Source organism: Centroberyx affinis, unplaced genomic scaffold (genome assembly GCF_046629955.1).
Source record: "Centroberyx affinis isolate AG114_WGS23_722 - 3 ecotype Tasmania unplaced genomic scaffold, CSIRO-AGI_Caff_v1 ptg000962l_1, whole genome shotgun sequence".
NCBI lineage: Eukaryota > Metazoa > Chordata > Actinopteri > Beryciformes > Berycidae > Centroberyx > Centroberyx affinis.
In genome coordinates this window covers 419-144,597 of record NW_027279534.1, presented here as the reverse complement: position 1 = coordinate 144,597, position 144,179 = coordinate 419, and the positions used below count along the sequence as shown (strand labels likewise).

Below are 144,179 nucleotides of genomic sequence, written 5' to 3'. Positions count from 1 at the left end.
TCTTTGTCACATCTTAATGGAACACGTTCATATGGATGACAGCCCGCGCTTTGAAGTCGATGCTTTTTCATGATGTGTCACATGGCGCCCGGACGCCCGGACCGGACCGCTCAGAGCGCTGTGGGGAAATCCTGTTGGTGAAATCCAGAACGTCACGCTCCGGCCAGCGAGGAGGCGCGGCACGGCTTTCAAATATCAACAGTGAAAGCAAAATCACTCTTCCTTGAACCAACAATCTGCCGCAACCTTTTCATTTACAAGCTAGCTAGAAGGTTTACTTACTTAAAATTGTATCTGGCAAAAGTTTGACACCTTTTTTTCATTTTCCGTCCATCATACCTGTGATCCGAACCGCATTCCAAATGGAATCAGAGTGTTTTCTCTTTTTAGCGTCAAGCTGGATTTACAAACAAGTGTTTGCACTGTGGGATGGACTAAATTATATTAAATTATGTAAAATGCCAAACACAAAGGAAACCCTTACTAAAAAGTAGTAAACTTGGAGTGTATTCTTTAAAGTATACTTAAGTATAAGAAGTGTACTAACTTTGATAAACTCTTAGTTTACTTGTATGTGTACTTGTACTATTCTGTTACTAAATTGGCCCACTTTTCAGTATAGAAGTATACTTGCAGGTATACTTTAATTAACTTAAATGTACACTACTATTAAAGTACTAATTTTGTACTGGATGGGACCAAAATAGTCTATTTAAGTGTATATCTGTATAGTATACTTGGTTGAATCACACAAATACTAAAAGTGTACTATTTCTAGGTAAACTGCAAGTACACGTGTATATTCCTCTTATACTCATTGATTTTTTTTTCTTCATTCACTTATTGCTATTCAGGGTCACTGGAGGATCCCAGCCCATCCCAGCATTGGGCAGAAGGAGGGAAAACAGGCAGGAAGTGGGAGAATATGCAAACTCCACATACAAACTAAAATAAGCCGCATAGTGAAAGTACTAAAATAAACGTATTCCTTTATAAGGGAAAAGTATTGATTGAGTATCTCATGTTGTTGGAGCTCAGTTTTCCCACACTAAACCGAAGCTATAGTGGCAGGCTTATACCAGCACCAGATGAATTGATTCCTATAGAGGGCTTTCGGGTGATGTAACGCACACTCCTGGCAACCATATTGGACATCCTCACTCTTGGGCAACAGTGGCTGTAAACAACTGATTGTGTTTCTAAAGTTACAACTAATTCCTGTGCTGTTTTTGACTGAGAACTGATCATTTCATTACTGACATCTGAGTGATTTGTGCTTAGTGTGTTAGCTAGGTAGCTATCATCAGCTAACCATCATAGTTTAGTTTAGTTTAGTTTAGTTTAGTTTAGTGAGTTTATTTATATCAGGGACCATGTACAAAATACATTAATCTCAAACAAAGAGAGAAGATGCTTTGTACCAGATTTAGCTGCTAGCTAATTTCCATCTGTAGTCCCTGGGCAGGTGAACAGAAACAATAAAAACCTATCATCTCCACTACAAATGGACCAACAAGCTATTGACATCCACACACACACACACACACACAATAGCACATTTCATAGGAAAAAATACAAAGCAAAATACAAATATCAAAGTATTACATGCATATATCCAAATATATAAAAACAGGTTATCAAAATGTCAAATTAATGCTGACAAGACTGGTTACTTAAAATCCATTTTTTAACTTCACGGGAGAAAATATGGAAATCTGTGTAGGTTTTCAGACTGACAGGGAGCTTATTCCATTCTCTAATGGCTTTAAAAGAAAAAGCAGCTTGTGCAAAGGCAGAGGCTCGTTTAGGGACTGCAGTCTCCCCTGGAAACAGACCTGGAAGCTCTGCTCATTTGCTCAGAGCGGAGCTGAACAAAGTTCTTCAACGGTGGAGGAGCAGCATTATGGATTATCTTATGCACTGAACGGACATCTGAATACAAAATTGAGTTGTCAAAGCTTAACATTTTATATTTAACAAGTATATCACAATGATGATACTATCGTGATTTCCTGTCCAGGACTTTCAGGGCTTGTTTATGAAGTGACCTAATTGGTTTTAAGACAGTCTTGTTTGCCTGAGACCAACATGATATGCAGTAATGAAAATAAGAAAAAATCTTTGCATTCAAATATGTCTTAGAGGCTTCAACTGTTAACGAATTCCTAATATGTCTAAAGTTAGCTATGTTATATTTCAATACATGGCACATCTTTTTTAATATGCCTTTTGAATGTAAGAGTGGAATCTAGAGTAACACCTAGGTATTTAAACTCATCAACATTTTTTATCTTTTGTCCATCTATATAAATATTTGTATTTATTTGTTTTTGTTTATTCAAAAAAATACATGGTCACTGTTTTCTCAATATTCAGAGTGAGACATGAGTAACTGAGCCACTTTGCAACTTTTTCCATTGTTAATGACAGTTTGGCAGCAACTTGTTCAATGGTCTTGTTGTCTGATCTGACTTGTACACTAGTTAACATATCTAGTAGAAGCTAGCGTTAGCAGTGGCTAGTAGTGGCATTTAACATCAGATGTTTACTAAATTAGCCTGCTGGTTAGTTAGCTAGCTAACAGTTTTTTTGCTTAAACTTTAGCTGAAAATGCTGTGTCTAATTCATGCTGTTGCCAATTTGTGTTAAGTTATTTATTTAGTTATTTACATTTTTTATTTAGTTATTTGTGTCACGTTCCTCCACTATGAATTGTATTCTGTGACAATATATTGTCACAGAATACAATTCATAGCGGTGGAACGTAATTTTCAAACAATTTGTGTCTACAGCGCATAAAATCTGTGTTTCAGAGTTTGTGATCATTTCACAACTTTTATGACATCACATTGGTTTGTTCAACTGTGCTGACTCTTCTCAAGCTATACTGAACAAAAATATAAATGCAACACTTTGTTTTTGCTCCCATTTTTCATGAGTTGAAATAAAAGATCTAAGACTTTTTCTAGGCACACAAAAGGCTTATTTCTCTCAAATTTTGTTCACAAATTTGTTTAAATCCGTGTTAGTGAGCACTTCTCCTTTGCCAAGATAATCCATCCACCTGACAGGTGTGGCATATCAAGATGCTGATTAAACAGCATGATTATTGCACAGGTGTGCCTTGGGCTGGTCACAATAAAAGGCCACTCTAAAATGTGCAGTTTTATCTTGAAAAGTGTTTTTAGTGTACAACTCTAGGGCTAGAGAGGTAGCGACTAGGGCTAAAGACAAGACAGGTTAATGTCACAGTAACCTACATTTGGAAACAAATCCACCATATCACACTATTCACTTTTACTGAGAACATTACTGAATGGATCTACAGCCACACCACAACAAGCTTTTTCAGACATCTCAATTTCTAACCTTGTTATATATTTATTCATACATTATTTGCGTGCCGCCAATTTTCCATGGAGCTCCATGATGGCGCCAGCCGTGGTTGATAGGAAATTTATAACAGAACCGCAAAGCCTCTACAGCACTGATGTAAGTGGGCACGCCATAGCTGGGTAGGGGACCATTACAATGTGCAATATCAGTGGGCCTGAGTCGCTGGAGATCTCAGCTTGATAGTAAACATCATTAACCTGTGAGCTTTCATAGATCCATCTCTGCCAGGCCTCAGTGTTAATGGCTAGTCAGCGAGCCTTTTTGTTAGCATAAGCCCAGGCAATTAGTCACATCCTCCCACCCAACTCCATTTTCATCACCAAAGTCATCTGCCATGGATGGAAGGAAGAATGGGGAAACCTCTAAAAGGTCTTTAATATTGATATATCGGGTGATAGATTGTGGCGGCTGTGGCATTCGAAGAGGGATGTTTCAGATTCAGTAATGCAGGGATGAAGCAGCAGAGGCAGGTCGTTTAGAACCTCAGAGGTGGAAAATGGAAAATCACTTGTGGAAATGTGTCTTCAAAAACAATGCATTTTTACATATGAATAGTATTTCCATGAAAGGGATGAGTGGAAAGGAGACATTGATGCTCTTTCTGAAACAGATCAGAGCTAAAATGTAGTTGTTTTTGGCCTAACACTGTACTTAATTATCTATAAGTGATTATAATAATTCGGCTTCTATTACTTAAAAGCAGATGAAAGTGACAAGTGGCTTCTGAGGATCAGAAAATAGTGACGTGATTCAAAACTGTTTGGTCAAGCTCACAAACTATGGATTCATCCCTCCAAAATCTATACTTGAAAATGGTTTAGTTTCTGTTATTGGTGGTGACAGTGCTCATGGATGCATTCATTGTCTATGTAAAAAGTGAAATTCAATTCAAATCTGAAATGCTTAAACAAAGGTTAAACTAAACTGGAAATCTCTGCCTCCTGAAATATAAATGAATACTATCCGCTAATACTTTCCGCTATTTCAAGCCAGTATGAGTGGAAAATGGAAATTCATAAGAACAATATTTACAAGAAATGAAACCCATGACAAAATCTATTTGTTGGATGATTTACAATACAATACAACTTTATTGTCTGGCCATGGCTAGAAAATTGTCTTTGGTCTTCTCTCAAGTACAATAAATCACATATAATATCACATTCATACAATTACAGAAAACAATCGCATAGCCAAAAAGGCATAAAGGAGTTTTTCATTTGGCTATTGGCGTTTTCAAGCGACAGCCAGAAGGGAGAGGCTCAAACTCAGGATGGAGGGGGGCGGTTGGGATGGTTCACTATAGCCTGAGCCTTCCTGTGCACAGCTGAATCATACAGGACACCTAGCTGTTACACTCCGCTGCCTGCCTGTAACCTCGCTAGGCATATTGACAATTCTGCCAAATCTGTTTCTGCACTTCCTGCCAAGGCTTCAGGACCATATACAGTGATATTAAAAAACGAGAATGCTTTCAAGCAGGCTGCTGTAAAACACTGTCCAGAACATGTTGACTGACTCCAAAACTTAGTGGTGGTGAAAAGAGTGAAAGATCCGTTCTTTAATTTTAATCAAACAGCTGGACGTACGTCATTCCTGAAGCCTGGAGACCCGTTCAAAGTATTGGTGTTCATTAAAATCTCTGTGTTTGTGACACGCTTTTTAAGTCTGTAACTACATGTAGTCTTGAGTAGGACTCAGCCACCAAAACCCCAAGGAGAGGTGTGATAGACCTCTACATACAGTATACATTTCATATACATACAGTATATATACACTACCAGTCAAAAGTTTGGACCCACCTGATTGAATGTACTATGTTTTTCATTTTCTTAAAGCCATTTTATCTAAAGGCGTATGCTTAAATGCTTGAAATGTGTTTCTTAGACAAATATAAATAGTGAAGTTGATCCTATGTATGAATTTCTTTCCAAAGCCTTTGCCTTTCCATCAAGGCAAAGGGCGGCTACTTTAAAGAATCTAAAATATAAGCTAGTTTTGATTTGTTTAACACTTTTTTGGTCACTGCATAATTCCATTTGTGTTATTTCATAGTTCTGACGTCTTTACTATTATTCTAAAATGTGGGAAATAGTAAAAATAAAGAAAACTGTGTGTCTCCAGACTTTTGACTGGTAGTGTATATATACACAGTATATACATACATACAGTATACATACATATATACAGTATATATGTTACCTTACTATGTGTTTTGACTAACATAGGTGGTATGCACAGGCTGATTCCCTGAAGAGGAGCTGCCATCCTGCCAGAAAGTTTCTTGGTTTTAGAGTGAAATGCTATTTCAGAGGCCTCGCCATCCTGCCAAGAAAAACATTCTGGGGAACAGGAGAGTGGATCAGAGTGACAGCACACTTGACTCTCCAGATAACAGTAGATGGGTAGAGGAACGAGCGGATCGATCCATCGATCGGTTCATTCTGATGGGTAGGTTTGGCACCGGATAACACTAATGGTATGTTACACCGAGGACCTCTGCGGACCGTATATGCACAGGGAGGCCGGAGCTTTATTTCATCCTCATCCCTTTCCTGTTCCAAAGCCTGTATAGGGAGAGGCCATTAGCAGATGGAGCGGCCGTCCCGCCACTGCTGTTTACTCTATTCCACTGCCTGACGCTTTGAAACAAAGGCTCTACCGGGCCCCTAAACGAGGGTGAAAACATGCTAATGCTTACTGTGGCTGGTCGCGCGGGCCTTTTTGTGGCAGCCCTTTGAGACGATTCAAGCCGGCGCTGAGGTCGCAGCTTTGTTCGGCTCTGGGGCCTTTTGCTCCTGGATGATGAAAAGGGTTCCCAGGGATAAGGCACAAAGCAACCTGTCTATCAGATGAGCCCGCCGCTGCCGCCTCAAAGCACCATGGCAGCTGTCGTCATGGCGCCTCTCCATTTTGAAACATCAACAGAAGATACTGAACTTGGGGTATCTTGGCTCATTTGAATAATTTTGAAAATTTGAATGGGAGGATATTCAAATACATTAAGAAGGCTATTCATGTAGATTAGGCGGGCCACGGCGGGGATAAGAGTATTGAATTGGGAGGTGGGCTGAAAAGGAATGATGCAAACTGTTAACAGTGTTGGGGAAATACTTCCTATTTTTAAAAAATACAGAGGAAAAGGGGCTTGAGAGCCTTTCCTCTGCAGCAGCAGTAGCTGCTCAATAAATGGCCGGCACTATAGCCCAATTTTAGTCCAGTCACACTCAAAAGGTGTGAAATTAATGTAATGGATAGACAATACCAAGGAGGAATAAAAAGATCTTTTTGAATTGTCTCCACTAAAATGGCAATGCCTTATTTCTTTCTAAACTAGTGGGCCATCTATTCTTGAAATGACTGCAGTAATAGTAGGTTCGGGTCTCATTGTTTCTTCTAAATCTCTCTCCCTACATCTTCAGAGGTGCAGGGCGCCTCAAATTGCTTCGCCCCCCTGTGGTGATAGGCTCTTTGCCCCCGGGCGTCATATCCCATTTGCATTTCTTATCATGATGTAACCATGCAGCTATGTTTCAGGCGCCATCACCCTCAAAACAGGCCCGTCCAATCCCGGCTAACACTGAGAATGTGTCATCGGCTCTTGTAAAACGAGCCGGACGGGAGCGCTTCACCTGGGACACGAAAAGCGCCGTCACCGCTCGGCCTGCACTGTCATTTCGCCGATACGCGAGGGGGCGAGGGCTTGAGCACTTTATTTCATGCTGACAGATGCAATTACAGCAGAGCCGCTCTGAGAAGCGGGCCGATGGGGGCACAGTGAGAGGGGTTAATGACGGGAGAGGCTGTAAAGTACTGTAGTGTGTCTCCTGGCTGGCCATCGGCCCGGTTTTCGCGGCGTTCGAGCTTCATTTTAGCCCGTCGTGCTCGTTGCCGAATCTATTTCTAGCGCCCGTTCTCGAAGTAAACAATGACCTTTCACTCGCCGTGTTTGCAGTTCAGGTGTTCTCCCGGCGTGCAGCACAAAGACTCTGATAAGCAGTCGAACAGAATAAAAACTGTGCCAGCGGCCGGCAGCGTTGTGTACTCTGCCGTTCTTGTCCCGTTATCAACCTCCAACAAACGTTCAAACCTCCGCACTGTATAAACTGAGCCGTGTTCAATGAGCTGTCGCTGCCATTAGGGCTCCAGACTGAACGCTTTGCAAAGCGGTGCATCATCTGCATCGCGGTGGGGCCGCAGTCTTTACTGACAAGACAGATGTTAAAAGGCGTAGACTCGGAGCTCGCCGGGCCTCGGATTGAGCGGGGGTTTGAAAAATGACTTTTATCAGCACTAAAGTGGCTAATGATCGATGGGGTGAGATTAAAAAGGCGCCGATGCTGGCTATGCTTGAGAGAGACGTGGAGGGGCTTGCCAGCACGGCTTCAGTGTGCGGACTGCTCCCACAAGGCAGATCTAGTGTCTGGGTTCACATCAGGACATGGGATATGAGTTAGCACTGCAGCAGCAGCACCGACTCCCTCATCACAGCTGCACAGAGAGCGAGCTCGCCATCTCCCTGTGCATTCATCCGACTGCGGTATGTGTGTGTGTATAAATCTCTGTACGCGTCTTTGTGTGCTTAGGTACATGCCGGTCTGTGTGCACACCTACACAAGAGTGCGCGTGTGTGTGTGTGTGTGTGTGTGTGTGTGTGTGTGTGTGTGTGTGTGTGTCGCTGGCACATTGCCAGATCAGTTTAAAGGAGGGAAGCTATCCCACTGGTTTTATTGAGAACCTTTCCCCTGCCAAAGCTCAGTGTAAATCTGAATTAATCTGCTGTTTGCCCAGGAGTGCTTCCAAACAGGCGCCAGGAGGGGCCATATTAGCCTGCACTATGTGATGCTCCCTGAGAAGTTGTCCAAATTCCACCCCTAATAATAGACTTGGGCCTAAAACAAGCTCATCTCATCAGCAGCGCTCACTGCTGCATGGATGGAGTTGTCTCTGATGGTTTGTTGGGGTGGACTGCTGCACAAACCACTGTATCCAGTATGTGTTAGGGTTAGGGGCAATAGATCCCACTATAAAAGGCCTAATCAAACATGTAAACATGGCATCCCTCATGTATGATGCAGACACCCCTTGGGCCAATCAGTAACAAGATGCAACATCCCTCCAAGTTTCAGCAAAATCGGAGCGGTTGTATAGCAGCTATGGCATTGCAAAGTTTGAAATTTTGACCTTTGACCCCTTGCATCCTGAGTTTCCCCTTAAATTCCATCTTCAAGCAATATTCCACTTAGTTTTAACATGGGGGTTATTTGGCTCTTGACCACCATGAAAACCAGAATATAAACAAATCACCAAGATCGGGCTTGTAGCGTTCGGATTTTTACTTCCCATTAATTTGAATGACACCACGAAAATAGACTGAAAACTGAGATTTAACACGTTGGTGTAGAAGTGGTTCATTACAGCATCCCCATCATGCCGGTGTAATTTTTTAAACACTGGATCACAGTGTGAAGATGCATCATCCCTCCAAGTTTCGGCTAAACGAAACTAGTGGTGATGGCAGATCAAGAGCTGAGAAACTCTATAAAGCATAACTCAACTCTTTCTTCTGTCATACCGATCGCTTTTGTCCGTCCAAAGAGAGACCGAAGTGTGTGTGTGCCGCTGTGTAAAATAATGCAGTACAAATAGTGAAAGTTGTCAGGTCATGGCTAAACTGAAAATTGAATGTACACGTCTCATTGTAGAGTGAGGTAAAGGCCAAGCTGCCTTCAATTTACCATTTAGAATTTTATCCTTGATAAATCTTTCAAAGTGTCTTTTCAAAGACCTACTTTCTGTACAAACCAGTGTTGCTACATTTTTCAGAATCGCACAAGCAAATAATGATTATAATAAAATGTACCCCTTTCACTTGTTGACCTTCTGTTAGACCTTCAAAATCCATTGGTTTTTCTAATGCAAATATTGTAAGCCATTGCATTGTCAGATTCTGAGATTTCTTTCTATGAAACAGTTTGCAGGCCTGCTGAGGTGTTTCCATGGGTGTTTAGATGCACACAGTTAGGAAATCACCTCCCCACTTAATCATAATTTGCTGAAGCAGTCTGACTACATGACTATAAATGGAAACTGTCTCCTCGCTATGAGCAATCAAAAGCACACAGATGTGACCAGCTGCATTTTAATGGAGATTCTGCGAGGTTACAGACTGGGGGACCGAGGCCAAATCTCAAGATACTGAACCTTCAGCCTGTTAGCAATTACAGACCGCAGTGGCATTCACTGGGTAGATCTCCAGCCACTTAAGAGGCTAATGAGATTTGGGGGAGGGAGAAGCTGTAATATTATTGGTCTTACTTGCTGTTTCCTTCCCTATGTTTACATATCTCCAACCAATCAAATCATCTGAAGGACATGGTTTCCTCTTTAATCTCATGCATATACTTTTAGGCTTATAGCAGTGACTAGTGATGGGTTAGGGTTATTGGAATTCATATGGAGAACATGTTGAGATTAAACAAACTGAGTCCAATTATAGAATATACAGTATTTATTTGTGTGTGTGTGTGTGTATTAATGTATGTATGAATGCAGGGGTTGAAATTTTAGGGCTATATGGCTGCCATTTTGACACCATCTTCATAGCCATCATTTAAATTCTCACTATTGAGAGTAGTTTAGGCACTAGCCTGGTCTACGGCAACAGTCTCGTAAATTTTCGTGACATTAACATGAACTGTGAAACACAAATTATGTGTTGTGGACACAAATTATGTGAAGACAACGCTCCTTCACCACAAATTGGATTATGTTGCAATAACACAAATTCGATACGCCATTTTCACCTGTCCGTCATGTGAAAAGGTTAGCTAATGGTTAGGTTTAGACAAGAACACTTTGTATTAAAGTTAGACAGCTGGTTAAGGTTAGGGGAAAGTTTCGGTCATGGTTAAATAGGAAACACTAAAACTTAAAACTTCACTCCCAGTAGAAAACTTCAACTCGGAGTTGAAGGTAAATTTGTCTATTTTAACCTATTTGCATTTTAAGACATCATGCTAATTTCACAAAATTTCGGTAGACCTTGCTCTTTGAGAAGTCCTTTACATTTGTGTGTATATGAGTCATACAGTATGCATTTGTGATGTACGCCTACCTTTAGGCCATGGAAGGCAACTGCCTTGGGCTATAGTGGGCAATACAACTTCTTTTTCTGCTTAAAGCTCATCTTCCTTGCCACTGCATCAGTAGCTGAAGGAGAAGGTAAAAAAATAAAATAAGCAAAGCTACCTAACTTTATATATAGAAAGGATTAAAAAAGCGAGAGAGTTGGGATTCAGGGGGGCCCATGCTTGAGCCCCCAAATCACTATGTCCACCCCTGGATGAATGCATGATTATGTCTGTATCTGAGGTGAATATTGCCTATTGCTTATTGAGGCACACTGTTGTCACAATGCAGCACGAAGACCCAAAACTGAACAAGAACTCCTAACGTACGATAGTAAAAACAGATGCTAGATCGACTCAAGCTAATTCACATTCCTCACGAATCCCAAAGTCACCTTAAGCTCAATAAAGGAGGGAGGCTTTTTACTTTATAGCATGCATGTCCCCCCCCCCCCCCGCTGAGTTCCCCATGTACCCTGCACACAGAGGTACACATCAGAGAGTTATCAAGCAGGAGAGTTACAATGAAGTGTTCAGTGAAATAAAGTGGCTTTTTAATTACTGGAGAGAGGCCATTAGCAGCACACCCACTCACTGGGCTGTGTTTGGCACTGCTGCGGCATCTCGCTGGAAAGAAACAGCAGCAGGGAGCCCATCAAGCCGCGAGTAGCAGAGGAAATTCAATTAACAAAAATGGCAAGCTAGAGAGATTGTGGGTGAAAAGAAAGAGAGACCGAGAGAGAGCGACGGGGAGAGAGAGAGAGAGAGAGAGAGAGAGGAGTGACATTTGAACGGCTTAAAATATGAATCAGTATCACACGATGTGATTTACTGTTTTAACTTTGCGAGCAGATATGACTTTGCGCACTCCATTTTCATTTTCGTGTTCCGTCTTGACAGCTGATGTTTTCCGAATCGGATCGGATCGTGCTGAGGTGGCGCGAATTTGGGAGCGAGAGGAAAAACAAGGAAAGCAATTTATTTCAGCTACGTTGCATTATGCTCGAACGGCCATTTGTTTTTTTTATTAGGAGTTGGAGATGATTCCCTTTCGAAATCCAAAGAAAGCCTTTCGTGTCACCTCGATTTCACCCTTCCCCTTTATTTCTCGTAAATGTTTGGCAAATTATCTTATATTGACTGACTATTTCTTTCATGAGCCCAACAGGATATTGCTCTCTGTGCCTTAGGTGCCTTACCTCCTCACATTACATCCAAAGGAAGATTCCTTCGCGGAGCACGTCTCGACTTGAGGAGCTGATATGAAGCCGCTCTTTGTCGACTCGCAGTAAAGTGCAAACACACACACGTCTGGTAAATAAGACGTCCTTATGAGAGGCCAGAATGGAGCACCGAGGTAAACTCTGGAAAAGGACAAGGGGCCAGTGATGGATGGGTTCACGGGGCGACGGTATGTGGGAGACTTTGGCTGCATCACAAGGGTTCAGCGGTGCCGGGTCTAGAAAGTGTCTCTCTCACCCGCCGCGGGCAGCCGACCCCCGTCAGCCGGGTTTTGTCGACCGACGGCAAAGATAAACACACAAATGGCCAGAAGGGCGGACAGCCTGGCCTAGGTGTGGGACGACAACACCGCAGGGGGGGATCGAATGACCTTAGATAACACACGTACACTGTAAAAACTCACAGTGCAATCAACTCATCTTTATCCATTAACACAATGTATATAGATGTGTTTGTCAATTTCAACTTAGAAGTGCTAGTTATGAGCTTCATGACTTGAAATCATGAGTTCGCATCTTGTGACTTAAAATTGTGAGTTAAAGCATTCACTAAACTCAACACTGTTAGTTTATTAGCAGGCTTCCCAGTATGCATTGCATTCGGTTTAACTCTCCGGAAACTCTTCCTTCTTCTGGTTTGAGTGAAGTTACAGGATAGAGACTTGTTATGTATGTATGTTTGGTGAATCATAGGTCAATTTCTGATTTAAAAAAAATAAAAAATAAAAAACCATGATAAAATCTACTATCTATCTTATCTATGTATCTGGGAATTCACGATGAAGTAAGTTTCTCTGTGATGCACATGGCAAGTACAATCCACTACAAGTTAAGTGTATTGTAGCTGCAGACTATATGCTGAGCTGTGTATTAATCATGTGATACAAGAGGAACTTAAACCTAGCAAACATTGTGAAAAAATAAATAACACTAGATTTCAGTTCATCAGTTATTGCATTCAACTTGGAAACACGAATCAGCATGACTAGACATTTGTTGATTGAACTTATTGTCTTAAATTCACTCAGTTAGCTTTTCTACATTAGAAGAACTAACTAATGATCTTTGACCGAACTATTCAGTACTACTTCAGTCAACTCACAATTTTAAGGCAGCACGGACACTAACTTTTTGAAGTTGAAACAATAAGTTTTCTTTTACAGTGTACGGCATGTCTTTACCCATGCCGGCCGTCATAACCGCTCCTGCCTAATCCTGCGCTGCTCTTTGTGTTCCTTGGCACCTGTAAACATGGTGGGTGTTTTTGTTGGAAGGTAAAAGGCTAAGCCAGAGGTGGCAGAAGTACACAAATCCCTTACTCCAGTACAAGTGCAAATACTCATCTAAGTACTGTTTCGAAGCCTTTTACGCAAGTCAAAGTATAAAAGTACATGGTCTTAAATTAAAGTATAAAAGGAGTCGTCTAAAAAAAGGTATTTATAATTCTCTGTTGAGCGTTCCTCTGAATCCCAGATGAGAAACAGTCTACACCTCAAATCACTACCGTTAATTCTAGCACAGCTGAAGTCACTAACATTAATTCTCTACTCTCTTGTTGCTTCTCTCTTCTTCGTGTTGCTTCTCTCTCTCTCTGTCCCTTTCCCTCCTTTTTGGTGGTGTCGCTTTGGTGTACAAGCAGCCAATCACATTTCGCTCTTGATCAGCTGCTTCCGGAATGGAAGCTGTCTGATGCAGAAAATTATAAAAAAAAAAAAAAAAAGAATAAAATTGATGATTAATTGATGAAATTGCTGATAATTTCTTGAGAGTAACAAGTCTGTTGTTGAAAAGTAGTTAGTAGAAAGTATAGATTTTTCTTTTGAAATGTAGTGAGTAAAAGTGAAATGTCTTAAGTGAAAGAACTTGAGTAAAATACAGATACTTGAAAATCTTACTTAAGTACAGCAACAACGTATTTTTACTTTGTTACTTCCCACCTCTGGGCTAAGCTCACCAGAAATTTTAAAAGCGTTCATTTCAAACTCAGTGACCTGAAGAGGAAAGGCCTACGTACAGAGGTTACCAACATGCCCATGATTACCTTGGGGATTATGAGGCTTTTGAAACACAGATCATAACTCTTTCATGTGAGCGCTTTCAAAATCAATCTCGAAACTCAACAAAGGCTCTATTGCATATTTCATTAGGGCGACAAGGGATAACACCTCCAAGCTGAACAACTGCACATGAGAATGTTTTGCTCTTCATAATGTGAACTCTATTGGTCAGATGAGGTGGTTACCATGACCTTCAGTGAACAACAGAGTAGTTCACCACGTTGTTTTATGAAATATCATTCAATATAACGGCAATGTATGGAATAGGTTGACTGGGTTGAATAGGTTGAAGCTGACATAAATCTTCATAGAATATAATGACGCTTTCTGATTGCTGACTGGTGGCCATGGTTTATCCTCACTGCTATGTTTCCAACAGAACAAAGTTAGTGCTTTCAATATGTAAAATGAAAATAAAATATTGAATACTGCCACTCTGTTCTGGGTTCACCTGGCACTGAACTTGCCGCACAACAAATCAGGGCCTATCAATTTAGGTACAACCAATCACACTACACTCTCTTAACAACTTTTAGTGCACAGCAACAGTCTAACATTAGATAATGTAATGTCATAATGTCATAGTCCAAAACACACAACCCAAAACAGATCCCAGAGCAACTTCCTGGTTGCTCTTTACAGCCAGCATCTGGCTTAACACTGACCATGTATGTGACCGGACCCAAAATGACGTTGTTGGCCTACAGAGAAGGTTCTAACCTCAGAACATGAATGGACACAACGGTCCTTTACAAAAAAAAGAGTGACATAGAAGATAAACAAGATAGACATAATGGACAGACATACAGACAATAACATAAAGCAGTTACGATGATGTATGTGATGATATGATAAGAGTCCGGGAGCAGAGATTACAGGTTGGCGCGTGAAGCAGGGAGTGTGGTATGTGTGGCGGAGAGAAAGAAACAGACAGTGTTAATGTTGTAGTGATAATAAATATATGATGTAACAGCAATATCATTATAATAACAATAATAAAATAATATGATAATAATACTAACTAATCACTATCATCATTATATATAATATAATATAATATAATATAATACAATACAATATAATATAATAATGACCATTATAATAATTCACATTCCAACTATGGAATTTTAAGGGTTAGTTGCTATGGTGACAACACAGGTCCGGGCATTAAGGCTGTGAAATGTGGCATAGTTGTTTGAGAACTGTGCAGATGTGTCTGTTGCCCAAGTGCTTAGCAACAGCAACTGAAAGCTTGGCGTTAAGGTTAAGGACGTTGGCGATAAGGTTAACGTAGCATTAGCATTATTATATTATGTGCTTCTCTTGCTAGCTCCAGTCAACATGTGCATATAGCAAACCTAGCTGGTAGGCATCATCAAACAGGTACCTTGAACAAAATATAGCCCCTTAAATGCTATAAACTCATAGCTTAGTCTACTTTTAGTGGAGACGAACAGTTACCGTTCGCTAACTTTAAACAGCTAACAGACATCAGCTGAAACTGAGATTAACCCAGCTATAACCACTCAACTGTGCACAGATGTCAAAACATTTTTAACTTAGAAAGACAGCATCAACTTGTAAAAGAGCACCACCTAATGGTGACATGGGTGACAACTTATTTCAGCTGTAAGTAGTCCTCACCAGTTTTCCACTGCTTTGGTCCTTGCTGCAAAACCTAGCTAGCCCAACGGTACACATAAAAATGGCTGCCACTTCGACCATCTAGGAACGTTGACCTGAATGGGAATGACCGTCCTATCCATTCAAGTTCTGTGGTTCTAACCTTCTTGAACTAGAGACCTCTTAAGATTCTGGACTAACCTTTCAGCTAACCCATGCTATGCTGGGTCATATAGGAGACACCATTCAGTTTAAGGAACCTCTCCAATTCAACTGAAGTGAATTGGGGGATCTGTTATGACCTCTTTAGGCAGACCATAAGATGCAAACAAGCTCCTTATGACCTCAGTTGTTTTGCTAGCTGTTGTACTCTGCATATGAATGATTTCTGGTCATATGCGTCCATAACCACCAAAACATTTCTCATGGTCTTTTGCAAACAGATGTCAAATTACTCATCTTGACAATGACCCAGTGGCTGCCATGTAGTTCGGACAGTAATCTAAAATGTAGTTTTTCAGGAATGACAACTCGGTCTTCCCATAGGATACAATATTTTTCCATAAGGTTATATGGTTATAACCTTATGCTTATCTAGGCAACCTTGTCAGTAACTAGCTTCCTCAAATGACATGACTCTGACCATTCCCACCTAGTGTCTTTGTACAGTAGAGCTATCATTGGGGCCACTAGGGTAGAAATGTCGCTCAGTGACACCACAACTACGTCACCACTAGCACCATTTTTGTTTTGTACCGCTGTATTAAACTTCCCGGCGGGTGAGAAGAAAATTCCAGTTGAGTTTAAAATGGAGATGTCAGTTTAAGACTCTGTCATGCCTCAGGTTTGTGCTAACATCATATTACAGAGATGAAGCCTTTGCAGAAGCTGTTCACAGGAGTTAGTTCAAGGGAGAGGTGTGTTAGCATGTCTGCCAAGAGGCTACGGGAAAAGCTTCTTTGCTCTACTCTGATTGGTCACCAGTTTCCTTCGCTTCCTCCGCCCCTCTTGTGTGAAATAGGTAGTTATATTTAACAGGGTTTCTGGTAGAGGTTGGGCACAAGCAGGACTGCCAGTTTAAAAAAAAAAATAGGAGCGTGACTTGGATACCACACTCTTGCACTCGCCTTGCCTTCTCATGTATCGAATGAACCGGTTGTGAATTGATTCACTACCGTCTGACAAGCTGGCGCACAACTTTCAGTGCACAACAAGAGTCTAACATTGGTTTTCTTTCATATACTACAATAACCTAAAGACACATTCATATAGGTGTGATGGTATTTCCAGTATCGGTACAGCCAGTGATGAAGCCAAAAAGATAAATATGTCCAACAGCAGTTGAATGCCTGGTGTGAGGAATTTATGCTGGTGGAACTGCGTGGTCTGCTCTCAGCCAGGCTGCCGGTCCTTGGCTACTGCCCCACTTGGCATCAGCCTCCAGCTTTTTTATTGGAGCCACAGACGAGTAGCTAAGTTAACACAGCCTGATGAGAGCCGCCGCCAGCATCCCACTTTCATCTTCAAACATTTCACATATAGCGCATTGTTAGTATGTTTCAAGATATGTTTCGAAATATAGACATAATAAGCCACAAAATGTATTTCAACAGGCAGATGACATTCATTCAAAATATATTTTGGATATACTGTACTTGCAGATAAATGTTGTCAATAGCACAGAGGAAGAAAATGCATTTCCACTTTCCAAAAAAAAAAAACATGAATGTCATCTAAATGTGCAAATACATTTTTTGGCCAATTGCTTTTTTTTTCTGTGTTTTCAACAGCAGAGAGGAAGAAAATGCATTTCCACTTTCCCAAAAAATAAATAAAAATGAATGTCATCTAAATGTGCAAATACATTTTTTGGCCAATTGCTTTTTTTTCTGTGTTTTCAACAGCAGAGAGGTAGAAAATGCATTTCCACTTTGCAAAAAAAGAAAAAAGAATGTCATCTAAATGTGCTAATACATTTTTTGGCCAATTTTCATAGCCTATATTTTACTCTGACCGCATTTTGAAGTACTATACCGTATATGTCAAAGGTATTTTTTTTGCATTAAGCCTATGGGACAGTCTGATTGTCATTGTTTTCTGTAGCTTGTTTCTTTGTGACATTTTATACACCTGTACAATGCAGATGACTAATGCAGATGATTGATTCATTGATGCTGATCACCTGGAGAAATAAACTGTGCCTTTCAGAAAGATAATGATACTATCAAATACAACTTCATGGTAAGAAACACAATGACGTGTGTTTTGTGGGTGGCAAATCCCTCCCAGAGACACACTCTGACCCTGTCTCTCTCTTTCTTCCTCAAGAAGAACTTATCCAGTGAGAAGCAAAGGCTATAGTACAGCATGGAAGTAGTTATGTAAAGGGTGCATTTTGAGCAACAGAGTACATTGTGTACTCGGAGCCTTCATTTTAAATGCTATTCGTGTAATAACCCCTCAAGCAGTGCCTGCCTCGAGAAGAAGTCTCCTGGGTCCCTCTGGCAAACAAAATCACTCACCACAGGCTGTATGTCTTTGGCTGATATGTATCTCTGTAGGAGCCGCGCTTACTGAAGGTTGCGTAACATATCAAATATCACAGAGACGAGGCCGATCACAGAATGAAACACCGCTCCTGAAATGTCTCTTTTTAGATGTGTTCATAATACTGCGGGAGAGGATCCTGATGTATGGACTTATGTCACGAATTACAGCTCCGGCTTGTTTTTTCCTCTGCGAACAGATCTCAAAGAACCTGTGGAGGAATTGCAAACAAATGTCAAAGCAGTGTGTCAAAGCTTTAAATGAAACTCAAACCAATTCACCAATTCGGATGGTTTTGCTTAATAGCTCACCGATGCATTGCTACTGAGATCACAATTTTTGTTGTGAAGATCAGAGAATGAATGATCACTCATCCAAAATGGCCTTGAGGTGGCCATTTTAAATCACTGAATATCTTTACTGTTGACTATGCTTGCAAACCTGTAACCCTGAAGGAAGGCTATTGCATTGCCAGTTTTTAATGGCATTTTAATTATAAAGCTTTGTCTATTGTTCTTCAAGAGTAGCTGAATTTTTTTGATTCAAGCACTTCAGAGAACATGCAGCAGATTTTTTTGCCCACAAATAAAGGACAGCGCTGTGTATATTACCATATCATGACAATGACATACAAATGACTGCTTATCACACTGCTATGCTGGATAAATATGCTGTCAGTGTAAAGAGCTGCTTTATATTGCATGACACAATATAAATCACAGTACAAGTTTGAAAGTACATTGGAGGACCGTGCAGTGTAGTTTGAGTGAAGTCTGAGTATCATACAGAAACATAAGGCTTCCTGCAAGGTTAGGCTGTTTCCCTCTGTAATATTACAATAATATTGCATTTCTATTGATGATGACGTGACTACAACATCAGGGAACAAAGCAGAGCGGTAGACGCCTCACACACAGACACAGACAGTAACAAAATGTAAAACATGGTAAGTTATGAGTTAATAATAATATTATGAATAATATTGCAATAATTTCATATTTCCCAACGTGTAGCAACAATGTGACCCGTGCATATTCAGTGAAGGTAAGGTGAATGAATCCAAAATATAACACCCAGTGGTCATAGATTGCTAATCTCCACTGCATTTTTTTAAACATAGCTGGTATGCAGAAACGTGCTTCCAGGACAGAGGTTTCCTATACAACTTCAGACTTATGTTGTATAATTCGAAAAATTCTGATACTGTCACTATCAACTTTCTGAAACAGAATATAGAGGCCATAAGTGGAAGTCGTCATTTTGTATGCCATAGATCTCCTCCTCCATATATATTTAGCTTATCGCGACAAACCGCCAGATAGCTGCGGCTGACATAAAAAACACTTAGGTAGACCTCTTTCCAAACAATTAGCGAATGTTTATGTTAATTAGTGAATGTTTAGATCACCATTCAAAATTATTCTATCATATCTGGTGATCATAAGTGATACCAATTCAGAGAATTCTGAGAGAAAAAATGGTAGTTGCCTAGGTGGCCGATTAAAATAAGTACTGGAGCTTCAGCCTTGAGGACAAAGGCCAGATATTTAAAAGACAAAAACTCTCCTAGGTCAACCTTTGTACAGTTAAACTGATCTGAGTAGATTGCAGCTATTCCACCCCCTCGTCTGCCCTGTCTGACTGACTGATAGAAGTTGTAATTTGGAGGACATGCTTCAATAAGTGTAGCATTGCTATTTTCCTCTAACCAAGTTTCCGTTAAAAAGATTAAATCAAGTTTAAAATTAACAATAAGATCATTAATTAAAAATGATTTGTTTGTTAGTGACCTAACATTTAGTAAAGCTAATTTTGAAGTTTTGACAGGGCCTGAACCCGATTTCGAGTGATGAGGGACGCATATCAAATTGTCAAGTTGTTTCACACTTATCAGATTTGATAGGTTTGCAGCATGGAGAGGCTACGTCTTGCTTTTTCTACTGCTAGTCAAAACAGGAATGGGGAAAGTTACAGGCACCGACGTAAAAACTCTTGGTGATGGTTGTGATCCAGCAATACGTGTACTGGGCCCCAGCTTGATATGGGAAATTTCATGAGTACCAGCTACACTGTAGCAGGGACCCAAAGGCCATCAGTTGTTAGCTTCTCCGAGATTGTCCGTTAGTAGTTTCACTCCGGACCCGTTTAGATGGCGGCCATCTCCTCTGAAAAGGTCTCTACGCCCCCAGAAGAGGTTAAAGTTAGCAATGAAGTTCAGTCCTTTTAAATTGCAGGTTTTGGACAGCCATGTATTCAATCCAAGTAGCCTGCTAAACTTTTTGATTCCTCTGTCAGCTGTTGGTAATGGCCCACTAATAAAGGATTGAATCTCTAGTTTGCCACGTCTGTTAAAAAGTTCAATGAAATCCAGCTTCAGCAGTTCCGACTGCTCTCTGTGAATATCATTTGTCCCCACATGTACAATGATTTGATTCATTTCTGGGTGGTCAGACAGTACTTGGGGGATTTTTTCACTGATGTCACAGATCATTGCACTTGGAAAACAACATGTTTTGATCATCTTACCGATTATGTTTCTGATAGCGGCGTCTCCAACAATGAGAATGACCGTCCAAGCCTTTGACTTTAACCCTTTATCTGGGCGCACCTTAGTGCGACGCCATTCTTCCTTGTGCAAATGATCAATAGTGGTCGGCATTTCTGATTCACACAGATTCAGTCGGGGGATGACTGCAGTCTCTTATTTGCATTAGTCTGCTGTCTATTTGTGTGTTTATTTTTGGGCTTTGCGCCCAGCGTATACCAGTGGGTAGTAGACTCAGTCAGTTAATGGAATTATTTGTCGCCTATAGTAGCCTACACCATGAAGGAAACATACAGTGTTTTCCAGGAAGAAAAAATAATGGGATTCTGACATGAAAATACAAGAAAATGTATTAAAAAAAATCACTTTTTGGCATTTATTGTTAGATAGGTCTATATTTTGATATGGAAAATCAGCTAACACTGTGAAAAAGTGACTTTTTCATATCATTGTTACACGTTAGACTGAAGCCCAGTGAAAAAGGCAAATGGTGAGAGAGGAGGTAGCTAATATTATGAAGCCTAGCGCAACTGTTAGTAACTGAAAAATTGGAGATCGAGACATACTAAGTCATCTAGGTCAGTGGTTCTCAACGTGGGGTCCGGGGACCACCAGGGGTCCTTGAGGGCATTCCAGGGGGTCCCCAGCAAATTGATGAATTGTTAAACTTCATTATTTTGTCATTTTAGAATGACTATTTTGATCATAGTTTCTCTGTTATCTCTCTACCTACAGTACAGATAGTCATGGGATCCTGAACAAAATCATACCTGACAATAAAAATATTCTCAGATTTGGGTCCGAGAGACAAAATGTCATCAAATGGGGGTCCATGGCCCTAATGTGGACTGAATTAGGGGTCCTTGATATGAAAAAGGTTGAGAACTACTGATCTAGGTTAGGTAGTTAGCCTAGCTGACTTTCCAACTTCAAACTAGCCATACATTCATAGCCAATAGCTATCTAGCTAAGCCAATTAGTTAGACTGAATGTCATGGTCTTGAATGAATTAAAAAAAAGTCTTTGCTATTTATTTTTTTATTTATATTTTGAGGTAAGTTCCTTCCTTACCTTTCAAGTTTGCCAGTTAGCTAACTTGCACTCCGAAAAACTGTGGTTCTTTACGGGTTTTTTAAGGTTTAACTCAACCAATGAGATTATTTCTTCCTCCAGAGACGAGAAATGTTTGTAAAACTAAAGCTTCTATCTGCTTAATTCATGGAGATCGTCACAGTACCACTGAAATTACTGTTGTCTCCCTCACAGGCTCAGGCTAACTCAAGCAATATAGCTGGCACCCTACAGCACTGGTGAAAAATGCAATGGACTGTGTTTTGAATCTAAATGTTTTCCTAGAGATGGGTTTTAATGACTGTAATGCAATATTTTTCAACTCTGTGCCACATTATTGCATTATAAGCTAAGTTAAGGCTAGCTGGAAGGACCCAACAATAAAACTGTGGTCATAACTACAGTAGATTAATGCAGTTTTGTGTAATAAAATAAGTTTCTTGGCATACTCAGATCAATCACAGTCTGACAAAAATACAGAATCTGCACTGTCAGCTTGTCTGTAGCTGACATGCGCGTAAGGGGGAAAGGGAAAAGAGCATTTCCCTACAGAGAAAACAATAAAGTATCACCTTCACATTAATTTAATGTCAACTTACATGAAAATGTATTTGAATATGGGACTTCCTGGTGTAGCAGAGTTAATGAGGATGTGCTATGGCATCTGGTTTAACTGCGTTTCATGTTTCATACTTAGATGAGGTGTGTGTGTGTGTGTGGGTGGGGAGGGCCGCCAGAGAGATGCCAGATAATTCAGTTTTCTTGAATGTAGGGAGATTCACTGATAGACAGGTTAGTACAATAGAGCACTGGTATGTCCCAGTCATGTGCAGCAGGTGATACACTTAGTAATGACACACACACATTCTTTTATGTACATATGCACATGTAAAAACACACATATTAGGGTTAAACCAACTTATATAGGTTTGCTCTGCCTTAAAGAGAAGCAAACCTTAAAAGAATATCATTAGTCTGGGTTTCAATAGAGAGTTTTAGTGTCCTATGATGGTCTAAATGCTGTTTCAGAGGCACGAAGAATGAAAATCTGGGAGAAACAATGATTACTTGTCATGTTTTGAGCATAAAAATGTACAAATTTAAGCTATTGAATATCCCCAATACAAAAACATTGGTGTCTACCTTCAAAAACCCATATTGACCAAGCCCTAACACACATACACACACACACACACTGAAAATCAAAGAACCACTAAGACGCATGCATACACGCATGCGCACACACGCTCCTCCTAGCCAGCGTCAGGGAGGATGTACTGTACTCACGGTTAAGATTAGCGGAGCAGGAGTGTCATTGCTGCCCAGGTCACACCAATAATCTTCTGTCACCTCTACTCCCTGCTGCTCTCTCTGGCACCGCACCACTCCGCCTCTCTCAGCTCTAATTACTAGTGCGCCACTGTGACAAGGAGCTCTTATTTTGCCAACCCCACTTTGTGCCCAATAGTGAGCGATATGCAATTATTTTGGAAACAAAAAAACAAAAAACCAGCTATCATAATACCATTTTCCTTCATGAGTATGATCAAAATGTTCTTTTATAGTGAAGCGTTGAATCTTGCTTCAACTATGTAAGAAAGTGTGCACAGATTGATCATTCTGTACATACACATAACAGTATGGCATAGTGTCAAATGTATTCAGTAGCAGTAGCATTGTCAAAAAGAATTATATCTAGAGGACCACAATAGAAATAAGCCCTCGGGCTTTTTTGTGTATTTTAATCCTCTACAATTTTAAAAAATCGTATATGGGGACTGTTATCATGATTAGTCTATCATGTATGTTTTTCAATTTTTGTCAAATAAATCTATCTATCTATCTATCTATCTATCTATCTATCTATCTATCTATCTATCTATCTATCTATCTGTCTGTCTGTCAGACCTTGGGATGTGTGATCAGTCACTTGCTGGACAGGTGCCAACCAACCACAGCGACCATGACTACATCGGACTACATTAACTCTCCCGGAATGATGAAGGAAGAATGCGCTCAGACAATGCTGCGCTTGTCCTGCTGTGAATGAGAAGGATGGGTTTGCCCTGCGCCAAGGTTCAACATTGATTTAAGAGGACAGGATGTAATGTGATTTACTAGTACTTAAGCCAAGTGATTAGCTACCTATGCACATGAAGAATTGCTCGGGGCAGGTATGCAGCCTAACAGTAACTACAACATCGGGAAGAAGCTGCATTTATCTCGACATTACTGAGAAACACAATTCTATAGAAGTTGCGTGGCATGAGTGACGTCGCATAGATTTGCCAAAGTTTGGGAACCTGAATTAAATTAATGTGTACTGGGTGCCTTTTTCTTTGCGTGACCGTGTCTGTGTGTGTGTGTGTATGGGAGAGGGGGGGCGGCGGGGGGGGTGGGGGTCTTGTGAAACGCCGCTTATCCTCTGAGACAAGGTACATGTGCGTCCGCTCAAGGGCGCGGGCCTGACAGGGATGACACGCTCCGACAGATGCATCGCCGGCCCTCCTGACATCTGCCCGACGACTCGCACCAAACTCTTTGAAAGCCATCGGGATAATCTCTCTCACTTTTAGAACTTTGATTAAAAGTTAATGAGCTCACCGGGAGAGGAATGCTAAGCAGCCCTGGTATTCCTACCCCCGTGGACCACCCCCCCCCCCCCCCGCAAAAAAAAATGGTTGACATGTTTCGGTAGAGCGGCGGACGGGGGTGCTTAGTACGCTGACTAATGAGTGTATAGGGGGTTGGCGGACATTAAGTTCGGTCAGTAGTTCCGGTGCGAGATAAGTGTCGGCTTATGCCTCCATTAGTGAATGCCCGCCCGCTATTTTGCCGCTCCCGAAGACGAACATAGGAAACGGAGAACTTTTGCCCCCCTGCGTGTCAATGAGCTGAAATTCCAACGTTTCAGTCCCCTTCAGTGACACTGGTGTTTTCAGTGTGATTGGCTTTAGGTGACGAGCGGCAGGGTTTTTCCGCTGTCACCGAGGCTCACGCCCAGCTACCATGGTGGCAAGCATGCGGCAGTGAGGTCGAGTGTCAGTGCTGCTGAAAGTATGGTATGACATGATGAGCCACATATTGGGACTAGTGGATTGGTTTGCAGATCAAGTTCTAAGCTCATGTGCTCATATGAGGCGGGATGTTTTGTTTGTTTGTTTGTTTTTTTTGGGGGGGGGGCATTTTTGTTACATAGGAAAGATCAGTGGTGGAAGAAGTACTGAGATCTTTTACTTCAGTAAAAGTAGCAATACAACAATGTAAAGATACTCCATTACAAGTAAAAGTCCTGCATTCAAAATCTTACTTAAGTAAAAGTACATAAGTATTGGCAGCAAAATATACTTAGAGTATCAAAGTAAACATACTCATTATGCAAACTGTCCCCATTTAGAGAGTTATATTTTTCATAAATTATTGGAATATTAATACTGATTTATTGACATACATGTACATGTAAGCAGCATTTTAAAGTTGTCAACATGAAGCTAATCTTAACAATTTAGCTATACTTTTGGGTAGTCTAATCTATAACAATGCTATTTTATAGTTATTTTATAAAGATAAAGATCAAATGTTTTAAATATAAAATATTGATCTGAAAAGTAACTAGTAACTATAGCTGTGAAATAAATGTAATGGAGTAAAAAGTACAATATTTCCCTCTAAAATGTAGTGGAGTATAAGTAGAAAGTAGCATAAAATGGAAATACTCAAGTAAAGTACAAGTACCTCAAAATTTAAGTACAGTACTTGAGTAAATGTACTTAGTTACTTTCCACCACTGGGAAAGATTGGATAGAGAAGGGACGACATGTGACAAAGGTAATATTGTCAGTTGGAAAATAGCTGAATTCCAAAGCAGTTAAACTACAATCTCAAAGTACATGCAGACGACATAAAATGCAAATAAATGTCACTAGACTCATTTTAATTTGCTGCTGGACTGCTGGAAACTGGCATTAAAGTTATGCATACCTTACCAAGCAAATCAGGTACACAACAATGCATGGAAAATTACTACAGATTAGTCATAGTGGTGCCGAGGGTTATAGGAGAAGGGATTATATATGATGGATCAGAATAGATCTGCAATTGATTTGATTGAATTTTGATCAATCTCATGTCATGTAAGCAATAACTAATCTGGGTTTCCATTCTATTGGCCTGCTAACATATGGGGTGGATGGGAAGAGTTTAAGCCTATATGAGCGTTACAAGTTGTAATGGATGAATATGAGTCTTGGAGGGGACGGGTGTAGTAGTACTTCATATTAGCCCATTATGGGCTAATATGCAATGAATGAACGATGATTGTAATCAGCATCAGGGAACTTACTGTTAAAACGTTATGTATAATCCATTGGTTGATTTAATTTAAATAAAGGTGTTTTGTTTCTAAAAATTTCCCTATCTCTGTTCATCCCTCCTCAGTTACAGACTATGAACTTCCAATCTAAGTTCCAAAATAGATTTCAGTATATTACAACATTACTCTGACTGGAGCCTAATAACTACTATATAAATGCAGTCCATTTAATAAATAAGCTACTGTATATATTTAGTGTTCAGCCTAATAAATACTATATAAATGCAGTCCATTTAATAAATTAGCTACTGTATATATTTAGTGTTCATTACTTTTCATATTTTAATGAACACATTTGTTTTTGTCTCTCAGGCAAAATAGCTCAACTCATTTACTGTGTTAAAGATAAACTGCACGGCTTTTATCTCTTTAACAATAACCTTATAAAGGGAACGCATGATCATAGGCTATCTGTATCAATATCAACCATAATCTACATACTTTGACAGTGGGCGTTCCTTCGCCTGTCATTCCAAACGTCATGTGTCGTAAGGCAGGACGACACCTCACATGATTGGCGGAGACGCACGGGCCGAGCTCCTCCGACGCACCCCATTGGCCACTGTTTGCGTCACTCACTTTTTTTTTCGCAACGTAGTGACAGACGAGTGTGGAAAAAACAAAAACAATCCCATTGTGCAAGCAGCCATCTTGCGCCCACTCACACAAGGAGAGCAGGGAATGTGAATACCGAACGGAATCGCAGTAGAAAACCACAGACGTTTATCGAGGATACACGACGAATCCACACCCCCCCGTGTTGAGGACTCGCTTCTGAAACTTTACACTGTCGTGGACGCGCCGTTGTGGGCTGGAACCATTTCGCTTGTTAGGTCAAGTTAGGAAATCCGCTCCAAATCAAACCAGTCGGACCGCTAGCGTTAGAGCTAACGTTAGCAGGGCTAGCCGAGGTCGCCGAGCCGTGGTTGCCGTCCGTCAGAGGATTCAGCGGTGCAGCTTGACAACATTTCACTCGGGGACGACGACTGTTTTCGACTCGGCATGAGGCGTGGACTCTGAACTCTTGTGTCACACCAGAAAATGGCTTTTTGGGCCAGCATGAGCGAGGCGTAACGTATTTTTTTTTTTGCATGATTCTGGGCAGACAAAATGTTATGAACACAGCAGCCCTCTGTGGAAGGGGCCTAACGTAGCTAGTTGAAAGCTCAGCTGGTCGGCTTCGGTGTCAACTTTCCTTCGGGTTTGACCGTGAGTGACTGGGAGGAAAAGCGGAAGAATTTTCTAAATGGGAAGGGGGTATCTGGAGCAACTGCCGACGTCTGTTTTTACTACCAGAAACTGTGGTTTTAAACGTTCGGCCCGACTTATTACACACTTCTTTCATGTTTTGAAAATACTGTAATCTATGCAAATTGATAAAAAAATGACATCGGGGATGCTGTCGACGTCCTTTCGGACAAGGCTGTTTTGAAATGGGCTGCCCTCTGCACTTTTTCACTCACCGACATTGTCAAATAACGTTACATGCAATTGCATAACGGCCAATGGCATTGCCTACTTTATTGATGGCCGGCCTATTCTGTTCTCTTTGATGTTGAAACTCCAATGCACATACTGTTAGATTATTGTGCGTCAGTCTGACCTCTTTGCAAGTTCACGTAGCTGGCCAGGCCCGTTGCTCCTGAATTGTGTCCTGGGGTCTTTTTTTCCCGATAAGAATTTCCTTTATTTTGTGACACGCATGTATTTTATTTTTTTTTATTTTTCTGACTGAACTGTGGTTAAGTTAGTCATTTTTTCTGACACGCAAACTGTTGATGCCAAGGACTCTGAAGTGGATGTTTTCACTGAGGCAGGTATCACTCATCTGATCCACTCCCTTCTATAAAACAAAAGACGCTTTGATAGGTTGAAGACGCTAATCCTTTGGATTCGTCACTTCGGGATTTAACCGAAATAAAGGATTTTGCCATTTGATCGAAAATGGGATCAGCGACCAAACTGGCATTCAGCGTTTTCCTCATCTCCTGTTCCTCAGGTGGGTGTTGTGATTTGAAAAAATCGGTTTATACTTGGTTTCTGCAGGGTATCGCATATCTGGGGTGGGAGGGTCATGCATCTGACACAGATATAAATACAAGTTTACTGAAACAAATTCATGAATGTGAGAAGGACATGGTATCCTTGTGTTGCCTCGGGTTCTTTGTCACTGCTACGCTGGGGAGCGATCCAGTGCAGTGTTGTTGAAAATGAAGCGGCTCTTTCCCTCTCAGCCTTGGGCAACCTCGACCATTAGGCCCACCTTTGAGAAAAGCCAAGCATGCTCACTGTATCATTGGTATTGTACAGCAGCTGAGCCTGTCCAACCAACCCAGCCAGGGCCCCGCTTATCCTGTGAATTGTGGGCCTCTATGCAGAAAACGGCCAGTGTGTGCGTGTGGTGGAGAGCAGGCAGTTGTATAATGCAAAGGGTCCAATGATTAATGCATTGTGTGCTTTGCATGCAATGTCAGAACTCCTGCATATTTAATCAAACGGGTTCCACACTCAAATTCTTTAGATTATGCCCTGATGTAAGAATATAAATCAAGGCTGAAGCAAGTCCATGGTGTAAAGGGGTCAAAGAGCAAACAAGCGGCGCAACAGAAATTCAAAGACAACACATCAGCTTCACCTGTCAGAAATGCTAAGACTAATATGGAGGCCTACTTTCCAAAATAATAGGACTTGTCTTTTTAAGACTCAAAGCCCCATTTACTTATAATTAGTCAAAGTGGATAGTGAACAGTCCACAGATGGGATCGAAGCAATCTGCTGTGCTCTATCTGGCATGGACTTTGACCTGAATAGAGGTTGTCACATTCCTCAAGCCAGTGCGGCTTGAACCCTAACCCTCGTGATACACAGGCGGCTCTTGGAGGCAGTGTCGACAGGCAAATTTGGCACAAGTGATCCCCTCTGTGGTGTTTGTTACAGTGGACTCTGGTCGCCACATGGATTTTTGACCCTGTGGCAAATCCACACCCCTGCCTCAGGCAATGTTGCTCATCTGCACTGCCTCAAGATTTACTGCATGCCAGTGTGGTATGTAGAGCCACCACTGTGTCAGAAACATGGTACTAAGTGGCAGTTGTAGCATGAAAGTTAGAAGGTGTTTGATAAGCCTGTCCTCTGCAAAGGTTGTGGTGTGGACATATGCCATGCATGCCATTCTGCCTGGAAGTTAATAAGGCTCCATCTCTTCAATGTTATTGTCTGTGGATTGACAGCTGGTTGTGTTCCTGGCAGTCACATTGTGACATTTGAAGTGTGTGTGTGTGTGTGTGTTACTGGATCACATTGGCACAGGCTTTCTTACCTAATGGCTGGCTGAATAATAGGAAATCTAGCCAATGCCTCCTCCCTTCATTTCTTCATTGTTCTAAACATAGATAAGGAAGCACAGAAGCTTATATAAAACCATTCAGGCCTATCATTTTTGTTCATTTGATTCAGGGTGCCTTGTGGCACTTGTTCAATCAACAACAACAATCACCGTAGTATTATTTAAATGGATGACATTAGAGCTGCAACGATTAATCGATTAGTTGTCAACTATTAAATTAATCGCCAACTATTTTGATAATCGATTAATCGGTTTCAGTAATTTATAAAGAAAAATAAGTCAAAATTCTCTGATTCCAGCTTCTTAAATGTGAATATTTTCTGGTTTCTTTCCTCCTCTATGACAGTAAACTGAATATCTTTGGGTTGTGGACAAAACAAGACATTTGAGGACGTCATCTTGGGCTTTGGGAAACACTGATCCACATTTTTCACCATTTTCTGACATTTTATAGACAACTAATCGATTAATCGAGAAAATAATCGACAGATTAATCCTCAATGAAAATAATCGTTAGTTGCAGCCCTAGATGACATCCCTCATAACCCCTCTCGTCGTTTTTACAATGGGAATCCAGCTTATGTACACACAGAACAGAGGTTGCACACAAGCTCAGTTTTCAGCACACACAGTGTTGTGATCTGTGTTAAAATGATTGCACTGGGGCTGGAAAGCACTATGGGTTTCTAGTAGATTTCTTCACCTAATGAAGTGGAAAGGTTGGAGACCCCGCCAACATTTCAACATCGCTGTGTCCTGAGAACAGTGTGGGAACAATTATGACATGGCTTTTTCACCTGCTTCAACCGTCTCCAATTTGAAGTCTGTTTAGGGCATAACATGCATGTTATCTAGGGCAGCGGCTCCCAAACTGGGGTCTGTGGACCTCCAGTGGTCCTTCAGGGGTTTCCAGAGGGTCCCCAGCAAAATGGAGAACAGTTTGATTTCACACTAGAAATAAGCACAATGAGAAAATTGATAAAGATGCTTATTTTGTTCATAGGTTTTACTGTATCTACTGTTGCTCCTCACCTACACTAGAGACAATACTGTAGCCTAATTCTGTATTAAGTCATATCTAACAGCAAAAATGCTCTCAGATGTGGTCCATTTGGATATAGTCTGATCAAATATGGGTCCATGGTCTGATGCATATCTTTTTAGGGGTCCTTGACATAAAAGAGTTTAGGAAACACTAACCTAGGGGAGTTTTATGAAATGTCAAATTCCAGTTAGGCCTACACTGTGTAAACTGGTGCAAATGTATGTTGTTCAAAACCCTTAATGATTAGCCTACACTAGGCAAAGAGCTGAAAAAAGCCCTTACAGTGTTTGTCCATGCTTCAAGCCCATGTCCATGATCTGTTGTGCTAGGACAGGCTCTGTCAGGCTCGAGCTGGTCCTGGATCAGTCCCAGCTGGACAAGCTAGATCCAGTGGCTACCAGTGGCTACCATCGACCCCAGCGGTGCTCACCCAGACGGCCCAGCAGGAGACCATTAGTGAACGACACCACTTCTGTCACAAATCCCTTAAAACAAAGATTTATCTTTTTCTGATGTGGTGGAGGGGAGGATAATGCACACTTAAGGCACAAAATCTCCCTTTGTGGAATCGCACACCGTCCGTGCCGAAAGCTGTTCGGAAAAAGCCCGATGATGTATTTTGTTGAACCGCTCTGTTATGAGGGATTAATGGTGAACGATGCATTCTATATGATATGTTGTCTCCCCAGTAGAAAAGCATATGCTCTTATATTTACGTTTGGCAGCTAAAGGGGTTTCTGTTAAACCCTAGGACACACTGCAAGACCGTTCGAGTCTTTCCCTGCTAGGGCAGTTCAGACTAAACGCTTGCCATCTGGTCGAGAGGCTGTTCACACAGGCGAGGGGACAAAGATGGGCGTCACACATGAAGATGAGGGATCACACAGTGCCCGATTCTGTCGTTTAAAAATGTTTACCTATTCATCCAGAACAATTCACTGTAAATAGAATTACAAAGTAGGTGTTTCTTGCACCATGAAGCTATAGTTTACATTTACATTACAAATGTATTTTTATGTGGCACCATTGCAAGAATAACTATGTATGAGACTTCTTTCACTTAATTTGTAATTGCATACTTATGTGGACTGATCCAGGCATGATGCCATTTTATACTATTTTATGACATTTAGTTAGGAATCTTGCTGATGTAAACTATCTGTGTGAGCGGGAGGTGTTAAATGTGACTTCTCTTCCGGTTCATTATCTTTTTCTTCCCCCTGTATCTGAACTCGCTTCACACGACAGGAGCCCGACCAGACTTGCCTGACAAAATCAAACATGTTAGAAAAAATTGTGTCGGGCCAAACGACCAGAGTCAGCAGTATTTGGCTGCCCCCCCGGCCCCCCCAAAAAAACCCTGACTTGCCCAGATTCTAATCAGGCTTTGAATTGCCATTAAAAAAATCACCTAGGCTGACTTTAGCTTAATCTTTAGTGGAGAAACAATCAGTATTTTTGGAATTACTTGAGCTGTATTGTTCTTGTGTTTTTGCTATGTTTGTAACTTTTAAGTGAAGCACTATGCAAATATTGTCAGTAGCCTATGTCCTTAACATTGATTGTTTTCTTCATATTATCAGTAAGGTATACAGGATCTAGTGTTAACCATATTTTTTTAGCAGTGGTGGTTGGAGGTTATATCTGTCCCAGTAATGGTTGTAGTTTTGATTTGAGCGCAGCTTATAGCACTAAAAGTGTAGTTCTTTGGGTAGTTAATCATGATAGTGCAAATTGTAAGCATTGGGGCTGTATGTGTTTTGTTTTGGCTAAATTATAATGTTCAGTGTTAATTTCTCAACCAATGGTGGCCATTTCCTTGCTGCGGAGGCCTACCACTGCTGAATTCATACAGAGGCAACACTGGGAGCCAGACCCCGTCAACCAAGAAATGAGCCAAACCAGCTACAACCAGGCATGGAAATGGAACTGGTTGTTATATTCTGAAGGGCCATGACCAGCTGGTTTTCCTCCATACAAAATCCAATTTCACTCGTTGGGCCCCCTTGCTGCTTCTCATGTTAATTTTCCTCCCAAATTCTATAACAAAAGACCACAATCCCGCCTCCGCTTCTACCCTCTGAATTTTAAGCAGTCTCTCTCCGACTACAATTATCACATTACCTGTAATGGCTCCTGCAAGAGGCACCCTCAGAAGAGCACAATTACAATGTGTATTGCTCATTACTGAGTGTTCTTTTGGCAATCAAATCAAATAAAGCAATCAATGGCGTCCTTCATGAGGATGGCCCTGGCCTAGTATCCTGAACGCAGAAGTTGCCTAATATGAAAAGATCAAAGGGCAAGTCACCCCAGAGACATGATAGCCTTAGAAACATGGCTTTTGAGCTATATTAAGCCAGATCTCTCTCTCCCATCCATCTTTTCCCACCCACCCACCCTTGCCAGGTGTAAGTGGATGCGCATCATGTCATTTACAGAAAGATCCTTCCACTCCACCACGCAGCCAAATATAATCCTACCTGCCTCCACATGATTCATTAATGGCCCTGTGATGGACCGTTTGACTGCCTCTTGGTATCACATACCAGCGCACCGCCCTCATGTTGTGGCCAGAGCGTTTCCTGAGAGTTGTTTTTGCCCGCACTCTCTCCCATGTGTAGAGGTGGTCCCGCTACCCTCATCTGTCACGTAATGGGTTGTGCAAAAGTGCCGCTTGACCGCCAGTAGACCTTACCGTCCTGTCAACAGAACCGCCGTCCCTGCTTCTAGCACGCTAAAGAGTTGCCATAACAAATAGCCCGGGCCTCGCAGCACTTCTTATTGGGCTGTTTGTTGTTTTCTTTGATCATAATCAGGCTTGTGGAGAATGTGCTCTGAACAACACTCGCTCAATATTATCAGCTCTTGGAGTTCAGCAAATTAAGAGACATTCAGTTTCCCACAACGTATTATTTACAAGACATTTTAATCCCCAGAATACCTTTCGTAATCCTATGAATGCATTGCCCTTAAGTTGGAGCATTGGTTGCTCCCAGTCTGGGCGTTTTTGTCTTCTGTTTTGCAGCGCAGAGGTGGATTTCAACAACCAAGATAGTGTTGCAGGTCTTAGCACCATGATTGCGTAAATTATTTATGGCAAGCGGTCGGAGCTGACATTGCTCACTGTTAAAGGCAGCGTATTCGAAAATCACATGCATGCCTTGTTTGTTTCCATCTGGTTTCCTGCATGCTGTCCTTGTTCCCTATGTCTGGGAACACTGTTCATCTGTATTTTGCGCAGAGCTTAGGCCTGATGGTAGTATGGAATTTTAAACAGCGACACAGTTTGCAACCCTCTCCTCCCATCGTTCTTGGCTGGGACCGAACGTGCCACAACAGTTGAACGCACATGGAATCACTCTTTGGATTGGGTTTCCGAGTGCAAATCACAAGAGAGGGTTTGATTGGAGATTTTGCTCCAATCGAAAAAGTGAAGCTTTTTAGGGGAGGAGAGCATTTAACTAACCACCCTAATGGGCTGCCAGCTATTTGCAGACATGGAGTTCTGAATGCTTGTAATTGGAGCAGAAACTTCATCCAGGTAGTATTTGTATAGGCTAGTTATTATATTTAGAATCAGTAGTCTTCAACGAAGCGAAGCCATGAAGACAACACAATTTAATGTGAGGGAAATTCAGTCATATAATGTAATCTAATCAGTCTCAGGGACTTTGAATCACACACACACACACACACACACACATACTACATCCTCTTGACAGGCGGAATCCATCCACAATCCATCATCTCAGAAGTGGATGCAGTGACACACTTGTTGGACCCAAACTGTCGCTCTTTAACGAACAACAGGCCCATTCTTGACCTTGTGCGCTAATGTCCCTTGTCAGACAAAAACTGCAAGCCTATTCATTCTGTAAAACGGCTAAACGTAGAGATGAAGTCAGAGCTCCTAATCCTGGCTGGAATGTCCAGCAGCCTCTTGGTCTCTGCTCCAGTTATGCTGCTTTATCACGCCAGCCTCCCCTCCCCCAACAATGATCTTGAAGAATAGAGCCAAGTTTTACCCAGAAAGAGCTTTTTTTTCCCCAGTGGCATTTTAAGCCTAGGCCAGTCTACAGGCTTGGCGAGTCTTGGACCGCTTCACACTACAGGAGCCGGACCAGACGACGAGCGATGACCTACCAAAGTACTCCTTTTACATGCGTGATAACATTACAACCTTACAATAGTCAACAGCGTTGTATTTGGCCTAGGCCTATTATTGAACAGGCCATGCCCTGATTGCTTGGTCCCCAAAGCAAAACTGACATTTAATTTGTTCTCATGTTGCTTTGGCTGGTTTGTTCTGTTTGTTCTTAGTCAGCTTTGGCTCGTTAGGCGAACAACAAAAAGGAGGTTCATGGCCCTCACCCTCCATTTCTCTTGTATGTCTGTATAGATTTGCATCGGCTTGCAACTCTTGCACGATTGGCCCCGGTCCTGTGTGGGTTTTCATTGTTACTGTACCAAAACCACCTGCACAGGGTATTAAGAGGTCACTTGATGTTGCCAAAGGATAGATGCTTCACATGCAGGAATTTGATATGGGTTGAAGTTATAGGCTAGGCTGTCTGTAAACAAATGTGGGATATATTTAAGTGTTGTGTCCTCATGTCCTTTGGGGAGTGACCATTCCACCCTGTGGGGTGGTGCACAGGAGAAAGTGTCATGCTCTCCTTTTGGCATTTTTACAAAGCACCCCACCCACTCGCACTTAATCCCTCCCTGTACTAGACCGCACAAGATAATCGGAGGAGTCTGCAACAGGCTTGATGAGCTGGTAATGTGGGGGTTTAGACCTAAGCTTTCTTAACTGTGCCACAAGAAAAACTCCACCACATTGACTTCTGCCTAATCTTACAATATCCCTAGCTGTGTATTTTAATGATGATGCCTGCTCTTTATTCTAAACTTTTCCTTAATGCCTGGTGTGGTAACTGTGACCGCAAGTAAAATCTGAAATTACCAGGGTTTTTCCTTCATAGAGAAATTATTGGCGTAAACCTTGATTTAAGACCATTTTTAGTGAGATTTACCCGTTTTATTTTTGATTGCTATATGGTACTCGGACCAGCTGGGCGGCAGTCATGAGCGCTGTTGTACCCACTCGCACTATGCAAGATTCAAGATTCAATACTTTATTGCCATATCAACAGAGTTGATTGGAATTTGTCTTAGTGAGCTCACTTAAACACAAACACATAGAACCACTCACTTAAAAAACACATAATACATTAAAAAAAGAAAGTATAAAACAGATAGATAACATCCAAGCCATAAAATAATCATAAAAGCATAAAACAAATGGGTAGAATAAAATAAACTCCAACACATAAGAACACCATGGGTAAAACACTAGCACCTGTACGGGAATTAGCAACAACATTAAATGACCCACTAGATAAAGTGCTTCAAGTGTGTAAGTAAGTGCATAATAAAAAAAAAAAAACAACAACACATCTGTCTTATTGCACAGTTGTTTAAACCAGTGATTGTCAACCTTTTTCATGTCAAGGACCCCTAATTTAGTCCACATTAGGGCCACGGACCCCCATTTGATGAGATTTTGTGTCTCCGACCCAAATCTGAGAATTTGTCCAGAATTCCATGACTATCTGTATTTTAGGTAGAGAGATTAGAGTGATACTCTGACAAAAATAGTCATTCTTCTACTTTCCCTAATTGTGTTGACTTCTTGTAAATTAAACAACGCTCAAGTTTAACAATTCATCAATTTGCTGGGGACCGCTTGGAACCCTCTCAAGGACCCCTAGTGGTCCCCGGACCCCACGTTGAGAACCACTGATTAAAACCTACCGAGCGACCTGCGCTGCTAAGTTTAGAGTGTTAAGGAGGCGGACAGCTTCTGGATGTGCAGATGATGCAGATGAAGTCAAGTGAAAACAACAAGCGATGTTCAGCAGGATGGACAAAACTACTGATTCACTATGAGATGTGAGCAAGACAAAAATGTTAGTCAACTTCGGGCCAAAGGTAAATAGCAGACTCATCTGCCAAATAATGTTCTTGCTCCAAGGGGAAACCATAGTTATCAGATAACTGATAGGCAAGTCAGGTGTGTTTGCTGAACACCTGCACAGAGCGACCGTGTGTGTGTGTGTGTGTGTGTGTGTGTGTGTGTGTGTGTGTGAGTGCCAACAGCCTCTAACGGTGGACAGGCTCAGGTCTGAATTATTAGCCTGTAATTAGTATGTAGTGTTCAAAATTAAATGTGAACAACCACATAATTATCCAAACTTGGTATTTTTCATATTCTTAATTTGGTGAAATGCTTAAGGATATGCAGACCTATGCTGCCTAGTGATGGAAAGTAGAATGATTATTTATTTTGTTAGTATGTTTTGGATCCTGCCTGGTTCAGTTCTGCTTCACTGTCAAGTTTCATAATTATTATAAAATGATGAAAACAGAGGAAAAGCCCATTAAACCATATAAAATTCACTTGCTTGCATAATCATAGTTTAACTGTCGAATCAATAGCATACAGTCAACATTAAGATTTTATTTTATGTATTAAATTGAATGTTTTATTTTTTGTATATTTTCTCAACCACCTGTTAACTATTTTGCTGTAGTAGGCTAAATATGATCTAGCCAGTTCAGCATTGAAAGTTATTTGGGGCCATATCGGTGGCCCCGTATGCGTTCATGGTATAAAAGGTTGATTGATTGCGTTTGCTGGCCTGCACACGTGCCACCAAAACCCTTTTCTGGGTCAGGAAAAGCCCTGATTACTGTGTTTCAAACAATTTATCTTGCGGGTAGTGGCTTGTTGTCTTGCTTTGGTGTACTCAACTGCTAAATGAATACATCGGGAAACACTGCCTCAGCACTCTCGTTTGGGTCCCGGACAATCCAGCTCACCCCAGCAGTCAATAATCAACAGTGACTTTTGAACCGGGGGCCCCTTTGTGATCTGTGTTAAGCGTCTGGGTCAATTTGTCTGATTCAATTTGCTGGCCCAGATCTGTAATCATGGCATGGAGACCTCAGCCGCTGATGTGCATCTTTCCCGGCGTCTTCCTCCCATCTCCTAGGCGTGGATGTGACAGTAATTCCGGCAGATTCCGTGTAATCCTGATAATGGCGACTTGTGTTTCCGGAACTAATCCCCCAGATTTATCCCCACCAAGGGGCAATTAGCAAATGAATTCCTCCCCAAAAGAATTTTCTTCATCCAGTGCCGCAGCAGACTCCAGCGCTACATTTGTGTTTGTTTTTTTAACAAGACATGTTTTTTATTGTTGGCGGCTTGTGTTTACATACTGCTTAAATTGAATGAGGGTATTGGGGCCATTTTGGATTGGGTCCACAAGTGATGGATGATGGATTCTATGCGTAGAGTCCATGCTCTATGCCACACAAGGGATATTTCAGTGTACATTAGACACTACTTCCTCACCATTGTTCTGACGTCACTAGAAAGTGTCTTTTTATGTTTGGGAGACTTACTAGGCCTCTGATTTAAAGTGTTTGCAAGTGTCTGTTGAGTAAACTTCAAATAAGCAGTTAAGACCCATAAGCACATATTATATATAGACGCTTTACTAGTGCTGATATAATAATGCTATACCATACTATACTACTATACTACATAACTACTGTATTGCTACAGTCAGGTTCATTAGCTGCCTTTCAGTATCATAGTGATATAATAATAATAAACTTTATTTCTATAAAGTTTATTATTATAAAGTAAAGACAGTTCTGTGTCATTAGCTTTTGGAAAACTTGATAAATTCCAAACCTGACATGCAAAAAACTGCTTTGCTAGCGCAATCTACTTACTAAAATATTCACCGGCAAAAAATATTTTTTAGCCACCCCAGTTGCAAAGCTTTACTTAACACCGGGCAAGCGAGCATCACTCGACTGACTGACCTGAATTTGGCTCCTGATGAGCAGGCCTTGGGAAAAATAACTCTCCTCCTTACACAAGTTTATTCCAGTTCCATTATTCAGTTTACATTATGACAGTTTCATATCACCTCTTCTGTATTCTGTCTACATATTTGACTTCTGTCTGCAGTCGGGGGGGGGGGGGGTGGCGGGCGGCGGGCGTTTCTGGCTAGCTTTGTTTGGCCCTGTAGGGCGAACTATTGCATTCTCAGTCAAAATGTGACACTATCAAAATACCTAGGAGGGCTGGCATGTATTCCAGTCCTGTTTATGTGGCATATGGCATATGCACAGGTATTGTTCGTTGGAGATAACTCACCACTATCACACAACCCCCCCTTCCCTCCCTCCCTCCCTCCCTCCCTCCCCTTTCTTGGCGCCAATGGTCTCCTCACTCAACCGGCGCAACCAGTTTCCAGATCTCTGGCCTGAGGCTCTCATCGTTCCATGTTAACCTGCCACTTTGTGTCATTTATAATTGATTGTCAGCACAAAAGTCAATTTACGCCCCTGCTCCTTGCCCCTTGTTAGACATGAGAGGTATGAAGAATGGCCTTTTGCTATTTAGCTGCCTGCCGGTTGCCGACTAACCTCAGGTAGGTGTTTTGAATGCTCTCTCACTCTCGCTCGCTCTCTCTCTTGCTCTCACAAGCAGAATGCTTCCTCTGCCTGTCCTCAAAGACAAAAAAAAGTACCTAGAATAGACTTAGAATAGATATTAGACATAACAAAGTATGACATTCGTCAAGATCTACAAAGCGGCAAACCAAAATAGTTTTATTGTGACTTGGTCTGAATAGTTTATTGCCATTCAATTTCATCTAAGACCAGGAGAGCCGGGCCTGGAGACGTGCTCTGTAGCCTCCACATCCACAGTGAAGCCCAGTCGACACATGGGCGGGTGGGTCATGGCTCCTTTTCTTTGGCACATCACTCTCTTTGCAGGCAGAAGTGTTGCTGCTATTGTCAAACCGCACCCGCCACATCCTTTGACTGAATGAGCCTGTTTTTGTCGGTCAGAGGAACCACTTGAGGTTTTGTCAGGGTTAACCACAAAACCAGCTCGTATTGTTGTTTCTTCCAACCATATGGTGCCTGCAGGCGAGGTTTTGTACTTTGTATTCAAAATCCTCTCCCTGTGTTTAGATAAGATTAAATCCTAAGGATTAGCCTATGTTTAAAAGAGAAATTATTTTGTTTGCTCTTTTTGGTGTTTGAGATGATTCTGCTCATAGGCTATATGTAGTTTCATAACTAGTTGTGTGCCTTGTGGCTTAGATAACTGAAGTCAATGATGAGACAGTAATGTTTGGGTCTGTAAAACGAGCTCATTGATCCTCCCTAGCTTTAGATTAAGATGGACTGTAGCTATGCCTGGTGAATCTGGAGCTATTTGGTTTGGCTGCCATTACTTGCAGAACATGCAGGCTGCCTGTGTAGTGGAAAAAGTCACACGCAGATTGTTATCGTACTGCTACTTGGAGTTTCATGATAACAGAAATGTTGGTAATAAGTTTGATACCATACCAATAATGAGCACCAATAATATGAGTAATATGAGTACCAATAATCCAGCACAGAAATGAGGCTGCATGCCGTCATTATATTGAGATCTCATCCATTTGAAGACTAAATTGGACCAAACCAGCTGTGTTGCAGTAGAAGACAGCACAGTAAATGACCCTCCGTCCATTCCCCCCTCGCAGTGATTGTGCAGAATACGATATTCAGCTATCTGAATGGGAATGCTATCCCATTACCATCTCATCTGACCCCATCTGATCCAAGAGCAAGTAAATCACAGCACCAGCAGTCTAGGTTTCTATCTCCAGGGTTCTTATGCAAGCCTGGAAAGTAGGGGTGTAACGGTACACTCGGCTCACGGTTCGGCACGATACACAGTTAACAGGGTTAACTTGACAAGTTTAAATGGAAACAAATTCTGAATGTAGAACACTCCTTTAGTGCTTTCGCATAAAACGTGCAAAAACAATATTTTAAATTAAAATTTTAACCATATCTTGTGTATTCTTCAGTGCGAAAAGCAAATAATAGAATCTCTTGAAATAAATCAGCTTTTAAAAACAGATGCTTGACATTCTTTATTTTGTAAAAATAAAAGAATGTCCTCTTTACAGTAAAGTGCAAATATCTGAATATGGTTGAACTAACATTCTCCAAAAACCTTAGTTGGCCAGGCAGGCCACAAAGCTCAGTTTTTTTTGTTGTTGTTTTTTAGAAAATTAGCATGTCAACATTTTCAGGCAGCAGCTGACACCTTTGACAGTTCACAATGTCTCCTGCTGTTGAAAAAAAAAAAAAAAAAGCTCACTTGGGACTGAGGTAGCTGGAACTGTTAGGTAAGCTTTCGCCACAGGGGCAAGCGTTGGATAAATGCTCGCATTTTCTTTCCACCACTTCAGTGGACAGTTGGTGAGTGGGAGAGAACGTCTCTTTTCTGTACATGTCCATCTCTCGCTCTATCCCTTTGTTTGACTGTGCCGGCTCCACGGCGGGGAAAGAGTCCCCCGAGGAGATCCTCTAATGCCGTCCTCTTTGAAGGAGGTCGGTCCTGCTCGGCTCCCTCTGAGGCAGCCGGGTCAGGCTCTCCTGCTTTATGGGCACCTACTCGGTTCTCTCTGCTGCCTTCACAGTGACACGGCTCTACAAAGAGGAGAGGCAGCATAACACTTCTGAAAATCACTTGTTTTTTTTTGCTAATCGTGCAATTACACATAAATGTAGTTATTTAAACTCATCCTCCTTCTGTTACTCACACACACACACACAGGTCTATTGTTTTATTATCTGTTATTATTAGAGACACTGCGGGGGTCTTTTCATCGCACAGGACGTTTGGTGGCTGTCTTCAGAAGATTGTGCAATTTCACTATGTGATCCGCATCAGTGATGTCATTGTCATCCAGAGTATTAATGTCCCGTGCATTCCGCCGCAGTTCTGGGCTGACGAGAGCTGCTGTTACAGCTGCTTGCTGTTCAAGATAGCGATGTAGCATATACAGCGTGCTGTTCCACCGGGTGGTGATGTCAGTTATCAGTTAGCACGGTGGCAGTGCTACCTACTGCTGTGGAAGAAGGATGCAACCCTTCTCACGCACCCAAGCAAATGACTAATGCGGGGAACCCCCAGCCCACTTGGGTAGCCAGATTTAACGTGTGTAAACACCTGATGTATGGTCCCAGCCCGGCCTCTCCATATTCCTATGGCTGTCTGTCACAACGGTGATGGTCTGGTTAACTCTTCCAAGCTCCGAGTCCATAACGGGCAATTTCAGCACTTCTATATCTTCGCCACTGTGCGATTCAAACAGTGTTTGGAGCATAAAAACAGTAGCTGTGTAAATAATGTCTAAATCAGTAACAACCAGGGTAGGAAAAGAGAGCTAGCTGAAAAAGATTGTTGTGGTGTGGCTGTAGATCCATTCAGTAACATTCAAGTAAAAGTGAGTAAATGGGATCTGATAGGGCAGTGATTCTCAACCTTTTTCATATCATGGACCCCTACTTTAGTCCACATTAGGGCCACGGACCCCCATTTGATGAGATTTTGTCTCTTGAACCCAAATCTGAGAATATTTTTATTGTCAAATATGATTTTGTCCATAATTCTGTGACTAGGCTATCTGTATTGTAGGTAGAGAGATAACAGTGAAACTATGATCAGAACAGTCATTCTTCTACATTCTCTAATTGTGTTAACTTCATGTAAATTAAATAATGGTGAAGTTTAACAATCAGTTTGCTGGGGACCCCCTGGAACCCCCTCAAGGACCCCTGGTGGTCCCCGGACCCCAAGTTGAGAACCACTGTGATAGGGTAGATCTGTTTCCAAATGTTGGTTATTGTGACACAGTAAACTGTCTTATCTTTAGCCCTAGTCTCCTAGTCTCTAGCCATAGTCTCTACTCCAAAACACTCTGAGTCAGGTCAGTTAACCTGAACTAAATGTTAGCCAGCTAGCTAACTAGCCAGAAGGCTAATTTAGCAAAGCAACCAATGTTAATCTTTACGTGCAGCTACTAGCCACTGCTAACACTAGCTTGTAACTACATATGTTAGCCAGTGTGCTAATCAGATGTGTTAATAAGACAGTGGTGGGTAGCTTAGTTCCCAGTCAAAAATAGCACAAAAATGAACTATGTCTATTCTGATTCATTGAGACGGACAAGTAGTAACTTTATATATGGAATCAGCTGTTCACAACCGCTGCTGCTCAAGAGCAAGATGGTTGCTCTTGGGTGTGTTACATCACCTGAAATCCCTGTATATAAATAAGTGTGCTGGAACCGTGTGTTTCCCCCACAGTAGTAGGCTCTGCTTGTCTAGGTGAAGCAATGTGAAGTGACTTTTCTCTCAGGAGGCACTCATTAGCAGTGGTTAATTACAGGGCCACAGTCGGGGCCCTCCACTGGCGTCTGATGACAGACGTCTCTGGTAGTGATCAGTATATGCACCCTGCAGCACCACAGATATTGTATACTCCTGGCTCCACACTGGCAACAGAAGCAAGACTTGAGCAAAGTGTTGGTGTGTGTGTGTGTGTGTATGGGAGGCTGTGTGTTAGTGTGGCATTTATTATGGTGGGCCACAGATACAGATTTTTTAGGACCAATACTGATATTTTAGGGAACAGTGAGGTCGATACTGGCCAATACCCCCAACCCCTTGCCAAAAATAAAAATCCTAATTAGACAAAAAATCGGTACTGAACTACTAGGCAGGTCTGTTTACTCTTGGCAGTGATATTATATTGCATTAAAAACAATGTATGGTATACAGTCATATACAAATATAGCCGCAGCCAAGCATATATAGCCAAGCCACCATGAAGTGGTTCAAGCCTTTATTGACAGGTAATGAAAGATTTGTTAGTGGCTCTGAGGCAAATTTGTAGCACGAAGATAGCTGGATATCTGTGTGTTGCAAGTTTTGTGTAAATTGGTCTTACAATGTAGGAGTCATAGGCTTTAAAACTTGGAAAATTTGGCCATTAATTATAGTGGCCCCATCAGGCCAATTGTAGTAATATTTGTTGTGCAGCATTTGCACACAACTTTATATAACTGGGAAATGTAATGTCTGTATCACTTACCTCACACTTATCTCACAGGAATTTGTGAAACAACAACAATAGGGTTTCAGCCCTATTGGCTTGAACCCCTAATTAATGATATTATAATGCATTAAAAGGATTCAAATAAATCCATTAATGTAACTGAATGGATAGGGAGGTAGGCAGAGGGCTACAATATTGTTAATGAAACATTATTCATTTTATGTTTGCCATTATTGATGAAAGAAACGTTAACAACCAATGCTCTCCAAAAAGCTCACTGAAGATGTGCGTCATTCTATACATTATTGTTTGTCTGAATACTGTGCTATAGATATAGAAACAATCAGCATAGACTGATCATCAAAGAGATGAGAATTCCCATGTTATTCTTTTTTAGGCATTTTCATGCTTTATTTGACAGAGTTAGTGAGAGAGAGACAGGAAGGCATGGGGGGCGCCCCTTCCCATGTTATTCTGCTGTGGGTGATGACTGTGCACAACTTCCCCACTGAATAACCCTGGACTACAGACTCGACTAAAGCCTCCTCTGAAAGCTAGATGTCTTCTTGTAAACAAAAGTTACAGCAACTTTCTACACCTAGTGGGGGACAAACTCTCATACAAAACGTCAGCAAACGATTTTAGTAAGTGTCCAAAAAGACATGTCAGTTTACCATTCAACTACGAAGCCCCTGAGTGGAATAGAATAACAGCTTCCACACCAAAGTCAGTGTTTCCCCTGTATTCATTTAGCAGCGGTGAGCCACCACAGCACGGTAACCTACCACAACTGTTAGAGAAATTGTGAAATAAAATAAATCCATCATATTTTAGCCTAGTTTCCCTAAAACTCAACATGACTCCAATGTTTAGAACGAGAGCTTTTGTCATAATAAAGTCCCCAAATAAGAACTAAACCAAGACCAAAATAAGGAAAGATGTGGGACCAAAACCAGAATGATTCCCAACCACCACTGCTACAAAAAAAAATCTAGGGGAAACACTTAAAGTATGGCCTGATTATTGAATGGAGTGTCGACATAGCAGACATTAAAGTTTAATTGGTGGAAAAACTTAGATGGATGGCTTGTTAACAGCAGCACCATAGGAATAGAAAAGATAGGCATATACACACAAGCAGATGAGGAAAAAAGCAACAGCTGAGTTAGCACTAGGGTTGGGAACCCTTGGAAAAAAAATTGCAAGTTTCCCTTATCGATTCCCATTAACGATTCTTCCAGTATTTGAACCTCGCTCGGCCGTTTGTAGCAATGTGTGTTTTTAACCACAACGGCTAATCTATGCTGACAAATAATATGTTTGCTGGCAAATGTTTTAGTGACCGCTAGACTGAGCTAGCAGAGATGTGTTTTTGTGTAAAAGGTGTGGAAGTTATCCAGTTTGGCTGATGAGCCTGTGCATGGGAAACACAGCAATACCAATATACATTTATTTTACCTAATTCAAAATCAAATCTCCAAATCCAGTCATTGACACTTGTAGTCCACGTTACTTTTACAGCAATAAAACTAGGGCAGATGTCACTCCCTTTAAGGACTCCCAATGCAAAACAAATTGCTTTGTAATGTCATGTGAAGTGGGTAACCATGGGCATTTCTAAAGCCTTAATAAAACACTTATAATAATAAAAAAAAGTGCTTTCAAGCTACCTTACAAGACACCACATATCTTATGATATTCAAGTCTTAACAAAAGTCTGTTGCTAAACCTGAGGTGCATTCAGCAAGGCATTTGTTAGCCAGTGCAAGACTACAAACACATTTTGTATTTGAATTTCTTTTAGCATTAGCAAACAGCCTGGGGATATAGTATGACACTTTGGCTAAGTATGTGAGATATGTTTCATATGTATGTATGTGATATGTTTTACATTATGTTGCAAATGTCTCAAGATTTAGGAAAATACACTTTTATTGAACATAATAAAAGTATAATCTTTAAAACAATTATTGACATTTATTGTCAATTGTTAATTCTTTCTTCTCTTGATCAGTCAGTCTTTTAAACTCATCAGAAAAACGTGATCTGACAAACAAGTTATTAGTTTATGAAAAAAATGTCTCATGTAACCGCAGCTAAATTGACATCTACCCGGTGCTTGTTGTCATAATCGTTGTGCTGACATTATCAGGTAAGCACAAAGTTTCTTGTTGATATGCTTTACTCACAGCTGTGTGACTTGATCTGGATATGAAGCGTCCGTAGCACAAAATAATATAACGTTAGTTTCTAAAGAGATAAGACGGAGCCCTTTCCTCTCCTCTCCTCTCCGTTTATATGCTTTACTCACAGGTGTGTGAATTGACCTGGATATGAAGCGTCCGTAGCTCAAAATAATATGACAAAGAGATAAGACAGAGCCCTCTCCTTCTCTCCTCTCCTCTCCTCTCCTCTCTTCTCCTCCTCTCCTCTCCTCTCCTCCTCTCCTCTCCTCTCTAATTCAGCGGTGGCGGTCATATTTCAGGTGCATATAGGGGAAACACTGCGGTAGGTTTTGGGATCACAGCACCTCCCAGCCAGGCTTGATTGAGGCTTGTTTGTTGAGTCGAGCTCTAGCCTGTGTTTGTATGGGAGTGAGAGTTGACAGGAGGTCACATCAAAACATTGTCAGATTTAAGGCTGTTGCTATGACAACAGCTAATGGGGATTCTTTTTTGTAGTAAACTATAAAGCCACCGTATGAGGCTTCTCTTCTCATGGTTACTGGCCCACTGAACTTGCCATGCGTGAGAATCACATTTGTTAGGCTTGATCTTTGGATGATGCATGGTATCAAAGAAGACTGAGTACTCTTCTCTCTGAAGTAAATTACTTTAATGCCACAGAGCAAATGACAGCATTCTACTTGTAGAGTTATCTGGAAATCTGGTTTCTGATGCTCTGTGTCCAGACCCGAAATGGGTCTCGGGCGTAGCTCTGGTGGGTCCTCACAAGGTAGCGATTTTCATTAACCTGTGTTCCAAAGTGAGAAGCTACATTTCTGGATTAGTCTGAGCAGCCGATATCATTCAACCTTCCTTGCTAACTACCCCCTCCTTTGCTCACTGTGCTCCTCAGGCGCTATCTTGGGACGTTCGGAGACACAAGAGTGCGTCCACTACAACTACAACCCCACGGCGGCAGAGAGCCGGGGGAACCACAGCGGCATTGTGACCTGTTCAGGGGAGAAGGACAAGAGGCTCCACTGCTTCGCCACCTGGAGGAATGTGTCGGGCACGGTGGAGGTGGTCAAGCAAGGCTGCTGGTTGGATGACGTCAACTGTTATGACAGGTATCCTCTAGTGTTTGCTCTGTGTCTGTTACCGTGAATTCACTCTGCAAGCAACTTGGTTGATGGGTCGCTCTGTTTGGACCGGTTGTGGGTGGAACCAGAAGCTCCGATTGCATCTATGTAGAGCTGAGAGAAAGACGTTTGATTACTGACTGAAATTGAAGCATATCATAATATTTCAACAGTAAGTTGGTGAAAGCCTTGATCATTTGCACAGTTCCCATACCAAGTATTTGACAGTTCACCAACATATGGAAAATGTGCAGATGGTATTTTGACCCCGTTTTGTGATATAAGCAGCCTGAATATCAGGCCTCGATTTCTCTTTGAAAATACTACACAAAATAAGGAAATAGCCAGTGGCAACAGAAACAGAGAGGGCTCATTGTAGCAAAAAGGCTTCAGACTTCAGCTGAACAGGTTTGTGAAGAATCACATTTCTGTGACAGATCACTGTGATTAGCTTTTAAGTGTTAGTAGCACATAGGCTTACAGTATAAAGTGAAATACTTAAGTGCTTATTTGGCGGCTTAATGTTGCTGCTTTGTGTTGCCGTGTCTTCTGTATGAATACAGCCCATCGTTATGTTACACGTTCCGTACATGTGTCACTTCTCCAGGCTACATGGATTGCATTTGTTGATTGAACAAGGTGAGAATAAAGCGGAAAGTGTAAAAGCACATTCCATGCTATTTGTGACGTGGGCTGAGTTGACCATAGTCAAATGACCCTTGTTTTCATTGTAGGCAGAGTTCAAGTAATTAATTTATGCAACTGTCATTGCCTTTTTGTTTCATGCCCCGAGCAGTGGGTCTTGCCTGTTGGTGCGGGCTATTACAATTTTAAGAAGAATGAAATGCGCAACACATTCCAAAAATGTTGACCAGTAAACAGTTTGTACATGCACAGGTTGAGGTCTGCCTGGATGTCAGCAAAGACATTCAGAAATATGTTGATAACATTTGAGTAAATTTCCACCAGCACCATCTTCAACAAAACTAAATCAATCACACATGTTGCTGTACAAAATTGGCCTGTACAGAGCAACAAATTATGGGTCCATTCCTCTCAGTATTTATAAGTGTGCCTCTTACTGGAAAGGCAAAGTGTGCCATGTCCAGATCACACAGATGCGGGAAGGAGGCTAGATTGCTCATAATTACAGTAAAACAGAGCTCCTTCAATAGGATGGCAACGTGTATTTACTTAGAACCATATTCATTTTTTATAGAAGCAAAGCACGCATTGGTAAAAATGATGACCATGAAAAAACCACATGCACACAGGTGCACCTCAGCAGAATTGGGCTCCTGGCCAGTTGGCAATGCCAAAACGGGTAATGTCCGGTTGCAATAACAAGAAGGACATTGGTCAGTTTGCACAATAAGTCATTCAAATTAAGTAATACTTTAGCATGCTAAGCAATATCCGTGGCCATGTCGTACCACACGTACCACAGTGCTGAGTTTGGAGAGAAAATAGGCATGCGGAGACCTGTTTCCAGCCACAGTTAGATCCTAAACACAAGACATTCTGGATGTTCTGTATGTGGAGAACCTTCCATGACAATGACAATTATTTTGCAAAACCAATGAATTTTGTGATCTCTAAACAACAGACAAATCTGTATCTATTGTCATGAATGTAGCATGATACAGTACTTGCTATCCTAACAGTGTCATCGTGTGTGTAAAACGAGCAATGAAAAGTTGGCTACTATATCAAGTCAGCATTGTTCATATGTTCCAAATTATAATTTTTTTAAATCTCAGTTGTCGTAATTTAATTTCACAATAAGCATTTTGTTTGTATCACCAAATTCGATAGAATGATATTTTAGCACATCATTAAATGATATGCAAGCTAGCCTACATCTTTCATAGGGTCTGACCATAGACTGTAAAAAAAGGTGGACGTAGTGAGTGTGACATCACCCATAGGTTTCTGATGGGCCGTTTTGAAGCCTGGAGATTGTGTTTACGGTCGCTGCCATGTTGACATTTTTTGGAGCCAGAGCCAGAGCCAGAGCCACAGGTGACCTGTCAATCTCTAGGAAAACAGCCCCGTTTTATCCATTTTATCCTGTTAATGACACAATTATTTTGAAAATCATCATAAGAAGACAAGAAGTGAAATTAGCTACTACCTATTAGCATAACATCTTGTGGAAAAGATTTGTTAAGTTGGGTTGTGGTCCCATTGACTTGCATGGAGTTGGGCAGGGTTTGGAGTCTTTTTGGAGCCGGCAGGTAGTGGACATTGGAGGAATTGTCGATGCTGCCACTTCTGCATTGGCTTCAAAATTCACACAGTACTGAAAAAACAGTTCTGACTGAAGCCTGTGCACCAGGACAGGGGGCAAATTTTTCTGTCCACAAGCCACAGTGGCTGTAAAATTTGCCAGCTGCTTAAACTATTTTACCAACCAACTAGGTTTGTACAACAGAATAAGACCTCCAAATGACTAGTCTAGTCTAGTCTACCAGCCAGTGCCAAAATTTCCCAGCAGTTGGCTGGTGTTAATTTGCCACCCTGATGAGCACTGTTTACATCCTGTATACCAGAGCCTGCTACACTGTATTGCTTATAGGAGCACAACTGCCATTTGCACAGTTACCCGATATTAAAAGTAAATTTGTCAACTGATTTTAGGCTTTTATGTAATCCAACATAAGAACGAACATGATAAAAGCTACACAATATACAAGAGGTGCCACACAACAATTAAGTCATTTTGGAAATACTATGAATGTGAGTAACATGGATCACACTGCACAGGTTGTTTAGAGACAGGAAAACTAAAAAGCGTGTTATTGAGAGCAACCAAAGCACACTTGAACAAATTACAAAACTTCCACCTACAGGTCTGAAGTAGATAACACAATGGCTCGGTTAAACACTCAAGATTTTGACCCCAGCCACTTAGTGAGCTGGGGCTTCATAAGAGTTTTTTATGCTAAGGCATTACATGATTGACAAGCACACATTTGCCTGGTATTGCATAACATGCTTTTTTCAAGGGAAATTAGCCAAATTGCACAATTCTCCACACTGCTACTAGTAAACTCAGCATAGCTGTATAGCTTAACAATCTGAGGTTGTATGGTAATTACATTGTAGTGTTATTATAGAAATACTTTTTTCCATTTTTTTACTTTTTCCACTCTACTTAATAAGCCTACTAAGCCTTCCTGGTGGCTCACTTGTTCAGCATGTGTGCTCTACTGTAATGCGCCGGCCTGGTCAGTGTTGTTCACTTGTGCTGGGATCTTTATTTCTTGCTTACAAGTCTGTAAGCAGGATCCAGTTGACTCTGGTTTTAACAAAGGGGGTGACACTTTTGTTCTTAAAAGTGCTATGCCATCAAGGGGTGAACCTATTGAATAGAAACTGTGATGCATTAAGAATTGTTTTATAAATGAATCAAAGCCCTGTGAACCAACATCAAATCATGATTTCCACCTCTAGTAGCCCAGTCAGTGTAGTGTGAAATCAGTTTATGGTTCGTACACTTGTAGATAGCATAACCATACATAGCCTATAGCTTTTACTGGAAATATTTTCTGCAGTTGAATCACTAGAACAATACACATTTAAAACACCACTTGATTTTCAGTGAATGTTTTCGGCATTACCATGAGGCTGAACCAGCTTATGTTCAGGAGAGGCAACCCCTCCCTCTTAATAGTCCCCCATCCTACCTCCCATAGTTCAACTGCTGTATCCAAGTGAATTTTGAATCACAACCGATACCGGCAGTAGACCAAATCCTGCTATCAGTACTGACACTGGACTGATATCTTTATTAGAAACGGATGTGATTCGGGTGCCCAAAAAAAGTCATGAATAATTACATTCCTCATCAGAAGGCAGTCGTTTCTATCCTGTGTCTAGTGGAGTATCTTATTTCAGGTAATTGCACACATAAAAAGACTGCGGGGAGAATGGATATTTTTCCGCTGGTGGGACAGTTTGGATTGATATAGGCTTTTCAAGTCATGTAAAAGGTGTTGAGTGCACAGGAGCGCCGTGGACCGATGCCAACAGCTCGACACGGAGGAACAGTGGCCTCAACTTGTTCAAACACCCCAGTCACACTTAGTCTCAAGTGATGTTAACACTGGAGATGGATTCAAACAAGCTTTGCATATTCTAAAACGTCCCTCAAGTCAGGATAGAAGGTCTCAAGAAATGGCTTTGTATGGAATGATTGAATTTATTGAAGTTGAAACTGCTTATAGAAATCAGACTCATGATGTTCTTACCAAGTTTTTATCCTGTTAAAACCATATTGCATTGAAAAGTCCTAGATATTTAGTTTTCTTTAAGATATTAAATTGATACTGGACTCTTGATTTGTTCTGACTTGACTTGCTGTTACATTACATTTAGACTTGAGACTTGTGCCTCAAGACTCAAGACTCACTTGGGACTTGAGCAAAGTTGACTCGGCCACACCTCTGCTATACACACAGCCTATACATCAGCTGACTTAAGTGTTGCACTTGAGGCCTCCTCTGTTGTGTAAACATGTTTTGCCTGAGTTCCCCCCCCCTCTCCCTCCCATTCTCCCAAATCAGATGGTATCTGCTCAGCTCTCCATCCAACATGCCTGCCAGAAAACATTTCACTCTTCTTTCTAGCGTGACAGGGGGAGAGAGAGAGAGGGCCTGAAAAGGCTTGGGTTTCTTGGCGGCTCTTGTCTTAGCATGCCGCTGAACCCATTTACCTCCCACCTGCAGTAACTGGATCGATCTGTTTTTTGAAGTGTGGCGTGCTGCCACGTTATTATTCAACGCGAGTCAGCAGGTAGCCCAGGAGCTTCCTGATGCGTGCCTGCCCAACATGTAAACAACTACCAAAATAAAAAAAAGGAATAATAATTTAGCAGTGAAACATGGCTCTTTTTGCTCTGGCAAATCTAATGAGCTTGTTTATCTCATGTTTGTTCAGAGCGTAGCTTTTATGTACATTAACCCTCCTGGAACCTAACATTGTTAATGAACTACAGAACTCCAGTCTCCCTATATTCCTTTTCACTTTTTTTCCCTTGCCACCAAACGTAGATTTTTAAAAAAAAAAGTACAAACACTCCAATAAATGACTGTCTGGAGCCCTGTTTGCACGGGACTAATGTTACCTGGGGACGTCCGGTGGTTTGTAGTAATTGCAGAGATCATCAGTGATTTGAGTCCTATGCAAATCTGCCATGTCTGTAATTTGTACAGTAATAATTCCTGTGCAAATGACCTACTGTACTGTCCCCGGGTGACACTAATCCCATGCGATAAAATAGGTTTGAATTTAAAAATTTGAATTAACATTTGAATATTGTTAACCATAAAGCGGGGCACGTCTTTGAAAATGAAATGTCAAATGACTTTTTCATGAACACCGTCATATTGTCAGCAAATGTGCATCATAATACATGAAAACTCAAGAACAAATTGGATTATTGCATTTAAATAATGCATCCACAAGTGGAAAATGAAAATGCTACTGTGGGATGGCATTATAATTTTCCAATTTGCATTAACATTTGAATATAGTTAACTGCATGCTTCCGTACTTGAGAGGCCTAATCCGTCATTTCAAAGAAGCGAAGGCTAAGTGCATCAAGCTCTTCTTGCCCTGAGTTCAGCTTTGCCTGACAGCAGCGGTCGTAGAAAATGGTGCACTGACAAAAGTGGTCCCCATAGGATATTCTTATATTACAGTCATAAAGCAATGTTTGATACATTATTCTCTGATTTTTTTATTTTTTATTTTTGCAATGATGTGTTACGCCTTTGGTGTTCAGTGTGTCCCTGCAATGGAATAAGAGAGGCCGGTGTCAAAAGAGATGCAGACACAGGACTTTAGTGCTTTGTGTGTGTGAGAGAGAGAGAGAGAGAGAGAGAGAGAGAGAGTTTTATGCTTTAATGGTGGTAGGTAAATGGTAAAAGGCTTCACCATAACAGAGATGTCCAGAACACTGCTGTCAGTATAAGCTATTTTAGTCCATATTGATAGACGGCTTGTATCAGGCAACATTGCGGTGACACGCCCCTTTTCTCCCCTCACAGGAACGAATGTGTGGAGAAGAAAGACGCGCCGGAAGTCTTTTTCTGCTGCTGCGAAGGCAGCATGTGCAACGAGAAGTTCTTCTACAACCCGGACACGCAAGCACAAATCCCAAGTGAGTCGAGTGTGTCTGTATGTGTGCACTTCTGCCTGTTGTGTGGAAACATGTCTCATGCCTGACCCAGAACAGAAGCTGCCAGTGTCTTCAGCATGCCTAGCTGTTATCTACCTTTTAGGAAGAAGACTGCGTTACTCATCGTGTCTTCGGTTTCCGCTAAGCCGTGACACTTGCTTTCACCTTCATTGTTGCATGTAAACACAGCACAAAGCCATCCTTGCCCAAAAAGATCTGCCATGCGACCGAACAAAAGAAAGTATCCTAACTGAACCCCGCGTCTCTCGGCGGCGGCGGCGGCGGCTCTTATACAATCGTGACTCACAGCAGATCCATGGTAACCAAATTATCATGTGCGTACTCCGTAACAAGTCTAGTCACAAGCGCTCGGGAGTCCAAAGCGCCGGTGGCTGACCTGCGAATGAAGCGGCACATAACCGCAGCTGCTGGAGAGCCATGTGCCACGGTGCGTCCCGTCTCATCCCCGAGGGATTGCTGTGTCTTTCAGATTACAGGAACTGATCTGTCCTCCTTATCCCCGTGGCGCTAACGGGCCTCCCGCCTCAACAGCCTCTTAACACGCATGAAGAACGCTCTGTAGGCTTGGGTGATCGGCGAAATTGAATATCGCGATAACTGTCCCGCCAACATATCGCGATATACGGTATCATCGCGTATCGGTATTATTATTAACACCCTAGTAATTTGATCTAGTCATTTTTAAAACATTCTCTGATATTCTTAATATCCACATTGAACCGGATCCTGTCTTAATTGTACTGGGAACCTCAGACTCCCCATCACAACTGTCCATTATTACTTTTCACCTTTTGTTTTCTATTATTTTCCATTGCAACCTTTATTGTCATATACTATGTATTGAGCAGAAAGGGAGGGAGGGAGGGAGGGTGGGAGTGTTAAGAGTTTTTTTGTTTTTTTTTCTTTTTTTGTGTTTGTTTATTTATGTTGGATATTATCTGTTGTGTTCTTTTGCTTTGTTTTTCTCAAATGAAAATGTAGACTGCGTCCTCATGTCCTACATCTTGAAATCCTTCTTTAATGAAACATACTTGACGAAAAAAAAAAAAAAAAAAAATTTTGATCTAGTCAAACATTGGAGGTGCTCATTCCTGCAATTTCCAGAAAAACGGGCTGTTTGTGGAAAAGGGAACCTACTTGAATTAAAAAGACAAATTTTTCACTTAAAGTACATATTCGATATCACTGGAAATATCGCGATATTCACGATAATATTGAATATCGGCCCAAGCCTAATGGCCTGCCTCACTGGAGCCCCGTGACTTCGCTCCCACTTTCTGCAGTCCAAACACAACGCTCCTCATCTCATTCATTCAAGAACTCTATCAAGCCTTTCTCCCCCTTTTAGTTTAAAGTGGTTGATGTTGGGGATGAAGTTAGGGCTGCAACTAACGATTATTTTCATTGTCGATTAATCTGTCGATTATTTTCTCGATTAATCGATTAGTTGTTTGATCTATAAAATGTCAGAAAATGGTGGAAAATGTGGATCAGTGTTTCCCGAAGCCCAAGATGACGTCCTCAAATGTCTTGTTTTGTCCACAACCCAAAGATATTCAGTTTACTGTCATAGAGGAGGAAAGAAACCAGAAAATATTCACATTTAAGAAGCTGGAATCAGAGAATTTTGACTTATTTTTCGTTATAAATTACTCAAACCGATTAATCGATTATCAAAATAGTTGGCGATTAATTTAATAGTTGACAACTAATCGATTAATCGTTGCAGCTCTAGGATGAAGCATCACCTTTCCTCAGATTCTAGATATTTTTTTTTTTTTTTTTTTTTTTGACCGAGGGAAGGGTAAGCTTGTCGCAGTGTGGCTGTCGGTGCCTACATCTGTTATGTGTTCTTTCCTGAAAGCCTGGAAGAGCTTACACAATAGGGTGTAATAAAGCTCTCGCTGGAGGAGGGGGAGCTTTGTTAGCAAGCTTCTATCTTACTATCTCTCTCCCGGCACTTATGCAGCCAAACATGTATTTTTGGCAGCGACTAACTCGATGTGGAATGCCCTGGATATTTGGAATGAAAAAAAAAAAAAAAAAAAAAAAAAGGAAGCCTCATTGCCCCCTCTGATTATCGAGCGAGCCGAGGCAACATCGCGCGCATGTACAGCTGCTTCTTTTTTTAACCCAGCAACAGGGCCTATCTGGGGAGCAGGAGAAGAGAGCCTGGAGGAGAGGGGGTTAGAGAGAGAGAGAGAGAGAGAGAGAGAGAGAGAGAGAGGTTTAGAGGATAGGAAAGAGAGCGAGAGCGACCCGCTGACCGGGGAATCGGCCGAGCGCTGTGTGCCGTGCGGTGATCCTAATGCCCCCGCGGTCAAGGGGGGAGGGGGCCCAGGGGGGTGAGCTAGCATGCAGCACGCAAAGGGGGGGGAAAGGGGGATGGTGGTGGTGGGGGGGGTGGGGGCGGGGGGGGGGGTTGAGCTAAGGCTGCTGCTGCTGCTGCTGCTGCTGTGTTTTTCAGCTCAAAGAGGCTAATCCGGGCTCTTATCCCACTCGCAGCTAAAATCGAGCGCTGGGCCGGCGAGCTGGAAAGAGGGGAGGGTTTTTTTTTTTTTTTTTTTTTTTACAGGGGCGGGTGAGGGGGGGGGGAGGGGCGCAGGCAGCATCATGAAGCCGATGCCCCCACTGTACCGCCAGTGCAGCTCAGGTCGTCCCGAACGCTCTCGCTCTTTCAAAACGTACACGCACAAGTCTGAGAGGCGTTCGCACTCTTCGTGCCCTCGTTGCAACATTCCCCTCCTCCTTTCCCTCTCACTGTGTATTTATAAATGAATGCGTTTTGAAGCCGCGAGTACCTTGTTCACAGCGGTTTCTACCAAAAAAATTGGCCCCGTAGTTCGACTCACGAGAGATTATTTTTGATTAGCAGGCTCTCCCCTTAAAGAATTGATATACTCAAAATGGATTGGGGCTTAAAAAGCGAGTTTCAGAATAATGACTCATGTGTCTGTTCGTTTAAGCATTCTGGCCCCGTAAAGCTACTATTCTCTGTGTGTGTGTGTGTGAGAGAGAGAGAGAGAGAGAGAGAAAGTAGAGTGGGCGAGCGTGAGATCCTCTTGATTTAACCATCATACTCAGTAGCACTAAGCCCGGATGGATGTGGCAGAATCCGAGCCAGGGCTGGTGAGGCATTTAGCAAAACCGATATTCCAGCCTGACTTGTCCCGCTTTGGCCCGTACCGCCCCCCCCCCCCCACCCCCCACCCCACCCCCCGCGGTAAACGCTGACAGGCAAAATGGAGCGTCCACATTCTTGGCAGAGCTGCTCGGTGACGTCATGTAAAAACCCCGCTCTCTACACTGTGTGATTTTGAAATGCTACAGCAGTCTTTTGTGTTGTTGTAACTGTGTAGAACAGGGTGTCCGCGGGGTCTTAAAAAGTATTAAAAGGTAATGAATCAATTTAGCGAAAATTAAGGCCCGTAAAAAGTATTAAAAAGTCTTAATCGCCATTTTATGAGGTATAAAATTTTGTAGCTATTTTTTCAATGTGAATAGCCTCTTTGTCCAAAAAGTTTGTGTGCTGAAAGTTTGCATGAATTTATTTATTTTGCTCCTCACAACAAACTACAACAAACAGTATTGCATACCCCGGAAGTTAAGAGACGCTCTCTTGTGCACCGGGCCAATTTGGGATTCTTCTGTGTAGGCTGTCACTAAGTGGAAAGTACTATGGAAAGTGAATGGGAAAGAGAGCAAAGCATGCAAAGACCACAGAGATTTTTGTTAATGACAGTGTTGTGTGTGTGTGTGTGTGTGTGTGTGTGTGAGCGTGTTACTGTTATTACTTTTAATAAACCTAGCCTTTGGGTTAGTCACTCAATTTATTCTCTTGAGCTTTGTTCCCTCCCGGCCCATCTGAATTCCCGTTGTATTGATACAGTGATCCATAGAAGTTATCGCAAACTAAGACTGTTTAGTTTTGCAATCTCAAAATCAATGTATAGTAAATGTAAGTTAAAGGTGTCGCTGATGTAACCGGTTACAGCTCGAAGTGGCGTTGAGGTCTTAAAATATATTGAAAAGGTCTTAAAAAAGGTCTTAAAAGGTATTGAATTTAACTTCAGGATTCCTGCATATACCCTGAATGACCTCCTCTCTCTCTCTCTCTCTTTTCCTCTCTCTCTCTCCCTTCTCTCTTTTCCCTCCCTAGCTACTTCCAACCCGGTGCCCCAGAAGCCCCCGGTGTTGACCACGCTGATGTACTCATTGGTGCCCATCATGGGCATCACTGCCATCATCCTCTTTTCCTTCTGGATGTACCGTCACCACAAGCTGGCCTACCCGCCCGTCCTGGTGCCCACCCAGGTGAGAACGACAGGACAAGACACACACACACACACACACACACACACACACACCCTCCCGAGATCGCGCCGCAATTGCTTTGTTTTTTCTCCTTTTCTCTTCTCATATAGCCTAACAGCTTGGCGTTGCTGCTGTAAAAACATAAAAGCCGCCTTTGCACTGACACGGTGGGATTATAGCAGGTGAATTATTTCAGATTGTGTGTAATGTGGCGTTTATTCTGGGCCGCCGCTGACGGGTTGCAGGCAGAGAGACGCAGCAGTCAAAAAAAAAAAATCCCACTCTCCTCCGTTTTAAGACCGCCTTTCCCATTTTTAGAAAACCCCCACGAAATGCACGGTGCCCTCGTCTCCTGAAGTCCCTCGGCTTGACGTGACGTGACAGTGTCTTTACTGAGCCAATGTGACAGTGTGACACAGTCCTAACACACACACCCCCCACCCCCCAACACACACACACACACACACACACGCAGCCCTGCATTGAATGACAGATGAATACTCACCAAAGCAACACACCGAATCTCCATGAAAGCCTGCGCCAGGGCTAAAGTTAGGCCCCCGCACACTTGGGCTGCAGGTCGGCGGTGACTGACAGTCAGAACGAGTGAGTGTCGGAGGAGCGTTCGCAGGCTTCGGTTTGTCACCCGAGCCTCGACCGCGAGGCGTCGCCATGAGGGGGGGGTGGATTTGGAAAAGGCCGAGGGACAATAAAAACATGGCTGTGAGGTGTGGGGAAGGTGGCTGTTGACGGTGTCAGGTCGCCGCGCCTCATTTACCTCAAGAGAGAAAAGACGGGCCAGCAGCAGTAAGGTGTGTTGTTTTCGGACTTTGGTGTCCATGCGATATCCTCGGCTATACTGATCTGGTTTTGATTTTGGTTTTGAGTAAGCGGCATGCTCCGCAGACTGACTAGGATGCCCCTAAACATCCTCTGTTTCCCGGTGTCACGGGTCGGTTTGACCTCCTCGTCCCCCTTTTGACGCTTTTGAAGCGAGCGGGACACTTGACCTCCAACTCACAACGAAGCTCACTTCCCTCACACAGGCTCTTCTGGGCTCTCGTAATACAACCTAACCTATTGCATTAGGTGGGCGTTCAATCAATGTAGCTCACAATAAGAGACGGAAGTCAGGGCAACCCACAGGGCGGTTAGACCTGGGATGTACAGGACCCTCTCTGTATAGGCGACCCATCGGCTTCCTGGTAATTATGAGAGGCTGATTGCTTGAGGGTGGGTGGGTGGGGGGGTGGGGGGGGTTTCAAGTGGGACTGGCTGTATGTGTGGTTGTTTGCGAGTGTGCGTGTGTGTGGTCCTCGCCCACTCATCGCCCACACCACAGCACAGAACATCGAGCTCAGGAAAAAAGCTCTCCGAGTGGGGGAGGGGGTGGATTAATAATGCATGCTCCCTCCCTCTCTTTTTGCTCTCTCTCCCACTCTATTTTGTTTCCCTCGCTCTTAGCGAGCTCTTCGGATCCCCCCCCCCTCCCCCAGCCTGGTAGTTATAAAAAGGCAGGCTTGCACGTAGGTCAGTGAGATACGCCGGGGTATGATCAATAACGAACCGTGTTTTTTTTTTTTTTTTGTTTTTTTTTGCCCGCCTCCCTGCTGCAGCTTTTCTCCTCGCAAAGGCGGCATCGAGTGCACCGTGATTTACACAGAGGCACTGCAGGAGTCATGCTACATATACTGCATATGAAGTGCCTCCCTTTCTCTTCCTTCTAAACAAGTTGAGATGGCATGTGCGCTACACAGATTGCATTACCGTTTGCATTAGCATAGATATTGCTCACTCTCTGTAGCGGGCTAACTAGCACAGCGACATCTGATCGAAACGGAGCAAAACCAAAATCTCCTCGTTCTTTGACAGCGAGGCCCGACCGGTCGGTGTCGGTGTCAGGCCGCCGTTTGGCCGGGGGGCCTCACCCAGCCCCAACCTCTTCTCCCAGAGTGCAATGTGATCAGAGAGGGAGGGCAGAGCTTGTTCATTATTCATCAGCCCTCCTACAGGCTCCCTCTGAGTAAGCATGGCCTTCGGCACACGGGCAGAGAGAGGAACGGGAGGAAAAAGGAAAGGGTGTGTGTGTGAATAGGGGCAGCGGTCCTTTAACCTTCCTTAATGCCCCTTCTTTTCGCCCTGTCGTTACCGTGCCTGTCCAAGGTGACAGACGTATGAGGGGGGGGGGGGTAGTGGACCGTACCTGTCGGGTCCTTGGCCTGCCCTACCCTGCCTCAATTTCAGCTCCGGCGCTCTCTCACGCTCCGACTCTCTCTCTCTCTCTCTCTCTCTTTTCTCCTACATGCTTCGCCGTGTGCAAAATGCAAACGCACCGCCGTTCATTTACGTGTGAAGCGGCAGCGGCCCCGCCATCATTGTCTGCGTGCGTGCGTGCACGTGTAGGTGTGAGAGCGCACGTGCGCAGATTACAGAACGGCGTGTACTGAAACGCGGCGCGTCAGGGGAGGGATGGGACAGAAGCATAATCACACTCTTAACAGCCATTGCGAAATGCTGGGGGAAGCTGTTGGCAGCTGCTGAAATGCTTACCGTCAGCTTGTCATTGTTATAGCATCCCTGGGCTGAACACACTTGTAATACACAATACAGAAGAGGTGTGTGTTGTGGCTGGATAACCTCTGCCAGCCTTAGCAGCCTCCTCGCACTGTGTGTGTGTGTGTGCGTGAGAGTGAGAGTGAGAGTGAGTGAGAATGACACACTCCATTACTATGTATGATTTACCCCCAGAGTATCATTACTCACTCATATTGGCTACTCCCCCCCCCACCCACCACCCCCGTTTTTGCCCGGCCCATGCATGGAATTGCACAGAAATGAATTGGCTCGAGCTTCGGTGCAATTGTTTTGCAACGGGAGAGGGTGTGTGTGTGTGTGTGTGTGTGTTGGGGGGGTGGGGGGGCGGGGGGCGGGGGAGTGTTAGCTCTTACCGTTAGAGCGATTGCCTCTCAGCTTTTCTCATCCAGGCTAATGGACTTTGGGAGGGCTGTCGTGACTTGAAAACTTGGCCCCAGGTGAGTGGAACTCACTGGTTGAATGCTCGCTAGTTTCCAGATGTTCCTCTGTAACAAACCGCCAAACCGCCAAACCGCCCCACCCCCCTACCCCCCCTCGCTCCACCGCGAGCCGGCCCCAGCGAAGGCCGGAGTCCTTGACCTTGTAACAGCCCAGTTAATTAGCAGGGGGGTGGGGGGGGAAATAGCAGAATAAGACCTCGCTGGTTCTAGGTCCTCACCACTTTGTCATTTTGTTGCCACTCTATTTCTGCCTTCCTTCCATGTCTCTCATGCTGGAAACTGTTTCTTTTATGCCTTCTTTTCCTCGACTAGCACGCCTTTCATATTATGGTAGAGGTAAGACAAGTCTGATGTCTAGCTGTTGGTTCAAGTTCACCGGATAATTTTTCGCTTTGTTTTTTTGTTTGTTTTGTTTGTCCCCCCCCCCCCCCCCCCCCCCCCTTTTGGGCTTGATTTTTGCATCTTTCATGTTGGTTCCCATTATCCCCAAGCTTGAGCCTGCCACCGTTTTTTTTCAAATGCACAGTTCTTTACTCTTTGCATCGTATCTGTACTTTAATTTTGTGATGCCCCTGAGATGGTTTTTGTTGTGCACGGATGGCCTCTATATGTGAATCCACTGTCCTGATCGGGGAATCTGCAGATGCCCCAGAATCACGGACTGATGTGCATGGACCAATACAAATCTGGATGACTCACTGATCAGAATGCCAGATTGAGCATGTGGTGAATGACTGATATTCTGTCAGTTTTGAGGCGGGAAATGGTCCACACACACACACACACACACACACACACACACACACACACCTGCTCTCTCTGTCTCTGTCTCTTTCTCTTTCCAAGACTTTCAATACCAATTCAGACCAACCGGACATTTCCCATCTAAAAGTCAAGGTCAGCTGGTTCATTATGTTCTGCAGTCACTGGGAGGATAAACCGCTCTCAGTTGCCTGTAAACAAGAGTATCGATTTTTCGTCTTTTGAGGACAAAGAACGGCTCATAAATTTGATAAATGCTCGGGTCGCTCCGTCCTGTCCTAGCCCACAAGGACAACTGTATCATAAAATGCCACTGTTTTCATTATTTTTCTATTCATTTATTTATATATTTCTTTTTTACAACTGACTCCTCACTGATTGACGCCGGGGGGGGGAATGGAAATGCAAACATGACCTTGAACACGAGGCTGTTATGAATAGCAGGCCATTGGGGCCTGGGGCCCGCCTGCATGTGTCTTTAGCCCAAGATATCGGCCCCAGCTTCCAGCCTACGTAACCCATATATGTCACACACACACACACACACACACACACACACACCCCCGATCTGCTCTCCTCGTCATGTGAACACCTACTTCTGCTCTCTCTTCCCTGTTCGGCTTGTTATTCGGTGACTCAACTCCCCGCAGCAGTGGCTGTACAAATATTTCCATGCACATGTGGGCCTTGGGGCCATGTGTCCAGCCCATATGGGAAAGACAAACAAACACCTTATACGTTGCACAGAGCCTGGTGTCCTAGTTTTTTTTTTTTTTATCGCAGCCGCTGAAGGCTCAATAACAAGCCTCCCCCGATTTTAAAAGAAGAAAAGTTGAAGGCTCTTGAAATTCGACCCTTAACCTGAATCATTGCGGTCTCCCTGCTATGTAGCAGACGGGGCCCAATCTATTAGACTGACTAGAGATCCCTTCCCTACCGCAGGCACAGAGTTTACAGAGGAAGTTGCCCATTTATTTTGCTGACAGAGACCTATCTGACGCAGGAGGTCATCATAGTCACATACACAGAAGCCCGTATGACCCGGTGCGGCTTTCGGTCAGCGCCGGGACAATAAGCTAGCTGGCCCGGCACACAATGGAGCCCTCTCTCAAGCCATAAAAGAGCAGAAAGGTCAGCTCTTAGTACGGCTAGCGGGCCATCGCCAGCACTATCATCCTGCCTTTGTAGTCCTCTTCCTTGATTGAATCAAGGCAAAGGTCTACCTTTCGTACCCCGGCTATTAGTGACATTTACAAAGTGGCGCGGGGTTGTAGTCTACGCAGAGTTGACTAGCTGAAGGCCCATTTGAAGAGAAGCGAGTAGGAGGGATAGTGGTCCTTTGCCTCTAATGGACACACACACACACATACATACATACACACCAACCAATCAGTCCACCAGTACTCTTTAAGGCTTTCAAAGCAAGCTTTCAAAAGCACCTGGACTGAATGTTCACTAAAGACCGGAGTGGGTTTGAGCGTGGCAGATGTATAATTACTGCCTGCCATAGTCCCCTGCCTGCTGAAAACTAGGTCACCCAGGCCTCATCCATGTATCCGTCCATCCCTCCATCCCACTATCCCTCCATCCACTCAGCAGTGCAGAGACAGAGGTTGGTGATTAAGTTTAACAAGCTCAGGACTTCCCTCGCCCCCATAAGCCCCTTCTGTCAAAGCCTCATAGCGGCCAGCGGCAGCTGCTCGCAAGTTTCCCTTTACCCCACTTTAGGGCACCACGGCAGCCATTTTGAATATATGTACACACACACACACACACACACACACACACACACACACACTGTCAGCTCAAGGTATGGTTTGGGAAACAGGTCACTAAACTGGTGCTGTGTGTTTACATGGTTCAACAGGACCCGGGCCCCATACCTCCCTCTCCCATCCTGGGCCAAAAGCCGCTGCAGTTGCTGGAGATCAAGGCCAGGGGGCGCTTCGGCTGCGTGTGGAAGGCTCAGCTGCTCAACGATTACGTGGCCGTCAAAATCTTCCCCATTCAGGTAGGGGTGTGTGTATATATTTGTGTGTGTGTGTGTGTTTTCTCCCTGTTGTGTCTTTTTTTTTTATCTTTTTTTGCAGGGGGGAGGAGATGGTGGTGGTGGTTGTGTGGGTGGTCGTGGTCGTGGTGGTGGTGGTGGTGGTGGTGGAGGGGGGGGGTCAGCCTTAAAGCTCCAAGCCTTAATCCCCTGAGGCTGACCAGGCCCTTAGCTTAGGCCAATCACTATCCACTAAGCCCCTCGTGGCCTCGATTAACCACCGAGCGCACGCTGACATGCACTGCACCCCCGCTCCACCAATGGGAGCAGACGAGGTTGTGTTTTATTAGCCCCACCCCCTTTTTACTTACTTAACTTATTTATATATTATTTATTTTAGCCCTCATCTACTTTACATAAATTAGGTCATGTAAGGTCTGGTCACAGAAGTCTCTATCTGTGGCCAGATATATTGTAAGGACATTAAGATCCTGACCTTTGACCTCCATACTAGCAGTTGCTTGTAACTTTGGTGATGTAAGATTTTAAGCTTATTTTACTGTTGCACTCACAAATTGCTCTGGATAAGAGCGTCAGCTGAATGCCTAAAATGTGAGGCAAGTTATGTCTTTTTTTTTTGGTCTGTTTGGACCTTCAGGACAAGCAGTCGTGGCAGAACGAGTATGAGATCTACAACCTGAGCGGCATGAGACACGAGAACCTGCTCCACTTCATCGGCGCCGAGAAGAGAGGCACCAACATGGACATCGAACTGTGGCTCATCACCGCCTACCACGAGAAGGTAAACGCTCCCCCTGCTGGCCGCACCGAAGCTCTACAATCACAGTCTACAGACGAATGCTGACACATGCTCAGGGGATGCCGATACACTTTTTTTTGTAATCATCCCACTGCACCGGACAGGCTTAACTGGCAGGTCTGGAAACTCCAGAGTCGGATTTTACTCGCGTTGTAATTCGATGAGCCAGAACATATCATAAGTGGTCAGGCTCACGTTGTGATAGGAATACTGGCCTGGATGCAGTCCAGTCACAATATGATCAATGTAAGAGGAAGAGCGGGAAATGGTAGATGGAGAGGGAGAGCAGGAAAACACAATGCAGGCATATATTTAAATAAGTTCACCCACAGGTAGATTGAAAGTGTCATAACTGATTTCACATAACATCAGATATTCATTATCAGAACAAATAGAAAGACATCTTTTCAGCATGGAGAGTGGAGCCATAGATTTGCTTTTCTATATTCATGTGTATCTGGTTGTTGGAGTGCACTTGGTAGTGCCAATAGTCTGAAAATTAAGAAAAAATATATGAAAATATGCTGGTTCAACCTGCCCCCTAGTGGTTAGATGTTGCCAGTTGGAAAAAAAATTAAAACACTGGCAGATGGCTCTGATTATTTTTATTTTATTTTTTTCTTGTATCACAAGCCATTGTAATTGGCACACAACAACGACAAGAAACGCACCCGCTTCCAGTCAGTGAAACAAGGGCTGCACATACAGTAACAGCAGGCTGTGCCAGGGTTTCCACTGCCTTTAAGAGCAGCTTAGGTGCTCATTTTGTGAGAGTGATCGCGGGAAAGGGGATTGAAGAATCTCTCAGAGCACACGCAATCTTCGGGAACAAACATTAAGCTACTAAAGCCCTTTGAGAAGCCCGGAGCAAGGTGGTATTATTAGAACTCATTTCTCATGCTAGGAAAAGATACGGTGTCTTATGCAAAGGGAAAGATGCAAAACATAAAAGACACTTTCCATTTTCATTTATGTGTGAAAGGAAAACCACTTAGAGAGTAATGCGTGCTGAAAAACCCCTGTGTCTGTAGCGTAATGACTTTGAGTTGAGGCTCCCAACCATTCACCTGAGTGGAAGAGACCCTGTGCAGGTCTGGAAAGTCTTGAAAATGAATTGCACAAAATCTGTAAAGTCAAAGTCTGTCAAAAAAATAAATAACTTTTGCATTTTTGACATGCAGCACTGAGAAAGGTGTTTGTGTGTGTGTGTAAATACTAACCAGTGTCCCGGCTGCTTTCTTCAGGGGTCTCTGACAGACTACCTGAAGGCCAACGTGGTGTCCTGGAACGAGCTGTGTCACATAGCCCAGACCATGGCCCGGGGCCTGGCCTACCTGCACGAGGACATCCCCGGCCTCAAGGACGGACACAAGCCCGCCATCGCCCACAGGTGCGCACCTCCCACCGGCGGCACGGCAAACAGATCTCTAGGGCTGTCCCGAGTACCATTTTTTGGGCTTCGGAGCTTCGGTGGTAATCAACAGCGAATATTCGAAGCTTCGGCCACAGTGGGGGGTGGGGGGGGGGGGCAATTAATAGCCTGAGAGAGAGGGAGAGAGGGAGAGAGAGAGAGAGGGAGAGGGAGAGAGAGAGAGAGAGAGAGAGAGAGACAGAGAGAGAGCCCCATATCAAAATACCGGTAGCCTACCTTAGAAAAAAGATTTAAAAAAAAAAAAAGATCAACAGAGAAATGTCTTGCTGCTGCTTCTCCTGGGTTTTGTTCAGCAAATTTGAAACTGACAGCTTGAATTTCAGGTCGTACTTTTTTCTTTGTGCCACCATGGCGATCAGCAAATGTGACTGACATTTGAATGCAAGTAAAAAAAAAAAAAGAAATTGCTTCGCAGCGTCAATGGCAACCGGCTTACGGATTACATATAAAATTACATTTAAAAAAACTTTAACAAAATTGAAAACCGAATACCTACCCAACGAACGAATATCCGAATAGTCGAATATTCGGGTCCAGCCCCTACAGATCTCCAACGTTCTTTTCCTTCGGATGTACGAATCGGTCCCAACGCGTCTGTTCGTCTCTTCCCACAGGGACATCAAGAGTAAGAACATCCTGCTGAAGTCCAACCTAACCGCCTGCATCGCCGACTTTGGCCTGGCCCTGAGGTTCGAGGCGGGTAAATCTGCCGGAGACACGCACGGACAGGTGAGCCGGCCCGGTGGCTTCTGCTTGTAAACTGGACATATTCAGTTATAGGCTTGTTTTCCTTCACCGTGCGCTTGTGACAGTTTGGGTTTCTGTATTGCTGCTTCAGTTACCACCTCCGAAAATTGGCATGTTAGTGTTGTGCGTGCGGCATTCAAACCAAATGAGCCACTGGTCATAAGCAAACTTGTTAGCTTGCGGTTAGCGCTACGCATTGGTTTCAATGACGAATGCTAACAACGCTAAAGAGGCGCTTTTAGGGTAAGTGAAGCACAAATGTAAAAACTGGGTAACACTTTAGATTAGGGAACACATATTAACTATTAACAAGTTGCTTATTAACATGCATATTATTAGTGTATTGGTTTATTATTAGTCATTACAAACCACTTATTAGCACCTTATTCTGTACTGTTGTATTCTACAAGTATAGCCCATAAACTATGAGTTTTCCCTCAACAGCCTCCTAATTAGTGCTTGTAGCAGTCAGTAAGGAAGCTGTTGCACATGAATTGGGCTTTTAGTATTCTATGCTCACGGGGCTTATAAGGTGCTAATATCACATATTATTGAGGGAAATTATTAAACTATTGAGGGAAAAGCCATAGTTAATAGTTAATATGTGTTCCCTAATCTGAAGTGTTACCAAAAACTGTTTTCCCATGATGTGACAAAAAAAAATATACTTCCAAATGTCAAAATATCCCTTTAGCTTCACAAAGCTCTAATCTCACACAGACAAATAGTAACAAACAAACATTGTAAAACGTGCTTATCAAAACCTCACACACAAAGTCTTGTGTATGTGAAGCCATGTGGACTTTGTGTCTCACGATATGTTATCACAAAAAAGGCACTGATAACGCATATTGGTCAATGAGGGCTTTTATCTTAGGTCGCCTATAGCGCAGATTATATATGGAAGAATTTGATCACATGATCCTTATGAAGGTCAGACCTCGAGTCTCACTGCTTCTGGAGCCATGTTTATCAGCCATGGTGGGTTTGTATGCGTGTTGCAAATGCTTCTAAGAGATAGATGGAGCCTCTTCCATGTTTCACAGCATCTTACTATAGCTTGTTCCTGCCACATTGGTTGCATTTTGGGTATACAAGTCAAGAGCCTGTAGTCAGCTCTGCCAATCAGAAATACAATATTATTCTATCTATTTTCAACTCAATCATTTGTATCGGTGAGCTTTTTGCATCTTTCATAACCCATCCGCTGTGCTGCAGTTGGGGCTTTTACCATATGTGCAAATGTGTTTCTCCTCGCATTCCAGGTGGGCACCAGGAGGTACATGGCCCCCGAGGTCCTGGAAGGGGCCATCAATTTCCAGCGCGATGCCTTCCTCAGGATAGACATGTACGCCCTGGGCCTGGTGCTGTGGGAGCTGGCCGCGCGCTGCAAGGCTGCCGATGGTGAGAACACTTGGGAGAGGGTAGAAAACTCCACGTGCGCTCAGAAAGGAATGACAAAAAATAAACCTGTGTTTCATCTGCAGTAGCCTTCGTTAGGGTTCGTAGTGTGTGCTAATATAACGTTAAAGGAAAAATCCACCATCAGTTTGTGCTGTCAATTGCTTTACAGGTGGTTAGAGATTTCCTACATTTCCCAGAATGCCTTTCATCAACCCCCAGAGCTTGCTATACTCTAGCTGGGATTCTCCCATGCATTGACTTAGACCACCAAAACATCACACACGTCTTGGACTTTGTAACTGTGTGAAATATTCTGTTGCAATTCTTATAGATTTATTGGTACCTTTATTGATTTATTGCTGTGGACCAATACTGACTTTGCAGAACAAGGGAGTGTGTGTTTTCATTATCGAATAATGAACAGGCCAATGAGGAGTTTGTCTTCAAGTGTCTCCTTTGGAGCCTCTCCGTTGAAATGAATCAATATAATTCCAAACCCATTTCCAAAAAGTGCTATTTGGTGAGCGTCCATCTACTTCAGGTAGGGCTGGGCGATATGGACCAAAAATCATATCTCGGTATTTTTAGGCTGAATGGCGATACACGATATATATCTCGGTATTTTCTACAAAGTGGGCTAAATGTTCAGTTGTAATTAGGACTGGGCGATATGGACAAAATCAAATATCACGATATTTTTGACCAAATACCTCAATATCGATATTGCGACAATATCGTAGGGATGACTATTGGTGCTTTCACAAAATATTTACACAATGAGATTTTTGATAAATAATCATCAGTAATGTGGATATAATGACTAAGTGGGTAAAGGCAAATAATAGAACAGCTAGAACAGTCTGGTAAGTTCAGAAAAGGACATCACTTTACTGTAATGCAGCCTTTAAAACTAACTTAAGGTGTTTGATGGTTCCTCCTCCATCTGATCCAGGTCCAGTTGACGAGTACATGCTGCCATTCGAGGAGGAAGTGGGCCAACATCCCTCCCTCGAAGACATGCAGGAGGTGGTGGTCCACAAGAAGCTACGGCCCACACTCAGGGAGTGCTGGCAGAAGCATGCGGTGAGTAGGGGACCGCGTTACCCAGCATGCCTCGCTCTGCACTCTTGACAAGTCCTACCTGCATGGCTGGAGTACTGCTGCACTAAGCAAGATTTGAATGCAAAAATCCACCCGGGGCTTCAACAGAGAAGAGCGTCCCATCCCCACTAAACTGAGATGCCGCAGATTCACCCTGTTTGCCCAAATTAAATGATGGTGTCTGGTACGGACACTGGTGGGAAATCTTCTCCACACTGGAAAATCCAAGTGTCTCCTATAAACAGCAGTGAGCGAGAGAACACTGGATTCACAAATGTCAGATCTTTTGCCTATCCTTTGGTGTAAAGCATCACAGACTCGCCAGATTTGCAAACATGAGTGTGCAGTTTATTGATGTCGGGTTATTGAGGTTCAAATTTTTCAAGTGTTTACCTCTCACTGCCGTTTGGTGCCGCAAACCTGTGAAATTGCCAAGTGGAGCTTAAAATTTCCAAATTTAGATGCTTTTGTTTCAGACTTTCAGACGTGTTTTTTGTTTTGTTTTATTTATTTTTTTAATAGAAAGTGCAGCTTCGGTAAATAGCACTTCACCACTATCACACTGTAAGACATGTGATTGGTTGAAAAGTTTTGAGTTGTGCAGCGCAAGAAAGTGATAGAAAGCCAAAGACATTGATATAGATTATTTTTAATATGGATTCAGTTTCAAATAATCATTTCTAGAGCTGTGATATTGTTGGTAAACAAGGTTATGTGGCTTAGCACATGAGAGCAATATTTATGTGACGTGAACTTCATCCACAGCAATCTCAAACAGATTTTCTTGATAACGAGGTAGAAGACCAAATGTTCCGCCATTTATCATTCAGCAACCAAGATTACAGGCTACGGAAAAAAAAAATTGCCTGGATGATATCGGAGTCCTTATTAACATCAAGATGCGTGGCAGTGATACCCAGTTTTACACATTTATACATCTGGGCTCTCCCTCTGTGCCTTTTCTTCTCCACCGATAAAAAGGTAAACGCATGTACGCCCTCCAATTCTGAAATAACAGGAAATATGGCTTTATCGACACAGTCAACACTGCCATACTCCATCACTGCCATCCACGATTGGACCATCCACTTTGTGGACGGACCCGCCTTACTCCTAGCCTCTTATCGGGGAGGGAGGCCAATTTCGCAGTGTGATCAACTCCCAAGACTCATCTAGCTTGTAAGGGAGATGAGGAGCCCATTCTGACACGGAGGATGTAGCCAAAGTTCGTTACTCACCAGGAAACTGTAAGAGGCTTCATCCTTCCCTTCAGGCACTGCTAATTTTTTCTGTCTGCTATTGACGTAATGCAAAAAGGCGCATAGTTCACGAGTCTCGTCTGTTGAAGGAGACACACCTGCTGTGACCAAACCATCGAAAATAACTGGGAGAAAAAAAAAGATGCAGTGGCGTTCAAAATCATCCTACGCGATTACGACCTTACTTTCCGTTGTCTGAATCTCTTGTTTAGAGAGCATACTAACAGTAGCCCAAAGCAGACTGCTATTGATTGGAGAGTGATATCTTCTCTGTGGCCAGATCCCCCCCACCCCAGTCTACTAGATAGTGTCCATTTCTGTCTGAAATTGGTGCTGAGTAGTTCTTTTCTCACTGCTTCTACACTATCAGTGTCTTCCATCGTACCTGTTTTCAGACTGATTTGCGCTGCTTCCTTCCCTCGCTGTCTGTAACTGTAGATTAATGTAGCTAATTGTGTCTGGCCTCTCGCTCTCTCCGGCCACTACAAGCCCTGTGGGCTGTCTGTCCTTGTGATATAGAAGGTGGGTGTGTTTGTGTGTCAAGATGGTCGGACTGAGTAATGCTGGAAATGTTTGGACACTGGTGCTGGTTCCGATTTCACTTTTAAAACAGTACTTTTAACAATACTTAAAGAGTAACTAAACCAGGTGATGTCACCACCCGTTGTCACCTTCTATAGTGTACAACATGTGATGTCACCACCTGTTGTACACTATAGAAGGTGACATCACCTGGCACCAAAGATCAGCCAATAGCAGATGGCCAGTTCAGTACCCTTGTTTTCACCATTAGATGTCAGGCTTCACCACATTTCTGGGTTTGGGGCTTAGTTACTCTTTAATATTGAAAAGTTCTTCTTTTCATTCTTTGCTGAATGAAAACAGGAATCATGGGTAATAACGGGTATCGTCTGTTTGATGTCTGACCCCAGGGCCTGGCCATGCTGTGCGAGACCATCGAGGAATGCTGGGACCACGAGGCGGAGGCTCGGCTGTCGGCGGGCTGCGTGGAGGAGCGCGTGGTGCAGATGCAGCGGCAAACCAACATCACGGCGCCCGAGGAGATCGTCACAGTGGTCACCATGGTCACCAACGTGGACTACCCGCCTAAAGAGTCCAGCCTATGACTAGGCTGAGAACCGATCGGGACCGCTGAACAGGCAGACGCGAAACCTAGAGACTCACTCCCTGAGCGAAAAAAAGAGCTGTGACTCGTTTTTGTTTTACTGCGTCCGTCGCCGATTGTAGACGTGGTGTTGTGGTGAATCAAGTGAGGGCCTGCGTGGCCCAAAGCTCCTGTTCTTAACTGGTTCCTGTAGCATTTGGCTACATGTGTGCCTACAGACTAACAGCTGGCTCCTTGGTAAACACAAGGACAGGACGGAGGAGAAACTCAATCATGCTGATCCCTCTCGCAGGGTGACCACCGCTGATCCAGCACCCTGACAATGGACGTCATTTTAAGGTTGACCCTTAGGCTATAAGTTTCTCTTTTTCTAGTCAAAAGGAAAAGAAAAACTTTCCTGGACAGGCTTCAGACTTTTTTTTTTTCTAAGAAAAAGGTTGCGTGGAGAAAAGAATCCTTCACAAACAGTTCGTTTCATTTCAGTATAAAAAAGGGCAACTTAGTTTTTAGACACATTTGCTGTTTTTTTGTGTTTCTATGAATGACTATGTAATGCCAATAAGAAACAGCTTCTGAATGTCTGTGTATCGCTGCTGTATATATATATATATAGATATATATACATATATATCAACTGAGAGAGTGAGTCAAAGAAAAGAGTGTAATCAAGGTTATTTATCCAGACTTGCCTCGCAGCATTTCTTTAGAAAACTACCATTAAAGGATAATTTCTGTTTTTTTTTTTTTTTGTTTGTTTGTTTTTTTGTCTTTTTTTTTTCATATGATAAATCTGTGGTTCTTAAACATGAGAGTAGTCTAAGAACCAGGAGGAACTGGAATGCATGGTTTGATTCTCTGGTAATTGCCACACAAACACCCATGAAATTTGGCTTCTGCACAGGCTAAATGTCCGGTGGTCAAAAAGACAATCGTTTGAATTTTTTGCAAAATCATCCACGTTTAGCATTAAAAAGGTGTTGCTGCATTACGGTAATTTAGCCAAGAACTACGCAACATTAATAATGACTTAATGAACTCCCATTCATTAAGCATTACCAGAGAAGCGGCCCCACCCAGTTTCACCTCGTCCATAGGCGACAGTTAAACCAAAGAACCATCTGAGTATCACGCGAAAAAAAAAAAAAAAAAAAAAACAGGAGTTGTCCTCTCTCAACCAGGTATACCTCAATTTCAATAAAAGGATTTCCTCGGTAACACTAATAGACCACTACAGAACATTCAGATGACCTGTTTGGTATTGAAACTTTTTAAATCACAGGGGGGGGGGGAAATAATACTGTTGAGTATGCCAACAAAAAAAAAAAAATGGCCATTCACAAACCAGTGTTTCTGCCTTCTTAGTAGTTTTCTCTGTGTATTTCCTTGTTGCCCCTGCTGTTCTAATGTGACTGTGTCAGTTGTTCTACCAAAAGTTCCACCTTTCTAACCCTGTTGAGAAGAAAAATCCCTGAGAATATGAATATCAGAGGGAGAAAAATAATTGAAAGCACTTCCCCCTTTTTAGGTTTTGCGGTGTCCATGGAATATTTAAAACGCATGTCTTTTTTTTTTTTCTCCTCCTTCTTCTTTGAGCCTCTAAAGTGTGACACTGGTGTCTGTTGTAGAACCCCACCCCACCCCACCCCCCTTTTTTTTTTTTTTTTTTTTTTTTGTGTGGGTAAATTGAAATGTCCATCCACTGTAATCCTGTCGGTTTTCTCCCTTCCCTGTTTGTGGTACCTTCTGTTTCGTGGTGTGCCGCCCACACCGGATTTCAAAGCGTCTCAGGAAACATCTACGGCCCAACTCTTCGCTTCGAGACTCGGCGTCCTCTCTCGTGCCATTATTTGACACCTTTCACTCAAAAGGGTGTGCGAACGCTAAGTTTTTACAGTCGGCATTGTTCTCTCGTGTTTGTTTTTTTTGGGTGGGTGGGAGGGGGGGGGATAGCGGGTTGAGATCCGATACGATTCGGTCGCGGGCGGTGTCACTATTCGTTAACTAACCTCACCACCCAGCGGGCTTTTCCTCTCCTTTTTGGCTACGTGGTATTTCAGACACAAAAAAAAAAAAAAAAAAAGTATTCAAAAAGCAGGTCTCGGCTGTTGGGTGAATGCCGCGTTCACGTCACAGAGGGGAGAAGCAGAAGAACGGGATGACATCTGGTGCTATAACCTGGAAGCGGTCACGTTTTAACTTGTAGGAACCGTAAAAAAAATAAATAAATAATGGACACGGCATGGCACTGATTCTACACTCTGGTCGCCATTTTGCTTACCTCTGACCATCGAGTCTCCGCACTGTTGACCAGTAGCAGCTGTAACTGTGGTAACAGCCAGGGTGGGAAAACATTGACGTAGATGAGAAGCGGTCGCACGCGTTACATTCTGAAGTCCTTCCAGCACGTAGTCCCTTCCACCGATGATCTTCCACACTTGCGTTTTTAATATTTGTAGCTATTTTTTCGGCCGGAGGAAACCTTGAAAGGAACCCCGGTCATGGGGATACCATCCTCATTTGGTTAACAAGTTGGGGAGTACTTAATTGGTGGCTGAATTATTATGTAAATGAAATAATAGTAGCTTAATTAACATGGAAACCTTCCCCACAATAACTAAAAAATCATACTGCTACTTGCACCCCTCAAAAACAATGGATAGTTGACAGTTTTGACATTGTGGATCTTTGCGGGTGGATTCAGGATAGTAACGATTAGTGCAATTGAAGAGCTGATGGAGCCAGACTGATTAAGGATAAATAAATTAACCATTACAATCAGTAGGATCAATGGCTGTGAATTATTGTAGGAGGTAGATAGATTGTCACTAATACCTCATTGTTTAAAGAAAGAACAAGATGCAATCAAGCATGATGACATAAGCACAGTTTATTGGCCAGTCTATAATTTGTCCATAAGGTATTCTGCTTAAAGGACCACTGCAGCGTGATTTGAGGTTTTGCTCATTTTTGACATTTTCCATCCCTTTGATGTTTCTTGTGACAGTTTTTGCATCCATGCTTCACGATTAAAGATATTTTTAAATCAGTTTACCTTACTGTACCTCTCAGTTACCTCATTCACTCCCATTCAATCCCAAAGTTGCATCAGAACGCTAACACCAGGCTATAAACGGTCACCGTTTCATAGTAATGTACGAATTTCAGAAACACCGCAAGAGCCAAAACGAGACAAGAAGAGGCGTCTTCCGTTTTCTGCTTGTCTGATTTTGGCGTTTTACTCAAATTTAGCTTAAAATAAAATGGCTAACATCATGGGATTTCAAAAGACAAAGTAGTCTATGTGTGACAGACATTTCAGAATGTCTCCACCTCTGAAAATGAATTGGAAAAATAATTTTCAGGCAGGACTGCAGTACAGCGATCGTTTCCGTGTTTGGAGGTCACATGCCTTCCCCCCCCCCCCGGTTGGATGCCAATTGCAGCAATGATGTTAGTTTAAAGGTTTGCTTTAAAGGTCCCATATTATAGGAATTCAAGTTTCCATCTCTTTAGTGAAGACATTAAAATTTGACTTTGTTTCAGTGCCTCTGTTGTCGGCCAATCAGAGTCCAGTATTGTGAGGCCTTATCTTCACATTTATTCAGTTTAATTTAATTCACCTTTTTAATTAAACTACATGTATTGGCAAAACATCTTGAAGAACATTACTCTTATCCTGGGCCAGAAAATAAAATTATGAAAAATGAATAATATGGGACCTTTGATGTCAAAAAATGCACCGTTATTGAACTAGAGTAGAGTTGATTGTTTTAGTGTAAATATAGCTGATAATTTAGGTTTTTATTATCTTGGACTGCTAACATCAGCAGATTCACTGCAGTGTTTGCCGCCTGTGTTGACACACTTCCACAATTCATAATGGCAAGTAGTTCCATAGATTAAAAAAAAATCCCTCGTCCTACTTGGAATTCCGTGAACGTTTTTTCCCCTGCTTGTATTTACGCTGAATCCGACACGACGTGAACGCGGCATTAGCAGAAGGTTGATATCCAGTCTGAGGAGCTGTAGCACCTTCATGGAGAACGGCCTGTAACGAAACGCTTTTGGCTGGACACCCACCTCACTGCTCCGCTCTCGACTCCTCTACTCTATCCAACAAACCTCAGTTATTCCACAAACAGGGAGACATTCAGGGATCTAACGCTATGTTTCTACTCAGTTTGAACTGTATGCAATCAAAGTTGGAGCTAACACTGGCCTGCCAACTTTCACTTTCACTGTAGCGGGTTTTTTTCGGTTATTTTTTTAAAGCTCTGTGAAACCTGAAGCACCGGAACATCCTCTGGCCGTTGTGAGCACTAGACGGGACGGTCGCCCCGGCTCTGCGGCGCGTGGACGTGCGTTAGCACAAGTATTGGGTTCAAAATGGCCGCAACACCACCAAGGAATCCTCAGCTATTTTTCTTGTGAAGCATTAGTCCACACAGCAGCCCTATGACAGGTATCCTCAAGCTCACAGGGAGGTGTCTGCCGTCTGATTGTGTTGAATCCATCGATGCCGTTAGCTCTGTGGCGGCGATTACGGACTTTATGCGAAGCCAACAAAGGAGTCTCCGAGAGGCAGGGAGGAGTTATATTTGCAACTGCTGCCATTTTGATATTACTTACTGTATAGGTCCTTTTTCGCAAACATGGCCGCCGTACTTCCGCAGGATATAGCTCGGTTCTCACCATTGCTAGCAGTGTTAAAAAGCTAACTTTCTGTCGCCCATAACTCTGTCTGTGTCACTTATTTTGTGTTTCAACATAATGTATAACACAATACAGCTGTTGTCATTGATATATCTTCATGTTTCTTTTCTTCAAAAAGTGATTTGCTCGAGGGTCGCAAAATGATAACAGCACAGAAATTAGCGTTAGCCGGTTAGCATTTTGTGACCGTTACTTATACAGTCGTCTGACAACAGAAACAGAAAGAGATGTCAGTGACAGCACCTGTATTGTGTTATACATTATGTTGAAACACAAAACGAGTAAAAGTTGGAACACAAAACGAGTAAAAGTTGGCTTTTTAACATTGCTGGCAACGGAAGCACGGCAGCCATGTTTGTGAAAAGGACCTGCTATCCGTAGCACTAACACTCAAAAGAGGAAAGTCGAAAGCCGTTTCTATCCGTAGTTTACCCCCCATTTTGAAGCTGCTGCTGCTGCTGTTGTGCTCTGCAAGCATCCATGCCCCCCCCCCCCCCCCCTTTCCAAATTAATGTAAATCTGGGTCGACTCGAGCAGAAGTCGACATGTTTTTGTGTGACGAAAGAGCACGCAACATGCCTCTTGGACACGGTCTTAACGAAAACCCTCGCCCACGTTTTACCCCCTTTTAATGGAAGCCAAACCCCCCCCCCCCCCTCCCTTCTCTTGATATTAGTAGATGACTGGATGGAAAATGCACAGTATGTACATATGAATGTTGTTTTAGATTGTGATTTTAGCATGAGGTTGTTTTTTATGGTCTCAAGGCGAAAAGAAAATCCTTTATAATGTTAATATTAAAAAAAAAAAAGATTTATGTTTATTTTATATGACGATGGTATTGTAAAAAAAAAAAAAAAAATGACAGAAAAAAAAAAAATTACAGTTTTATTAATTTATGTCCGAGGCTCAGAACACTAACCTCCCTTTGTGTGAGGAAGCGGCGAGGTCTTGGGACGTTTTTTTTTTCCACACTGGTGAAGTCTCTTCTTCTTGTGTTTTTTTTTTGGATGGGTTCATTAGATACCTCAGACATCCCTACTGGTGCTCACCATTCTCATGACATTCTCCCAGCATCCATCAGTGTTGACAGCAGGCCGTGACACGCAGTGTGGGGAGAACACAACACTGACATCTGACCTGCGATTCTTGCTTCTTTTTTTGGGGGGTTTTTTTTTTGGGGGTGTTTTTTTCTCCCCTTCCCTCACCCTCCAGTGGAATAATGCTCACATTAAGCCGGCTCTGCTTCTTCTCCTCCACACAACACAGTAGTAAGGATGTCACCGTACACCGAGGTGCGTTCGCCTTGCCCCGCGCTTTTCCACCGGCAGGCAAAAATGGCCATCCCACTTTAGTAGGATACACATGCCATCTTTTCCTTTTTTTTGTTTTGCAAGTATTTAACAAACTGTTTCAGGGCTTGGTTGGAAGTGATTGTTGAATATTGTACAGAAGAAAATGTATGCTATTTCCCCCCCTCCCCTAAAATAAAGTATAGTGACTGCTCTGCACCGTGGGTCATGTCTTGTATTTTGTCTTCTGGGGTTTTACCTTTGTTGTATGGTTTGCTTATTGATTGGTTGAATTCAGGTGAGAGGCTGAGCAAACTATGTATGACATTCAATTCCTGTTGATTGACTTCCTTATTTTAAGAATGACTGTGCTAATTTGAATGCTGTAATTCATGGTACTCCCCTTTAATGTGGGCAACCTGGGACTGCTCCGTTGATGAATTGGAACCTGACTTTGTCGACTCTATTTTAGCTTTAAAATAACATTTATCATATTTCCCTTCTGAAAATAAATGATAGTCTTGCCTAGAACTGATAAAGTTCTTATATTCACACTTAAGCATGTACTATATCAGATTTCACTTGCATGAATTAACCTTTTACCACCATGAAATAAATGCTAACTGTTACCTTACAGGACACAGGTGGAACACAATGAGCTTAGCTAAACGTTACATTTAGCATGAACACAAATGACACTAAATGCAATATACAAACATTTCACAATACTCTGATTGGTTTATGTATCAGTATGTTATTGCTGACACTCAGCATTTTGAGTAGAAGCAGCACGCCCTCTACTGGACATCATGTGAACTGACGCTCATAGAATGAACCCTGTAGTAACTGAATATTTCATATGGGTTACACACCTACCCCTTGAGTCCCTTCATGCTCTCAAATATTGTAACTTATTCTCATTATCACTGAATGAACTACTGCTTGGTTAAAACCTTCTAAAAGGGCATTGTTTTAGGTATGACCTATTCAGAGAGAGGGCTGGAGTCTAGGGACATTCAGCTTTGGGACATGAGTCACTGGAATTAAGGAGAGTGAGGTGGCAGATTCTGCAAGAGGAAATGTATTCTATACTGAACAAAAATATAAACGCAACACTTTTGTTTTTGCTCCCATTTTTCACGAGTCGAAATAAAAGATCGAAGACTTTTTCCTCAACAGAATTTGAGAGAAATAAGCCTTTTGTGTGCATAGAAAAAGTCTTAGATCTTTTATTTCAACTCATGAAAAATGGGAGCAAAACCAAAAGTGTTGCGTTTATATTTTTGTTCAGTATAGCTTGTACATTCCCTTTGGCTTTGTCAAGTGGTGGGCTCTGTGTGAATTATGCAAACAGAGGATTCCATATGACAAACAACTCAATATATGTGCTCAGCTTAACACAAATATGTTGTTAAACTCAAATTCTCAGTTAAACAGAACAGAGTTGATTCCCAAACACACAAACAACAAACCAGGTAAGCACTGGAATTGACCATGAATCACACTATAAAAACACATAATATTTGCACAAACTAATACGGAAAACTAAATCAATCATCTAAAGATTAAGCAATACACCCAGTACATTAGTCACTTTAAACACACTCAAAAGAACAAAGGCAAAGGCAAGGCTGGACAGGTGGAGGAGCCAACAGAGCAATGGTTGATGAGATTGCTGATTCCTAATGATGAGAGCTCAGAGACTCAGAGGCTGATGGTGCACAGCTGTGTCTGGTTGGCCTCAGAGAGCAGAGATGTGCTTGTTGCTCCTCCCAGAGCTCAACAAGGGTCACAGCAGACATGGAAGACTTTCAACAGGTATGGAGATGAAGGCTTTTCCCCAACTGTGGACAGTGGAAACGGCCAGAGTATATTGGGTTGTTGCTTTGTTCGCCGTGAACTGGATGTGGATTGTTGTTTCCCTGTACTTCATTCGCATCGTCTGGATCAGTGATTCTCAACCTTTTTCATATCAAGGACCCCTAATTGAGTCCACATTAGAGCCACGGACCCCCATTTGATGAGATTTTGTCTCTCGGACCCAAATCTGAGAATATTTTTATTGCTAGATATGATTTTGTCCAGAATTCCATGACTATCTGTACTGTAGGTAGAGATATAACAGAGAAACTATGATCAAAACAGTCATTCTCCTACATTCTCTAACTGTGTTAACTTCTTGTAAATGAAATAATGCTGAAATTTAACAATTTATCAATTTGCTGTGGGACCCCCTGGAACCCCCTCAAGGACCCCTGGTGGTCCCCGGACCCCACGTTGAGAACCACTGGTCTGGATCGCTTAAGTCCAACATTGGTACATCATCATCCTGCTCAGCAATAGCGGGCATAACACTGACTAGACCCCGACTTCTCCTGCAGATGGTTGTTCAGTAGCAGCATTGTCAGGCTGATGATCCTCTGCCTCCTCCAGACGTTGGCGGATTCCACCTGAGATGGATGAGTGGCAGCTTTTTTTTAAAAATTAAAAGCCCAATACCAACTTTGGATTACTAAAAGGGTTATCTACTTATTTTGGATAATGCTGATCGCCTATGATTACTTAACATACTGTATGGTAAAGTGTTAGCATCCGAACCAGAGAACTATCTACCAGAGACACAAAGGTGATCAATGGGCCAAACTCCAAAAAAGTCAATATAGTCCTTTTAGACTTCATAGGAATTCACCATTAGAGCAAATCAAGACTAAATCACACAGCTGATGCTTTCCATTCAAGATGAAATATTATATTGGGTGATGACATGGACAGTATACTCTGTGCTACACTTATTCTATTCTATTCTATTCTTATTCTAACCTTGTATGTACGTATACTTCTTAAAATTTCATTCTGTTGGTCTTTTAATTTCTTTTTAATCTTTATATTTTTGTACTTTGTCTTGTTTCACATGTACAAATGCACTCTTTTTATGTTTATGATTTTTGTGTTTTTTTATGTACAATTCTGCACTGTTTTCAGTACACCTTACTGCAAGTATGAATTAATAAAGTTGAGTCAAGTCAGTTTGTAACAGATGCAGCCATTATGTCTTTAACACATCTATCGTTTTGTGCTTTTGGATGTAAACTGTATTCCATAACATGCAGGATATGAATTAGTACACATTTTACACAAGACAGCTTGATTATAGATATGAATGATATCAGCGTCACATTGGTTGGCTGTGCTGTGGTCGCTTCACTAGGTGGCAGCAAACCACAATATAGATTTGGAGACATGTACAGTATACTGCTGATATACTGTATGCATGCATCATAAGGCAGCGGTTCCCAAACCGGGGTCTGGGGACCACCAGTGGTCCTTGAAGGGGTTCCAGAGGGTCCCCAGCAAAATGGAAAATAGTTTAATTTCACTCACTAGACATCAGCACAATGAGAGAATGCATTAATATGGCTGTTTTCATCATAGGTTCCTCAACTTACAGCATACAGACAATAATGTAATTCAGAGTAAAGTCAGATGGGGATAGATAGATAGATAGATAGATAGATAGATAGACAGATGATGCCGTTACCATGGTAACACATCGGCTTTCAGAGTCTTATGCAACAAATCAACACTGATTTCCATGACAACATTATCAAACATTCAATTCAATTCAATTCAATTCAATGAGCTTTTATTGCCATTGTACATATTGCCAAAGCATGCAACAACAAAACAACAAATGTAAGCAGCAAATGTAAGAGAAGATGATATAAGAGAAATATTATAAATGATACAACAAATGACAGTCTTTTTTACATTGAATATTGGTGAATAATAATGGTATCAGCATTTTATGGTTATGTTTACATTACTGTACATATAATTATGAGTTATTGCAAATGTAAATAATTTTGAACTAGTCATTTATATACATTTGTTTGTATGTGTCTACATGTGAACCTGCACATGCATACAGTATGCACATACACACATCCATATACACATAAACACACACACACACACACACACATAATTTTATAAGACACAAAATAATGTTCATTAAAGATAGGGTAGGTGACATATTGTAATATATTTCATATCATGTCATGTGGCATTCTCTCCTTTCTATCAGTTCAAAATTCAAAACAGATTCAAAGGCTGATACAAAAGAAACTGAAATCAGGTCTTTGCTGGTTTTCATAGGAGCTGTGATTTCCTTTCAGTCTGGAGTAAAGGTAAAAGATTGATAGGTATTCATTATTAATCTTCTTAGAATTGAGGTTTTTCATTTTCACAGTGGTTGACGTACATTAGATATAGATATGCTACTGGATCATTTGAAAAGCTGTTAAAGAATTCAGGAAATTCTAACCAAAACCAACATTTGATATGGGTAATTGTTTTTTGACAGAAATTCACTGACATTGAGTGCAGGGTATAATTAATACACATTCATAATTTTTGACAAATTTCTCCACACAGGATAATACAACATTGAAAAGGTTATAAAACAAAATCAGAAATAAATTGTTGGGTTTTTTTTTTTTAAATCTATATGAACACTTTGTAAAATTCTTATTCATACCCACTGGAAATACACTTTTAAGATAAAATATCCAGAAGGCCTCCCTCTGTTTTTTTTAATCAGGTCAATATATTGCCTCTGGTTGGGTTTAATCTGTTCAATACGAATAAAAAGGAGGAAATGTGATTAGTTTGCTTAAAATGCCTGACAACTGGATTAGTTTAATAATTTCTTTGTCTTTTTTTAACATCACAACTATGACATAATTCTTGGCTTTTAGTATTTTGTGAACCTGAATCAAGTCATTTTTTATGGTCATATAGGCCTAGTTGCCTGACAACAGAAACAGAACAATATTTCAATGGCACCACTTTTATTATGTTATACCTTTCATTGAAAAGTGATGACAAAGCCGGTTTCTTAAAATCACTGTCAATAATTACTGGGACTTGTTCAAAGTGCTCCATCACGTGCTTTTATTTTGAACTCAAAACGCTGATACCGGAACTCCTTTCCGCAGAAACTCTTATCAGGGACTATTTAATAGAAGGAGATTGGTCACCACCGGGAAATCAACTGGGAGATAGCGTCACGCAATAGGGTCACGCGGGTATAACAAACATGGCGTCGGCGCATTAATGACATGACTCGCTATCCGTGAAGTCAAGTGCGCGTACGCGAAACACGGAATATCGGCATGGAAATGTCCAATTCCCTCCGACGTATCTGCATGACACACACTGGAATTATAACATTTTTCAAATAAATGCTCGTAATTTACGAAAAAAGGTAGAATAAATGTCGGCTGTGGATTCTACATTTACGTTTTTGAGGTGTGAAGTAGCATTTTCGAGAGCGTGCCCATTGGAGCCCATTCCTCTTTTCTTGAGCAGTGGCCAGGCTGCACACTCCTTCCACTCGAACCTCCCATAATGCATTGCGCAGCAAACTTAAAGGTAAAGGTGTTATAGATCTGTGGGTACCAAACCAGGGTCCATGTATCCACAAGAGATTATTTCACTATTACTTCTGTATTTTATGTATTTTTAAAGAAAGCACAGAGTCACAGATACAGCAAAAAGTCATACATACTACATTCATACATTCATAGCAAAATGTTCAACACCTAAACTTACCACAGAACTGGTACATGGAGTCACCTCTTTCTTGTTTTTGTTTTTTTGTTTGTTTTTTCAAATGGAATAAAATCAATGAATAATATATATAAAAATATTAAATATTGTGTACATGTGACATTCAATAAAAAACCTTCACATACACTTACGAGTTTTTCTTGCTTTTCCATTTTTTATATTTTGCAGTAACCTAAAATAATAATGTAATTCTACTTTGACTGCAACAAATCTGGGGATTTCTCTAGACCATTTACATTTATGAATATACAATTTCAAAATAATAAGATTTAACAAAATATTATTTCACTATTAGTTCATTCAAATTCAAGTAGTGTTGCCAAAGCATATTACAATAGTATAGGATAAAATAAGGTACAGTATGAATATAGGAATTATAAGCAATATATTAATTAAAAATTAAAATAAAAAATGTAGGAATTCCTAAAATGTAATAAACTTGTTCATATGATAAATATGATTCTATGCAATGCTATGGACAATACTCAAATGCAATGCATCCTAGACAATTTTACTATTATCATCCCTGAGATTATAACACAGTGAAACATATCTGGCAGCAAGTATCACTGTTTTCTCCGAATAGAAATTAGGAAATGCACTTTCAAACTTTGGCAAGTATAACACACAGGAAGGTTGCCAGCACAACTCTGGAGCAGTCATATCCAAAACAACTGAAGTCAGTGGGATTTCAGTGGCCAAGCATTTGCTTCTCAAGAGCAATAACACAATATGTGATAGAGGAAGACAAATATGTTATTGCTAGGAAAAGTTATGACAGTTTCAGTAGGAAGAGAGTGAAAAGGTGAATCTTAACAAATATAAATATAATTCTCTGATCTCTTTTGTTTAGCACTATAGGCGATCTTATTTTGAATCTGGTGATAAAACTTGGAGATTACAAGCCAGATTTCCCAAACAGAAAGAATCCAACTCATCCACTGCATCAATACAATCACATGAACACTTCTTGCCAAACCCAGTCATAGCAATGATACATTTAATAAGTTTTATGCTAATCTTTATACTTCAGAATGCAGTGATGAGCAGATAACCTCCTGTCTGGATGATTTAAATCTCCCCAAGCTCGCTGAAGAACAACATGAATACCTTGAAAGGCCAATTAGAGAAGATAAGATAGTTCATAAATCAATGTCAGTAGGTCAGCATGGATTTACAGCGTGATCCGGCCGAATTTAAGCTGCTTATGCTAAATATGTTTACAGAAGCTTTTGAAGAGGTAAATCAAGCTATTATTACTCTTATTCTCAAAAGGAACAAAGAGCCTTATGAATGCAAAAGTTTCTGCCCAATTAGTTTAATCTCAACCGATATTTTATCTTCTTTTTACAGTCTGTCTTTTTGTTTTGTTTTTAATTTAGTGCAAAATTGTGACGCACTCTGAGCTGCATTTTATGTATAAATATATGTATATAATATAATATAATAGTTAGAAAACACCTTAATCCCGTTTTAAAGAAGATATCTTCAGATGTTGAAAGATGTTTTTTTCTTTCCTTAAAAAATAATTGTAAAAGTTAAACTACCAAAGTTAACCCTGACCCTAAACCCCTAAACCCTAAACCCTAACCCTGCTTCAGACCCTCCTTATTAATATTTCAAGCAAATACATTAAACAAATTGACAGGTATGTGTACAAACATTTTCTCTGGAATGGAAAACATCCCAGAATGTGCCTTGCAGAGCTGTGGATTTCAGCGGGGAACGGAGGTTTGGGTTCCTCACCTTTCATTCTACCAACATGCCTTCTGTGGCAGGCAGATAGCACTCTGGGCTTTGGCCCTCAGAGAGCTCTCCTCCTCTATGAGATAGAGCCCAACCTGCTTTTTCCTCTCCATCTGTTGGCTTGTTTGTCAAGTAGACTGTCACCTGAGCTGCAAACCCATCTCATCTGCAGTGGGTATGGAGGTTTCCCAAATATTTAACCCATATCTTAATTCTCAATCGAGTATCTGGTTAAAGGATAAGTTCGGCAATTTTGGACCTATATATATAATTTACATGATCCCTTCAAGGTTAAACAGATTGGGCTTTAAAGAGTTATGCCTACCATACACTAGAAGACTTTGAAAAGACTTTTAAAAGACTAAAGTCTGATACCCTCTCACATCCAGCTCACATCTAAAGACAATGTGTCATAAGTCACTGAGTTTTTAGTCACAGACTATAAGATTTTGCAAAGACTGTCTACCATACACTAGAAGACTTTGAAAAGGGCTTCCCCTACTATTCAGAGTTTTCCAATAGATTGTAAACATGGACTGACTTGTGAACACCTCTACAAACTAAATCCCCCTCCTACATACACACACACACGCACACGCACACGCACACACACACACACACACACACACACACACGTGTATGTATGAGAGAAAGGGAGAGAGGGAGCAGCCAGATTTATATGGTTGAAGCTAACGATCTTCAGCTGAAACGTACGGTTAGCTCGTAGGCTAATAGCAAACATTACAGTAGCTAACGTTAGCTTGCAAGTAGCCCTGTTCGGGACAGTGGTTAACTAGCTAGCTATAGCATATAGCATACTCACCGGGGATTTCCAGGGCTAAAGCAATTTCTGTCCACTTTTTTTCCTTCGGAGAGAGCGCAACTATTGGTTGTTGACAATGTTCACGTCATTGAACTTCACTATTTGCATGAGCCAAGACTAAAGACTTCCGATAATATTAAACATGTTTGATTTTATCGGAACGTCAAGAGGAGAAAAAGACTGAAGACAGCTGGGACTGAGTTTTCTGACCTTACACCAAATGATTGAGATGACGGGAGCGCGCCACAACTCCAGCAAAACTCTCATGATTTTATTCTGACATTGGAAATTTGTCTGCAACAGTGAAATCTCTTGAAAAGTCGTTTGGTGTAAGGTCGCCATAACTAAACTCCAAACTCCAAATTTGTGGTGAAGCCTGACACCTAATGGTGAAAAGAACTGGCCATCTGCTATTGGCTGGTCTTTGGTGCCAGGTGACGTCACCATATGTTGTACTCTATAGAAGGTGACATCATCTGGCACCAACGATCAGCCAATAGCAGATGGCCAGTTCAGTGCCCTAAGTTTCACCATTAGATGTCAGGCTTCACTTACAGTTACTCTTTAAAGGGAAAATCCACGATAAAACACTTTACCGCTGTTAGAAAACAGCTATTAGCACCTTTGCACTTTGCATTTCTGGGTCCATTTTTTTATTTGGTGGTGTATTTTTCTTATTCCTGTGGATTATTCATAACTAGCCACATGACGTTACATAGAGTTATTTCCAGCAGCTACAATGGAGTTTGACATCAGAAAATGTTTAATCGATCTAAAACGGGCTTCTTTCTAGAGCCAAGGTTGTTGTCATCATTTCAGTAGGATTGTTATTCTCAGATCACACCAGGAAGTACAAGTCGATATATTGGAATTCAATATATCGCAATACAAAAATGTGACAGTTCGTATCGTGGGGCAGAAAAATGAATGGTGATATTAGCTCCGTTTTATTCTGCTGTAGTAATCACAAATGAGACGCTTGACCGTCACAGTTTCACAAGCTCTCCATCCAAATTATATTATTGTCACTTTGTAATGACATTTTTAAATTGTTGTTTACATTCTAGCAGCCAATGCCATCGCTAGAAAGATCTGTGGCTCAGAAATAAACAGTCAGACTTTGTTACTTTGTTACTTACATTGTATTGTGGTTGTATTGAATCGATGCTATCCTCAGAAACAGAGCTATTTTGTAAGCAAGGATCTTAAAATGACTCATAACTTTAACTTTTTCATGCCAACAGTCATTTAGTAAGAGGAACTGTCAGTTTTTTCAAAGAGTTGAGTCCAGTTTGGAATGAAACTCTGCTTACTTAGTTGGAGAGATGAAATTAAGTAGCCTACCATTATGACCAGATTTTTACAGTCAAGCAATGTTATACAGGTGGCATGAGAAATGCTGGTCTTATGGGAGCATTTACATTTCTCCTTGAAAATGCGATTAGTTTTCATCTTATATTCTTCCTGAAAAAGGCAAAAGAGTATCTAAAAAAGCTAAGGAACACGCATTCTTTATACTGTATTTGTTCCCATAGGCAGAGGATTGTGACTTTTGGAGCGAATATATTCAAACAAAAAAACCCAGATATTATTATTATTTGATGTGAGACATAAAATAGATTTAATTAGATTTAATGAAACTTAATGATCCCTGTTTGGAAATTGGCTTGTTGCAGCAATAAATACGATACAGCAAATAAAAAATAAAAAATCTGATATAAATAAGAGTAGAGCAAATAGAAGGGTATGAAACATAAGGCAAGTGACAATTTCAACAATACAACAATTTAGTAAAAAATATCTGAATGAAAACAAGAATAATACAGAAACTTGCAGCATGTAGCCTATACAGGGTGTGCAAGTTTATTAACAGCAAATTTACCCCAAAACACACACAGAATCACATTTTCATCACATACTGTATTAGGTTTTTAGCATGCATTACGTTGTCAGACAACATAACACGTACTTTTATTTTGAAAACAATACACCGAAGTGTGTCCTCTGTTCTTGGCAGCTTGACGCAGGTCTTCAGCTGAAGCAGAGCCTGGAGAGAAGAGGCAGCTTGCCTTGGTGCGGTTTACCGTCTTTACTGGTGAGTACAGGAAGAATATTTCCAGCTGCTTATTTCATTTGTGTTTTCAAAAGCGAACTTAGACGAAAATAGTAAGAATGGACACTTGGCAGAGGTGGTTGTCTTATTCGCAGCCTCTTCCGCCATACAGACTTTGTTGCTTGCTATTTGGTGCCTGACTGTTCGGTTGTTTCAGTATTTGGCCCTGGCTCGGCTCTATTGATTGATATTTTGTAGGAGAGTGGTTTTGGTCTTGCTTTTTGGTCAACAACACGTTGACTATGCCCTGCTTTTTGTTCGTTTAGCTAGCGAGCTAGCGAGTGAGCTGAGGTTATTTTTTTGCTAAAGGTTCAACGTTAATGTTGGCTAAGCTAGCTAAAGCTTGGTTGGTTGCCAGCTGAAGTGTACAGCTTCCAAATTGTTGGTTAGTTAGCTGCCACTTGCTATATAATAATCCTACTTTTATGTCTGCTAGCTACTAAACTAACTTGACTGGTTAGGTGGCACTGCAGCTGTTTTCTTACCATAGCCAGCTAACGTTAGCTGGAAACTAGCTCAGATTTAGAAAATTACCTGAAACGCCTCAGTGAAATGTGTCTGTGTTTACGAATAGGCAGACATTTACATACGTTTAAGCAGTTACATATATGTATTTCTGGCTTTATTTGTCAAATGCATTTCCCGAAACGCCCAACAAGCCAGTCAGCCTTGTTGGCATTATGGTCCCTGCTTGATGGTGCTTGATCTCCTGCTGGAGAGGTCGGTCTATTTCCCGGACCATGGCTATGGATCCCACATTCAACATCATCCATTTGTTGCAGAGGTTGTCGTTGCAAGTTTGTCAGCGTATATGCGAGCATGTTTGACTGATCTAACTAATAGCTCATTTTTTTTAATAGAACATTTTTGAAAGAATACCATAATCTTCACACAACATTTTCATCCTGGAGATGAAACCCTGACTGATGTGGGTCGGGTCCACCTCGAGTCACAGCATCCCTGTCATGCTCCGTGTCCCTGCATCCCTGCCATGCACTCAGTCAGTGTCTACACAGGAACCTACATCTTTTTTTGTTCTCTCACAGTGGATACATGGGTACCACTGTCTGATTCTTGTTTAGTTTGCATGGCTGCTGGCCTGGCTGCACAGCCCGCCACCAGCAAACATAACTTCTGACAGCAAATGAAATCTCAGCAGAGATTTATGATTTGGAGAGCCCAGAGCTTTGCTGCACTGACTGCTCTCTTGAAGGGAAAGAGGTGGTGGCTTGTCCTGATATTCTGAATGCAGCTGCTTATGCTAGGCAGTTATGTATTTTAATCTGGTTAAAAGGTTTTCAGTATTACCTCACCTGCTTTCCTTTCTTGGCAAGAAAAGGGACAGCTACCTATGCTGACTAAGCTTGATGCTGTGTTTCAATATGCAAAATCAAACCGTTTTCATCATTGATTTGCATGTTGCTAACCCTAAGCCTGTGTCCGGTTTAAAATGTCTTCTCTGTCTCTGGCTATTGTTGCTGCATTTTCTGGCCATTTTCCTAGTTTCTCTACATTTTTCTTTATTTTCCCTTTCTCCCCTCTGGCGTGTAAGCAATTATTTGTTCTTGGTGTCACAAGCAGAGATAGCCTAGTGTGTCTCTGAAACCATATTCATTGCCAAAATATTTGGCGCTGTTGAATCTACTACTGATCCTCCCACCCCCCTTTGGGACTGCTACCTTGCATCCAAGACAGCCTGTCCTATTTTTCAACTCACTCTGTTTCCCTCCAGGCATAGCACACTGGTGAAAGGCTGAAGAGCCTTCCCTGCTCTTTTGTGGCTGGTATATTGTGCAAAGGTAGCGGTATTATATCAGTGTTCTGCAAATGTGCCTCAGCTCAGCCACATATACCGTTAAGCGGGAAATATTGACCTGTATGTATTCCATCGGATGCTGGGGAAACGCTCGGTAGAGTGGTACAAGCTGATTTTCTCATGTGTGTTTTGTTTTTCCCCCCCCAAAAAATCCCATGAACTCCTACTAATTTCTAATAGATTTCTTCTCCTTTTTGTGGCACTGATCACTAGAGCTGCAACGATTAATCGATTAGTTGTCAACTATTAAATTAATCGCCAACTATTTTGATAATCGATTAATCGGTTTGAGTAATTTTTTAAGAAAAATAAGTCAAAATTCTCTGATTCCAGCTTGTTAAATGTGAATATTTTCTGGTTTCTTTACTCCTCTATGACAGTAAACTGAATATCTTTGGGTTGTGGACAAAACAAGACATTTGAGGACGTCATCTTGGGCTTTGGGAAACACTGATCCACATTTTTCACTATTTTCTGACATTTTATAGACCAAACAACTAATCGATTAATCAAGAAAATAATCGTTAGTTGCAGCCCTACTGATCACATGCCTGCTGAGATAGAGGCTCTGTTATACAGTCATAGCCCATTAGTAACAGTGTCTAGAGGTAGGCTCTTTATGCCAATCAAGAATCAAAAGTTGTTACTTAGGCAAAGTCCAAGCCATAATGCACAATGAGAGGCTGGTGAAGAAGGATAACGCTCAGTGTGTTTTGAGTGTGTTTTGCTATGAATGAGTCATTCTCCATAAGAGGAAATGCACAGTGAGTGTGATTCACATTGACTCTGTAATGCAATATCGAGAGTGCTGAGCTGCATTGAGCAGCCCAGAATTGAGGATAAGTTGGCAGGTACTGATAGATAGCTACAGGAATATGTGGGGATTTCAGAGATAGTGCCACCAAAAACAACAATTAAATAACAGGTCTACTCATCTGTGTGTCTTCGTTTCAAAAGGGCTTAAAGTTAATAAACCTATAGTTTGGAACATTCCTCTTACACAGCAGCTCTGTGTCTGTCCCTTGGAGGTGTAGCCTACAGCTAACAGGCTGGTGTTGCCACCACCAGTCTCTGTTGATACAACATTTTGCTCCTCCATCTATGATCTACCACCATCATGTCATTTTATTGATGTATACTCTAGTGCAGTGGTTCTCAACCTTTTTCATATCATGGACCCCTAATCTAGTCCACATTAGGGCCCCAGACCCCCATTTGATGAGGTTTTGTCTCTTGGACCCAAATCTGAGAATATTTTTATTGTTAGATATGATTTTGTCCAGAATTCCATGACTGTCTGTATTGTAGGTAGAGAGATAACAGAGAAACTATGATCAAAACAGTCATTCTTCTACATTTTCTAATTGTGTTCACTTCTTGTAAATGAAATAATGCTGAAGTTTAACAATTCATCAATTTGCTGGGGACCCCCTGGAACCCCCTCAAGGACCCCTGGTGGTCCCCGGACCCCTCGTTGAGAACCACTGCTCTAGTGTCATTATTTATTATCTTTAACATTTTTTGTACTTTGTTTTATATTTTCATGTTTTGTAAAGTGTATTTGAGTATCATGAAAAGCACTTTATAAATAAAATGTCCATTCTCCATTTGTGAAGCCATGATGGCACCTGGACAAACAAACGCAATAAACAGAATTAATTTCCCAAGGAAATGTTTGTAGCTTATTGTGAATAAAATCTGCTGCGGGACTTGGTTATACCTTAGTCACTACTACTGCAAAAAAGCCTGTCGATCTTCCCCCATCCCCCATTTTAATCTAGCTCTTGGCTTGGCCAATACCTTATGATGAGATCACCAGTGGCAACAAGATGATAATATTCCTCCTGTGCAATCTTTATTGGTTTTCTGTCAGCCACTGCCATTTCAACATTGGTTTATATGAGAGGCCTACACTTGGATGAGTTTTTGTGTTTGTTTTTATCAAATCTTCTACATCTATCAGACGTCTTCAGTGTTACCTATGCTGCTATTAGAAAATGCATAAACTAGCTAAGCTGATGCCCAAATGGGAATCAGAAGACAGGATTTTTTTTTGCCAAGAAACCATTTAGATTATAAGGTGCTCTTTGCTATTGAAGGATGTGTGATTAGGGGTAACCATGATGTTTCTTTGTTTTCTTTTACAGATGAGATGTTATGGGATGCTGAGGCGCCTCTTATCTTGCCCATAGTGGGATGATGTCATGCTGATCGAAATCTGAAACACCATGAAGCCTAAGAGTGACAGTTGGTGCCCCCCATAGTCCGTTTCATCGGTGATGAAACCCGTCAAATTTGTCCAACAGCAGATGTCTTTCATGCCTAACTGACCACTGTTGCTGGCTGGTAGCCCGCCCCGGGCTGCTGTTGGCACCAGCCATTCATCCAAATGCCCCACCCCAGGCCATCACAGAGACCAGTAATCATTGTGCTGTAAATATGAGAACTTTAGACATCAGCAGGACAGGGTTGACGACAGACCTCAGTGTTTGGTTTCCACTGTGAGGCTACCTACAGCACAGCTCCATCCCTGCCACAGAGGTGCATCCAGGGGTATTTTAAGGTGTAATGGAGGAGGGTGGTAGCCCACTTGGAACCGGAAAATATTAAACTCATCCCCCAGTGCTACCAATGGATTTTAGGGTGTATGTGAGGGTGAACGACAATTTATCTGCCGAACATCCCCCGTCTCTTGGTAGGTCGGTTCACTGATCAGGGCCAGGATGAAGCACAGGCCTAATACTAGTCTGACAGACTTGAGATATTTGGCAAGGGAGTGAGTGTGGACCTGAAGGATAATGGACAGAACAATGAAGTATGGTGGCCAGTGTGCAGACGGCGGGCCATCAGCTGAGGTCCCAATAGGCTGGAAACGAAAAATCCACCACAGCAGAGTTATCTACATCAGGTAAGGCTACTCTATGCTGGATTTAAAGTACAGTATCCTTCTTAGTTGCTCATATTCCAACAGTTGAGATCTGATTTTCTCTTTTCATATTAAGTGCAACACCTAATGTTGTCATCAAAGACAATTGAAACTGTCTTGTAACACCTCCTAGTTCAACGTTTTTGTCTTTTTTTTACCCTTTAATTGGCCTTTTACTTGTAGGTCAGCTTGGTAGGGCTGTCATGTAAGAAGAATCATTGTGACCTTTTCTTCCATGTCCTCAAAAATATTTCCAGTATTTCTGGTCAAGGCTGGCAGTCGAGAAAAAAGGAGGTCTGGTGTAAAAGTGTTTCGAAACCGAAGCCTGTCAAGCAGAACACCCTGGAGGGAGGGTGATATTGCATCCCATGAAGTATAGTCCCTCTCCGCATGACCAATCTGGCTAACATGGCCCTGTGGAGGGACAAGTTTGAAAACACTGACAATTCTACATAGAGAAGATTGTGTCCACGGTTCAACTGTGAAAGTGTCTCATATTCTGTTATTTGTGATGGTACAGTATATTTGCCCACAAACTGCATTAACTTAAAGATGATTAGATTTCCCCCAAAGTTTGTTTCTTGTCATAATGGTAGATGTAGTCCAGTGATATGTTGAGCATAATACATATTTGATATCTGATTCCTGATGCAGAAACTTATTGCTTCACATTAACTATTATGGATGTGCTTAGACCACTTTATAACTGCCAGCGTGTAACTGTTTTTGCAATGCACAGTGCTTAGGGGAATTACGGTATGCACTGTTTAGGCCACGCAGAGCCCATATGTTATATGTTATGTTTATGTGCAGCAGGCATTTATAGCATTGTGCCCTGACTGTGCCTAGGTGCACACAGCATGTACTGCTTTTGTTTTAGATAGTTTTTTTCATTGTTTTAACAAAGTTTTTCCACGTTCTGGTTTACTCTTCATTACCTGACTGCAGAATTTTGTTGATGTCTGGACAGGAATTTATGCTTACGTTTTTTTGTAATTGCTTGAAGACTGGTCATAGAGATGCCCGTTCCAGCGGTATGGGCATCTCATTGTAATTAGTTGTAATTAGCGCCAGAAGGGAGGTGAGGTACTGTTTTCCCCAGAAATCCTGCCTCACCTCTCCGACAAGCCAATCAATTTATTTGTGGATCTTGGCGCGTAGTTACATTTTTGTAGTTGTCTGTGGAACATCTGTGGACCCTCTCTGCTACCATCTGTGGGTGCCGCCGACACCCTGTGCAGCTCTGCGACCACCACTACTGTTCAAGTACAAATTCAGCATATATATATATATATAACCTTTATTTAACTAGGAAGTCACATTGAGATTAAAACCTCTTTTACAAGTGAGACCTAGCCAAGACAGGGTCAAATAGCAGCATCAAACACATAACAGGACAACAACATCAAATCACAACAGCAACAATAGCTACGACAAGAATACATTACATAATACAGTGCATAAACAAAAACAAGGCAGCAGTTTGTTAGTTGAAGCAACTGCAGCTAACAGTGACCACTTCCATTATTCTGAGTTTAAAATCATTTAAAGAGGTAAGGGTCTCAAGTTTAAGATTGGCCTGCAAATCGTTCCAGGACCATGGACCGTAGTAGAACTGGTTTGATTTGCCAATCTCTGTTCTGCTAGAAGGCTTCAAACTGAAGCCATTCATGCGACCTAAGATTATGACTGCTTTGCAAAAGTAAAAGCTTCTGGCTTAAGTAAATAGGTAATTTGACTGAAATAATCTTATAGACTAAAATGTACCAGTGTTGAAGCCTACGCAAAGTGAGGGATGACCATCCTACCATGCTGTATAAGGTACACTGATGGGTCCTGAAGCTAGAATTAGTGACATACCTCAAGGCTTAGTGATACGGGGGGTACGAGCCCTGTATGAGGGGAATCCAGTGTGCGCTCGTACACCAGGCGGTATGGTAGAAGCCAAACAAGTATTAACCAACTGGAGGCTGGTGCACTGTACATCCACATACCAGGAAGTAGCTCACTAACTTTCTAACTGTAGTGATGATTCTCTTAGTTACAACACCACTGTGCTGCCAAAGCACTTTGGTGTTGACAGGTGGATTTTTGAAAGTCACCATAGTTTTCACTTCACTACAATCATGCATATGGACTAACACATTTCACCTGTGTTTCATTTGGCATGAGGGCGAGTAGATGATGACAGAATTTTCATTTTTGGGTGAACTATTCCTTTAAGTTGATTTGCTTTGATTTCTGACATTACACAGGGCTCTTGGTATCTGGTTTTAGCAATGGGGAAATTCTTACACTATTACCTTTTAACCTTGTGTCTGCTTGATATCCAATACTGGTGTTGGTGCTTTTCTGTGAACCATGATGCTAGTAGCTGCAGTGGCTGTGATCCAGTGGTCAGTCTCTGCCCTCTCCTTCACACAGCCCCAGTGGATCAGTGCTAGCCTGTCTGGAGCAGGCCAAGACTTACCTTTTGACTGATGGCACCTGCAAGTGTGGCCTGGAGTGTCCACTCATCCTTCATAAGGTCAGTCTTTGTTTTTGTCCATGCTGCTCGGGAAAGCGTCCATTGTCCGAAATTAACTTTTTGGCTCAGTAAAACTAAACTAAAAAAATATCACCTGCATGTAATTTTTATAATGGATTGTTTTTTGTTTTTTGGTTTGTTTTTTTTGCTGCAACCAGCAGCTAGTATCGGAAGGTTGGTTGGTCTGTCCCAAAAATTTAAAAGAATTTTACTGTACATGTCCCATTGAGGATACAGCTATAAATACTCTATTAGCCTGCATGCACCGTCACTTTGAGTTTGGTTTGGATGGTAAAACACAGCTTTGCCACGCCAGAGACCCTGGGTTCAAGGCCAACGTCCACCAGATTCATTTTTGATCAGGGAATACACCATTTTGACTTGTGGGTGTATCTGTACACAATAAAGAAAATCAATATATTAGGCTATATGTTCTCTTTATTTATTGCACCAAAATTTAAATTTGGTGATTGAAACCAATGAATCAATGTCCCTATTAATAGGAATATTATAGTGATTTTTCCCTCTGCGTTTTAGGCAGAATTTTACCATGCCTTTTTTTCTCTGGGTTCGGTTGCTCTGTAGCCTAGTTTGTCAACTGTCTTGTCAGCTATGTAACCTATAAAGGAATATACTGTATAGCCTCAAGTAATCTGGAATTCAGTTTCCTGATTGAAGCCACAGACTCCGATGAAAAAATGTGACGTGACCACCGCGCCAGCTCATCACAAATTATGTGTTTGTTTATCTTTGTCTTTTCAGCGATAGACAGACAGCGGACAAATAGAAGTTTAGATGCTGTTACTTTGTGTAGAGCAGGCAGCCAATCGGGAGCCGGAGTTTGATACAGAGCCATTGTTTTGATTTGATTGGTAGGTCAGAGAGTGTTTATGGTGGTCAGCAGGGACAATGTTTGAGAGCAGGTAACGACCACAGTGTATATAACTGAGGCAAATGACATTGTCTCAAAAGGTGAGCAGCCAGTGTGGCAGGTGACCCTTGTTGATTCATCCACCATAGACCAATTTTACCGGCATTTGGTGGTAATTTTGAACACGTCCGAACATGAAGCAAAGCTACACATTTGACTCAATTTTGACTTCAATACACACTTGGTGTCATTGTTCTTCCGCCTCTCAGGTGTTTAACTTTGACCCCGGGGCTGCAGTTAAAAAGAGGACAGCTGAGGATGCCAAAGCAGACTCTGATGTCACGAAACTATGCATTCACAAGAGAAAGATCATTGCTGTGGCGACGCTGCACAGGAGCATGGAGTCCCAGTTTCCAAGTGGTGCTACTGGTATGTGAAAACCTATTTTTGAAAATGGTCATTGCTTCATTTGTTTGCTCTTTTGGCAAGTGCTTGTTTACTTGAAATGCTGTTTAGGTTTTAATGGACATGTGAATGACATTGTTCGTTTGTGTGCCACCAAGATTTTAGCAGTTTTTAAAGGATTCCTCCGGTGTTGGTAAAAGTTAGCCCCATTTTCCAGATTGGCGCCTCACCCTTACAAAATTGCTGTGGATGTTTATGCGCCATTACCACACAAACAATTATACGTAAAATAAAGCTGGTGTTCCCTACCTTGTAGATGCCATTCAATCCCATTCATGATATCTCTTGTCATTTACGATATCAAATCCAAACTGCAGAGATGTGTAGCAACGTAATCCATGGAGGAGATTTATGGGTCGAAGATGTAAGCATAAAATAGTAGTATAAAAGCATACAAATTTACTTCCTGACTGACGAAAGATTGGCTTTTTTAAATCAGTGCGCACGCTCAGAAAGCCCTCATTGGATGAACAGGCAAGAGCAGGCGGGTCTATCATAGTCCCGTGTACAAGTTCACCTGAGAAGTTTGGTTTGTTTAGGTTGGAAGTCCCACCTTACACAGCACTTCTCACCGCTCGCTAACATCCTGCATGGTTACTTCAAGTCGTTTAGCTTTGAAAGAGTATTTATCTGCCTCAAAATAGTCCATGTGGAATAAAATAGCTTTATCAATCCACAATTCATCCCACACATTAGTTGGAGCAACTGATGAAAACAAGCCTGGTCTCCACTATGAATTTTAAAAGGTTAATGTAGAGGCCGTCAAGAGCTGTCAATTTTCTCAGTGCCAGTGTTCTCATTTGTTTACAGTAATTATACCAGTGTCTCAAAATTAATATGGTAATGATTTATTGATGTTAAAATGTTACACATAGCACCTTTTCAATAAGAAAATGGAAGTGCAAATGTGTAAGAATATAAGAACACAGGAATTAAGCCAGTCCCGCTAGGGTTGGGCGATAGGAAGAATATATCGGCTATTGGCGATTGGCTGAGTCCATCGCCGGTTGATTTTTTTGGGCGATTTTTGTCATTTTATTTTGCTATTTTAATGGTCCAATTTAATGGTAAATACTTAACCTGTAAAGCGCAATTCAAAGCGTGCGCGAATAGGAACTGGCAGTTGGAGTTGGGCCATATTTTGCACGTTCTTGTTGCACTGATTTCCAACGAGTCTTTCACAAAACAGGGCAGTGAGTGACTAGATGACAATTAAGCCTCTTTAGTGGTTGCTGTCCGATCGATCGGTGCTGAAAAGCAACGTCAATTCATAAATCATATTTGAGAACTAGACCAAAAGCTGTATGTGCGGTTGTGTACCCTGATCATTTAATAGCATAATATGCTATCCCCACCTGTTTGTTCATTTTGAGGCTGCAAGCGGAGGCGTCCTTCATCTGACGCCATCGGACTCTTTTTCAAATAGTGTCGGACAGCTGTTCAGTCCGTGTTTACAGCTTATTGCTTAGCAACCGGCACTACTTGTTTACAAAGACGGCAAATGACTTCATTTAGGTCCTTCGGCTTGCCAGTTACGTCTGGTTTAAAACAAAAATAATCCCAAATAGGGGATTTTGTATTCTTTTTGGCAACAAGCTCTTCCATGATTGTTCGCTGAAGATGGCGTGTGGGGAGTGGGGGACTCCCCTGCCCCCTGCGCACGCCGCACACACACCTGCGCGAATATATCGGCAATCACCGATATGTTAAAATTTTAACATATCGCCCAACCCTAAGGCCCACATGTCAAGCTTTATTGTACCATCACCATTTTCTGTCTGTATTAAATATGGCTTTTTGTCCTCTCTCTTCTGTTTTTGAGACTAGGATAAGCTAATCACTTTAGTTTTTTTTACAGGCGCTGGTCACATGGGTTCTCTGAATCATCAAGCAGTAAGGAATGATGTGCACAATGGCCCCTCCAACTTGGTCACTCTTGACAGCAAGAATCCCTACAAAATGCCAATGTCTGGTCAACAGTACTGCCAACGTGACCTGGGTTCTCCCACCCAGAGGGAACTATACACAGGCCACACCAGGTCAAGGCTTGGTGGCGGTGACCACAATTCCCAAAGGTCCCCATATCGCAATCGCCATAGCAGCTTGCTTAGCCCTCCCTCATCCACCTCATGTAGCTCACAACATTATGGTGATGGAACCCCATCTCCAAGGCCCGATCCTCTGAGGAGTCCCGACCCTTCTGTTCTTGGTTTTCATGGAGCCTTAAGCCCAGGTTCTGGCCATATGAATGGCGAGCGGTTTACTCCTCTCTCCTCGCCCAACATCATGGTCCACGGCTCCCCTTCAGGCACTCAGCTGTCTTGTATTTTGGCTGGGAGGACTAGTGTCTCCTTATCACCTTCAGTTAATGCTAAAAGCCCCAAAAGACAGAATTCACCCTGCAACTTTCCTCAAAGTGTGGACTTTCAGCATAAATCCACGTCTGTCTGCTACACACAGCAGCAGCCACCCATTTCTCAGCTCCCTCCCTGTGTTGTGCAGAAGAAGCCTGTAACCCGTGAAGAAAAGGACCCTCTTGGTATCCTTGACCCTATTCCAACCAAAAGTCATAGTCGGGACCAAACTGTCTCAACCCCTTCAAGCCTCCAATTCACTGCCCAGCCTCAGGTCCCATCTATGAATGTAAACATCCCTCCTGCTGTTGTCCCCTTACCTAGCAATCTCCCCATGCCAATGCCGAAGTCCGGATCTATTGGACATGGCCAGAGGGTTCAGCACCCAACACCCTCATCTGTCTCATCTTCACCCATCACATCCCCCGTGCATATGGCTGGCCCTGCTCCCATTAGGGTGGAGGAGACATCTCAACATTCACAGTCTATTTCTTCTTCTTCTCAACATGGGAGTTGTGCTCTCACCACGGGTCTACAGGTGTCAAAGCTCCCCTCCCGGTCTCCTCGGACCTCCTTGCCATTTCATCACCTGAAGGAGACTGCCAACCAGCTGCTAGGAGGAGTGAATGCTGGTATGCATAGCCACCCTGACTCTGTATGCCCTCCCGCTCCTGGATCTGACAGTGTCAGTCAGAGCAACCATGCTCTGGGAATGACCTCTAACCAACTGCTTGATCAGCAGAATCCCTCCTCTTTCCCAGCCAGCAGTTTACTGTCAGCAGCAGCCAAAGCACAGCTAGTCAATCAAAACAAACTGACTGACGCCACGCTAGGAACAGAGGCTCGGGCCACTAATTTGGGACATCCAGGGCTGGTTGGTGGTGGCAGGAAAATATACAGTGATGGGTATGGCATTTCAGATCCCAAATATCTACACAGTTCTGGACACACTTTGAATGACAGCCAGAGTGGAAGGGCAGCACTCAGAGACAAACTCATGGCCCAGCAGAGAGAGGTGCTTCGTAAGCATAAACAGCCCAATGAGGCTGGAGGTAGCATGACTTTCAACATGAACATCCAGTGTAGCTCTGGCTCCAGCTCCTCTGGCTATCCAGAGCCCATGAAGAGATTTATACAGCAAAGGGGGGCGTCCTCTAACACCGCAATGGCCCATCTACTTCAGTCTATGAGCCACCAGAGTGTGCCGAACGGCCTTATATATGCAGGTCACCACCCGGCCAGATCCGGAAAATCTCCCTTCTTCGAGGAGAGTGTGCTGGCTGAGATGCCAGCTTCGCAGAGTGTACATGGACCTCATCAGCTCCACAGCAGAGTGGAGATCCCAAGCAGTCAGAACCTCAGCAACGAGTGTAATCGGAGTGTAGGTGAACCTCTAAACATGGATCGGTTTACAGGTCCAATAAATAAAATGCACAACCCTGGCTTCGGTGGCAATTTGGGGACACTAGGCTACGGTGTACATGAAGCTATGGGATCAATGGGCAACCCAAACCCTCACTGGCAGCAGTTTGGACACCATGCGAAACAATCCCAAGGCAACGTCCCATTCAGAGACAGAACGGGATTGCCTTCAGTGATGTCAAACGGTGGTTTCAATACCTTCTCTGAATCAGGTAACCCATTAGCCCATTACAGATTCATTTTGATATACTGTTGTTAACACGGTCACTGCTATGGTGTTAAAATAATAATATTCCTTTTGGCCAAGTGAATATTGTCATTTCTTCTCAATTTTCATATGTCAAGTGAATAAATTACATCAATTTTAGTTGTTTTTATTCAGTATTTCTGCATGTAGCTGCCATCCTGTACATTCCTGCTCTGTACACAAGTAAACACACATTACATTAGCAAAACCTATGCAACTGCTGCAGCAGGACAAATATTTCTTTTGCCTGTAAAACCTAAGAGAAAATGTAAGATTTGTGTCAGTCTGTCTTTGTGCTAGCATTTTCATCTTAATTGTCATTGACATATTTTTGTTACTTATTTTAAACATTTTACTTTCAGGGGCACTTTCAACAGTGCCCCCGATCTAACACTCAAGTCTACATTGTTTTTTAATTAATGACCATGTAGGTGTTCATGTAGGTTTTAAGACTTATACATATTTTCTTTATTCAATGAAAGAACAGTGAGTTTTAACCATCTGTAAATATACCACACCACTCTGGGATGTTTTATAGGAGTAGTTTTGTTTTTATTGGTATAAGAGATTTAATTAAGTCTTCTCATGGTCCATATGCCCACGTTTTGCCAAAGCTGTGACAGACCACTTAAAAGTGAATCCACATGTCACCTGTGTGGGAATCAGACGGCTAAACTCTCCTCGGCTGAAATCTATGTCTGAGTGACCTCAAGCTTTAGTAGCCTCTGTTCTTTGAGAAAGGGACAAGATGGGCTTTAAAGGCTCATTCAGTAAGAAACCAGTGTCTTTGGTAAACAAGTTGACATGTTGTATTGATCCAAATGCTGAGCTGGAGGCTGGACCATAAGGTTTTTAGGTGGTTGGGAGGTTGAGAGGGTTACGTGCTCTGCCACCAGATGATGAATATGATCATCACTGCTGTCAGTAAATTACGGTAGGCCTATAAGGTCAACATGCTTTTCCATATGCATAGCAATATTCAGGTAGTAAATGAATTGGACCAAAGCTATTGACTATGTATTGAAATCTGAACATTTATTACAACCATAGTTTCTTTTGTTCTCTTTTTGTGTACAGTAAATTTTGTAATTTCAGTGTTTGTCGGAGAACCGACTGGACAAGCAGTTCCCTTACAGTGCCGGTTACCTCACACACATATCCTTCAACATAGGATGCATTTCTGTCTCAATACAGGAGCGCCACACAAATGATCACATTCACTTCGCATCCAAGCTCTGTGGATTCAGCACATGTCCTCCGAAAGCGAGTTAGCGGATCATGGTGGCTACTTTGTTTGAGGTTTGTCATCTGTTTTTGTAAATGAATCTTTGATAGCAGCAAGCTCACGATTCCCTCTGTCACTGCTCGTTGATCATTGTTGGCTACTCCTCCTGTCCTATCCTGTCCTACACTTGCCTAGACGCTGTGTTGAAAGGTAAGGTTCGGCTTTACCTGTGGCTGGAATTACAATGGGCTTGTTTGACATAGCGTGTCTCCATTTGATTCCCCCTGCTTTAATGTATGTATCCTAGTGGGGCTGCCGATGTATTCAGGTCCTGAGTTCATGATGGCCAACTGAACCAATGTAGGGGGTTCCTCAGTTTGGAAAATATAATTTTTATCTTTCATATTACATTGTCTGATATTTGATTTTTTTTTTTTATCACCCTTTCAATTGACTATTGCATTTTTTAGTCTTTTATTTTCAAATTATTTTCTGCACTACTTGCACATCTAGCTGACAATTTAGGTACAAAACTCCTCTTTAAAAATGCCACTCTATCTACACTGATACATGTAGACACTGATCCTCCTAATCACACAAAGGTCCTCTGAACATTCGTAATCGTTTCTCCACAATACCACTTATAGTTTGGATCAAGATTACCATCTTGATGACATCTCACTCCTTTCCTGTGCTTGTTTCCTCCTTTTTTTGCATCCTTTTCTCTCCCATTCGGTCTTTCCCCTCACCCCTCCTTACTCTGTTGTTGGTCTCTTTCTCTCTCTACATTTCCATAGGTGAGGCTCGTTTTCTGAACTTAGATCTGAGTCTCGCTCAAGAAGCCAGCCGGCAACGGCGGCAGCGGCAGCTGGTTCAGGGTGAGCCTCCTCTCCAGGTGGGGCACTTTCTACAGAGCCAAGACAGCCTACCAGGTCATGACACTTCCTCCTCCAACCCCATGAGCAGCCTCTTGCAGAACTTCCAGGTCAGAAAGATGATGATTCAGGATTTTATGTTTTTGTTGACACACCCCTTCCAACTTTTCTTAATTTCTAATCATTTTTTAATGCTTCTCTTATTTCCTGCTTTTTTTTTGTGTGGTCCGGATCACACCTCTGATAGGTGAGTTTCCCCGAAAGGGTCTTGCACCTTCAACGGACGGTCATTAGTCGACCAGAGGGCCTGTCCCAGCCTGGTGCCGCTTGCATCCCGGACAGCCAGCGGGAATATCCAACCACCCAGGGTCTTCATCATAGCAGAGAAGTAAACGCTCCGAACCAGCGGACTAAAGTGGGCTTGAACAGGGAGACCATGCCCAGCGTTATCACACCTAACAACGGTGATGCATTCGCAGCCTCCGTCGCAGCCATTAAGCTCTCCCAATCAGTCATCCACAGCTCCTGTCCCGAGGAGGCGGCGCGACATCAGTCCAGGGCGGGCCGTCCCTGCAAGAAACCTGATCAGCTGAACAGCTTCTCCCCGGGCGTCATGGGAGCTCCCGTTCGTTTCCGCTCCCCCCGGCGTTGCACCCAGAAAAGACAGTGGCTCAGAGACGTTGAGGGTCCGGAAGGTGATCCGTGGAGCGGCGACAAACTCCTGCAGGCGCACGGTCCGGATCTCAACGGGAATGGCCTTTACACGGAGATGCTCAGAAGACGCGCCTGCCCGGCCTCGCAGGAGTACGCCCCTCCTCAGTTCAACGGAAGGGACTCCAGGAACGGCTTCTTCACGGGTATTGAAGGTGGATGCCCTACCTTAGGAGGTGATCACACCAGAAACATCCAGCCTCCTGGGCACTCCCCTGGTTCTGAGGGTGGAGCGGCAGGCTTTTCTGGCGACTTCACACACTACGCTGGACATTCAGATGGCCGGCTCAACGGAAACTGCAACAGGCACTATAAAGGAAACCTAAACGGATATGTAACACCTGACATCGGAGACCATAAGATTAGCGAGGAGGACCTGCGATCTGCCGCCCTGCTCTGCGCCGGTCAACGGCTCCAACAACGGCCCAGAAGACAACATGCAAGAGAGCTGCTGTGGGGTCAGGGTCTAGCCTTGCACTCTTGGCACTCTTGGCCAAGCAAGCTGAAGAAGGAGGGGCAAACATCTCTCCCCAGTGTGTGTCACAGTGCACGAGGCAAGGTGAGATCATTTTAAACACTCGCCATTACCGTTTCATGACAAAGGATTTATCAGATAATGCATAGCATCTTCAATTCTTAACTAGTTTTATGTCAAACACATATATTTCAAACGACATGATGTTGCTTCAGATTTAATACTGTGCGTTTTATATCAATTCTTCAGTTATAATTGCACCTTGTTCTGAAATGGGAGTATTAGAAATATACTGTGTGTTCCAGGAAGGCATTTACACCAAGATTTTTCACAATTTTTTGTGACAGAGGTAATAAAGAATTTACAATCCTATCATGGATTCAAAAGTACCAATTTTGTGCTGTGGTGGTTGTACCCCTCTGAAATGCAAAAGTATTAGCATTAGGGTGACAGCATAATGGGTTTAACGCCATCCCAGAGGTCATTGCAGCATATTTTACACAGCCTGCCTACAGCCATTTTGTGAATGTGCTCACTGCTTCTTGTACAATGACTTTATCCCCACGCAATTATCTTGAATGACATTCAGTGAGTTTCAACATTGTTATTGACTGATGATCTACTTTTAAAATATGCTGGTTGACAGGTAGAACCAGAGAGATTCCACAAAACACCTAAAGATGACCTGGAGGAAGTATACAAAGCAAACAGAAATCACCAAAGGTAAGTTTAAGCTACATTTTGCTACGTCAGTAAATAGTTTTAACTTTCTGTTTTGGAGATTCATTTCTGGTATATAATTAACCTTTATCCACAAGAAAAGCGATATGCAGTTGACAACATATTAAAATGTACTTAATGTGTCAATTTGTCATGATTCGATCTAATAAGATATTGTTTGTCTTTACAGTGGTGGGGAGTTAAATAACTACCTTGAGGCTGCTATAGAGGATGCAATGAGCGAGTTGAATAAATTGACAGGCAGCGTGAGTATTAATATACTGAGCAGCTTGACTCTGAGTTTATGTTGAATTACATGTTTCTGCATTTTGAAGAGAAGATATTTCCTGTAAAGCTAGTTAGCACGTGGCTACCCGTACACTTTGCTTTCAGTGAGGAGAAAATAATGAGCCATTTGTAGGGAAACTGAAGGACAAAGGTGCTTTCTTTTCCCCACACAACATGACAAGTACCTGGTGAGGAAAAATAAGCAACTTAAAGCTGCACTAGGCAACTTTGCATGTTGTCAACTCCAAATGGCAATGAGAGGTAACTGATTGAAAAGTGAACTTCAGTACCCATAAGTCATGTCAGCTCGGCCTCTCTGTGATGTTTTATACCAAGGGATACCAAAGGGTGGCAAAACATGTAACATTGGTGAGTCCAGCTATTTTTTTTGATGGTTTTGATAACGCTTTTTTTTTCTCTTTTCCTGTGGTCCACCATATTTCACAGAGAGATGTCAAAGCCCAGAAACCCAAAAGGAGGAAGATCTCCAGATGACATTGAATGTGTGTGGAGATGGTTTTTTTTTTTCTTTTTCGGATGGGTCCCAGGGTGGGTTAATGTTTTTTTTTAATTATTCTATTTTTTCTCATGCTTGAAAATTAATTGTCAAACCTGTCCTCACCAGGATCTTTGTCAAATCACTAACTCCAGAAGAAGAAAAAAATGTGTACACAAACATTGAAAAGCAGGTGCCTAACACACATATACATTAATATTGTTGGAATATTGTTCTATATTATTATGAGTCAACTACATGCCAACTTCCCCATCTATATTGTGTATCGGTGCAAAACGACTGTACATTTATCTTCATGCTTTGCTTCACTCAAAACAATGTGATTTATTTATACTACTATTACGGTGGCCCTTGTCATAAATATTCCTGTTACTGTAGATTTACAGTATTGTATATTTCATACAGGTTGCATTAATATAGGGCATGCAAATAGGTCCTACTAGCCTACATCTCATGGTTTCCATTTCTGTGTATTAATTTTGAATGTATTTTCTACAAGTCATCTGGGAGAAGAGTAACGTGTTTCCCGAGTTATTGAATTGTCATTTGTATTCCTATATGAAGATTTATTTTCTCAAATTATTTTTGATATAATGGATTTACATCTGCAAAAAAAAATGTCTTTGTACAAAAATGTGGACTGATGTTGTTTGAAAGACTGGTTGAAGTGTTAAAGTAAATTTCCACTGCAGAGCTTCATAGTTAAGCAATGGTTCAATGGAGGAAACTGGTTGATGCTATCCAGAGATATATGAAATCACTGCATATGCCCGAGATGATCCTGAATAAGGAAGAACTACAAGTAGGTGTGAAGGTTCGTCTTGAAACAACAAAATGTGGGGAGTTTTTGTTCCAATCGTTTTGAAAGCTAGAAATCTCGGCACCTGGTCAGATAATCATTGGTAATAATGTTGGTATTGATCAACAACCTTGTCGACCCCTCACAGATATATTACAGATAGAAAAAGCATTATTTATAGCACCTTAAAATAGAATATGCTCTGCTCAGTTAAAGCTACGGTGGCAAGGGACACTTTCTGCTTTATCATGATGCTTCAAGCTTTTTCCGGCTAGGTCTATACAATATTATGATGAATCTCCCATAAATATTCAGGACTGGAGGGTGGGTGTTCGGGGTGACGTGGGCTACGATCCGTTCTCCTGACAAGTCAGTCTTAAGAGCATAATATGCAAATCATTATGATCTACCAAGCGGATGGGGAAAATAGGTATTCGTAAGAGTTTCCATATCATTGACCTGAGTATAAACAGAACTACAAATATCTCCGAGGCTCCAAATTCCTGTGCCTCTTTTATGTATTCCCTTTGACTATAGCAAACCATCTGTATGACAGCCTCACACTCGACTAAATGTGTGGCCTAAATGTTTTATGGTGATGTGCTCCTATAAGTTAATTTAAACCATATGGGTTTATAGCTGGTGGCTTTGACAGAGAATTCTCAGACTGGTCCAATAGAAAATCTATTTTCAATATTACTTTGATGGACAGTGTTGTGTTAGTGCAATCATGTTCTCTATGTTTTAACTGCAATCACAGGTGTATCCAAATTAAATGTTTGACTCCAGCCTTACTGGAAATTATATAAGTGTTAGCTGTCAAAGCTACAATAGGTTTCAAATGTTTGCAAAAATGTACCGTCTTTGCTCATGTGATTGTTCTTGGTTTTACTTTTGAACCTCTCTTCAATGAAGGATGCCATTTTCAACATGTTGCTCCTTTATATCATTCTTTGCTGTGAGGAGGTATTACCTGAAGCTGTTGTGGACATGTTTTTCTTTTATTGAGGTACTTTGAACCAATGTTATGCCAACTCATTGCAAAGGCTTCCATTGTATCTAAAAATGTACCTGCATATAGTTTGAAAACCCATCAAATTACAACAGGAGATGCCGTATAAAATGCGAAATTTTGTGGGTTCTGGGGTGTTTTAAGGCACAATTTCTGATGCTGGAGGTCTATGACAGTGTTTATTTCCCAACATCTCAATGGAACTTCAGTCTGAGGTATCAAGTCCCATCAAGGCAAAAACCGTGATGGACCCACATGTCAAAAACATTGCTTTTGTCATTAAACGGATAACATTGTTCTGGTGATAAATTTGTTAAAGGAATAGTTCACCCCAAAATGGAAATTCAGTCATTATTTACTCACCCCCATGTCGGTGGAAACTCCATTTAAGCCCACAGAACCACAAACACAGTGAGTTAGACCCAGCAGTTTCATCTCAGCCTTCTAACAATCTATTGAAGTTAACAGGGCCATCTTTTTACAGCTCCACAAAGCAGCATAACTCAAGTTTTTTATGGACAAATAATTGAACTATGGGTCCAAAAGTCCAATATTTACTTCATTGTGTTCTAGATTTTCTTCACTGATACTCTACTTACTAATATAGGGTGAGTGTTGGTGTGTTTTAGAACAAAGCAGCAGTTAGGAAAGTCTAGGAGATAATAAGGTATATATTTGACTTTTGGAGACCGTTCATGGACATTTTCTGCTTTTTTTTTTTTTTTTTTGCTGTAAAAAGACGGCCTTGTTAACTTCAGGAGTTGGGAAGAAGGCTGAGATGGAGCTATGGGGGCTAACTCGAATTTTCATTTTAGGGTGAACTATGATTAGCAATAATATGAAGAGAAGTTCTACTCTGAAAAGCCTTAGAATTATGTGTTTTTCTCTTGAGAGAAAAGCAACGACCTGTTCAGCTGTTTATAATTGTGTACATTTTGTACAGCCCTACGTTTTCAGTGTTACTTTTCCCATGCTAAAAAAAAAAACAGGCACAACAAAATTGTTTGTTGCGACTCAAAAGATGTCACTATTTGCACCTGCTGCATTTGCAATATAGGCTTGTGAATATGAGTAAAAGTTAAGTAATACTCTGGTGAAGGCATTTGTTAATTAATTGAGAAAGCTCAGTTTTATTTCGTCACGTGAAATTGCCAAGGGGGGATAACAGTGATGTTTTCTTAATTTCTTTTTTGTCATGAGGTTAAAATTCTTTAGCATATACAGTGTAACCTGGTACTTCCCCTGGTATCTGAAATCTTTGGTTTGATTATGGTTCAATATCATCTGTTCAGTACTCTGGATGCTAGGCTATATCCCACTGTAGGTCTTGTTCAGGATAAGCTGCTTATATGAAACTTCCTGTCCTATTCACATATTTTCTGTACATGAATTAACAGAATATTCCCAATATTACACGGCATCAGAACTTGCACAGCACATGAAAACTGATGGCAAATGGGATAGCGTGTATACATACCACATTATCCTGGCTAATAGTAGGATGATGTTTACAGGAACGCTTAAATCGTAAATATTAATGGAATATTGGTGTGCGTGTAAACACATACATTTACTGCTTTCTTTGCAGCTGTCATGAGTGATTGTGTTTGTACTGAAGTATTTATTTTGTCAATCTTGTTCAAATGAATGTTATTCTCCTTATTACGTAACACGACTAACATATGTGGCAGGTAGCGATTTGTATAGAAAGAAATGGAGATGTATATTGTAAATAACTTGGAAATTGTAAATGCTATATTGTTGCACCAACATTTATGAAATGGTCTCCCGTTAAGTTTTTTTTCCATGCCATTTTCGATGCAGCTGCATCCATAATATTCCAATTCTGTGGCATTTCAATATGAGCTTCTAAATGTTTTTAATTGTGAAAACTGCCTGACCTTACAGGGAGAGAAAAGTGGCTCTAAGGCCTATATTTTGTTAAGAAATCTTCCTGTGGAGTCTCTTCCAAAGGTTTTATGACACAAAGACTATTGTTTTAATTTTATATTAAAGGATTGTATTGTATGAAAAGCTTGATGTGCTTTCGTCTTAATTGCACAAAATCAACATTTACTTTTCCCTCCTCATATCTTGACTATCCATTCTTATCCCATTGGGACCCACCAGAAACAGGCTTGTGACCAATTTGTGTCCTGACCCATAGTTTGAGAAACAGTGTTTTACAGGCATACACTATGATGCATCAATAAGATTAAAAAAAATCACAACCAAATGGCATACTGACACAGATGTCACATTTGGTGTGCGCTGTGCCTGAAAAGATAGGGGACACTACGGCTTCCAGAGGCGGGGACTCCAGTCACAATTTTAATTGCTTGAGACTTGATTCATGAAGAGAAGACTTGAGACTTGACTTGACTTGGGTTCTGGTGACTTGGGACTTGACTCTGACTTGTACTCTGATGACTTGAAAAGGTTTCTAAAGTCTTGACTTGAGATCTTGTGTTTGTGTAAATGACTCAGATTGAAAGTGATGAGATTTGTTCCAGCAGACGACTGAATTTAAATTCTGTTTTCTGAATTTGTATGGAATGATTGAATTTATTGAAGTTGAAACTGATTATAGAAATCAAACTCATGATGCTCTTACCAAGTTTTTATCCTATTAAAACCATATTGCATTGAAAAGTCCTAGATATTTAGTTTTCTTTAAGATATTAAATTGATACTGGACTCTTGATTTGTTCTGACTTGACTTGCTGTTCTACATTTAGACTTGAGACTTGACATTAATGACATGGACTTGACTTGGTGATCTACATTTAGACTTAGAATTTACAATGTGCCATTTGGCAGACGCTGTTATCCAAAGCGACGTAACAGGAGATTTTAATACAGACTTGGGGCTTGAATTGAGACTTGTGCCTCAAGACTTGAGACTGACTTGGGACTCGAAGTTGACTCGGTCACACCTCTGAGGATCACATATGAATGTGGTCCAAATCAGAAATGAAAAGGCCAGACTCCATGTGTTTCTTTCTGCTCACATTGCACTAAAAACATCAGATCTGTGTCACACAGGCTGGAAAAACAAAAACAAAACTACAGTTCGGACGCTGTCAGTTGCAATATGAGCGTAACCTAAGATCAAATTTTCCTGGGGCCTTGCTTGGGGCCGAGAGGTGGTGTGTGTGTGTGTGTGTGTGTGTGTGTGTGCTGAGGGTGTGTACAAATTTGAGTCCCATACAAAATTATCAATATTGGGGCAGTGTTTTTTTTATTTTTTTTATTGAACAATTTCCATGTACAAACATCATGGCTTAGAAATCTTCACAATATACCAATAGGATCAGGTGCATACCAAAAAGACAATTCAAAACAGACAAGAGATTGAAATAATATTAAATATAACAAAAGGAAAAATAATAACTTAAAGAGCTAGGGCTTTTTTCGTAAATCATATTGTTCTATTATACTAAAAAGTTTCATTGCATTTTTATTTTCCATGACTTTAAGGGCTTTTATGTAAGAAAGAAACTCACTACATACTAAACTACTAAACTTAGGTTTCACTTTGATGTACTTTGATTTGTGTATATAAAATTTTGACATGACAAGTCCATAAACAATGTCCTTTTGAGGAAAGTTTTCAAGTTGAAAAGCCAGTCATGTACATCAAGCCGTAAAGCTTCAGAATACATACATTGGAAAAATAAATGATCAGTAGTTTCAGTAGTTTCATCACAAAATACACAATTATTGGTTTCAATTCCAAATCGTTGTCGTAACAATTAAAATTTTAAAATGGATTTCTTTTGCTTTGGGAGTGGGGCAGTGGTTTGTACATATATAATTAAGTTCCATGGGATAAAGTGATGGCCCGGGCCCTGGGAATACTTTCAGTGGTCCTTCAAACTGTAATGAGACTAATGTATTAAAACAGCTAATTATACTTCTCTACTCTTGCAGTTTGGGACTTAAGTTCCATGTTAGATCATGTTAATTCAAGAAATCAGCTTAGTTATTTAATAAGGTTGATAAACAGGTCAAGGTTAAGCGAACAACCTTTGATATCAAGCTGATCCTAATTTAAATGGTGAACACAACTTAAGTTTTTATTCTCTTAACATCTTCAAAGCAGCAGCCTATCATGCCTGCCACCAGTGTGGGCTGTTTCTTCATACATGTTGCATGAGCTGCGCACGCACCGCCACGGCCCGTGTGGTGTTTTTCAGACGTGTCGCACTGGCTGACGGGATTGCTCCGCCGCTGTGTGGACATGTCCGCCATGTTTTTCATGGCGCAGAGAGCAGAGGAGCCGAGAAAAACAGCTGTCACGTCAAGTTAAACTCGAACACAAATGGCTTTTCGCACGGGTTTTCGGACGAGCGGAAACAAATGAATTCTACTTTAGCGGAAACAGTCGCGTCCCGTGTGGATTTACATCGATATTTTGATCGTTTTCTGGCGGGATTCATGTTTCCTTCGTATTCTCGGTGACTACGCTAGGCGCAAACAATGAGTAAATTATCGTTCCGGGCGCGAGCGCTAGACGCCGCCAAACCTCTCCCGATTTACCGCAACAGAGACCTTCCGGACCTGAACGACTGCGTCTCTATCAACCGGGCAGTCCCGCAGATGCCAACGGGGATGGAAAAAGAGGAAGAATTGGTATGGTTATGTTTTAAATAAAAGATAGTCTTTTGGGGATCACCCGTGTGCTATGTGGAACAGTGGTATTCATGAAGGGTTTACGCAAGTTCTTGTGCGTAAGCTGTGTACGGGGAATTACCGGGCCCTCCGAATTTACGGCGTTGACGTACACGCTACGTACGTTGTACGCCGTTTGCGTAGCGCCACTGAGGTTTCGGCGCATTTTGTGGCTGTGACGTAAACGTTTCTGCGTAGTTCTCTTGGCGACTGGCGACGCAGGCGGATGCAGCAGGCGTGCTTCGCCTTGCCGCCTCACCTCTATAGGACTAGCTACCAGCCAATCGCTAGTAAATTATGGCTAATGCTCATAAATGTGTCACTCTACGAGGCAGTTTGGCAGGCAACCAGCGTATGCTAAAAACAAGCGTTTCTGTTCTTAAAGCTACTTTGGTAGCTAAGAAATGAACTCGGCAAGTCTAATTCTGCATCCACTTGTCAGTTGACTTAAAAGTTTCATGCCCTGTTCAGCCTGCTAACACTTAATTTTCCTATTAGCTTACCCAATTAGAAGCTGTTAATGTGTACACTGGCCTGTGTAATGTAATGGGTATTTACGCAATTCCGTGGGTGTACATTTCCAATTTACACACCAGCTCAAGTGTAGCATAGCAGCAGTAGCTAATTTACTGAGGCATATTTGGAGACTGGGCTACTTTGGCTCCTGGTGCAACTGCAGCCCCCAAACACACATGTACATTTTGAACTTGAACTTAGCATTTTGTAAAGTTAAACCTATGCAAGCACTTGTAGCTGCTTGGATGTGCATAGTTTGTTGTTGCAAAAAGTTTCATCATGCAGCTGAAACCAAATAAGGTAATTAAGTATGTGAATATAGGCTTCATCAATGTAGGATGTTTGTGAACAAAATAGTTTTTGGGTTATGTTACGGTGACCAGATGTCCCGGTTTCAAGATGGGTGTCCCGAGTCCCGACGAATATCTGTAAAACACTAAAATGTCCCGGTTTTCAACATTCACTTACCAAATTGTCCCGGTTTTCACCACAATTAAAATAATAATAATAGTATTATACTTGTTTTCAGCGCTTACATAGACGTTTATCATGTTCTGTCCCGCTCATTATACATACTAAACATTACATACATATTAAACATACTAGTGTTATTATACAGTTTTCAAATAAATTATGTTTTGGTGGATTTTTGGAGATAAAACATCATTTTTCGTTTGCTGAGGCTCTGTCCATGGTGTTGAAAGGTGCATCACTAGGTGTGCTAAGTGCTGAAGTAATTGTCCCCCATCCTGATGAAAACGCCTATGATGCGTGCATGAACGTGCGGGACACTTCAGGGTCCCGGTTTGGGGGTTTGAAAATGTGGTCACCCTAGGTTATGTGCATGTGATGGTGTGTGTGTGTGTGAGTCTTTTGCCATAGTAGTTCTGCACCTCTAAACGGACTAACACCGTGTGTTGGCTGCCCTCCTCCAGGAGCACCACCTCCAGAGGGCCATCTCAGCCCAGCAGGTGTTCAGGGAGAAGAAGGAGAACATGGTCATCCCGGTGCCCGAGGCCGAGAGCAACATCACCTACTACGACCGCCTGTACAAAGGAGAGCTCAAGGTGCCCAAGCAGCTCATCCACATACAGCGTGAGTAGTGCTATGTTTCCTTCACAGCTGTCTGTCCTGTGCCCTGTGTCACGAAGCAACTTCAATATACTGTTATCCTTGCGATAGCTGGCTTCACAAAACCTAACAATGGAGGAGGGTGGGGTTGAATCCTGCAAAAACTTACTAAAATGATCATCTCAATTATTTTGCTGGGTGTAACGGTTACAGTTATTATTCACAAATCATCTGGAAGCCTTGGAGAACATTATGTATTTGCACTTTTTGCATCTTAAATTAACATTGACCCTTCTGAATCAGTGTCATATTAGCTGTGATCCTTATTCACACTGTGATGTATAGACACGTGCTTTACCTTGGGGTTGTTGCTGTGACTTTGCTGTCTTGTGGATGGTGAGAGGCACTGTACAACGTTCCCTGTGTAGACGTTTTGTGTGGACTAACATTACCAGAGGATTAATATCAAAATGTGACATCTGCTCTTGTTCTCTACATTGAACGTTTCAGCCAGTGCCCCGATTCCATACACACAACAGCACTGAAAATGGATAGGGTGACATCGTTATATTAAAGATGAAGGCTGAAACTTGAAATAAAAAAAAAACACATAAGATTCAGAGTTTAAACACACAAACGTATGTAATTTCTGCCGCTAGTGGTCTCTCAATTAAAACAATAACAAAAGACGTAATTTGATGACGTCGTGAAGTAGCGTGGGATCATGGGAGTTTTTTTTTTTTTTTTACGGGGACAGCTTCGGCGACTGAATAATCGTGATCCGTCACAGTGAGCGATAAAAACAATAGAATGAAAAAAACAACAGACCAGCTAGAGCGGCTAGCTAGCTAGTTGGCCGACTTCCTTCCTCACTCTCTGACGGATCATCTGGTGTTTCCCCGGAAGTTAGGGGGTAAAGGGGATATGATGCCATTGACAGGAAGTTAGGGGGTAAAGGGGATATGATGCCATTGACAGGAAGTTAGGGGGTAAAGGGGATATGACGCCATTGACAGGAAGTTAGGGGGTAAAGGGGATATGACGCCATTGACAGGAAGTTAGGGGGTAAAGGGGATATGATGCCATTGACAGGAAGTTAGGGGGTAAAGGGGATATGACGCCATTGACAGGAAGTTAGGGGGTAAAGGGGATATGACGCCATTGACAGGAAGTTAGGGGGTAAAGGGGATATGACGCCATTGACAGGAAGTTAGGGGGTAAAGGGGATATGACGCCATTGACAGGAAGTTAGGGGGTAAAGGGGATATGACGCCATTGACAGGAAGTTAGGGGGTAAAGGGGATATGACGCCATTGACAGGAAGTTAGGGGGTAAAGGGGATATGACGCCATGACAGGAAGTTAGGGGTAAAGGGGATATGACGCCATGACAGGAAGTTAGGGGGTAAAGGGGATATGACGCCATGACAGGAAGTTAGGGGGGAAAGGGGATATGACGCCATTGACAGGAATTTAGGGGGTAAAGGGGATATGACGCCATGACAGGAAGTTAGGGGGGAAAGGGGATATGACGCCATGACAGGAAGTTAGGGGGTAAAGGGGATATGACGCCATGACAGGAAGTTAAGGGGGAAAGGGGATATGACGCCATGACAGGAAGTTAGGGGGGAAAGGGGATATGACGCCATGACAGGGAGTTAGGGGGTAAAGGGGATATGACGCCGTTGACAGGAAGTTAGGGGGTAAAGGGGATATGACGCCGTTGACAGGCGACCAAATGAAACGCACCACTACCTTGAAAAAAATTACGGATTTCTCTGGGTTTGAACATTGTTGGAAACATTTGGGATAATGTAAGTACACAACTAAAAAAAAATATATACAGAGTTCCTACGCAGGTATAGAAAGTCTGGAAAAGTATTAAAAATGAATTTGATCATTTCCAGGTCTTGAATAGTTTGGGAATTTGAAAAACTGTCTGGAAAAGTATGGAAAATGTTGCGGTTCAGGTCCGATACACACATAACTCTAGCTTTTATGTTGCTGTAGAGCCACTTTGAGTCCACAGTTTTTGTTGATGTGAAGAATAATGTTCAGATAGAGGGACGCTCTTATTACCCAGCCGCTGTCAGCATGCATTATATCAAATACCCACCAAAATCAAATCCAGTCAAGAACATGGAATGGAAACCGTGTAGGAACCCTGCCAATCATCTCACATATTCTGATATTTGTCGCTGTGAAGAACAATCTTCATCTCTACAGTGATATGACCTAGTTAGCAGGGGCAAGATGTCTATCTGCGTAAATCATATTGAACACCAGACAAAATCTTCAAAACAAATCAAGGCCTGGGGGTGAGATGATATTTGCAGGAAATCTTTTAGTTTACCTTGGCAGATCAGCCAAAAAGTTTATTTCGGACACAGATAAGTTATATATCTTACACTCAGTAGCTATGATGGAACACAGTGCTTACTGTGAATAGCTGTGCAGTGTTAATGGAAGTGATGGATTTGATACGGTAGGCGTTCTAAATCAGTGATTCTCAACCTTTTTCATATCAAGGACCCCTAATTTAGTCCAGATTAGAGCCACGGACCCCCATTTAGACAGTCCTCCATTGAGATTTTGTCTCTCAGACCCAAATCTGAGAATATTTTATTGTTAGATATGATTTTGTCCAGAATTACAAGAATATCTGTATTGTAGGTAGAGAGATAACAGAGAAACTATGATCAAAACAGTAATTCTTCTACATTCTCTAATTGTGTTAACTTCTTGTAAATGAAATAATGGTGAAGTTTAACAATTCATCAATTTGCTGGGGACCCCCTGGAACCCCCTCAACATGGACCCCATGTTGAGAACCACTGTTCTAAATGACACTTAATTCAAACATTCTCAATATCACAGAATTATACATTCATTAATATTGGAAGCTAAAATCAAGATATGATAAATTGTGCATCCCTAAAACCTATAAACATACATGGTTGCAGCCCCACATGGCATTCAGTAGTCAGAAAGACTCATTAGGCATTTGTTACACAGAGGCAAAGATACAGTGTTGAAGGCAGTGTAGTTGCAGGCAGGCCCGTAGTGTTTGGGACGGTAGAAAGACCCTTCCGTGAATTGTTACCCTGTACATAAAGTGACAACAATATTAATATCGGAGCAGGAAACGTTTTTGCCCACAGGACAAAGTGTCTGGTAAACCCCTGAATTATCTTGCTGACCATCGCAGACGAAACGACTATCTTGAAAAAAAGGTTGCCGCACACTCACTGCTTTGATACATCAGTAATTTATCATTTTTGCCCTAATGAAGACATATGTTGAAACGTTGGCATACAGTAAGTAAATTATTGATGCATAGAAGCTAGAAGTGTGCGGCAGTCTTTTTTCAAGATAGTTTTTTAGTTTGTGATGGTCAGCATCTCTCCGATACTGGTGGGTGTGTATGTTTTATTTATTTATGGGTTTTTTTGTTTTTTTTTAAACCAGCAAGTCCCAAAGTTAACCAGCCACTGTTACACACTGTTTTCCCAGCCAGTTAAATTTTTAGAATAGAGAAGGACCTCCAGATGATGGTTACAACATACAGTAGACCAACTTAAGAACCACAAAAAAACACATTATCCTGCATTTGGCTGGTGTTCCTGTTCTACCCTGAGTAACGTGAACCATGGCTGGGAGGGTGTATGTCCTGTTCTTCCCCCCATGTCCAGTCTAACATCAGTGTGTTTCCCTCCTGCAGCCCTGGGTCTGGATAACGAGCAGCCGGACTACGACATGGACTCGGAGGACGAGACGCTGCTCAACAGGCTCAACCGCAAAATGGAGATCAAACCTTTACAGTTTGAGATAATGGTGGACAGGTTGGAAAAGGCCAGCGCAAACCAGGTACGCAGTATATTGAATTGTGACTGATGATGTGACTCAAATCATAACTGTAATTCAGTGTCTGGTCTCCTCTTAAGTGGTGCTAAAGCTCGGATTGCAAATCTTGAGTCTCTTCTCCATGGCATAGGCGTCCGTACCGCTAGGAATTCTGGGTCTCCTCTGGCCAGGTGCCCCCCCTGAAAGTACCCCTCGTTTCCCCCCCCTCGCTGCACCCCTGTCACCTGCATTATGCTTGTACAGCAAGCAATCTGTTGTCGCTTTTTTTGGGCTGGGATGTGAATTTGTTTTTGGAGGGTGTTTCAGTTTTTCGGCACGTCTCTTTCATTTAGTTCTGTCGGAGATTTCACCTTTTCCTACTTTTTCTGCCCATGGCGTCTTGCACTTTCTTTTGTATTGCCTTGATTCCTCCCCCTGTCTGGCGTATATACATTATTCCCTGTTTTATAAAAAAAAATCTCTTCGGTTCAATACACTCACTGTACATGTTGCAGTGCAGTACAAGCCCAAGAATTGAGGATTTGGAAATCTGTGGAAATCTGTTCTGTACACCATGCATTCACATGAAATTTACAGCTGGAAAGAAATTGCAGATAGAAGTGTGTGATTCTAAATGAGTTCTATAACTTTGTTTGGAGTGTATATGTGTATTGGATAAGGAGTACATATTGTTGCATTTTTTTTTATAGAAAGGTAGGTCCATATTGCAGGGTTCCCACGGCCTTGGAAAATTTGTGCATTTGAGACAAATGAAATAAAGGCTTAAAGGTTTTTTGAAAATTAATGGATGGCCTTGAATGTACTTATTAAATTACAATATAGTACCCAAATTCATCAATATGGCCCAGCTCTAGCCTTTTCTCTGTGGTAGGATCAATAAGTCTCCTCAGCAAAAACCCTGTGATGGAGATTTGCATTGATACTGAAGCCGTTTTACAATGAATGATTTCAGTATGATTTCTCGACTTGACAAGGTCATGACTAAAAAATGAGACCATTATAATATCTAATTTTGACTTTCATGCCTCACCCCCCAAACATGCCAATTGTCCTTGAAAGTTATCGAAAGATCATTGAATTTGATGTAGGGCTGGGCGATATGGTTGAAATCAATATAATATATAAGGATTTTTCTCGATATCAATATATATCACGATATGGTTCATGTATGCAAAATCACATTAAATAATCAAATGAATGTTCATCTCATTGAACCGAATGGTAATGTTAGGTGTGATGTCAAACAAATCAGAAATATTCAAATAATATTCCTACCATACCTCATTTTATGAGAGTTTTTAAGTAAAATTTGCTTGTCATCATCAATTCAGACAGCAGAAATGTGTGTCACGATATCAAAATATCTTCATATCATCACGATATGATTCCACTGAAAGACGATAAACGATAATATTGAATTATCGCCCAGCCCTACTTTGATGTCCGAGTGAGTGTGGGACCCCCGCTGTGCACCGGCCTCCTCTCTGACTCTCTCCCCATCTCCGCGTCTGCAGCTGGTGTCTCTGCCAGAGGCCAAGCTGCTGCTGAACGAGGACGACTACCTCCTGAAGTCGGTGTACGACTACTGGGTGAGGAAGAGGAAGAACTGCAGGGGGCCTACGCTCATCCCGCAGATCAAACAGGAGAAGCGGGACGGCTCCACCAACAACGACGCCTACGTGGCCTTCAGACGGCGAACGGAGAAGATGCAGACCCGCAAGGTGAATGTGGCTGAATTGCCTCCTTTTTTAAAAGCTCATGTCCTTGCGGTATTCAGTTTTTATTTTTTTTTTTAAAACCTGGAGAAGATCATCACCTGAACACTAATTTTTGAAGTTTGTGATCGTATAGGACAAATCTTGAAGCTCCAGTGGGTGGGGAGTTTTTGTTCCAGAATAAAGTTATGGGCCGGAAAATGAGTTTTGAAAGCCAGAAATCTCACTAGCTGGCCGAGAAATCGTTGAGTCATTGGTATTGATCAACATCCCTATCAACCCCCCACAGATACATTATATTATGGCCATTTTGTGCTGTGAGGCAGTCATTAGACATTACTTATTTCTCCTTAAACAAAATAGTTTATTATATTTATCTTAATTTATTGTTATCACTACCATTAATTGAACCCCAAGAAGACAAGCAGTTGCTGAAGTGTCAGCTAATGGGGATCCTAATTAAGAATAGTGCACCATTTTAATTTTCTCTAATGCCATGTTTAGGCCATATAGAGAATCCTAAGCTCAAATATTTATTGTATATTTGGTTGTTTTTTTTATGCATAATTTTTCATCGTGTCCCTCTCTCACTCAGAACCGTAAGAACGACGAAGCGTCTTATGAGAAGATGCTGAAGCTGAGGAGGGAGTTCAGCCGGACGGTCACCATCCTGGAGATGATCAAGAGGAGGGAGAAGTCCAAGCGAGAGCTGCTGCACCTCACCCTGGAGGTGGTGGAGAAAAGGTGAAGGCCCCTTTTAAAGCCTGGGGGGAGGGGGGGGGTGGATTCCATGTAGAGCTATGGCCCCCCTTACATGAGGTTTGTGAAGCACTCCCAGAATGGTGACGGGACGGTACCGGCAGTGGGATAAGTAGACCCCCCTCATCATTATCATTAGCACTGTCATGGTGGAAGCAGGACGTTGCGTGCCTTGCAGATAGGGCTGAACAATTCATCTAAATTTTATCGAAATCGCAATATGGCCTACTGCAATTTTCAAATCGCAGGAGGTGCAATATTTGTTAAAGGTGAAATGTGTCAAAATAGCATTTTAAAGTAAATATTGTGGTGCTGCAGAGATGTCCTGGCCTACACATCATATTCTACAGACTTAAGAAAACATCTTTGTTTGGTACAGATCCCCGCAGAAATCACACCATAATCATTTGAATACGTTTTTCAATGCAAATGAGAATAATGATGTAAAAATTATCATTCCCTCTAATATCGCAAATCATATCGCAATTGCAATATCAGTCAAAATAATCGCAATTAGATACTTTTTCAAAATCGTTCAGCCCTACTTGCAGATACTGTGCAGTGTGGCACATGATGTGACTGGCTTTCTCTGAGCTGGGTCCTCTTTCTCCTTGTTCTCTTCTACCACCCAATTTCCATTTCAGTTTTTGGAACAAATGTCATGACTTTGTGTGCTCTGAAATTAGATAATCATTTTAAAAGAATCAGATTTTCAAAATGAAAATTCAGTCATTTTCTACTCCCCTACCCTCCTTGGTAGGACCACCAAACACACAGTGAGTTAGCCTCTGCAGTTACATCTCTATGACAGTAAACTGAATATCTTTGGGTTGTGGACAAAACAAGACATTTGAGGACGTCATCTTGGGCTTTGGGAAACACTGATCCACATTTTTCACCATTTTCTGACATTTTATAGACCAAACAACTAATCGATTAATCGAGAAAATAATCGACGGATTAATCGACAATGAAAATAATCGTTAGTTGCAGCCCTAGTTATTCATATGGGCCCAGGTGTCACACAGTCAGATTTATTGCTGTTTTCACTCGGTTAGTGGACTGCAGCCTTGGTGTTTACAGCTCGTCTCAGCCTGTCCTCCACATGCTGCTGTACGTTAAACGGATGCCTTGACAGTCTGAAGTTCAGTGTTATTTTTCTTTACCTTACCTTTCCATATTGGTGTGGAAAAAAATGTATGCAGTGGCATTTTAATTTACAGAAAAATGTTAGCGTTGTCAGCATTTTTCAGTTAAACCAAAGGGTAGCTAGCGTCAACCTAGCTTGTTTGCATGCGGGATGCTATTAAGCCATTTTTAGTGATGCTTAAAGGGCAAATCTACAATGTAAAGAGCGCCTGGTGAAGAAAAATTAGACCCAATTGCAAATATAAAAAGTTAAAATATCCCCCTTAAATCTATCAGGCTTCACAAGAGAAAATGAAGTGGCTACCTTTTTAATTCCCCATGTACTGTGTGTTTGTTACTACAGGTATCAGATGGGTGACTTCACTGGGGACATTCTCAGTGAGGTGACCGTCCCTCTGGCTGAGAAGCCTGTGTACACCGCTCCAGTCGCCCTCACCAACGGGAACCGCCACAAAGCTGAGATCAAAATCAAGGTACCGGCCTCATATCAGCTTTTAGCGACTTCGAGTTTAATCAGATGTCTGTTCTTGATGCTGAAACGGTCTCGTCATTCCCGCTCGTCCGTTTCGGCGGCCGCTAATCTCTTCCTCTCTCCTCCAGACGCACAAGACGGGTCTACTGCACCAGGTCTCCGTGAAGGACGAGCTTCCCTTCAATTTTGTCAGGCCAAAGAAGAAGTACACCAAAAGGGACAAGCTGTACCCCCCGCGCCGGCCCGGCCGGCCCCCCAGCCAGTACACCGTCAACAAGGCAGACATCAAACAGTACGACTTCCACAGCTCCGGAGAGGAGGAGTATCCACCGCCACTGGTCAGTATCTCTAACATCATCAGGAGTTTTCATTCCAGTAGTCTGGGAAAGCCTAGCATAATAAACTGAAGTCTAGATTGATGCTCATATTCAGCTATTTCTTCATGTGTTCTTACCTGGTATGAACAACAGGGAAGGTAAATTGTGGTAAAGAGCCCAGATGTTCACCCAGTCAAGACAGAAGTTCATTATTCTTAGCTAAAGTTACAGGGACTGGAATCAGATTTGCTTTGACTTTGGTTGCACTCTTGGTTGCACTAAATGCATTGTTACATACAGTATGTTACATATATAAGGAATAGGTCTTGGATCAGTCACAAGTAGCTTACTTTATGGATTCTTATGTGAACTTATAAAGTTGTCTCTGTGTCTTCCTGCAGTCTCCCCCATCAGAACCAGATGAGGAGAATGATCCCGATGGAGTATTTGCCTTCAGAAGGAAAGCTGGGTGTCAGTATCTCTCTGTAAGTGTCTTCATTTGATTGAATTGAATTTGACAGGGCATGAAAATTTGAGCTGGGCTCGATTCAGCCTGATTTCTTTCCAAACACGAACTCAGCCCGAGGGGAGTTGTAAGCACAAATTCAACCGAAGCTGCCAAAAGTGAATAATTTTCTAATTATGAGTTGCTAATGTTTGTTATTCAACATTATTTTTTTACCCCAACCTAAGCAGTTGAGTGAGAAATGGAGCTCAACCCAACTGGAGCTCATCAGGTCCAGCCTGGTCCTGTGTTTTGTGTAATGTTTCTGCACATAAATGTACAACAGAGAAAGTCAGGGAATAACTGGAAATATTAGATTTCCGCTCATGGAAACATCCCGGAAAATGATAAAATGAATCATTTAGCATGCAAAACCTATTTACTCTTCCCCAATGGAGCGTACTGCTCATACTGAATTTTCTTAAAGGAAGATGACACCATGATGGCTGAAGGACATGCAAGCCTCACCATGTCTATACCAATAATAAGAATATTAATCATAGTCATCTTTCTTTATATAGCACTTTTCAAAACCAAGTTACCAAGTGCTTCATAATTAAGAGATAAATGACTGACAAAGGACAGATCAATAAAATGGAGCTAAATCAATCAATCAATGAGCTAAAATGGTAATAAAGTAAAATAAGGTAAAGGTAAAATAAATACACACAGAAATAGGGATAAAACAAATGTAATAAATAAACAGACAAGGCAAAGAAAAAGCCAAAGATAACAATAAGTTACGGTAACAGTGAGTTTTAAGAGGTGATTTAAAAGATGATACTGACTTTGCCAGCCTGTGCTCCTCTGGCAAGTCGGTCCATAAGGGATCAAAATTTTGAAAAGAGAACTATGGGCCAGGCCATACAAAGCCTGAAAAACAATCCGTAAAATAAATTCTGAACTGGACAGGCAACCAGTGAAGAGATGCTACAATGGGAGAAATCTCTTGGTTCTAGTAAAAAGCCGCGCTGCTGCATTTTTGTGCACATTTGGGGCGTTTTACATCTTTTTGATTAAGGCATGTGAACTGGGCATTGCGATAATCAAGTCGAGACTAATTAAAAGCATATATAATCTTTGTATCACTGAAATTCCTACCTAATTCATATTTCATTTTTTGTGACATTTCAAAGCTTAACATTCAATCCATAATCACATGGCACCACAGCCACTGTCTTTGTGCTGGTCTTGTCCCTGGTCACGGTGTGTGTCTTAACTGATGCCTCTCTGCGACCCGCAGCCCCACACGGACCAGAACGGGGGAGTCCTGTGGGAGCACCCGGAGCTGGCAGGGATGGAGGCCCTACGCCACCGACACTCCCTCACCGCTCTGTCGCTGCCCCGGCGCTGGGTGGGACTCAGCCGTCGCAGGATGGGCCGAGGCGGCAGGTGAACTGGTCTACTCCCACCTCCAACACCTTCTTTTTGCACTGCTGAATAAACACACAGTTGTGATACTAAAGCTTAAAACACTTATTTTCATATAGAGCTACCTCCTGAAACATTCTTTCTCCCTCATTCCCCTCTATCAGGGTCATCCTGGACCGGGCGTCGTCTGGTCTGGATGTGGTGCTGAAGCAGCTGGACCCAGACGTTTTAACGCCCCCCGTCTCCAGGACCGGAGCCTCCGACCTCCATGACACCCCCCCGCTCGCCCAGAGAGCCTCCCCGAGCTCGGCCGCGAGCGCCGCCGCCGCCTCCTCTCTGGCCGAGATCCTGAGCAACATCCAGGCCCTTAGGTGGCGCTGCTTCAGGCCAAGGCCCGTTCAGGACCAGGGCAATGGGGACTGCAGGACGGGGAGACCCTCGCTGGACGGCAGGGTGACTGGCGGTCTGGCGCTGAACACCAAGAACAACGGACCAGGTGGGTTATCATGTACAGGGTTTCCCACAGGTCACGGGGTTCCTGGAATATCATAAAAATTTCAGGGGAAGTCAGGGGATTTGATACATTTTCTAGGAAAGTCCGGGAGTATCAGGACATTTTACAAATGGGTCACTTCCAGGAATATAGCAGAATGTATTGTACAGATTATTTCACGCATGCATTGCATTAGGTAGTTTTCAGCCAGGTGTTTTCCAGGGTCAAAAAGAGGCTTACGAGGTGCTTTAGTTTGGCCCCATCTGGCTTTGTCAGTGCGGCTAACTTACTTTTTAAATCCCATTTCATTCATATTTCCATTGCTAAGAGGACCAGGACAGACACATGTCACGTTTGTCAGTATTGATTGTTCCCAACAGGGATCTTGTGGCTGGGATCTTTTTACTTGGATTCTATGAAAGATGTTTGCCATTGCTTTCACAGTTTTAAGGATTCCTTATATTATGACAGGATTTGCCCGATTTGTTGTTGTTGTGATTAATTAAGTGAAACGCTGGGCTCGAGGTGGATACTCTGAAATAATGTTGGACACCCACTATTTCCTGTTTCAAGTGCTGTATGGCATGGAACGCCAAATTTGTTAGCTGCACAGAATACACAGTGCAGATTCAGGAATGTGGAGATTTGTTGTCCATTATAACCTCTGACCTCTCTTGGTTAAAGTGCTGTAAAGTGGTCAGATGGAAGCGTTTCATCTCGCGCATTAGAGAACACGCTGCTTTCCTGCTTTCTAATATTGTTACTGCCAGAGCACATTTTGTTGCCTTGGCTGGAAACAAAATGTCAAATGAGGTCAGTTGTTTGTCTGTGGCTTTCCTGTCCCCCTCAGTCAGCCACCCCTGGTCGCACACCATCCTGACATTTCTATGCAGACGCTGTTCTCAGAAGTGTCTGTGTTTGGTGTTTTTTTTTTTTTTACATGATTTGTGCACAGAGGTGGAACGGCTGCCACTGAAGCAGGAACTGCTTTCAGGGGTTTTCAGGGATTGCACTTGAGGAAGTTTACTCAGTTTCTGTGTCAAAACACTGTTGTGTCCATACAAAGTTATAACCGTAAGCGATGTGCCAGACCTACTTGCCATGCTTCACACTCCAGTAATGTATGGAAACTCACTATGCATTCACACCATACTGAAGGCTGCAGGTGTATGAGCAGATGTCAGCGAGGCTTCTTCTGATATTCTTTTGATTCAAAGTTAAGCATTTTTGCTCTGCATATTGGCGTCCCATTGGAGTGTGCAGCTGCTTTAAAAGTACACACTTTCCAATGAGTTTTTATTGCCTTTGAGGCCTGAAGTAAAAACCCATTAAATCAAACTTATTTTACCTGCATTTGGACATTACCTGCAAAATCCTGGTAAAAATGAAAGGTTGCTCATTTCTCATGCAGGGAGTCTGAGAAGATAAAACATTAGGTGATGTTGGAGACAGCAACAGCCTTAATTTATAAACCTGGTCAAAGCAGGGCAGCAGGGGCTCTGTGGATCACAGTGTCGGTCGTTCAGTCGCTCGCTCTGTTCACCACTTTTGGTCACCAGGGTGAAAGTGTGCCGCAGGGAGTTAGATTGCAGAGTTTCAGTTGGAAGACCTGAGTTTGGTTCCCGGCAGGGACGCTTCCATTCAGACTCTTATTCTTGTTCTTTCTTTCTATTGAGATTGTGGTAGCTAATTGGAACCGTATTGAAAGGTCAGCTGCAAACTGGGTCACGGTTCAAATAATTTTTAACATGGAACATAGCAACTTGGTTGAAATTTGAAATAGTACTGCTGCCTCTTGAGATTGGCACCACTCCCCTCTCCATAGGAAATCAAAGTGATTTTACTGGTGACCATGTGTACTGGCACTAATCTCACTTTCACACTGCAAGCAACTTGGTTGATGGGTCATACTGTTCTGACTCATTTGGGGCGGAGCCAGAGGCTCTGATTGCATCTATGTAGTGGTCTGATGTAGCTATGACGTTTTGAACAGGCAAATCATGTATTTGTCACTGCTTTGTTATTGCCTTTCATAATGCTGCATTGTTTTGACGAGTTAACATCGCTAGCTAGCAAGTGCTAATTAGCTTCTGAGATTCTGACACATTATGCTGCTCGTTGTTGGCCACCAAACGTGGAGATTTATGTTTATTACCTCTAAATAAATGTTAATCCATAAAAGTTACCTACTGCAGGTTTAACAGAAAAATTACTTTCCAATGGAATATATGAATGGAATTTGCAAGAAATGCGAAAAATAAACTGATGTGCTACACAGAGGCTTACTAGCTATACTACGTTTTGTTCCATGAAATTAAATACATCAGCTAACGTCACCTTTGTGAATTTTCGTCCTTCAATTACTTTTTATATTGATTGATGCTAGTGAAATGCTAATCGTTTGGGAAAGAGCACTACAACAGCCATTTGCTAGCTGTTTGACGTAATAAGCCAAATATACATGAACAATAACAACATTAATAACCATTCAGCGCAGCGCTATGAAAATGTTAATAATTTGCATGTATAACAGTCAGGAGATTAAGATCTGGCAACAAAAAACGTATAAACGAGAGGTAAAGGAAGTCGCACGTCACTGCTATTGTAGTTCGTTTTCACCATTGATTAGCATTTAATTAGCAAAAATCAATATTGTAACTGAAGATGAAAAGGCACAAAGTTGATGCTGATGGATGTATGTATTTTAACCCCGGGAACAAACGTATATATCGGATATCTTGTGGATGCCCTTATTTTTGGCTTTTTTCGGAAAGCCCATCCATATAGCCCATTCAGGACTACAAACTAAAGGGCAGAGCTGTTAATCTATGGCATACAAACCAACGCAACCCTTCTCCAAGCATAATTCTTCAGACTGTTTGTTCCTGTAGTCTGCTAATAAAAGTTGTTGAGAACTGGCAATCTGATTGGCTGTTGACGGCTGATGACTGCAAAAAGATCAGCTGTGGCAGAGTTTTCCATGAGCGCCGGCTGTCGGCCGGATGAAAACATTTCCAGCCGACTACTTTCTTACTGTTTCAAGTCACGTCACCATCACTTTTTAGATCTTGGTCGTTTGTAACTATATCTTTTAACCGGATGAAGGATTTTAGTCATCGGACGTCTGGATCTTAAGTTATCAGAGAAACAAGCTGAGCAAACAGCTCGGCTCAAAGCCCCCCCCCTCCCTTTGCTTTATTCAGTGTTTTTACTGGTTTTAATTATCGGGTCCGTTTGTTTTGGAGAGGAGGAGACCTCTGCGGATAATTTGGCTCCCGGTAAAAAACCTCCTGAACAATGAACACTGAAGGAATCCTAACCTAAAAATACAAAGGCAATGGTGGTTGTTTAACAATGAAGACGACAACTCCCATGATCCCACGCTATTTCATGACGTCATCAAACTCTGTCTTTTGTTATTGTTTTGATTGAAAGACCCCTAGCGGCAGAAAATCACATATCGTGCGTTGAAGCCTCCCAAATCAGTAAAGCCCATGTGTTTTTATTTCAGCTGTCATGCTCTCAGATATGTCCCCTTGCTTGTGAGATTATATTGACTGGAAAGTCCTCCCTTTTCTGAACGAAATGAGGTACAGCACTCCAAGGTTTGATATACATTTGATTGACAAAACAGGCGTTCGAACCATGAATGCTTGTGATTCAATAGTGCAAACTACGCGGGAAAATCGCCTCGAGCCGTTTGGAAATGCACTCGGAATTATCCATGCACTGTGTCGTCTATAATTTAGCCTAATCTATGAAAATTTCAAGGAAAAAAAACACCCCTCATGATATTGCCAATTACAGTATGTAAGGAGGGATTCCATTTTATTGTATTTTTATGTTTATACAGTTGGCCATCTTGCTGTGAAATGTAAATGCAAGTTAGCAAAATGTAAATGCAATGCAGTTTGTTACCATCTTTACTTACTAAATAATAAAAAAAAAAGAAAAGAATACAACCTTAAAAATGTGTGATAGACAACTTAAGCGTCAAGTTGTTCAGCAGCAGCAGCATTGGACGTTGTATGCACTAGTGGAAAATCCTGTGTGGTTTTTCCATCCGAAGAGAGTGTTGACAAATCCACACATCGAATTTCCGTGGTCGCTCATCTCCACAGGAAATGAACGGACTTCTGTTGAACTTCACGGTTGTGTCGCTCACATCACGGACACACACACACACCGAGTCTTTAATGAACCGTTAGATCTGACACTTTTCGTCTGTGCCATCAGGGGGCATCACAGAGGAGCAGTACCAGACCCATCAGCAGCAGCTCGCCCAGATGCAGAAACAGCAGCTGGCACAGATGCAGCAGCAGACAGCCGCTCCGTCCGCCAAGCCATCCTCACAGCCGGAACGCCACAACACACAGGTAGACGCTTCACAACGTGCACATGCTCACTCTGCCTCCTACGAGCTGAGAGGGGTAGAATCTGCAGGGTCCTTATTAGGGATGGGAGGATATATTATCTAGGGCTGCAACTAACGATTATTTTCATTGTCGATTATTTTCTCGATTAATCGATTAGTTGTTTGGTCTATAAAATGTCTGAAAATGGTGAAAAATGTGGATCAGTGTTTCCCAAAGCCCAAGATGACGTCCTCAAATGTCTTGTTTTGTCCTCAACCCAAAGATATTCAGTTTACTGTCATAGAGGAGGAAAGAAACCAGAAAATATTCACATTTAAGAAGCTGGAATCGGAGAATTTTGACTTATTTTTCTTAAAAAATTACTCAAACCGATTAATCGATTATCAAAATAGTTGGCGATTAATTTAATAGTTGACAACTAATCGATTAATCGTTGCAGCTCTAATATTATCTTTATCTTTTATCGAGATAAAAACACTCAAGATAATTTTATCTTGGTGAATTTCCATTATCGGGATAATTGTGAATATCCTCGCGACATTCAATCCATCTTGAAAAGGACCAAGGTTTGGCCCGTCTCACTCTCTAGGCCACAAGGCTGGCAGTGCTGTTTGATGACAGAAAAGTTTTTTTTTACTAAAACGGGTTCAAAGTAGTACAGTTTGACTCTATGCCACAATGCCAGTTGGACTTTATTTTATTTAAAGAACAGACTCACACAATGTTGGTATTTTTTATGTATTTTTTTATTTATTTATCCTTTATTTATTCAGGGGGACATTATAATTTATGATTACCTTATTTAAGATTGTTTGATTGTTTTGGGTTTTTTTTGCATTCATTCTGCTGTCTTGCTGTACCTCTGTCTGTGTGATCTGAAAACAAAACAAGGTATTCATTTACTGTGCATTTACAACACATAACTAATTGAACCATGTGAATGCTTGGATATCAGGTTGATAGGTAGATTCTTTTTATTAATGGATTTTTTTTCTCTCATTGTGATTACCTGCTGGGTGTTGGCGAGAGTCTGAATTTGTCCTTGTTTGTTTTTCACTAAAAAGGATGTTCACAAAAAAAAGATATGTGTCCTATGATGCAATAAAAATATTTGTTTCTTAACCAGATGTAAGGTAAAGTGATTCCAGTATGTTTTAGTGCCATTTTAAGAGTTTTAAGCATATTTTGATGATTATCGGGATAATATCATGAATCGCAATTATTTTGGCCAGGATAATCGTGACATGAAATCTTCATATCGTCCCATGCCTAGTCCTTATGAGTCAATTCAATTTAAATTCTTAGGGCTGCGATTTAAGATGCATCAAAAAAAATCAAAAACGAATATGTAACCTTGTGTTGTGTTTTTAGATTGCCAGCTACAGTGAGTGCGTGTCGAAGACTCTGGACTCTGCCAGCGCCCACTTTGCAGCCTCTGCTGTGATCAGCGCACCGCCACTGGGCCATGTCAACAACGAGAACAAACCCCACAAGAGCAGCGTCAACGGTGTCCTCCATCCTTCAGGTCAGCTTCTCCACCTGTCAGCACATCACAGCTCTAACGCAGGGCTTTGCTGTAGAGGAGTTAATTGTTTGTATGCGATCTGGCTTTGTGATCGCGGCTAACTCTCAAACCCCTTCTATTCCAGTTTTATGCTTTTATAGACACTGTAGTTAAGGCATTGTTTAAATTTTTAAATCCAATGTAATTCATATTTCCATGGCTAAGAGGACAGGAACAGACACATAAGTTTGTATTAATTCATCACTTCATTTGTTCCCAACAGGGATTTATAAGCGACTGAGATCTCTTCCTCTGATTTCATAAACAGTGCCATTGAATCAGATTTCACTATGCTGTGATAAATCAGGTTTTTGAATACCAATACTAAGTTTAATATCTAAAAATGTGATACTGCAATACCACGGCAAGCAATAAACACCATCAAGCAGTGTCATAGAACAACTTCTATGCTTTATCTTATATGAAAGCATCATAGCTTCAACATGAATTTCAAAGAACCGAGAGTTTTGCTGAAGTTTTGCTGAAATACTTGTGCTGCCACATTGACCTGGGCAGCTTTGTAGCAACTTTTCCATAGGGGTTTTGATGTCTGCTGGTGTCTGACTTTCTGATCCAGTACAAAATGTGGTGGACTGTTTGACACTGCTGCCATGTTTTCAGCTGTTTGGCTCTGACTGCTGCAGTCTGCTGTCAGCAGCCAGACAGGCTCTGTCTGTTCCAATCCTTCTTTTAAGTCTTCCAATCCATAGGCAAGAGAAGAGAGAATTCCCGCACACTGTCCTTTTACTTGCAGTAAACTTTATTACTGATAGAACGATTCGGTCCTTAGACCTTCATCAGGTAAAACTGAGGAACAAAGAACATTCCAGACAGATAGAGCCAACACCTCCTCAGGTGAGGCCAATCAGGGACCAAGAGCTGTCAGGCAATCAGTCCCACAGTCTGTATGCATTCAGCCAATTAGAAGGCACAACCCACCATCAGAAATGCACATTCCACAATCTATGATGGACGGCAACTACATCAATTTATATACAAAAATGTAATCATATAGTTAAAGTTACAAACAATTCATCCAAAAATAATATTAGGCTAATGGTAAATCTCAGGGTAACATTATCATAATTTCACCTAATACAAAATTAAAATAGCCAAATTCAATCATATAATAGTAGAAATAGAAAATAGGAAGAACAAAATAATAATTTAAGAAAAAATATGAATATAGAAAAATACATTGAATCTCACAATTGAAATACATAAACATAGGGATGATGAAGACAATGTGCAAAGATCATCCAAACAGGGCTTCATTACCTGGGCAACAGAAGAAAATCCCTCATTAGTGGATAAACCTACGAATCTAATAACAATCAAATGGGAATCTGTCCTTCCAATCCACACATATAGAGCCTATGGAGGTGGTTTGGTTAAAATATTTAATGTTCATATCTTCAATATTGAATTCAGTTTTTCCCAGTTGTATCGAAGTGGTATCAAAATTTGGGTTACCATGACAACGTTGGTGTAGAATATGCCTTTGTCTTGTCTTACTTCATAGTGTACTAATGGGACACATCCCTAGTAGTTACATACTCATGTACACTTCTGCTCCACAGGGACCTCCAGACCTCCCCACTCCACCAGCATATCTCACAGCGGGTCGGGGGTCTCGGGGCGGGTGTCATCTTCGGGCGCCGGAGGCCCGCTGCTCCCCGCCCACTCTTCCTCCTCCCCCTCGCCGCAGTCCCTCCCCAACCACAGGAGCCACGTGAGCGCCGTCTCCCCCGCCCACCACCACCACAGCGCCCGGCCCTCCGCCCCCTCGCCGTCTGCCTTAAAGCTGGCCACCGTGGCCACCACCCTGGACTGCGTGCCCAAGGTCACGCCCGCCAGCGCCGTCGGCAGCCTGGCCAGGTATGCGTCCATCAAGTCGAATTTATATCGCACATCGGCAACGTAATCCATAGTGCTTTACAGGTGTGGGATGAAAGCAGTTCAGGGTAGGGCTGGGCGATATGGACAAAATCAAATATCACAATATTTTTGACCAAATACCTCGATATCGATATTGCGACAATAATGTAGGGATGACTATTGGTGCTTTCACAAAATATTTACACAATGAGATTTTTGATAAATAATCATCAGTAATGTGGATATAATGACTAAGTGGGTAAAGGCAAATAATAGAACAGCTAGAACAGTCTGGTAAGTTCAGAAAATGACATCACTTTACTGTAATGCAGCCTTTAAAACCAGGGAAAGACACTTATGCCATATCACGATATTACGATATCCAAAATCTAAGACGATATCTAGTCTCATATCACGATATCGATATAATATCGATATATTGCCCAGCCCTAGTTCAGGGTAGTGAAAAAGAAATCCAGTAATCCAAACAAGATAACTTCATAAATAGACAAAGAGAGATAACAGAGGTAAAAGTTCCATGATCCAAGCCCCATTTTTCTCTCATCTATTAGCCTTGATGCTGCCAGGCTGTTTTTGGCTCTAATACCTCTCCACCTGTGGATATTGGTGTAACTCGTTTACTTGCTTCGTTGCTTTCCAGAGCAACTTGATATTCACTGAATGTTGTGTACAGAGAATCAAAACAAAGAACAAAGCTTGATTCCCTTATCTGTCGCTTACAGGGAGAATCATGAGCCAGAGAGACTTTTGAATGGAATATCAGAGACCACACTGGCAATGGAGGTTACATAGCGTCTCCCCCCTCTTTCTCTCTCTCTCTCTCTCTCTCTCTCTCTCTCTCTCTCTGTTTCTCTCTCTCTCTCTCTCCCTCTCCCTCCCCCTATCCTCGAACACCCCCCCCCCAGTCTCTGATCAGACCGGTGAATGTGACAGGCGGTGACCTCCCAGAGGAAGAATGCAAGCCCCAGCCCCCCCGCCACTGAGGGGACATAATACAAGGACCTATACAGAATCGAGCATATCAAAAATATTTTAACCAATTTGTCGATATTATAAATGTACATTTTGTAAATTGGGAATATCACTACCTTGTAAGATAGTATATTTGTATCATTAGTATATGTTTGTTTTTGTTTTTTTCTGTTACTTGAATCCAAGCAAATTTGTCATCATGCTTTTGCACTTGAAAAATGCAAATGAAATTGTACACACACAAATGCAACAGTGTTGGGATCATGAGCATGAGCATGGGTCCTGCGTCACTCTGTTTCACTATTTATTTTGCGATGTTTACATTTTGTATTTCACAGAAACAAATCGTCAAAATATGTCTGCAGAAGACGGGAAATTTTGTCTCGCGAGCATATTTGGTTGCGCGCTTTTTTTTTCCCCAAAGAGGAAAAATGAGCCTGATATGATTTGGTTTCACAAATTGAATAGATATTGACTTTTTGTAATTAGATTAGTGGCATTTTTTCCATTCGGACAAGTATTTTCTGTCACTTTGTTTGGTGTAACAGGAATTTGTCTTTCGGGGGGGGGAGGGGAGGGGGGGGGGGCGGATTTTTAATAACTTTGTTTTGATTTTCATTTGATGTAGACTTTTTTTTTTCCAAAAAAGCAGTGAAGAAATCTAGCCATCGTCTTCATAGGATCCTATTTATTTAAATTCACATTGAAATAACAAATATATGCATCCTTAAAAAAAAAAAAAAAATCAAACTGCAAATATAAAACAGGAAACCCTTTTTTTATAATATATTTGCCTTTTTAAACGGGTAGGGACTTTAAGCCAATGAACACAGGAATAGAACAGTCTATGTATTGTGTGTAAACTTTCAGATAATTGATAAAGCGAGCGACTACCCCTTTGGACCTGGGGTAGCCAAGCCATGAATATTTTTTGGTATTTCTGTTTTTTTTTTTTCTCTCCCTGGGTCAAGGGGCAAGTAACATGTTGAAACGATGTCTGACGGTCAGTGCTCGGCCTTTCCCATAGTGTTAGTGTAGTTCATGTAGTGAATCCTGTACAGACGTTAGAGAAAAAAAAAAAAAAAAACATGTTTAGATAAAATGCGCCATGCCTAGTGTTCATGCACTATTTCTTCAGACATGCATTTTCCCCTGTTACTTGTTCTTGGAGTGTTTCAGAAAAAAATGCTGGGAAATAAAAATACATCTATACAGTATGGCAGCTCTGACGTGTTCTTATTCATTTTGAAGTCTTTATTCATTGCAGTATAGTTTCCCATGTGTCCTTTCTTGTCCCTACTGTAAACGTATGGATGTGCTCAAACCCCCCCCCCCCCCCCCCCCCCCAACAGCTGGGGATAGCACATTCTGTGTTTGTGGAGCTATAGGTGGAGGCCATGCTGCTGTAATGTCAGCCTTGTAGCAGCAGGTGGCGTGTTCAACTCACTCTCTGGGCAGCAATACAATAGATGTGTTTTTTTTTTCATTCAGGGTTTTCATTCCAGTGGGGCTCGCTGGGCCCAACCCAATGCTGTGTCCGAGACCAGAGACTACTTGAGTCCATTTTAGGTTTTGAGACTCACAACAATCATTTTCAAACTGTCACTCCAGTTTTCCTTCCTTTTCAAGTGCTTTTGTTTGGCACCTATGGAGACTCCAGTGTCCCACCCTGATTATTACCTCTGCCAAAGAGGTTATGTTTTCAGTGCCGTTTGTTTGTCTGTTAGCAGGATTACGGAAAATCTACTGGCCCGGTTTTCATGAAACTTGGTGGAAGGGTGTATCATGGGCCAAGGAAGAACCCATTACATTTTGGAGCGGATCCGGATCCGACTCACGAACGAGCAATAATAGCACGAACCTTGGAGGAGGTCTGCGCTCTCTGAGTGCCCTTCTAGTTCAGTGATTATTATTGATTAATTAATCCAAACATTAAAAAACAATTTAGGAAGTGATTAATTAAATTTGCAGTTAAAAAACACAAAACTGTTCAAGCATAATTAAAATGTAAATTTTACTTTTTATTATTCTATTATATACATATATATATATATATATATATATATATATATATATATATATATACACACACACACACACAGAGTACTGTCCAAAAGTCTTAGTAGTGTCCAAAAGTCTTAGGCATATGTCAAAGAAATAAGTAAAGCAAAGATGCTTTCAAAACTAAGGAAATGAAAAGTTTCTGAATATCAAAAATTTACAATAAACAGCAGTCTACTGACACACTAATGCAGAAAACAAACATCTAAAACTTCTAAGAAATTTATATAAAAAATCTAGGGTGCCTAAGACTTCTGCACAGTACTGTGTATATATATATATGTATATATATATATGTATATACATAAATAAACACAAAACTATCATAATATATACTATATATTTATATGTATATATATATATTTTATGATAGTTTTGTGTTTTGCAGCAATTTTTACCATGCGTTATTCCATCTGGAGGTCAATTTTACTTTTGTTTCAGTTTTCAGATGGGTTTGCTAGTTGTAGTGTAGTTTTCTATTTTCAATCAGTGTTTTGTTTTTTATTTAGTTTCCATTTAGGTTTTAGTGTTTTTGGCTTAGATAAGGAGACTTGAGAGTGTCCTGAGTCCCTTCATGTGTCAAGTGTTAGAAAAAAAAATAAAAAAAATGAAGGCACAAATAGCATTACATTTAGTTGGAGAAATAGCACTGTGAGTTTCATGGTATGTATCAATGTAATGTTAGCAGACCTGGCTTTTACTCTTTTCTCACCACAGTTTTGAGTGAGGTCCAAAGTGAGGTCTGCAGACCCCTGTGTGACTGAGCAGCCCTATTTAGGCACCGCACTGCTCACACTAACTGGGGAGGGGCCGAGAAAAGGAAAAGGTGGCCTAAAAATTGTCATCCCCAACGGAAAAAATACACCTCTGATTGCTATGGAATTGAGGTGCTACGACATGGATGTTGCTGTCCTGAGACCAGTCTTCTGGGTGAAGGCTCCCTGAAAGAAGAGGGTGAGAGCTACACCTTCTGGCGGTTAGGGTAGATACTTCACGTTGTGGGAATGCCAATCACAAACAGCCTCCTACCAAGCCTCAGTGAGACACCTGTTGGCCTTAGTGATGTCTCTCCTTATCCCCCTGGCCAAGAAGCACTTTGCCACTCTTCTCACTGCTTACCCACCTACTCTACCATCTGAGGATGAGGCCAGAGCTTGTACCGATCACTGGATGAGTCTCTTCACCGCATCCCCAGGAATGACAAGATCCTCCTGATGGTGAATTTAATGCCGGGGTGGGTGAAACCACAGGTGGTGTGCTCTGTAGACATGAGGCTGGCCAGGTCAATGCGATATATTTAGCCATGTAACAAGCTCTCTGATTGGCTATCACCTGGTATGTCATATGCAGAGGTATGACATGGATGTGGGAAGGAGAAGGTAACCAATCAGAGAGCTTGTTACATCCCAAGGCTAATTTGCATTGTTTTGCCTCGTTTTACCAGCGCAAGGCCCAAAGTGTCACGGAAAGGCTAAATGGAAGACTAAAAGGAGAAGCTAAATGAATAAGCAAATCGAATAGCTAATAGGAAAAGGAAAGGCAGCGGGGAAATGCAAATAGGAAAGGAAATTGCCCTTTTAAATGCCTGATTAAAATCTGTATTCTTAATTCAAGTTGTGAATCCAGTTATTTATTTCTCTTTTTAAACTGCATTTTCAAATAGATTTTTAAATTCTATTATTTATTTAAGAATTCATAAATGATGTACTTATTGACTGTTTTATGGTTGTTTTTGTAAATCCCTTTTTAATTTGAACTATTTATTGATGGATTAATATTTCATTTGTAAATTCTTTTTATAATTCCTCTTTTTATTGCCCATTAAAATATCAAATAGCCTAATGAATTATTTTGTAATTTAGTCTATTTATCCATAGATTAATAAATTAATTTGTAAACAAATTTATTAATGCCTATTTTTATTGTACAATTAGTTATAAATTAATTAAATGCTTTATTACTATTTCCGTGACACTTGTGGTCCTCCACAGTTTATCAGTGAACTCAGCTACTGTAGGTTTACACAGCCTACACAGACATAACTGTGGGGTGACGTTCAAGTGGAGCTGTGTGTGTGTGTGTGTGAGAGACAGAGAGAGAGAGAGAGAGAGAGAGAGACCCCCTAAATTCACTGTATTCATATAGTTCCTAAGCAGGTTGCCTTGGGTCTTCTTGATTGTTGTTGTTTGTGTTTTCAGAAAGCACTGAGCTAGTTTTTATTTATTCATTTAAGCCAGTGTTGGAGGCAGTGTTTGTTTTATTTTGCTTTGTTAGTGTTTTTATCATACACCTTTTTGTATTTCAGTTCATTTTTTATGCTTATTTTTGGTATTCAACAATATAACAACCTCGGGACTATCTTCAGCTACCTTAACATCTTCTTCCCCCTGATAGTTGGACTACAGCTCCCACAGTCCTTTGCTGCTCGCTCCTGGGTGGACCTCTAGGTGGGATGCAGCTGACCGCAGCATCAGTGCTCGGAAACCTGCTGATGGATGATGACAAGCTGCTGTGAGGGAGAGGGAAACTGCTGCTAAAACTTCACTCCAAACTAACACCAGGGAAGTGCTGTGGCAGAAAGACTCGGCTCGACTACTCACCGCAACCAATTTATTCTTTTGTCTCGCCTTTATTTCTCGATTTAACAGTGTTTCCAAAGGGTTCAAACGCTTGGAATTGATTTTTTCTTTTTCTTTTTTTTTCAACGAGTGAATATGGAGCGCCGTTTTTAATGTTGCTCGTCTAAAGCAGGGAAACCCGAGTAGAAGGAGTTTATCGGCTTAGGATATTTGCGGTTTCACTCAGTGCTGCTGACATGGTGGATGCTGCCGAGTGCGGCGTTAAGGTGATGTGCCGCTTCAGGCCGTTGAATGAAGCGGAGGTCGGCAGAGGAGACAAATACATCCCCAAATTCAAGGGGGAGGACACGGTGGTTATTACGGTGAGTACTAGTCTGGTCTAGTGTGTGTGTGTGTGTGTGTGTGTGTGTGTGTCTTGTGTGTTTTTAGCAGGCGTTGGAGTTTTGAAAACAGCATGTCAAACTGCTCCACATCACACAATAGGCGCAATACAGCGTGTTTCCCGTCTCAACCTGAAGCCGCGTCAAGCTCGCCGGAGTCGGCCACACAACGAGACCGGAAGTTGGGCGATTTTGACCTTCACAATAAAAGTGTAAAATATCCACTTGTTTTGAGAAAGAAAAAATAAACATGGTGTCTAAAGCAACAAAAAACAAATATAAAACTCACACTGGGATTATTGAATTAAATATGGAGTGGAACACTAGCTGTAACATGGATGCGAAAAAAAAAAGTTTCCATTGTTACACTTTTATAACACTATTTACTGTTTTTGTTTACACAGTGGTTTATTATTTTTTTTTATTAGTTTATCGTTTCCAGTTTTTTGAAATTAAATAATTTATTTATTTTATAGGCTATTATAGTTATTTGCTTATATTCAATATATTTAATATATATCCTTTCCCCTGCCGAATCGATCACTTGTATCACAATTTCGTCAATGAGGGTTTTATTTTGCATCTTCTGACTGGAAGTCGTGTTCTGTTATTCTGTGTAGCTTGACCCTGGAGCGAAAGCTTGAACCCCTTATAAGCGGACAATTGTGGATAGTCCATACGGTTTATTTAGGTTGTACATTTCTCTTTTATGGTCGAAGCCTAAGCTAGACAGGGCGAAGAGATTTCCCGTCTTTACTGTTGGTTCCAGCTCATGTCTAAATGATAAATAATGTTGTTGTGGTTCCTTCTCATAACGGTCATTAGTCCAATTCAGCATCTATGATCATTTCATCAGGTTGTACAGTTTTCTCATTGTCTTACTCGGTCCGACTGCACCCTAACGAAAATCTGTATAATGTTCCTGTAATATTCCTATAGGGACTTACAGTGTGTTTATAGGCTACACTTTAGTAAGTTTATAGCAACCTATAGTACTTTATGGTGTATTACCTCCCATGGTATCACTGTAATATTCCTGTTGGGACTTTTGCTGTGATATTTTTAGAGTATTCTTCTAGAGGATATTGGGTTAATTAACTAAGCACATAAATCACCAGAGACAACAGAAATACCTCAAATGAAAATGAACCTAATGCATTAAGTTAATAATAATAACAATAATGCCATTTCCTCTTCTGTTGACCAGAAACAGGATTTCCCCACTTCATACACACATGAGGCATCAGCAGGGCCTCAGTCCTAATGAGCACATGACTTTATCCTCCACATTATAGTAGTTTTTCTTCCTTCCTTGATTGCTTCCAGTAGGCTGTGTCCTGTCCTTCAAATTTATTCTCAGAACAAAGAGGGTCTGTCGGAGCATGAGTCAAGTATAATGAGTGTGTGTGTGTGTGTGTGTGTGTGTGTGTGTATGTGTGTGTCCACAGGCCCCATAGTTTGTATAGACCAGGGCTTTTGTTTGGATTTGGGGATCTATTACCAATTTTTGCTTATTTATCTGCTGAAATAGCCTTGTAATACATCCTGTCATTCCTTTTACAAATTAATCTTTGAAAGTAAAACTGATTACAATGTGAAAAACAAACTTCTTGATGCTCTTCTTATTTAAGTACTGATAATATGAGCTGATGCCGATGTTATGCAGATACCAAGTCTGCCAAATCCAGGGGACACAAACCAATAAATCAATTGAGTTCTCTATTGATCAACCAATCAATAGAGAACATAGATATTAGCATAGTTATCACCAGCTTGGTACCAGCTGCTGTTTTGTATATCGTTCTCTCTGACGGAGCCAGTTTAGGAGGAGCTACAAACATGAGGAAGGATGAGGGCGGATTGTATAATCTATTTAGCCTATACAATCAGAATCATCATGATTAAATATTACAAAAACAATCTCTGTTTATTTTATATATGAGAGATAAAAACTGAAAGGTAATGACACTTGTGAGACTAGTTATGGTAAAGTCACACTGAAATGAAAAATTACTTTATTGCCTTTTTAGCTCATTCTAATCACACCATACACCTATTTGACAATTTATGACACAAAATGACAAAAAACTATATTTCCTTGTATTTTTATATCAAAATCTCATCACTTTTACTTCCTGGAAAGCACAAAACCAACACAAAACAAACCCGCCTTCCCATCAAATAATACTGTCTTTCTCTCCCTAACTGATCTCCCATTGGTTTACACTTTTGAATGATCCCTCCCTGCATTATGCCCCGCCCTAACATCCTGTTTTAACAGGAAATACATCACATTAAGGAAGCTCTCAAAATGCAATTTCATTGTGACTTTAAATCAGTATTTTTGATTTTTGAAGTCCAGTATGGTCTCTGGATTTTGCCGAGGCAGAGAGACCAACAGTAGCCTCAATGGACCAGAATGTGTCTGTGCATCATGGGAGGGGGGAGGGGGACTTCTTTTTACCCCCATGAAAGGTGGCTTGGGGTTGTGGTTGTCATTTCTGCACCCCTTGTACACCCCCACCCCCCCACGCTTGGAGAGACATCTGGACTCTGGAGACTCTCAGTGGGTGTTTCACTCCACCTGAAAGGAGACCATTACAGCTCAGTTTGCCCTCGTTTTACATGTCTAAATCCACGAAGATGCCCCCAATGGTCTAGGCGGTGATAATTCAAATAGAAAACTCAGGGTCTGCTTGAGAGGAGAGGATGGCTGACTGAATGCGTTTAGCTAGCGTAAATAAAGACTGCTTCACCGCTAATGGAAAAAGGGAGGAGGGGGAATGTGGAGTGGACTGCATTTAATGTTGAAGCAGACTGAGGCTGTAGCTTAGCTGCATAGCAACGTACACCTAGGTACTTCCCAGTTAGTCTGACAATTATACTTGACATATCCAGGCCATATATACAGAGAGCCAGACACTGTTCTTCACATACTGCAACAAGCAAACAAATATCGCTTTGGAAAATGGTAGTCTGAAGTCAGTATCATTCTACTTGAAGTGCATTGGGAGACACGTGTATTATAATTACAAATGCACTAGTCTTACAGTATAATCACATCAGAAAATTAGATTAGATTAGGAAGAAGCAGTAAAAGTGCAGTGCAATGTAATGTGCATATGTATAATATATAAATAGAATAAGCTGTAAGGGTAGTATGAATGTGCTAAGATATATACAGTATGAACAGTGGATATGAGTATGCAAGATATATGAATATGCAAGATGTATATAATAATATATATAGTATATACAGTATGAACAGTATTAACAGAATGAACAGTATGAACAGAGTGGTATGAATATGCTAAGTATATAAATAGAATAAATTGTAAGGGGTAGTATGAGTGTGCTAAGATAAATAACAGTATAAATAACAGATAAATAACAGTATGAACAGTATAAACACACAGTATGAACAGTGGATATGAAATGCAAGGTATATACAGTATATATATAGTATAAACAGTATGGTGTATAGTATATACAGAATGAACATGTGTATTACATGAATTACAATAAATTACATGCATTATTATTCATTATAAAGTGGTATGACTTTTTTTTACACTATTATTAGAAACCATAAACCTGAGAATATTTGCATGTTGTGTGTTATTATAGCACACAGTATCTTGGTTGATCATGATGAACTGGTAATGTGCTTCTGATGCTTGTAAACCTACAGGTAGATCTGCTCTGCAGGAGTGCTGGAGAACAGATGCACAGCAGAACCCATAGAGTGCTGGGTTAGATACAGGACACTAGTTTATACAGTATCAAATGGAGCACCACCTGTGTGTGTGTGTGTGTGTGTGTGTGTGTGTGTGTGTCTGATAGTAGGTACTGATAGTAGGCTCCATGCTAACACTTTAGCATACACTATGTTGAGTGATAGTAGACTCCATGCTAACACTTTAGCATACACTATGTTGAGTGATAGTAGGCTCCATGCTAACACTTTAGCATACACTATGTTGAGTGATAGTAGGCTCCACTAACACTTTAGCATAGGCTACACTATGTTGAGTGATAGCAGGCTCCATGCTAACACTTTAGCATACATATCAACATAGTGTATGCTAAAGTGTTAGCATGCAGCCAGGGACAATGGATGATTTTGGTTTCTATGTTCTCATAACTTAACAGGACTGAAAGTTGGTGTATTCCTTTAAATCCTACACCGCTCTATTCAACACTGGTTTCCATGTTATCTCAACAGTACTTCACTTAAAATGGAACAGGAACGCATTTTGAGGCTTTCCCTAATAGTTGTTTTTTGAATCAGTATAGCCAAATATTTCATGGTATTTCTCCATGTTTATTGATGAACACCCCCACCCCCCAACCCCCGTACTCTTACACATCATGGTCTGCCCATGCGCGGCCACGGGGCGTCTCTGTGTACACAGTGCTTTTAAAGTATGCACATCTATTATCATTTCTGGCAGCATTTAACTGAATTCTGCTCATTATTAGCTGGCGAATAATGAATGAGGTTGTAACCCACAGTAACCTCATCTTTGTTTAGCCCCGCCTGTGGCTTGTTGCTGGTTGTCTGAGCTCAGGGAGGCTGCGGGGCTGTTATAATGACACGAGGCCAGATGGAGGGAGTGAATATGGGGATAGACTGTGATAGAGGATGGGAGATAAAGGTTAAGTTATAAATTTAACCTAAAATACATAAGCAGACACAACTGTCTCTCCGTTTTATACACGCCAGTAGATGTGTTCAAATTGGGATGCAATGGATAATGTAAACATTATATCTGCTGTATTTTGCATGTGATCCTGTGGTTTGGTCTGGTATTTAACATTATTGATTTGCAGCACTATTGACATTTTCAAACTAGTTGCTAATCTCTAAGGACGCTCATTATATGCACATCATTTAAGACCCTATGACAGTCTTATGGCAGTTACAAATTAAGATTTTTATATATCAAAAGAGAGGACAATATAAATGGTTCCACAAAATATTTCTGGCTTCCAAAGTGCCTTCCTCCATTCCTCGTCTTGGCTCAGCTGTGTGGAAATTGATTTTCTGGCCTCAATTAAACAAGGGGTTAAATAAATGACCTGTTACATTTTATAATGCACATGCACTTCAAACCCCAAGATTTTATCGTGTCCTTTGATGTTGCTCACGCGTGTCTAGATTGTTTCTGTAGATGTTCAGCAACATGTAGCCCATGAATCTCACAGATGGGCTTTGATTAGGTTTTGTCATGGTTTTTCATGAATTGGGGGTGTAGTGGGGGTTGGGGGGGGGGGGGGGCTCATGGCAGGGGGGTGGACTAGCTGATAGCACTCTCAAGCAGGAAAATCACACACAGCCATCATGTTTTTAGATTGCATGTAGAGAAAATTCAAATTAAATCGTTGAACTAATTTTGGTGGAAAACACCTTTTTTCATAAAACAGGAGGTGATTTTCCACAACTGCAGTGTTTTAGCATCACTATTTTTCTAAATTACAATATGGACGTTCATGCTGCACCTAGTGGTAAAATACAGACACTCAAATTAGTATAGCAGTTATTTGCAGAAATAAAACAGTTAATATTTTACTTGTAAGTAGCAATTAAATTACATTGATGTATTGGTGTAAACAATGACGCCTAATCCACTGTAGCGCTTTTAGTGTTTTTAAGGCTCTTCAGTTTTCTTCAGTTACAGTTTCCATTCAGAGAGTTTAGTCTTGTCTTGTTGTCGATGTGAAAAACTGACCGCTGTGCCTTTGTTTTAGAGTAACGTCTGCTGCCTCAGGGACAGGCGTGGAGCGTAGAGCTGCGGGGTCTCGTGGGTAATCCTGTCTCCATGACGATGGAGGCTGAAGGCTGTCCGATGTGATTGGCGGGGGAGCAGTCGGTCGGACACTGTCTGGAATCCTCATCAGCAATTACGAATATATTGACGCGCACACAGACACATGCAGATTGAGAAAAGAATGCATGCATTTGTATGTTTGTTTGTTACTACACAGGGTAACGCAAATGTGGTCACAATCACATGTAAAACACCCACTTTATATTCGTGTAACGGTAGTATTGGATAGTGGATGTTGAGCCAAGCGGCCTGCTGTGATAAAGCGTCCGCCATGTTTGAGCCTGGAGAGAGCGTGTTGAATTAACATGTCTGGACCTTTCTGCAGGCTTGGAAACATCATGCACTCCAGCAGAGCCTGCCACTCTCCCATGGGTGCCACATCAATTATTGAGAGGATGAACATGGCGTTTAGACAGTGTGTGTCTGTCTGTGTGTGTGTGTGTCATGTGTAGTCACACTGGAGTGTATCTGCGTCGTCCATTTGTCTTTCCAGCAGCGGTTCTGCCTGTATACTGTAGCTACAGTATTATCAATAAGTCATATCTGGCTGTAGAGGCTCATCAGAGTCGAGGGCGGTGGAGTTGAGGTGGAGGTCAGATTCTCTTTCTTCTTCTAGCATCAGTGGTGATGAGAGAAAAAACATTATGCGTCGAGGTGGTGAAAGGAAAGCCTTGCTGAACGAGGCTTGGGCCGATGTTCAGTGTTATCGAATATTGCGATATTTCGTGAATATCCCGCGAAATCGGAAAAAACGTTCCTTATCCCTCCCGGCCATGGCAAGATCACAATTAGATCACAATTGTACAAGTGGTAGGATAGTAAAAAAAAAAAAAAGGTAATCATACTTGAAAAATGTATCTTTTTAATTCAAGTGGGTTCCATTTTCCACAATCAGCCCATTTTCTAGAAATAGCAGGAATGAGCAAATTAGGACCAAATGGCCATTGTCTCCACCAATGCTTCAATAGTAAGATCAAATTTCTAGGCTGTTAATAATAATAATTATTATTATAGCCTAGAAATTTGATGTAATTTGGAAGAAATAAAATAAAATACCCCGCCCAAAAAATCCCTGAAAAAAAAACCCAAAACACGATAATAGTGTATACATCGCAGTATTTTGGCGGGATAGTATTGTGATATTACATTTTGGATATCGCCCAAGCCTATGCTGA

General features: G+C 41.7%; 3 protein-coding genes across 4 annotated transcripts; all 3 read left to right on the top strand.

Annotated features, from left to right (window-relative positions):
- The first annotated feature begins 26,655 nt into the window (after window positions 1–26,655).
- acvr2aa (activin A receptor type 2Aa) lies at window positions 26,656–72,777 on the top strand. Its single transcript, XM_071522158.1, has 11 exons — window positions 26,656–27,981; window positions 46,452–46,665; window positions 52,731–52,843; window positions 57,042–57,196; window positions 62,861–63,004; window positions 63,639–63,782; window positions 65,045–65,190; window positions 65,847–65,961; window positions 67,245–67,383; window positions 68,336–68,466; window positions 70,676–72,777. The coding sequence occupies exons 1-11, from the start codon at window positions 27,927–27,929 to the stop codon at window positions 70,868–70,870; spliced, it is 1,551 nt and encodes a 516-aa protein (XP_071378259.1). The 5' UTR covers window positions 26,656–27,926; the 3' UTR covers window positions 70,871–72,777.
- Window positions 72,778–87,119: 14,342 nt separating this feature from the next.
- On the top strand, window positions 87,120–108,455 carry LOC139646216 (uncharacterized). Of its 2 annotated transcripts, XR_011695269.1 has the most exons (7): window positions 87,120–87,169; window positions 91,151–91,911; window positions 94,354–94,456; window positions 95,597–95,756; window positions 97,651–99,780; window positions 101,010–101,114; window positions 101,838–101,995. XR_011695269.1 is itself a non-coding variant. In XM_071522160.1 (6 exons), the coding sequence occupies exons 2-6, from the start codon at window positions 101,999–102,001 to the stop codon at window positions 104,602–104,604; spliced, it is 1,251 nt and encodes a 416-aa protein (XP_071378261.1). In that variant the 5' UTR covers window positions 101,021–101,114; window positions 101,838–101,998; the 3' UTR covers window positions 104,605–108,455. The 2 variants fall into 2 exon arrangements, 1 of the variants encoding a protein (XP_071378261.1); XM_071522160.1 differs by lacking the exons at window positions 87,120–87,169; window positions 91,151–91,911; window positions 94,354–94,456; window positions 95,597–95,756; window positions 97,651–99,780 and adding exons at window positions 102,163–103,185; window positions 103,748–103,824; window positions 104,012–104,087; window positions 104,557–108,455 and having other exon boundaries at window positions 101,021–101,114; window positions 101,838–102,025.
- Window positions 108,456–110,690: 2,235 nt separating this feature from the next.
- Window positions 110,691–132,704, top strand: epc2 (enhancer of polycomb homolog 2 (Drosophila)). The gene is made up of 14 exons (XM_071522159.1): window positions 110,691–111,072; window positions 112,563–112,722; window positions 116,419–116,564; window positions 118,076–118,282; window positions 118,872–119,020; window positions 120,528–120,657; window positions 120,785–120,994; window positions 121,375–121,458; window positions 122,722–122,870; window positions 123,014–123,345; window positions 127,579–127,718; window positions 129,090–129,243; window positions 130,863–131,160; window positions 131,904–132,704. The coding sequence occupies exons 1-14, from the start codon at window positions 110,920–110,922 to the stop codon at window positions 131,971–131,973; spliced, it is 2,382 nt and encodes a 793-aa protein (XP_071378260.1). The 5' UTR covers window positions 110,691–110,919; the 3' UTR covers window positions 131,974–132,704.
- Window positions 132,705–144,179: the final 11,475 nt, after the last annotated feature.

What these genes read in the sequence shown, in the direction of transcription:
- LOC139646216 (XM_071522160.1), top strand. Translation starts at nt 101,999, where the DNA reads ATGAGCAGCCTCTTGCAGAACTTCCAG. An exon ending in GCCTCTTGCAGAACTTCCAG is followed by an intron (nt 102,026 to 102,162) that starts GTCAGAAAGATG and finishes CACCTCTGATAG; the next exon opens with GTGAGTTTCCCCGAAAGGGT. An exon ending in GCAAACAGAAATCACCAAAG is followed by an intron (nt 103,825 to 104,011) that starts GTAAGTTTAAGC and finishes TTGTCTTTACAG; the next exon opens with TGGTGGGGAGTTAAATAACT.
- epc2 (XM_071522159.1), top strand. Translation starts at nt 110,920, where the DNA reads ATGAGTAAATTATCGTTCCGGGCGCGAGCGCTAGACGCCGCCAAACCT. An exon ending in AAAAGGCCAGCGCAAACCAG is followed by an intron (nt 116,565 to 118,075) that starts GTACGCAGTATA and finishes CCGCGTCTGCAG; the next exon opens with CTGGTGTCTCTGCCAGAGGC. An exon ending in CTGGAGGTGGTGGAGAAAAG is followed by an intron (nt 119,021 to 120,527) that starts GTGAAGGCCCCT and finishes TTGTTACTACAG; the next exon opens with GTATCAGATGGGTGACTTCA.
- acvr2aa (XM_071522158.1), top strand. Translation starts at nt 27,927, where the DNA reads ATGGGATCAGCGACCAAACTGGCATTCAGCGTTTTCCTCATCTCCTGT. An exon ending in CACGCAAGCACAAATCCCAA is followed by an intron (nt 52,844 to 57,041) that starts GTGAGTCGAGTG and finishes TTCCCTCCCTAG; the next exon opens with CTACTTCCAACCCGGTGCCC. An exon ending in AAGCCCGCCATCGCCCACAG is followed by an intron (nt 65,191 to 65,846) that starts GTGCGCACCTCC and finishes CTCTTCCCACAG; the next exon opens with GGACATCAAGAGTAAGAACA.